The sequence below is a fragment of the Plectropomus leopardus genome, chromosome 17 (genome assembly GCF_008729295.1).
Source record: "Plectropomus leopardus isolate mb chromosome 17, YSFRI_Pleo_2.0, whole genome shotgun sequence".
Taxonomy (NCBI): domain Eukaryota; kingdom Metazoa; phylum Chordata; class Actinopteri; order Perciformes; family Serranidae; genus Plectropomus; species Plectropomus leopardus.
Genome location: NC_056479.1, coordinates 15,087,306 through 15,231,484, shown reverse-complemented (window position 1 = coordinate 15,231,484; position 144,179 = coordinate 15,087,306). Strand labels below are relative to the sequence as shown.

The 144,179-nt window shown below is 42.7% G+C and overlaps 2 protein-coding genes across 2 annotated transcripts; one reads left to right on the top strand and one right to left on the bottom strand.

Annotated features, from left to right (window-relative positions):
• The first annotated feature begins 61,046 nt into the window (after positions 1–61,046).
• adgrl1a (adhesion G protein-coupled receptor L1a) lies at positions 61,047–121,436 on the top strand. The gene is made up of 24 exons (XM_042504789.1): positions 61,047–61,128; positions 77,737–77,950; positions 79,043–79,152; positions 94,248–94,455; positions 94,676–94,940; positions 96,833–97,160; positions 99,268–99,564; positions 101,021–101,124; positions 102,688–102,873; positions 103,064–103,102; positions 105,649–105,829; positions 106,876–106,998; positions 107,850–108,058; positions 108,162–108,335; positions 108,909–109,118; positions 110,528–110,748; positions 111,059–111,125; positions 111,308–111,399; positions 111,662–111,830; positions 112,097–112,252; positions 113,337–113,433; positions 117,118–117,240; positions 120,327–120,344; positions 120,488–121,436. Exons 1-24 carry the CDS (start codon positions 61,059–61,061, stop codon positions 121,402–121,404), a joined length of 4,578 nt encoding a protein of 1,525 aa, XP_042360723.1. The 5' UTR covers positions 61,047–61,058; the 3' UTR covers positions 121,405–121,436.
• Positions 121,437–133,395: 11,959 nt separating this feature from the next.
• On the bottom strand, positions 133,396–137,883 carry LOC121956238. The gene is made up of 13 exons (XM_042504369.1): positions 137,762–137,883; positions 137,447–137,553; positions 137,148–137,267; positions 136,971–137,016; positions 135,892–135,954; positions 135,676–135,754; positions 135,455–135,565; positions 135,112–135,183; positions 134,947–135,033; positions 134,744–134,830; positions 134,529–134,585; positions 134,364–134,420; positions 133,396–133,450 (listed from the first exon to the last, which is right to left on the bottom strand). The coding sequence occupies exons 1-13, from the start codon at positions 137,847–137,849 to the stop codon at positions 133,396–133,398; spliced, it is 1,029 nt and encodes a 342-aa protein (XP_042360303.1). The 5' UTR covers positions 137,850–137,883.
• Between the last annotated feature and the right edge of the window lie 6,296 nt (positions 137,884–144,179).

Sequence of the window (144,179 nt, the reverse complement as noted above, 5' to 3'; positions counted from 1 at the left end):
TGGTGAAAAGGACATTTATCAGTACAAGGGTTCAGTTCTGTGGGTAGGGCCTGTAAAACGTCTGTGTGACACCAATCAGCGCTAATTACCGCAGGGGTTTGAGTTTTCCTCCCGCCTCTAATTGGCCTTTGCTGTCAATCAACAAGTGATTTCTGTTCAGAATTGAACTAAGGGGAATGATAGAAGCAGCGATGGCGGGATAATTGAAAATAATTGAGCAAATTGCGGATTTGAGAAGTTGGCTTCATCAGCACTGCGGGGGCGGAATGTGAGCATGTGGAGAGAAGAGAGGTGAACAGAGGAAAAGCCAGATCTTAATGATAATGAACAAAACACTCGCCTCCATTTTGCCTCCACCCCCGAGGATAGATCTGCTTATCTGAATAATCAGCCTGTACATGTCTCAATGTCACATGCATGGGAGAAGATGAGCACCTTTGATCTCTTGCATCCTGAGCTTCAGCAGCTATTCAGCCAGCCTGAAGGCTTACATCCTGGCCCCGGTCTGAAAAGCCTCTCGAGCACAGAGGAAGTGTACCTCTGTGGTGCAACTGTGTTGGAGTCTCTGCATATCATTAAATGTGTGAATTCGGCACTGGGCCTGCATGAGCCTGAGAGTATGTGTGTCCATATATGGAACATTTTTGCTGTCCATAATAACACCTCTAAAAGGGTCCAGTATTACAAGAGCAGCGTGTGGGATTTAATGGCATCTAGTGGTGAGGATTGCAGATTGCAACCAGCCAAAACCAGCGTGAACTCCCGGTTAGGATTCCGTCAGTGTTCGTCATTCAGAAGGTTTTTACCAGGATCTGAACCATCCGTTGTCTCTGTCTCTCTAAATCGAGTGGACCAGATTAAAACACTGAATAAAGACATTTCACATTACAAATTAGTATTCCTCCGACACTGCACGGCTGCTAGCCCAGTACCGGCTAATGTAATCTAACTTTTTTTTCTTCTAACTTAAGATCCACATGTTCAGTAGGTTTTTACTGGGAGCTGAATTATCCACAGAGGTCTTATTCCTCTCCAAAGCAAACAGACTTGATAATTATAAGGTATAACACTGAATAAAGCAATTTCACCTAAAAAATCTGTCTGATGTTGTGGACTTTCTGCAAAAAAATAGGCGAGGGAGGAGGTCGTAATAATGTACCCAGTATTACACACCTATGAATATATCTTTTAACGTTGGCAGCATTGTAGATGGCGGTCTGCAGGGCCATTAACTAAATTGTGTTATGTGGACGGAAAATTCTTACTATATCATGGATTTGTTCTGTTCTGCCGTTTTTTAAATGTCTTTGTCATCTCTTCTGCAGTTGTATCTTGCTTGAACTACACTACAATACCCCCAAAATCTCCAGTGGTGCTGCACTGTTCTGTCCATGTCCATAAGCTTTCAGGAAATGTGCACAAGAACAGATGAAACGAGTATGGACAGAAGGTCCATATACGTATCTAATGTTGAGCATAAATGAGCTCTAAATCCTACACACTGGACCTTTCAGCTACATTGTAAATATGATATGGCTAATGTATGCGCTTTTCTGTACAAACTTTATTTTGGCTTCACTGTGTGTGTGTGTGTGTGTGTGTGTGTGTGTGTGTGTGTGTGTGTGTGTCTGTGCACAGCAGCAGAAATCCACCTCGGTCTACTAGATTTTCTTCCGTGGGTGGATTTGTGTATCTGATAGAGTAGCAATACTGACAAGCTATTGGGACTAAAGGCGGTCCCTCAGTTTCAGTTGTTTGTCATCTCTTCCTTTTCTTCCTCCTACTCTCCCCATCCTCAAGAGCTGCTTACCTTCCACAGCTTTGAAAGAAAAAAAAAAACATCTCGCCTGCAATTTACATTTCCATATGCTGCCAGTGGCGCCAGGGAGAGTGGATAATTGGGTTGAAAGTGGTGACGGTGAGAGCAGGATAGAAAGGGATACAGAGAAGGCCAACTGAAAAAAAAAAAACAAAAAAACAAGCCATTACAGGATGGTTCTCTTTTTTTCCCCTTCACTCGTCATTTTGCCATGCTGCTCTTAACCACTTGTGTAGCTGAAAAGATTTACCTTGGCCTCCCATTCTCTCTCACTCCCGCAGAATCACTCTGTACTTGCCTCCCCCAGAGCCTCGCTCCCGCCCTGCTTCTGCCTCATCCATATTCATCCTGCGTCTCTCTCTCTCCCCGTCTCTCTCTAGCTCTCTCTCCCTTCCTCTCTCTCTCACTGTGTCACCCACAGCATGGCGTTAATACGCCAATTAGTACTAAGAGCAGATAATGGACTATGTCATATTGCAAAAGGAAAAGAGGGACACAGAGACACAGCGAGTGAAAAAGAGAAAAAGAGAGGAAGATTGAGAGGGTGAGTGAGAACGGGAGAGACAGAGAGAAAGGAGAGAGAGAGAGAGAGGGGTGGTGGAGGTGTCTTTATGGATGTGGTCTCTGAAAATGTTGAAATGCTGCATTTGCCGTGAACATCCATCCAATGGAACAAGCATGATGGGAAGAGCGCTTCGGCGGTCACAGGGTTGCTATATAAAAGCTGAGGTGTTACACCAACGCTTTGCTGGCTCCAAATGCTGATGTCTGTTTGGCTTTGTTGGACTTTTAAACCCTTTCATTGGTTTCTTCCCCTTTCACTACTGGGAATGCCATACAGTTTCCTTTCCTGCCACAGTGCTCATATCTACGCCTACAGGCCCCGTACTACGCTACGCTGTATATGTGCAGTACTGGGCATGCATCAAAGACTTCCTCCAGTATAATTCTGTAGTACTGTGTTTTTATTTCATCATAAATAGTTTATTGATTTTTCTAAAAGGTAATACTTGTTCATGATTTAACAGCATAGGGCAGGCTGTTTCAGGTATTTCATTAAAGCAAAAATATTTTAGAAGCATGTTTTGTTGTAGCCTGTTTGTAACATCTGAATAGCATCAGTAAAAATAAATTCTCACATTGCTGTTATAAACCTGTTCAATCATTTATTTCAGGCGAAATTAAATGATTGGATAGCCTGGCTGTCTATCAGAGAGAGAGCATTCCTGTTTGCTGTTCTACGAATGCAGATGGACGTCCCTACAGTGAAAGTCTGAATTAATAGCGAAGAACCATCCGTTTGAAAAACATCTTTTCAAGCTGGTTTATTTGATCTGACTTCATAGTGAAACACACATCTAGATTGCAATGATGGTGATTTCATTATAATAATTTTCTACTTAGTTTCTTATAACTGATTTTGACAAGTTATTATATTAACTTATTATTATTATTAATGATTGCTTGACTTTATGATCTATGGATGCATTGCTGCTTGTTTTTTTTTTTGTTATTTTGTAACTGTGTCATGTAAGGTGTCCTATAGTGCTTGGAAAGGTGTTATTATTATCATTATAATTACTGGACAGCTCCAAATCCCCACTGGATCATCAAACTTTCTGTTGCTGCCATTACACGGGTAAGACCCAACACTGCCGCTGGCCTCCATCCCACTGGGGGGTTGTGCTAGCTGAATTAAAGTTGCTACAGCTGTCAACCAAAGGTCCATCTCTCAAACTGCTGCCTGCTCTCCTCTCAGAGAAGCATCTCATAGCGGTGGGGAGCAAGGTGGAGGGCTGGTAGGGAGCGTTAGCTTGTTAGTTCTTGTCTCATTTGTGGTCTGATCAACTGAAAGTGGACAGGGCAAGGAGGGGCTGAGCAAATGTGCTATGTGTAACTCTACAATGAAATAGGATTACTTAAATCAGTGTATGGGAAACACTGGGCCACTGTATGAAGCAGGTGCATATGCTTGTGGTCGTCTGATAGGAGGGGCTAAGGACAGAGAGGAGGGGGCTGTAGGAGGAGGGTGTTTTTTTGTCTTTTCCATATTTCAGCCCTCCTCAGCTTTAATGTGCCACCAATAGGCTACAGTACAAGGTACATATCATGGATTTGCATGAAACAGATGCATTTTGAAGTAATTCGTTCCAGCTTTTGCAATAACTTATCAATATCAGTCATGTCAGACCCTAATTAAAAAAAACCCAAATTATTGTATTTCAGCCAAAATACAGATTTGAAACTCTTGCACGGAATATTTTATGCAGCACATTGCAAAATGTGATGTACTTTCATAACAAGTCTTGCAAAAAAAAAAAAAAAAAATGGATTTAGTGTGTTTTTGTGTTTTGTGGTAAGGGAGATAATTTGTCAATCACTGCAAAACAAGAAGCCTGACTTCTGAAAATAGGAGCTATTTGCAAATAGGGCAAGGTGTTATGTAAATAATGGTGCTGCATAAACATGAGCTCTGACTAGGAAAAATTGTCATTAATCAAACATGAGCCAGAACAAATTAAAATATGCCAGCTGTATGACTCCATTTTCTCCTCCTTTTTAGAAAAAAAAAGAAATATTCAGGCAAACAGGACCACTGACGCTCTGTTGATAATGTCTGTGTTATCGTGCAAGACATCGCTCTATTGAGAATATAAATGCAACATGGAACACAAGTGAACAAAAAGAATTATTATTAACAATGACTGAAATTTTCACAGTCATGGTTGAGTCTGGGTGAATTTATTCAGTGCTAGAACGTCCCCGCACACCAGCACAAAACCACTACAAAGCTGCACAGTGGCAGGCTCTTATCTTGGACTTCCTTTCATTTTTTCCCATCCCCTGCGTATTTTAACCACTGCATTTATCAACACTTATCTGGATCATTTTATTTTGGCGAAAGCAGGAAAGTAATTATGATGTGGTGTCTAAAAATTGAATCTACTTTGAATATAGCTGGACTTTTTATCCAGTACTTGATCCAAAAAATCTATCAGTTTCCTGCGTGTTCCTGACATGCATCTATTTATTTGAGAGTCTCTTCAGACAATACAACCAGTGAATACTAAAATAAAAAGCAATTTAATGTCATTCTTAAAGGTACACTATCCAGGAATTGTCAGCTACTGTTTGTAAACAGTATGGCCAGCAAATGTGAAAGCCAAACCCAGCTTTGTCCGCTTGGTATTTCCCTTTGCACTTTTTTGATGCTATGTACATGATTTTCATCTGTTTAGGATTACGTTTAGGATTTTTGGTATAACAGAAAATCTTATCTGGGAGAACTGTCCTAACTTAAGGAATTAGGGATCCTTAGTTAGGATGTTAGGTTGACATCGTGACTGTCCTAATTTTAATTTCTGCCAAAACTGGCAGCAGCACAGTTGTTAGGTCTATGGCAATGACAATAACGGTTGAGAACAATGTGAGCAATGAAATGACTGAAGGGCTACTCAAACCATATAATGCCACTTCAAATTTCAACAACATTAAAAAAAAGATTAATTAACCAGTCTATTTGAATTCATAATAATTAAACTAATTGAGCAGTAAACCTAACAAAAAAGATGGGCTCTCTCCATTGACACGACTAGTGCCTCAGTCTTCTCATAGTAAAAATCTTTTCATGTCCATGATAGAAAGCTGGCCTGTAACAAGCGAGAGCCATTGATATTATTGCTAATCCATCTGGAGTAGCCTAGCGGTGCCTTCAAATTAAAAGCACAGGCAGTCTTTGTACATTCTAGAAATGTTCCTTTTTGTCCTTCCCCAGACCGGAACTTGCATATTGGCTGATACAGAGCACTGATCTGATACCACTGTGTTTTAAAAACTCTGTCTAAAACATGAACAAATACATAAAGAGAATGACAGAGAACAAGTTGTCTTTTTTACTGGTGAGACTTTGCAATGTGAAATATTGCCAAATTTAGCTATCAGCTAATGTTAGTGTTTTGCAGAAGTCAGTTCTTCTCCTCTGCTTGTTGTCAGTGCCAGCACACTGCAACGTGATGTATAAGCTACCAGCAAAGAAAACAGATGTCTTATCCCGATATGAAGCTACTTTTAAGTTTTTTTATTAATAAATTATGTGTTATCTGATCTGTGCATAAATATCCAATCTAGCATTTTAAGCAGTATCAGAGGCATTTCTGATACTGACAGTATTTTAACAAAGATAGAGGCATGACAGGATGAGTGCCGATTTAACAATCAAATGAATTGTTATACTTGGGATTTGTTAAGATAGGACAACATATCTGAGATAGGGGAGGACATGCCATGAGTTTAGGAATTGCTTCATAGAATGAAAATATGATTTTTCCTATATCTTTGAAACTCAAGTTAAAATAGGACAAGTACTTAGGATATTTTTCTGTAATGAGGCCCCTGGTCGCTATCTTTTCATAAATTCCCAACTTCATCTGTGCGCTGTGCTCCGCGACATCCTGAAACACAGTAAAATTAGAAGAAAATAAGAAAAAATATAGGCAGAGGGCAGAGTCTCTGTAGAAAAACACACAGTTGTGCATTTCTAGTGGGTCATAAGGAATGATTTAGAGGCACTACTTCCGTGTAAATCTATATCTTTGACTGTATGGTATACTCCACTATCTATTTTGACCTCACTGCAAAATGACAAATGCAGTCATAAGCTTGGATGTTGTTAGATGATAATGATATCTAAGGACAGTGAAATTTAACAATCCATATATATTTGGAAATACATAAATGAATATGTTGTTGCTGTAATACTTGGATAACTCTGAACACATGAAAAGTTTTTCCAAAAAGCTATTCATTGTGTTTATAGTATTTAACACCTTATCCTGCATTACCAGAGAATACAGTTCAGTCTCACAACCACGTAGTGTAATGATATCCAGCTTTGATTAACCAAGTATAGAGCATCTAGAAGTCTTTATGTGTAAACCTTTATATGTATTTTTCTCTTTGACCATTTGACTTTCTATAAATATGTTATTTGTGAGTTAAGTGATGAAGCAGTGAGGGCTGCAGCATTTGTAACAAGGGACCACTGCTTTTGCTTAGTAGGCCAATCAGCACTTAATCATGTGTAGACACTACTGTTGTTGCTAAGAGACCAGGGTGCAATGAACAACCAGTCAGACTGTGCAAAGCATGACTTCATGCTGTAAATTTGGTTCTTCTTAATGGTCCATTCTGGGGGTTGCATACTTTCTCTTCTGATTGAACAAAGCACTGTGACTTTGCATGAATAACATCTGATCTTGAAAAAAAAAATTCCTGAAAGAGTGTGTGACTGCAATGGAGCCCAAACTACATTATGCTAGTTGTTTATTGGCGCAATGAGTCAGGCGGCCCATGAAGGTCAATTGACTGGATTTGAGAGCAGTATAACAGAGTAGGTACTGTGTGACAGAAGGCTAAGTGGCAAAGGCGTGTAGAGCCTATTCAGTAGAGCCCAATATTAGCTATCATAATAGAAACTGACAAAGGCATTTTCAGAGGGGAGAGAAAAAGTGCAACATGCACTGCGGACTGGTGCAATTATTGCATGTGATATGGCAGTTAAATAATTTTATCTGGCAGTGGAGCCTTCCGCTGTGTTCACCTGGAGACCAAAGGCTGTGATTAATCCAAAATGATTAGCACTCTTGGCAAGGATTATCTTGTAAGAAAAAATAAACGAGACAATATTATGTATTCTGTATTCAGACATTTTTGGATATAGCCTTCAATATTCTATGTATAATCGGTGGGTTCAAAAGAGATACAGCAAATTAATTTCACATTAAAAATATGTATAAAGATGCACCATATAAAATTGGTTTAAAAAATCTGCCTGTTCAGAAGCTAATTATCTTCCAAATACAAAAAATATTATAATGGTGGATTAATACTCAAAATGCACTCATAAATCATTAGCTTTTTTAAAAATTAGGAGGCTTTATTATGTTTTTTTTCATGTCCATTCTGATAGATGGATAATCTCAATGCAAAAATCATATAATAGTAAAAATAACAATAAATGATCTTAACAGACCTTTTTCCCACAAAAAACTTAATTATTTTAAGTTTAATTATTTTTCATGAGTGGCTAACTCAGATCAATGAATAACAATTAAAACACATATAACGCATATTTTGCATATATGTTTTGTGTAGTATTGTATTCATCATTACTACTCAGAATATCCTCAATTTCTGAAGTCTCTTCAGAAAACAGTATGTTTTAATCCTCCTAGAAGAATATTTTTTAACATTATAAAACCAGTTCATTTTCAGGTGACCTACATTAAGATTAAATATATATTTTTTGACATGCATAAGTAATGTGCTTTAACAATATGAATAACAGACTGAAATGCACCATACGTTTCCTCCTTCCTTCCTCTGCTCATGGTTGTTAAAAAAGGGGGCGTGTTTCTACTGCAGTCCGCTAAATGATGTTGACTGCTATGACTGGTTTCTAGACATCCCATCAAATAAGTCTGTGCATCTGGGTGGAGTCAGATTATAGTAATAATAGTATACTACTACTAATAATAATAATAATAATAATAATAATAATGATAATAGAAATATAATTTAATATATTATATTATTATATTATAACAGTAATAATAGATCTAGACATCCTAAAAAAGTGAAGCCTTTTGGAATGGCCTGGGGATCTGCTCAGGTCATAGTGAGACTGTTTAGCTTTTGCTGAACAGTGGCAACGATGTCCTGTAGTGGCAATTGAAGGAAAATAGCACATGAAATTTCCTTTCAATGTTCAAATTTCTCATGTGTTAGGTTCTTTAAAGAGATCATCATTTGGTGCTCTGACTGAAAGTGAGTGGCATGAAATCACAAATCACAGTAAACATGTCTCTTGGTGAGGTATTCTTTCTGTGTTTGCTTCTTGTCTTATTTTTGTGATGATGTCTGTGAATGAAGTATAACAGTAACACAAGTAGTTAACATTTTATTTGTCCTACGGATGAGCAGCTTGGCGGGTCTGGTGTGACCTGTAGCTTATGACGGCTGATGTCAGTTTTTTATTTGCTAAATTTAGCTACATGCTGTTGTGTAACTGTTTTTATTGCCTCACTTCACTGACTTTATGACTCTTAAGCCCTTATCGGTTGATCAATATAAAAGAGAAATTTCCCTAGCAGCAACAGTATAGACCAGATTGGAGTGCACTTCACACTTACGTCAATGCAGTTGCGCAGACATCTTGGTGGCAGAAAAGCAACAGAAACAAGTGGAGGGAAGTGGAAACGAGGGAAGCGCATGACATACAATTCACAGAGGGATACTGTATTCATCACTGCACTCTACAGCATGAAATAATATTTAAACAAATAACTAGAAATGACATTGTACATGCACCTGGTATTAGCAGTCGTTATATTTACATTTTTCAAACACACTTTATTAAACAATGAAAACAAGCTAATACTAACCCAGCCAATCAAGTGCATTTTGCTGTCACTATATAGTTGCTTGACCTGTGTAGCCTACATCGTGTATAGCTGGCAAAGCACAATTATAGTACAGCTGTATGCACGGAAAGATATGTGTGCCGTTAGTTGTTCTTTAGTATAGCTGCTGAGTTTCTCCTCAAACTATACAAAGATGTTTCAACCATTGTAACTTTGGCCGTTTAGTTGGATCTTTAACCCACTGACCTGACAGTGAGTAACGCTTAGGGTCAGGAAACTTCACCGCATGGCTTAGAGTTAGCTTGTTAGTGTAAGACAACCTGTCTTCTGTTGGCAAGGCATTGAAAGGTGTCCAGGTGATCCGTATTCCTGTGTTTACGGTTAATATGGCCCTCACACTGACACCGCTACTGTTCCTTTCTGCCACCAGTTCCACTCCAACCACAAAAGATGTCATCGCTGATTACAAACACAAAAGGGTTCTTTACCTTCAGGTGTACCATATCATATTGTTCATGATAATACCGGTATAATTCTTATTATGATTTTTTTTTTAAAAATGCGTATCTTCATTATGGTATTATTCCAATGTATTGACATAATGATGTCATACTGTTATGCACAGCAACAACAACCATTACAGAAAGCAATTTACTGTTAGTTTCCAAAAAAGGGGAGTGACTTCAGTAGTGTGGAACAGCGGCGTCCGAGGCTACAGCCTTGAATATTTTATGAATAGCCCCGGCTTTTTCAGACCCTTTTAGCGACTTGCTGCACAGAGTAATCTCAGTTGCGGTTGCCGGCTCACCTGGTAAAGCATGCACCCCATGTAGACTGAGTCCTTAGCAGCAGCTTGTGTTCAATTCTGTCCCTTTCCTGCACGTCATCCCCCTTCTTTATCTGTACACTCTAATTAAGGCAAAACAAGGCCAAGAAATAATCTTAAAAAAAAGTACAGTTGTAAAATAAATTTAGTAGTAAAACTTAATATATGTGGATGTGTGATGGTCTTTGTAATGTAACAGCCTGTCAAAAAAAAAACAGGTCTGTGTGTGTGTGTGTGTGTGTGTGTGTGTGTGTGTGTGTGTGTGTGTGTGTGTGTGTGTGTGAGCGTGCGCGTGTGTGTGGTTATGGTTGACATTGCCTTTTGATTTATTTTTTATGCTGACGTGAAACTATGACACTTATTTTCATGCAATGTATGTTCTTGAAATTAATAATAAAATACTTTTCAGTATCTGTTAAATCATCAAAAATACATGGCAGAATACCTCGAAAAACCATGATATTCAGTTACCAAAGTATTTTGTCATACAGTCAAATCTATATGTCTGGCCACTAAGGGTGCTAGTGAGAATGCAGTGGGGAACGCTTCAGGAAAAAGACAGTAAATAGCTGGATGAATCCCCTTTACACCGGTCTATTCAGATTAGAAACTTGATCTGGCTGATCTTAACCTCTTTAACCCATTGAAACCTAGAGTAACATCTCTTTTTGTTGTGCTGCTTTCAGATGCCTCCCAAAAGTATTAACATTTTTGAAGCCTGGATGAATTGGTACAGTTTCTTTCAAAAACATGGAAAAAAAGGCAATGATAATAAGAAATGTTCCACAAATAGCAAGAAATTAGTAGATTTAGAAAATTAATTTTAAAAAGCTTGGGAAAAGTGTTTAGGGGAAAAAAGCAAGGGAAAAACGTTATTTAAAATGATCATAATTACATATTTCAAATTATACTGGAAAATTATATATTTTTCAAAGCATTTTTCAAAGGTCATTTACTTTTTTCTTTCTTTTTTCCTGTACTTTTTTTACTTATGTCTTGCTAATTTTTGGGTCATTTCATTTCTTTCTTCATTGCATTTTCCCCATTTTTTAAAAAAGAAATCAAGCCAATTTGCACAGGTTTAAAATGTTCAATGTCTCAGCTGGGCTGGACTTTTGAAGTGCCAGGGGAACAATGTGCATTTTGAATAATTCTGCATGTGTGTGTGTATACACTGCATGTACAGTGTATATGAATGCACTCAATGTACTAAACGTACTGATATAAAATATTATCATAACTGTATATTGCTTACTGCTAGCGCTGCACATTCCTCTGTGCTGTGATGTTGATGTAGTGTGGTACTGTGTATGATAAGCACAATACCGTACATGACATATATGATGTAATGTGGTACAATATATAACATAAATGGTGCAGTGGAAATAAAGGATATGCAGTGTGTAGCCTGTATGAGCACTACAGTTCAGTTTATCATATAATGTAGTATATAGCATGCAGACCTGCTATTATTGCACAAACCCTTTGATGTGTCTGATAATAAGGGGTTAGAGAAATAAGACAAGATACCTAATTACTGAGAAATACTTTAAATAAGTAAATAATGGATTTAATTACTTTGCACTAGCACCAATTGGCCTCTGAGTTTTGACATACAGTAGAATAAAACTATTATGGCTTCTGGCCAGTATTCTATTTATATCTCCAGGAGAAAACTGCAAGTGAGAAACCTGACTACTCAGTGCGGTGCATGCTGGTAGTTCAGCAGGCTGACGAGTAACATGTTCTTTCAATGCTCGCAGTTCCAGCTCCACTTAAAACTGTTGCCATGTGTCATCCCCTGACTCACTCTCTCAGCACAGAGCGTCTCGTATTTGCTGTACAGTGGCTAAATCCTGTTCTAGTAAAAGCTTGTTTTTAACATTGTTTTCCTCAGATTATTTTCTGTTTTTGCCCTCAACTGTGAACGTCCGAAGAAGTACGTATAACTACCAATTCATAACACTTCTTCAGCCCAGTCATCTTGATTCTTCAACAACTTATCTTGTCAGTGGAAAAACAATCTTTAGAAAAATCCATCTGTGCCTGTGCACATTGGCAGCAAACTATGTTAGCAGGATTTAGACCCCTCTGAGAATCAGTGCTTTGACATTAGTCAGACACGTTGTCTGTAGTGCTGTAAAACTAATGAAAAAATATAAACAGCCCATTGAGACGCAATTTAATTCAAGATGGTGCACTTAAGTGAAGAATCCACAAGTCTCATAATACAAATGAGTTGCTGTAGTTGTAAGGATGCATGTATAAGATTCCCACACAATGTTATTACGCCTTTGTTTATCAATTCACTGAGCGCACGCGTGCTGGATAAAAATGGTTGGATCTTTGTAATTTAATCTTTATCACCCACTTAAAATATTACTTGAAATACACTGTATACGGCACAGGGGCTACAGCTCTGTTTTATGAAATGTTGTCTACGTTTTCAAGATCTTGAGGATCGTTTTTCAGTGACAAACCTCTTTTAAAGTTAATGAGGGCACAGGTCATAACTAGTTACATCAGAGCATATCTAAATTATACTTAGGGCCAATTCCCACACTGTAAAGTCTGACAAGATGACATAGCTTAAAAGCATCTCGGAGACAGATTGCCTTGAAAAATGTAAGAAAATATAACTTAATTAATAGTTAATAGTCTTAATAAATAGTCCCTGTGTCCGCCCCTCTTTCGAGATCACATTATTCTTTAAAACCACAAAAGTCGTGGTTATGGTTTGGCCAGCCATCAAATTCTGCCTGAGAATGTGAATTGAGCTGCTGATTTTGTTCTGGTATACTCCTAAAAATGCCACAGAGGAATATCATAATTGGCAATTTTTAGTACTATTCTGGCAAGTTTTAGCATGATGACCAACTTAATTATTTTTCAGATTTGGTTTTGCTGATCGGTGTCACAAAATGTGTGTAAAAATGCAGGAATTTAATTTAAGTTGTAATATTTGCTCTGGGGAAGGACCCACAGACCCCCCAGTTTTGTTGCCCCCCCAAAAATTAAAAAAATAAATTATGCCCTTGCACAGGCCTATATATAACATATATTATGTAAGAAATTGCATCTGACAAGAGGTGTTAATAACTACCTTATGAAGAAAGTATTATTTGTCACAGTAAGCTTGGAGATAACATCGGGAGACAGTTGACCTGTAAATCTTTTTTTTCTCATGCATGAACTTCTGGAGAATTACAGGAGTGAATTTATTTAATTGTGCAGAACAACCACAGCTGACCATTTCAGGGACGTCTCATGGTTCCTGAACCCCACCTTGGGAAACCACGTGAGTTAGTAAACTTAAAAAAAAAAGACAGAAGGAAATGTTATACAGAGGAAGCAATTTAACTAGTGGGCGGGCAGAAGTGGCACATTTTTCCTGCTTTAAGTCTGGGTTGGTTATAAAAACTGTCTTTAGGCAACCAAACTGTATGTGAAAGGCGATGATGAATGCGCTAGGTTGTAATAGGCCTGATGCAGAGCTGCAGTGTGGCTGAAAATACCGTGTGAATGGTCCTGATGAGAGTGTGCGCTGCCTGCCGACGAAGAGGGAAACTATAGACGAGTGATCCGCTCGGTGCGTCAAGACGCACAAGATCACCGCAGATGGCCTGTGTAGACTATCCGAATTTCTACGGCTGATTTTAGAGCTTTTTTCCCCTTTTATTCTGAGACTACGGCACATGAAGGCGAAGAGTTTAAAAAAGGAGAAGAAGCGTCTTGTGAGAAGACCAGACATCCAAGATTTGTGTAACGCAGACGTTTTGCGACGGTGGCACATTTCCTCACATGCTCACCATCTAACCAGCGACGGACGGACAGCACGATTTACAACTTCAATTGTGTAAATATTCCACCTCAGTTTGGCGTTTTAAGCATCGCTGAACCGTTATAGTAACTCGCATGTCATCACTGTTGTTAAGCAGGACAATGGTGTCGTCGCTGTTATTTATTTTGATGCCCGCACGGGCGCATTTTCGTGAGAATCTGCTCTGTCCGTGAGGATTTTCGCCAATAACCTTATCGTATTTTTTTTTTTTTTTTTTTTTAGTAGGGTGGGATTTTTTTTATCCCCCCTCTCCCGTTTTTCGTCGGTTTGTCTTTAAGATAGCAGGCTATTAATTTTTAATTCTTATGCATCCGCACGAAGACGGGACCAGAGAGGAGAAACCGAGTGATAACCAGAGGGGGAGAGAAGGAGAAGGAGGCAAGTGAGGAGGGAAGCGAGAATGAATGAGACACACTGAGCAATCAAGGAAAAGGAGCTTGGAGGAATCAAGGTAGGACCCGAAGCATAGTCTTCATGTTATATGTTCGTAACACATGTGACACTAGTGCAACGACAATAATAGCATGTAATGTGTGCACCACCCAGGCTTCCAGTATCAGACTGCGTGAGGTGTTCACGCGTGTAAGCCGATTTATTTATTAATATTTTATGCTTTGACAGGTCCGGAGTTCGTGTTTACGGTGCGTCAACAGTAGTCGCTTCATATTTAAAATGCGTGATGCTCTAAATGAGTCCGATTTGAGAGCAGGACATGTTTGTGGGCCTGTGCATTGCACCGTGGCCTGCACACTAAAAGATTTTGGCAATTTTGATCAATCCATGGAGTATGGGAGCAGGGCTGTTTTCTTGTCCCATAAAAGCAAAGTGGTGGTAGAAATTTTGTCAGAGGTAGGCAAAAAGGCAGATTATGAGGCTAGTAAATAGCAAATGCAAGTGATGAGCAAATTCTTTTTCTAGACGAATTATTCACCCAAAAAGAAAATACGGAAGAGAGACGTCCTGGGATGTTGGTTATTTTATTTGAGTTCCTTCCAAGAGAGAAATAAATTAAGTACCTTGTTGACTATGAGAGGAATAAATGCATCAGAGCGAAGTGCACAGCCTTAAAGTGAACTCCTCTGCCCAATCCCCCATGTCCCAGACTACACCATTAATCCTGCACCTCATCAAATCATTACCTTATAGGCCAGCTGCTCTCACAGGGGTCTGGGGAGCCCCAGGAGTCATTGAGGAATCTTCCAGGGTGTCCCCAACATAATGAGTCGTAGTTTAATTTCCCTCAAATTAAAGAACGTAAAGGAACCCTAATGTCTTAAATAATGCATGTATCACCTTGCCACAGAATAAAACTGCAGAAAAAATCCGCCCATCTATCCAAATATGATCAAAAGTGACCCCGTAATATTTAGGGGTTCATAGGATGAAAACTGAGGGGCCCTTTTATTGTTACTATTCTGAACTAATTCCCAATTTAATAATAAAACATGTAATAAAAAGGCATCAACAGCCTGCATTGTGATGGAAGAAATTAAACCTTTTTTTCTTTGCACGTTATTATGATAAAATTGAACCTGAGGAGGCAGACAAGAAAGACCCAGAAAACAGTTATTTTCTGCTCGTAAGCCTTTTCCTCATTTCACCGGGGTGCATTGTGTTTGTCCTGCCAATTCTTGGGGAAAAATTGGCATGTCTACTATTCTGAAGGGGCTGAATGAAATTCAAATTCTTCAGGTGGTAAAACAGCAATATTGCAACTGTCTGATTGCGTTATCTGGGCATTCAAGAAGCCAGACTTGGAATTGGTTTACTGCCAAACACTCTCCCCGGGAAGACAGAGGGATTTATTTCCCCCTTGTCTGTGTGTCACATCACCATCAGAAAAATTATTCTCGGCTTTCAATGGGTGAATAATAGTCATACATTAGCATGGCATTAATGATCGTCAGACTTTTAATAAGTCGCTAATCATAATTAGATTTATTTCAGTGTGAGTTCAGTGGTTTGAGAAGCTCTGCAATAGCATGGTCAGGATTTGACGACCATAGGATTTAACTGTATACAGAACCTGGCTAGCGCTCCATGCACAGAGTAACTGAATTATCCTGATGTGTCAAATGCATTTAGTTAAAAAAAAAAGTGCGTTCAGTGCACGTGAGTCATGCTTTCATATACAGTATGAGTGTATGCACACACATGCACACACACAGTTTCTGTGAATAAGAAAAACAGTGCTCTCCAAAGTGAGTACTCTTATGTTGCATTTTTGATACTCTCTCCCTTATGCAATATGTATGTACCCCCTATAGCTCTTTGACAAGGCTGACTAAATGAATATGTTAATAGAAAATAAGCAGAAAGACACAGCACTGCTATGAATTTCAAAAAATGACCTATGATGTCTCTCACCCTCGGGACAGTTACATGTATTGCATGTGTGCTGGTTTGAAGAATAACACTCATTGGATTTTATAGGACATTGAAAGCTGTTGGTATCACACATCAGCATTGTCATTAATTACAGCAAGGGGACACATATTGAATGCTACATGTCAATAAAGGATTGTTGATTTTGACACTGCATGGATATTTGTCCTTAACCTGTGAAGGACTTTTTTTTTCCGCGCATAGCATGGTGTGAAATGAAAATGAGCATAGTTTGTAGAGGCAGCATATTATTCGACAGTTGTATTGGGCTTCGAGGTAACAAATAACATCATTCAGAAGTCAGAGAAAAACAGATTATTTACAGTAAGAATTTGCCAAATTCACGATTCAATTTTATTTTCTATTTTGAGATTAACATTGTTTTGTAATTTTGTCGCCCGTCTGCACTACCGATTAAACTGTAGCTACTATTGTTGCCTTATCAGTTTTGATTTATCCCCCAAAAAGTATACACAAAACCATTATAGATAACAAAATGAGGAGTTGGTACAATAATCTACTAATTAAAGCAGCCTTTCAGACAACTGAAGGTCAGGTCTTGCGAAAATTCTTCTACACAACAATGTCCATTCGGGCAAAAACACTCTGCAGTTTTAGCACAGAATGTAAAAGGGACAGTTAACGAATATCAACCTGCTTACACTGAGATACAACTCCACGGCACCAAAATACCTTTGGATTCTCTTTCCCCATCATGTTTCTTTTTTGTTCATCTTGTGAGGAATTTTGGACGAGTAGATTTTAAGCTTGTCAGCTCTTGACTCAGCGAAAGCATTGATCCTTTCTGCTGTATGTTTATAGTACAGATCAAATCATTTTTCAGATTTTGATGTGAAGTTTAAAGCTTTGCGCCCCCGTATATTCAGCATATCCAGATGTTTGCTGATGTAGTCACACACAAACATGCTTGCCCACACTTCCACTGTTACTTACTGTACACACATGCTGCCACTGTAAGCTTGTTCAGCCTCCAGGAGGGAATGATTGGACAACCTTTAGTGCCAGTACAGAACAGATGACTTGTACGCTGGCACGGCAGTATATTCTCATGATAAACTTAATCTCATCGTGGCCTTTTGATGATGAAAGCCTCCCAGATATGATATCCGATTAGAACTACAAGCCTTCCAAGCTTCTCTGCCGATCTCCGGCTTCTCATGCTTCATTTTGCTGGGGAATTTATTTTGAATAATCACGTTCATCACCCATATTGATTCATCGTAACTCTGAAGATTATTTGCAATTATAATCCATTCAAAAAGAACCATTTGCAAGATTGAATTGTATCTGGATGTCAATTTTTGACCTTTATTTTATTTTATTTTTTTCAAATCGTCATTTTGACATTACCCTCAAAATCATGTTGATAACTGGGCTATGAGCTGTGACCTTTACTACAACAATTTTGGAACTGCATTTGCCACACCATCATTACATATTTTCTGACATTTCCAAACAAAATGGATACGCATTGGTTGATGCTATTATCAGAATGAGTTGGAGATTCAAATTATCTATTTCATTTTAATGGCTGATCAGTGAGCTCTCTTCAGCCTATTCCATCTAATTAGGGTGGAGGTATCCAGTGATGGATGCAGCACTGCTAGCATGCATGCATTTCCTTTTATGCCCTTTACAGTTGTGTCAAAATGCTGTGTCTCTGTAGGGCACTTTTTCACTGGACTGACCTAGAAACGGTTTATTGTGTAGTGCCAGGTAGCTTTTTCTCACTGTTTCCCTTCGTAGGCAGCACTGTTCACCTGGCAGTGGCAGCTCTGTGGTTGTCACCAGCCTGATAAGGCTTGTCCTGACAGGAAAAGCTATTATGATTATAATGGCAGTTATTGTGGTCCAGTGTTTCACCCCTGCCGACAAATCACGCTGGAAATGGTTTTAAACAGCTGTTGTTGGACTAATTATTGCAATCAAAAATACCCTATTATGTTTTCTAAGGCTTTTCGTAATGTGTTGGCTGTTTTCCGCTTAAATGCTAGATTACATTTTGGGGACATGAACATGCAATAATGGATCGGAAAGAGAGGGATAAGGCGAGGGGAAGAAAATAGAATAGGGTGAAGAGCAGGAGGGGAGAGGTACGTAATAAGCACTAAGCAGAAATAGTCTTTGCTGCGGTGCCGAGGTGCCAAAGCGATGGGCAGTGTGGGTCCATTTTGAAGCTTGTGGCCTTTGTGCAGTTGTGTGAATGTGGCCTTGCACGCTGCACTCTGTAACAGCTCCGGACACTGTGGTCACTGCTACATCTGGAGAAAGACCAGGGTGTGGGCTAGGAGAAGCCAATCTTATAGGAACCCTACCACACACTAATTCAATTCAGTTGCTGCCAGGTTTTAGCACATGTAGGCGCCGGCATGGCGAAAATGAGCAGGAGCAACAAGAGCACATGAACAGAAAAAATCGATGAGGACTCTTTTTCATAAATGGAGTGGGTGTTAAATTAGCTGGATGGGCCCATGTAGCAACACATTGGATTGAGTGCCTGCTTGGTGTATTTGGGTTGTGTCTATCGACTGAGAGACGACTTGGTGTACAGCAGTGAAAAGACTCAGCGATGCTCAATCAATGTGACCAATCAGCCTCACCAGTCATTCATTTGGTTTTACACAGATTTTTCAGGAGGGAAGGAGACTCTGAATTGGCGTTTGGAAAAGTGTGTCACTGCAGTTTTGACAAATTCTAACCACTGTTTGTAATGGTTGGCTGTGATTGCCCTTTTGAGCCAAGCCTGATTTTCCTATTCATGTTGTTTAAAACAACCTCCAATACCAGTTATCACCTCGCTCCCTGTTTGTCAGTTTTCATTTCTTAATAAGTATTATAATGTTTTTTTCAAGGCCCTGCTCCAAGATACAATTTTGAAGGCACTTGAGAACAATCATGAAAAATCAATATTATTTTGCCCTGCTTGTTGTCTGCCATTTTAGGAAATTAGTCGTGGCAGCTCCTGCCAAAGGTGTATAATGGCAAAGGTGCTTTTAACATGGAGATGGATGCTGATCCCTCTGCACCTGTAAGCAAACCACATGTGCATTCAGGGAAATATATGATATATGCTATTAAAGATAGAGGAAGCAAACTAAGAGATTCATATGCGCTGGCAAAGAAGAACTTTATTTCTGCAGGATTAGGTTATCTTTTGACACAAATTGAGTGCTAAATTGACACAGAAACTAAAATCACTGAAGAGTGAAAAGGAGAGACTTAGAGAGAAAGCCTCGCACAAAAAGATGGAGAGAAGGTCCATCAGGACATCTTCGTTAAACCCTTGTCCTCAGGTAATTGGAGTAGCTCTCCACGTCCAATCTGTCCATCTGAAAAAGGAGGAGCACACAGATGAAAGGAAACAGGGATCAATTGACCTAATAGCTTGTCCAATCAATCCTTATGTTTTTCTGATAGCTTGACGGAGGGTGCAGACCGGAGTGGCGGATGAGCCCCTCTAATTGGCTCAGCCAGAGCGGGGCAGAGCGGGATGCTGAGTGGTAATGGCAGGAGTAGTCGCCGCTCCTTCTCACACCTGGCGCTCTCACTTCACCAGCGTCAATACTGACACCTTTGTCCTCATTACCTCCAGCTTAATGCCATGTACAGGCCCTTCGTCAGCTGCTACAGGCCTCCGGTGTTCCTTCATTACACCTCCGTTTACACGATCCACTTCTCGCTTTCTGCCACTGACCCCTCACACTCACTGACTAATACAGGAGCTACTCAACATCGTCTAAGCTATCAACACGTTCAGTCAGGCAGCAGAATCAGAAGAGACGTGTGTATAAACAGGAACTCCGTATGTGTGTGCTTGTGTGTGTCTGGCTGTCTGGCCCCTCACAAGCAGTGATGTTCACCAAGTGGCTCACCTGAGTCATTCCACAGAGGACGGCTCTGGTGGGTTCTTATTTGTGTCAGCAGCACTCCCCCTGGACTATCTGGTGTTGGACTGGTGTTTGTGTTTGTGCGGCTGTGTCCTTGTGTGTGTGTCCGTGCTGTGAGCTGTGAGAAGAGGCAACACCGAGAAACAACACGGGACCAGGAGAAGCTGTTTGTTTGCCCGGCAGACAATATGGGAGATGGAGAGGAGCAGGTAGAGAAAAGAGAGAGAGGAGGTAGGGGAGGAGGGGGTGGGTAAGGGAGTTGAGGCTCCAGCACAGAGGTGTGAAAGGGCACGTATATTCATAAACAGCTGCAAAAACACCCAGAGCATTATACATACAGTAGGCAGATGCCAGATGAGACAGAAAGGGGGGAGGTGCACTATGATGGAAAAAGTCCATAAACACCTAGAGCAATGAACTTCAGGAGAGAGAGAGAGAGAGAGAGAGAAAGAGAGCGAGCGCATCCGGAGTGGATTAATTAAGGATTATAATTATGTTGGGACTATGCATGTCTCACCTGAGACTGCCCTGTGCCGCTCCTCTCCAATCCTCATGCCCTCTGCTCCTCTGCACATATGGACACAAACCACAGGAAAATACTACCCACACTTGTGGTATCATAGGTTCACCTCTCTGACACTGTGCAGAAAAATGAATGAGCACAACTGCGTATTAACCTTTCTGCTGCTTTTTTAATCAGTCCACTACAACACTGGTTTTATAATGTTAGTCTCTGTGTTCAAGCTGTAATTGTGCTGAGTTAATCAGTGTGCTGCATATCGTCAGAGTTTAATAAGACAGAGGTTTGTGATGAGACAAACGCTGGTTCAGATTCTCAATATTTGGTTGGGGAGATGAAGTTAGTGGGTTATGAACAACATTAACTGGTGTTATAGAGCAATTTTAAAAAAAATCAATTCAAACCTTGCTATTTTCCCAGCCACTTGGGGGCAGTGAATCAAGCTTTAAACACAACATTGATATAATATCACCTCATAAAGTCGATATGGTGAACATGCTGGTTATTTACACATCCAGACACAAAGTAATATTGTTTGTTTGAAGACATTTATTTCTGGCCATTTGACACATTTAATTTAGATATTACCTCTCTTTTAGCTCTGTTTTTGGTCACCACCATCTCCTAAGCTAAATATATGAAACATCTTTAAATAGTCGTAAATCTTAATTATCTCCTAGCGACTACTTTTTCTATCCGTTGTTGGTGCGCTGAGAGGGTAGCGTGTAGCTGATATATAGAAGCTTTTTCACATAATCTGCCTTTTATGATATAATACGTACATCCTCATTGCATTTTTACATGTATTTATTTTCCTATACTGTGTTCCCTACTCTATGTGCCTATGCAAATTTCCCCCAGGGAAATAATGGTTTGAACTGAAACTGAATTTAATAACCAGACACTTGCTCTGTCTGAACACAAGGTTGATGAGAGCAATGAGACTGAACAAAAAAAGTTAAGTTGAGGGCCAAAACAAACAAACAAAAAAAGAGCTGAAAGATGCCAAAACCCTACTTACATCGAAGACACATCAAGCAGTTGAAAAGTGTGGCTCACTGCAACAAGGCCAGGAGGCGTGTTCATGTGTCAGGAAGCAGTTCTTTGTAACGCAGGTCAATGTGTCACAGGCAGTAAGTACTCTCTGGCTGCAGTACGCTGCTAAAAATTAAACTATCCCCAACTTTTAGTTTTGGACTTACATGCAGAGTGGAGCAGCAGCTGCTGCTTTCCATAGCTACTGCATGGCAGCTTGCTGCAGGCCACACTTCACTGCTGCATGCTATGTTACTGACGTTAGAGGTGGTAACAGCTGCAGAGTCAGGTCACTGTGACTGCTAGCAACACCTTTCACATTAGACTGAAGTCATGTCATCCATTGTTGTTCCAAAAAAATGAGTAGAGCAGCTATAAGAGCCTTATTTCTTTTCAAATTGCATCCTTTATTTACAGCAAATTCAGATGTTTTGGCCATTTTAAGCTTCTTCTGACTACTTTACATTCGAAAATTATACAATAAGTGACCCCTTTTTAGAGCCTTTTTCAATCCAGGATTGTTGCACCGTTTTTTCACATCGCCATTCTGTATAAAATGTACAAACACGGAGCCGAGTAACAGAGCCAAATTGATGTCTGTGACATAAGAAGCAGATGCTGCTGTGTTACACTTCACTCCTTTTGTTTTCCGCAACTTTGGTATGCTATCTAAGATCAAACATTATACTAGCGATATTGGTTCAGTGTAAAAAAGTAAAGCTGACGTAATGGCCGATATTCTTTATGGCAGTAATCTCTTTTTTAAAAAGGACTACTGGCTGAGCACCCATCATTGTGGTGTGACCCTATATTTTTTTGCAACAGGTTACATCACATAGGTATATTTGTCCATATGCCCTAGAATATCACTCTTAGGTACATTGTTTTTGACCTATAATATCTTCCAATACTGGTAAGATTTCTTGGTTGTCCAGTTATAGTGGGGATATTTTGGACCTTCCTTCGAGTTCAAACTACTAAGTATAAAGTAAATAAACCCTGTGCTTCAGGCCAGACCGCGGCCTTACTCTAACCCCATTGCAGTGCTGATGAGCTCTGGAGACACAGGCGGCAGAGGTGAATTCAAGTGTCAGACTTTTTCCTTGCAAAAATAAGATTTAGGTTTTAATGTCCCGTGCCATTAAGGCGAAAGAGCCCTGTGTTTTCTAATGAAGCTGCACGCTGGTCTACCACAAGCATCCAGGTGTGGATTTAGCAGAATTACTGTGAAGTAAGATGCTGCTAAAAATGACCATGCATGCTCAGCGAATCTTCCCAGGTTATATGAAGTTTTTTTTTTGTTCGTGTGATTCTACAAACTGTGCAATGCAGCAATTTTTAGCAACTGAATGCTTTGCTACTTTAATTTGGGACAAAAAATGGGTAGTGGTTTTTTGTTTTGTTTTTTAAGTCAGAATGATGGGCATCAGGAAAAGCTACATGGCGGATGGTGAAGGACATATTTCTTATAAAATATGCTGGCTTGTCTGTTAGGATATGAATATGCTTATAATCCAATAGCGATTACTATCGCACCACTTGTGCTCTCATCCTTTAGAGCTATTAGAGTATGAACATGACCCACATGTCATACGTCATCTGACCACAAAAGACACTTGCCAGACCACAACTTAACCTCTGGCCACCTCACAGCCCTGAGACGCCACAAAAAAGACACTCGTACACATCATAAACTGACCAACAAAGGCACACACAGACGCACGCACACACACACATATTTGCTTTGCAGCCACAGACATGAGGCATTTAGGGAACAGAATGGAAAAGGATTTAATTGAGTCTTTGATCATTATAGAATTACCATGTGCCTTCTTGGCACCCTGGTTATTGTTTCATGGATTAATCATTTTCATTCCACAAATTGTGGAATCCACATAGCAAATCAGTGTGCTGCCTGCATGACACAGATATGCAGTTGTAGCAAGGGAATTTTAATGTGTTCTTGCCCTCCAATTGGCTCAAGCCGTCCATGCGACTTGATTTATTTGAAAGATTGGTTTTATTGATTTACTGAATTAATGCGGTGCCAGTTTAATCAGTGTGCTATGGAACTATGCAGAATTTGACATCTCTGTGAACTCAGATGAATTGAGTGTACAATATTGATCTGGTTATCCACAGTATTTATTCAGCTATTTGTCTAAGGGCTGATTAATTCAGTGTGTACAAAATAATGTAGGTATGTGTTTATGAGGCTGGGCGAGTGTTTGTGTTTGTGTGTCTCTCCCTCTCTCACAGTATATTTGCAGCGCTGGTAATTGCGTCTGTTATAGACTGCAGGTTTCAACCGTGTATTGGAGCAGCTATTTACTATTTATACCTTTTCTTTCCCGTACATGCAAAAGCACGCTGCTGGTGTATGTTATAGAATGACGCATCATATGCAGGCTCAGCACATCCTCATTCAGCATTAATGCACATGTGAACAGACGCCGCACACACGAGTACAATAAATGCATGTATGAGTACCCTTCTTAGATGTGTGAGGTATGATTGTATAACAACAGTAACGGCTGTAATTGCAGGCTGTATATTGTGGAGCTGGAGCAGTGCTCAGCACCGGTGTGTGGTGATTGAGCAGTATCTGTCGAATAGGGCCAGAGGAGGGAGAGTAGTTCTCCAATTAGAGCTAACTCAGGATGGATATGGATGCTTTCTGACAGCTGTCTCGTCTGATTCAGCTGCATGTGGAAGAAGAACATTTGTTTGAAGATGTTTGTTTAGGCTCATTATGGGTAAAAGCACAAGCTTCACACATCTCATTCCTCCTATTCCATGTGTAATGGAGGACCGCCGCTGTTGATATTACACAGGAGAGAATCTCAGCTGTCGTTTGGCGGCAGGCTTTTATAGAGCTAGTACTTTTCACAAGACCCTGTACAGTCCAAGCTGCAATCCTACAAGGATGTTTTAGTACAGAGGGGTAAAAACAGTTGACTGGATTTGAGAGATCATCAGCGAAGAAAATGGCGACAGTCTGAGACTCAGCATGTAAGTCTACAGTATAGAAGTAGACAAGAGCAGAACAGACGTTCTGTGGATGTATTAAGGGTAGGGTTACACTATATTGTTTTTTTTTCCCAATATGGTGATATATTACAGCTCATTTGATATATCTTTTTTCCTCACCTAATTTTAATGATCATCAAGTCTGCAGTGGTAGTAACATCATATTATGCATACTCCAATGCTTTTCAGTGTATGTAATAGTCATTCATTGTGCAAAACAAGAACAATACTTCAACTTAGGGTTGAATTTGTCAATTAACAAACAAAGCAACAAAGCAAAATTAGCATGTTGGCCAATTTGATATTTCCTTTTAAAGCCAATATCTACAGATACCGATGACGTGCCGATATTCTCATGCATCCTTAGTGAGGAGAACTGCATACAGTGTTAAATGCAGGGCCCTGTTCATTCCTATGATACTTGCTCATTGATGCATGAAGCTGAATGGTTCAACTGTCGTATATAAAATGACCATGATGATCTGGGAATGATTGGCATTACTTTCACACTGTGCAGCCAACTAAAAACTTAGAGTGCCTTTACTTTTATTTGCAGCTTGACTAACTTCTGGTTTAGTGCTCAGCTAACTTGAATGGGCATCGAATTATTTGATTGTGTGGCTCTTCTAGATTTTTTCAATGTTATTGGACTGAATGGATCAAGTTTTGATAGTAAGTGAGTCATTTCATGACGGTTGTGACGCTCAAAAAAAAAAAGTATCCACTGATTTACAGATATCTGTTTCGCTTTGTAAATCAATGTTTCAATGAAAAGATGTTTTTGGGTTGCAGGGTGTCCCTTGACGGTGTTATTACACTGTTTGGCCACTACAAAAATTGGCTTGATATTCCCATTTAAATCAAGGTCGCAGGAGGTCAGAGGTTGGAAGCCATATTTATGTGTAATACTGCCATTGCAATCATTATAGTGGGAAAATTTCTGTATAAATAAACAAGCATGCGGCGAGGAGAGGTTTTGTAGTAACTACCAAATGAGTTTTGTAGTATGTTTTCAATAAGCCATCTGTCACTTTCAAAATATTACCGTCACTGTGATTTTCCTGTTTCTTTTGTTGCCATTAATTTCGCATTTGCTGAAACATGTAAACTGAAATGGTAACGGCCTCCGAAGAACGAGAGAGAGCCGCTGCTCAGCGGACAGCTGAGATGCAGAGACTGCAGGGATAAACAGCATGCAGATCAGCATGTTTTCACATCTTACTCTAAATTAAGGGTTTATTTTGACCAAAGTGGAGTCGGTCATTGTTGGAACAGTGCAAGGACTAACTAGATGACTACCAAGACTAAGATGGGTTTGGGTGAGTTTTATTTAGTTTCTGACGAGTTTGAATGAAGTGCATTTAACAATGATCTAACAATGAGTGTCAGTTCGGTTAAAAGAGAGGATTGGTGTACGGCTGTATGTTTCTGTTTAAGAAGGAAAATGGGCCAAAACAGAGTTCTCAAACTTGTGAGTGTGACACACTTTACGGTCCATTGACGTGTGTTGTCACCATAACAACAGTTTTCTTTTGTACTGATCAAATGACCAAGGCAAACACCTCAATGTCCTTCAATGTCTACTCATTCTCCTATAGCATCCTAGGACTGTATGCTATGTAATTGTAGACCTAGCTATTGTGGATCCAGCGAGTGCATAGTAGCTTGTTACAGGAGGGTAAACACAGCCATGTCATTAAATACAGCAGACAATTTAACTCATACTCTATGCGTTTATTTAATCGTGTGACGAGGAGCGAAGCTCAGGTCATTATTACCATACAAGTTCAAATAAATGCAAAGGGCAGCACTCTTTATTCTACTGGCATTTCTGCTGTGCAGTATATTTCAGTGTACAGTATATAATGAATGTCTGGAGATATTCAAGGAATGATCCTTGGCTTAACAAGTTGGTATAGGGAAGGGGATGTACTTCTATTTTGTAAGAAATGTCATAGATGGTAATTCGTTATGTTTTATATTCTCAGTGTGGTTGTGATTGTTGATGCCTAAAATTCCTTACTTGCTTTAAAAAGGAATCATTAGCCTTCAGTACTATGCAGCATTTTCATATAATGTCCTTTAAAGTACAGAACTACTTTACACTCACAGAGGTTACATGAATGCCAGTAACTTCATTATAACCAGATTCAGGCTGTACTCGAATGATTGCAGCTGTCATGTAAACATGTTAACTGGATTACCTTAGTTGAATTAAAGCATGAGCTGAAGAAAGGATAACTCAGTTGTCTGACCCCAAAATCAATCTTTTTGCTGTACTCTGGCAGACACCTCCATTCTGATTTCTTTCTGTTTTGACTCAACGCAAAGTGGTGCTTCTGTTAAAAAAAAAAAAAAAAAAACACTCCATGGCTAGCGATGTAAAACAAAGAGAAACAAAGGAAAATTTGGGGCGACAGCAAAGTGGCTTTCATGTTACAACTAACTCTGCATGCGGTGGAGCCTGTGTAGAGGGGTTCTGTGAATTCATCATCATAATAAAAAAAGAGACACATATTCCCTGTGTTTTATTTGTGGTGCTAAAAAGATGCTTTGCAGGGCGACTTCGCATCAAACAAATCATGTAAACACTGGCCACCGAGCAAATCGAGTTACTGCAAAATCATAATCACACAATCACCTTAAGGTGGTTATTCACAGTAAACAGGTTACAGTGTGTATTATTTAAACGAACTGTTTCACACAGATATGCTACTTTTGGTCTCTGTGGAGCTGCTCGGCTGCATATTAAGCTTCCTCTCTCCATAAACTTGGTTGTTTTCTCTCTGTGCCAACAGTGTGAAAGTAGCTACATTAACCTCTTTTTCTGTACTCTTTCTGTTAGCCTCTAAACAATTTATTCTGCCCTCGCAAGCTCTATTTGTCAACTAGTCTAAATAATTACGGTGCTTCAGCCCACATACATACCTGTTTGCTCACCTACCGTTTGCAGTGTACGGACCTAAATATCTATGTGCTCACTGGTCCTTCTAATATGTGCCTGTTTACACTCTCTTGCCCCTGCACCTTGGACTTACATGCATCGGCGTGGACTCCCCTTCCTCTGCAAGTGTGCTAACATTTGCCCTACACTAACCTTCTCTCCTGCTCGTGCCCCCCTCCTCACTCACCTTCCGATGGTAGCAGATATGGATGGAAATACAAATGACCCCTGATGAACCCAGATATTGAGCCGTTTTAAAGCTGGAAGCTTTAGACAATATCCCTTCCTTGCTTCCAACGTGCTGTGGAAGGAGGGGCCAGGGTTTCTCACTACATCAGGGTTTTATGGGATTTATGACCCCCGTCCCCAACAGCTATCTCTGCCTCTACTGGCGCTTCTCCCACTGGCTAGAATTAGCAGGCGAGGAAAAACAAACAAATTACAAGGAAACAAACACAACATCTAATAAGCATGTAGTGACATGAAGAGAAGGCTTTCAGCAGGATGCAGGCTGAGAGAGGGAGAGGGGAGGAAGGGCAGGGTATAATCTTCCCTCCCTCACCCCTGTCTTCTTCTTTTTTTTTTTTTTTTGCATTTCCCTCTAATTTCCTCCTGCCCCGCTGTCCCCCCCTCCACCCTCTGTGAGTCGCCGGTGGGGCTTTCCGAGGAGATCATCTCCGAGCATGGGCAGTGTGAGACAGATGGGCGGATGATGGATCTGACGTGATAGACAGCGGGGTGATGGATGGCTGGCTGGCTGATAGGGGATTAATGCAGTGCTGAGGCCGCTGCAGCACAGCGGATGGCTTAGTGATAGATAGATAAAACTGACGAGCAGATAAACAAGAGACCGCTAATCCACGCCCCCTTGATGGACAGAAAATCAAAGTGAGGGAAAAGAACCACCGAGGGAGAGGTGGACCTTTTATATTGCCATCGCAGGGTGTAGAGCTTTCATGGGAGGGAATGTGAGTGGACGCAAGGTGAGATGAGGCGGGGGCCTGAGGAGAGTTAATGAGGAGCATCGTGTTGTAGTACCGTTGGGTCAGTGATAGCGCATCTGTGGAGCCAGGCTCTGTGCTGGATATTTTGGACAAGGGCAGGAGTTTTGGTGATATGGCACAGCAGGTGACTGAGATGGCTGGTTATATGCTATTTGGGGTGATGGCAAACAGTTTGACTGCAGAGGAGAGATTGGGCATAGCGGTAAATTGGCTGTAGTGGGATGTGATGGGATGATTGGACAGCAGAGTGTGTGCTGGTTGGGGATTGAAGATAGGAGTGCTTGTTGTGTCTGTTGGTATTTTTTAATGCACTTCCCCCCAGCGCAACAGCTTAACCTTCTGTGCAATGCACGAAAATAAAGGTTTCCAGTCTCTATGTTTATGCAATTCTGCCAACTGGCGAGTTGAAAAGGCCTGTCGTGATGAGAGAAAGAGAGGGAAAAAAGAGCGAGGGGAGTGGAGGACAAGCCCGGGGAGAGTTCCTCGGAAAATAGGGAGCAAGCTGCCTATCCCTGCATTATTATCGAGCGCTAAGCTTTGTCTCTGTTCACCGTTTCAGGGGACCCCAGGGGTTCTGGCATCGATCCGGTGTGCTCAGAATGCACTCCGGTGTCACCTATTTAAACACAGGGAGCCGCTAGCCAACAGAGACAAGCCTTTATTTATCAAGCCTCTGATTTTGGCTGCACGGATGACAACCTGATTAGCACTTAAAGGAGCTCTTAAATCTTTTATTGGAATGGGTGGAGGCAATCTATACAGAGAGGGAGACAGCAGTCTTAGCTGGAGAGAGTTATGGAGGATGAACAGTAAGGTGAGGTGAGGGACTGTGCCATCCAGGGGGTTAATGAAGGGGAGGGACAGGCTGGGATGAGCAACATGTGACAGATATAGGGAGAGAGAGAAAGTGTGTGATTGGGAACAATGGCTGAGAAGGAGTGGGTGACGGTGAGAGCGAGCATGTGACTGAGGAGTGGTGGCAGAGATCGGGGGACCAGATGAGGGCACAAGTGGCCGGGGACAATGAACGAATGTCGAATGAGTGGGTGAGAATATTGTGATCAAGTGACGGCCTGAGCAAACGAACAAATTGCTGAACAAACAAGTGGGTGATGACTGTGTGTGTTTGTGTGCAGATTGCGGGGGCGCCGGCTCACGTTAGCGCGCGCCGGGCGAATGAATGAGTGAGGCGCAATGGAAGAGACTAAGTGAGCGAGTAATGGGGGTTAGTGATGGGTGTGTTGACAGAAAGTGTCAGCTTTAACCACACTGACCCGCGCGTACAGGCTGCATGCACAAGTGGCTAAATTTGAGTGCCAGCTTGGACGTGAACTGACTGTAAAATTGGATGTGAATTTCGAGTTGGATGTGAAATGAATGCAAATTTGGAAAGTAGGTGGATGGTGTTTGCACATCTATCTCTATGTGTCAGTCTCCTGTCGTTTCGACATCATTCTAGATGAGCACGGGAGATGAGCATCTCTCCAGTCTCTTTGGCACATAAATGCAGCTACATTTGAACACCTCGTTTCATGTGCTGTGTAATTATAGCGAGTGGAATCTGTTGCTCTGTGTCTTACTTCACAGGGAGGCTCCGCTATCCTCGCCTTTTGACATCATCAGAGTGTCACAATTAAAGTTTGTATTTTTAGTTCACATTTCACTCTATTAAATAATAATCCCAACCTCCTTGGCACGCTGTTACTGGGAACCATTTTGTTTCGTGTAATAGATGAGTATATTTACTCTCGTAGGGAGAGGAACACTAAGCGATGCCAGTGCTCGATTAGAGAGGAGCTGTTACTCGAGAGCTGCGAGATAATTTATTCTTACTCTCTTTCCCTTGGGATGCCAATGGCCAATTCACTTTCAACGCCAAGAAGGGTGTGTATACATTTGTTTATGTGTGTGACACTGATGCTGCGTCGATGTAGAGACGTTTGGGATGAGGCTATTGTCTGTCCCGCAGCCTGTGTCCCCCCCTCCACTCACCTCGTCGCTGTCAGCAGCAAAACAATACTGCCCGTGAAATGTCAAGAGAATTAGCGTGGCATAAATGCACGCACATTTTTTACCGTCCCCTCTCCTCTCTCCCAGCCTTTCACTTTTTCTGCTCGCCTGTCTTCTTCGCCTTCTTGTCCCACACGTCTCCGTCTCTTGCCCTCACCTCCACCCTTGGCTGCAGCATGCTTGTCTGACCCTGTCGTAGTCTCCTTCAAGGCCTGTCTCTTGGTGATCAAGCTCCATTATTTATTCTGTATCGTGTTTCACCATCAATTCCCGCAATAGAACAATTGAGACAGATTTCCTTGACTGTCACAATAGCAGTGAGACTCAGCAGAGGTTGGAAATGGGATTAGCCTTAAATGGAATTTAATTTTCACCGTTGTTGTCTCCGAAGCCTGTCTACCACCCAGACACCATGACGCGCTTTGGTAGTGCTTTCACCATTGTGTAATGTGTGTGTGTGTGTGAGTGCGTGCGTGTGTGTGTGTGTGTGTGAAAGAGAGAGAGAGAGATTACTGTTGTATAATGCACAATGGCAGGTGTAACATTTGTAACGTGATCCACATGTGCAACAGTTTTTTGCAATGTAACGCATTGTAACGTAATTGTACTGCAATTTTATTCAAGAAAAGTCCAACATCGACAACTCAGATTGTTAGACGTCAATGCTGCGGTCCATAATACAGCAGGAGATTTTGCTTTTGATTAATGGAAAAATACACAGCTGCACCACAATTTTCCATAACAATCGATACCAAACTTTGCTCTTATTTTTGTGTCCAACAAGTCAATCACAAAACACCAGCCTCGGCAGATGGCACTCCTTTGATGGGACATGTATAAGCGAATGAACAAGTAAATAGATAAATGAATAAGTGCTGTCGAAGTATAAATCAATGCTTATGGATCGGTATCCAAAGACCTGCTGTGCTGCAGATGAAATGAATGTAGTGCTGGTTGTGTGTCAGTAAGATGCGGTGGGAGCTTGGTTTTGAGGCTGCTGTGATGCCTTGAATCTGTCATCTGTATAGGTGTGTAAGTATACCTATGATGTGTTCGTCCTTGGGAGCCAAGGAGTGTGTCAGTGTGTGCGTATGTGTTTGTGTGTGTGTGTGTATGCGCAGTATTTTTGCCTCCTGAATGGAAATGGTGGCTGTTGTTTCTGATGAATTCCGTTTGGGGTTTTTCTGACTTCCCCGCTCTCCCTTTCTCCTCGCTCTTAACACAAACATGATCAATACTTGAATTAATGTCTAACTAAAGAGTCAAAACATGTCGCAATGGCCTTGGCACAGGCTGCTGCCCCGCCCCCCACCCCCACTCCGACAGTCTCCAACCCAGCTGGGCTGAGAGAAGTCAAGAGAGGAGTGAGGAGAAAGAAAAAGCAACAGAGCGTGTGGAGGAGAAGAAATGAGTGTTCGGTTATAATGAACACATTATGGGGGTAAATTGGAATGCATTCAGCTTCTAGAATCTGTCTTTTTTTGCTACTGTATTAATTTTACTAATTATTAGTTGAGAGGTAATTATGTCTTGCTGCATGGATGATGCCTCTTGTCAGGGAAGGCAGCGGCGTGGTGAATGACGTGTGCGCTCAAGTGTTGCCGTAGTATGTAATGTTGGATATAAAGAGCAGTGACTACAGGATGGCTAGACAGGCCACAGGTGTGGGTGCAGGCTCAGGGGTTTGTGTGTGTGTGTATGTGTGGGAGGGAGGGAGCCAGTGTTTGCGTGCGAGGGACAGGGTGTGAGGCTCAAGAGAACGGTGATTTGTGAGTATTGTATTCCTGTAATCTGCTCAGATCAGATCAACCAGAGCCAATAATGCAACACTGAGCCAAATACCACACTGCTCTTTCTTCATCTCTCACTTCTCTTTCTCTCTCTGTGCCCCCACACCCTCTCCCCGCCTTTTCACTGCAGTGGGAGCCGGCTCTGCTGCAGAGGGAAAGATGGAGTAAAGATGGAGAGAGAGGGAGATAGACAGACTAGAAAGAGTCAGGAAGATGGATGGTGAGAAATGGAGATAGGACTGAGAAAGACACTCAGAGAACAGAGAAGGAGATGGAAGGTGGACGGGATTGAGCAGTAAACGATTACTGCTCCGCTTGTGTGTGCTCCTGGTAGAGCCTGATACCAAATCAAACAGTGCTCTTTCTTTCTTTCTATTGACACACACACAGACACAAACAGACACACACACACGAGTGGCCACAAGCATTTGAGTTTGTTTTTGGCCAGTGCTGGGTGGTGCTTGGCAGAAGAAATTAAGCCTAACAACCGTGGCATCTGTCTCAGCAGCAGGAGAGTCCCGCCTCCCCACCCACACATGACCTGCCCTGCTTTCATTCACTGAGCCGCCTGCTGCCAGCCTCAGGATGGGCCGCTGCCTCCGCCACTGCCCCCCCACTCCATCCAGGCCTCTCTGCACTGCCAACCGCTCTCTGCCCGCGCCCATGTTTCCCCCCTCGAGCAACAACCAGGAGCCTAGCGATATGGCTGCTTCAAATATTCATAACAGCCACGCTGCAACACGAAGCTCTCTGCTCCGTGTTGCAGCCTCTCCATTTTGAGAGGCAATTCTCAGGCCGTTGCTGCTGTTAGCCTGAACATGGTTTCTGTGCTCCAAGTCAACTACTCTGTGGTCAGTGTGTATTAACAGTGCTATAAGTATTAAGCAGGGCTTTGAATCTTCACTCTTCCCTCCCAACTGATTGTGCATGGAGCTAAATATAAACACTCATCATTTCTCTTTGCTGCCATCCACATCCAGCCCCTCCACCCCACCCAGGGCTGAGCACAACCACCAGTGCGCTAAAGGGGTCGTGCTGCCTTCCACTACACTGAAACCCAGCCGGAGCTGGGGAAGAGCAAACTAGCACACATGCAAAAGAGACACCAACACTATACTTAGACAGGCACACCACAGGCGCACATACTGGGCCAGCGCGTAATACATGCAAAGACTATTAAGCACCGAAATGTATCTGGACGTCTCTGCACACACAGACACGCAGGCCCACGGAGCGATGTGAAAAGCGGCTTCTGGGGAGATAACTTCTACTACGTGTCTCCCAGGAAGCTACAGGCTGGATAAACATCCATGTGGAGTAGCAGCAGATGCCTCCGTCTCCCTCTAATGCCTGCTCCTCCCTTCCTCTCCACTCTCACATCCTACCACCTACTCACTCCCATCCTTTTCTCTCTACTCTCTGCCTCCTTTTAATGAAGACCACCCCCCACTTCTTCTACCCTTCCCTCTCAATCTCCCTTTCATTCAGCCACATCCCCTTCCTTTACTTACTCCCTATGTTATCCCAAATTTCCCTCTCCATCTCTGTCCTTCTCTTTTTTATTCTCCTTCTCATCATGCAGGCCGCCTGCTAGCCCCGGGCCCCGCTGCTTATCCTCCGCATTCACTCGTTGTATCTCCAGATTATTTCTCTGGGGGGGCATCCTGTATGTGCTCTCCACCATGCTGTGTTATCTAGCTCATCAAGTGGGTTGGAGTGGATCAGGATGGGTGAGGGCTGAGGCTTGATGCTCTTGCTTGCTGCAAACAGGTGGCCCATAGGGACGAGCACTAACAGCGATAAGTACGAAAGCATGGGAGGACGGTTTCTATAGCAATTTCATCTGAACGGGCACGGTTTCTAAACAACAGGCCGTTATTTGTTAAGGCTAGCCATCAATATCATGAAGTTGTGAAGCTATACGGCGGGGCCCACCAACTGCTAGCATGCTACAAGATGGATGGGATGGCTGCTGGAACTAATGTGGCAGCTGAGTCTCGAGGCATGAGCTTGAATAATGTCTGGCTTTGCAGTTAAGTTTGAGAGCTTGCTTTTATGTGATTATTTTAACTGCATTGGGGCACCTGCAAATTGGCATTGATCATTGTTGCTTGGCTGGCTTTTAAAGGGCCGGGGCCACTGTTTAATGTTCCTGTCAGGGAAGGTTATCATGTAACCTGTTTCTCCCGTCTCCTGTCCTCGCACCTGCTAAATGGCAAGCCATCTTGGTACGAGAGAGGCAGAAAGAGCATGAAAAAGAGAGTGGTGCAGCACGGAGCCCTTATTAAAGCTGTCCTCCAAGGCTGCCCTCTGACTGATTCCCCCTGTAAATCTCCCCTTTAATTGGAGAGGGCACAAGAAGAGAGGTGCAATCACAAATGTATTCTGTGTCTCTACGGATGGATGGAAGACAGAGAGGGCAAGAAAGGTGGAGAGAGAGACAGACAGCGAGGTCCTCAGAACGCGTGGGTGGAGACCAAACAAAAAGTCAAGGATATAAACACGATGAGGGTTTGAGGAGCAAGATGACATATTTACGTTCACCTAGGAAATGGGAGGCGGGAGGTGAGAAGATGAAAAGGTAGCACGGTAATGGAGAGAGACGGGCAGAGAGGTGCGCCAAGGGTGATGCAAGGATAGGAGGAGAAGGACAATGGGCGAGGAAGAGAAAGTAATGGAGGGAGACAAATAGAAATGGCTGGCAGTGGAAGAAAAGGAAGGTGTGTGTGTCTGCGTGTCTGTGTGTGTGTGTGTGTGTGTGTGTGTGTGTGTGTGTGTGCGGAAGAAAGAGAGGGAGAGGTAGAAGAGAGACAGGCTGATTTCACCAGAGTTGCAGCCTGAGTGTCCTCCCTTAATGGGGTTGCCATGACAACAGTGTATAAGAGAGTCAGGCTCCAGCAGAGTGTGTGGTATGTGGATGTGTGTGTGCGCGTGCTCTGCTCCTCAAGTGATTGATTGTCTGTGAGACGATATACAGTACGATACCTTAACACAAGTGCACCCTGGGCATTTTTTTTTGTAAAAAAGGTGGACAAGAGTTTATTTCCTTCCTCTGCTTGTTTGTTCGTACGTCCTTGTATGAATGACGCGGGGAGGGATGGTGGGAGCAAAGGAGCAGCTTCTCTGTCTGTGTCATTGCCCTTTCCGGCAGAGCCAAGTGGGTGTGCAGTAACTGTTGTGCACTGGTCTCTTGCACCGCTGGCAGCCATGTTGAATGGGGTTAGGTGATGTCATGCTGGTCAGGTGACGTTGTTTGGAGGGCCCAGCTGTCACGGAGCAGAGGCAGTCCCACAGGAGCGCCAATCTGTCATCATTATATTAATGACACGCATAGCACTGCTAGCAATGTCATCTCTTGTGTGTGCCAAAGCTAACGAGCAGCGCCCTAATTGTAAAATTAATTGAAAAACATTTTGATTAAAGACTACCCTCCCCACCCCGGCCCTCCTCCATCTCCATCGCCCCCCCCTTTCATTCCACGCTGCCATCTTTTATCCCCCTGGTTATGTCCTTTTGAGTTTGCTCCCAAGCCCAACAGCTCTCACACACTTTTTTTTCTCGGTCTCCTCCCACATTTGCATCTCTGACCTTCTCCCATTTTCATCTGCACTCTGTTTCTTCTTCAACCTTTTCTAACCCGTCAAAATGCTCCCCGTAGCCCTTCATTTTCTCCTCCCACCAACATTTTCTACTATCTGTCACTCTCTTCTTTCGTTAGGCAAATTACAACTCTTTTATGTGCTCGATCTCCCTCCTCATCCCTCCCCTCCTCTTTGTCTTTTCCCATCAGGCACCCCTCTGCGTTGCTGTCTCTCTCGTCTTTTCTCCTCATGTCTCCATCTGTTTTACACCCTCGGTATGTCTGCCTGTGCGTTTGTATGCAGTGGTGGAGTTAGAAGAGGAGAGGAGTTGGCAAGGTGGTTGTCTGTGCCCGGCGTTGCCTTTTTTACTGCGCGCCCACTCCCCCCTTAGCCCTTTGCAGCCTCGGAGATCGGTCAGTCTCTCGCCCCTGACTCTCACTCACTCCAACATTTTCTCCTTCCTCTCTCTTCGCTTCAGAGCCAGAGGGAAAGACGGAGAGAGTGATATGGCTAGTGGACATCTCCACTGGTCTTTAATTCTCTAGCCTCTCCTCTCATCTCGCCTTTCCTTCTGCTGCTCTCACTTTCCATCTCTCCCCTGTGTGGACTGAGGTCCAGGCTATCATCCTGCTACAGACTCCACAGCAAGATTTCAGCCTTTTGTGTGTACACACAGACGTGTGTGTGCGTGTGTACGTGTGTGATTTCTCGCATGTCATGATCTAATTAAGAAAATGACACATAAGGTATTGCGGCTCCCTCAGTGTGCCTGAGAGCTTAGAGTATGTGTGACTGCAAAATACAAGGTGTGAGAGAGTGAGAGTATATATAGGCTGGGATAATGAGAGCACCAGGGCTCATTAATGTCACGCGTTGCAATAATGATGCAGACAAGGAGGAGACATTGATCATCAGTGAATGATCGATAATGGCCCGTATCGATCGGAACAACAGTTTGTCACCATGCAGATCCACGTCCCTGCAGGACATCGGGCTCCCAGGGGAGGGTGTAACTGCCTCACCACAGGCTCCTGTGCTCGTTTATTCAAGAGGAAACATAGGCACAAACCGACGGCGCTCTGATGAATTACTGTTTTGCGCATAATTAGGTAAACATAGCTCTTAGTCAATAGGAGAATGGATTCATGAATTAAATCTTCCTTTGTGAATAATAAGCTCTAAACATGGTTATTGAGCAGCGCATCCCCAAATTCTTCATGTTAGCCTTAATAGCTAAGTTGAGAGAGAGAACGAAAGCATTAGGGGGAAATATACAAAACAATATGAGGTGCATGCATGGGAGACTTGAGCCTGCCCTCTTTTCCCCGCTCCCCTTCCCTGAGTCCACTTCTGTTGGCCCTCTTTTTTTATAAGGCTCAGACTGTCTCAGAGAATAGCTGGCAGTGAGAGAAAAGACAGCAAAGTGACTGTAACACCGGGTGGAGTGTTGCCATAGAAACGCAGCGTCACAGCTCCTAAGCAGATAACACATTCAGTGCCATTCCCTTCATCGTAATTCCCACATCCAAGGATGGAGCGGGAACAGGTGTGATCAACAGCTTTCTTAAATATTAGCAAGGAGGGGTGAGGGAGTGTTTGGCACCGAGAGGAACGGTTTCTCTTTGAATTTAGAGCGAAGCTTGCTCTGTTGTAATGACGACCTTGGGGAGGGAGCGTGAGACGGGTCTGAAGCCCTGCCAGCGTGCACTGAAATGCAAAGCAAGGCGGTGTAAGTGGAGGTACAGTTGCAGAGCACATTGTGGGAGTTGCACTGTCTAATCTGTTACTTCCTGGTTTAAACTATATCAAATCAAACACTGTCTGTGAATCGCAAGCGCTTGTTAACTGTGGCCATAACTCAAATCCCATCCCTCCTTAGACACCCTCCTTTTCTCCCTTTCTTCTATTATATTCTAGAGAAAAAGAGGATATGGCAGTGTTGGACATGATGATAAATGTGTTCCTCTTCACATGTGTGTGTGTGTAGGGGGTTGGCCCAAAGGCAGATCACCAAACAGCTGTGTGTTAGTGCCAGTGAGTAGACATTTGGTCCACTCGACCCGTAACGCTGGCACACAGGGCGCAGAACGGTGTCCAAGTCCTCCTCTCAAATCCTCGGTCCATCCGTCCATCCCCTCTCATTGTCCCCAGGGCAGCAGGCGGCCCCAGCTAAATACTGATCTGCCTGAACGGGCACAGGTGCAGCAGGGGGTTTGTCCTGCTGCCAAATGTTGTGCTTCTGTTTCCTTTGGGCTTATAAGAGGGTTGTGCAGCTCTCTCTCTTGCTTCTGGGGGGATTGCAAAAGCTGCAGATGCAAGTGTTTGATCAGCCTGCCGATACAACAGGAAAGGGGGGAGAGAGTGAGACTAAAGTGCATAAAGAAAACACAAGATATTGAAACAACAGAGAAGAGCAATCCTGAGGAGGATTTTGCAGGGACTGAAATAAGCAACAACAGTGATGAGATTGTTTCGTGCAGCTCCGCGAGTCACCGAAAATGGAGTAGAGGTCTGGTAGTACGGACGGACACTGCAGTGTGCCTGCAGCTGTCCTCGGGGAACTGCGTTTGGTGCGAATGTGTGTGCCAGGGGTATCTTTAGAGAGGCACGCTGCAGGCATCCCTTTGGGAATGCAGGAAGGGGAGGGAATAGAGGAGTGCTCCTGTTTCATGCCTCAATCAGGAAAGCTTCAGGAGTGCCTCTCAAGGCTCAAGTAGAAGCTAACGTCCATTTGTAGTGTATTTAAAAGAGAATGCCTGCACTTAAGGGCTACTTATTGCTTCACGTAGCCGAACAGAGACAGTGAATGAAAGTAGATACATGCGTAAAAGCCTTGGTACACTCGGAGACTGACACATAGCACAGCAAACTCTCTCGATACCTTAACACTCTCTCTCTCTCTCTCTCTTTCTCGCTCTCTCTCTCTCTCTCTCTCTCTCTCTCTTTCTCTCTTTCTCTCTTTGAATGCCCTTGCTTTCTCATTCGCTTTATGTCTCCCAGGACAGTGCTCAGAAATGTTGAAATGGGGCCTAACCCACGAAGCAAAGAGGGAGAGTCGTTTAAGCTAAGTTAAACAAGGGCACTTAGATTTTAAAGGGCCATAATCTTCAAAAAGGGGCGCTTTAAAATCAATTGACAAGACATATAAAAGGTAAAGACAGATTGAGAGGAGGAAGGTGTAGTTGTTGGCAGTTAAGTGACTTATTTTTATGAATGAGCATGTTTAATTGGATGTCATTGATACTTGCATCTTTGCTCATTTGCTCATGTGCACGTGTGTGTGTGTGTGTGCGTGTGTGTGTGTGTGTGTGTGTGTGTGTGTGTGTGTGTGTGTGTGTGTTTTGTTTTTTTTTTTTTTGCCGGGCAGTGCAGGTGGGCTGGATCAGTATCCAGAGCAGCACTGAGCCAGTGATTCAGGCCCCGCACAGTTTGGGCCAGAATCCAATCAGGGCAGCCATCTGGTGACCAATCAGAGCCCTGGTTGTGATGTCACAGCAACAGAGTGCTGGGTTCCATAGGAGCTGGGGGTGGGGGGGGGGGCTAAATGCCATGAATCACATTGGACCTCTGTGCCGCTAGAGCTGACTAGTTGGCCATCAGGCCATAGCTATGCGAGCGTCAGTGGATTGGACGATGAGGCGTGAGGGGGCGAACTGTGCTGCTGACCAGGATGCTGGGTCACTGAAACCAGGCTGTTGTGATTTGTGTGCCTGCAAATGTGGGAAGCGTTGTTTGTGCTTACTGACAAGAAGGAATTGTTGGCTGGTACACAAGCTCCTTCTTTATTCATGGCCGAGCAGTCTAGTACACATATCTTTGCTTTCAGCGTATTTACTGTAGATGTCTTGTGGAGAAAATTGGCATTTCTGTCTTTGTTTCACTTTGCAGATGATAGCGGTGACACTGGAGCCCACGCAGTTAGGGCACGGGGACAATGTACTGTATCTGGCTTGATGGACAGCTCCGTTAATTCGAATGTGATTAATATTTCAAGACTCTCCTCCGTGCGAATGCTTCTATAATTTTAAACAGTCTCAAAGAGCACGAGCCAGATCTCCAGCACCCAGCGAGTCGCTCTGACCCGGACCTAGCTACAGTGGAAATGTTCCCAGCTTTCACCCCACTTGCGGTTCGCAGGCCAGAGCGGTGGCGCATGGCTCGGTGACAGAGAGAAGGAAGTCTCAGGAGAATGGTTGTCACAAGCGAAAGGCCCTCTGCAGGGCATCAGTGGGGAAACAGGACAGGGTGACAAGAGAGAGTCTCGGTGAAAGTTGACCTTAAAAAGCTTTGCAGCGCCTGATATTGCTGTAACACTCAGCTCTGTGAATATTTCATCAGCCCTTAAGCGAGTTGTAGAATATAGCAGCTTGGCAATGGTGGTGCAGCTATAGTAGTAATGCAGTGTGTCAAAGGAGCTCGAAAAATTGTTGCTATATCCAAGAGGTCTCATAGCCCCCATAAGAGGAGAGGGCCAGACAAAAGCCCTGTTAACTCACCAACATAGGAGGCAGAAGACCCAAAATACAAGGAAGAACCACAACAAAACCTTTTCTGCTACTGAAAAATCAGAAGAAGAGTGAGAGAAAAAACCAAAACTGGTCATTGATTACTTGATTTGCATGTCACCACCAAGTGAAGAGCCAGGGCCCGGTGGAAAAGAGGACCCTCAGGAATGAGAGGAGATCTACTTAAATTATTTAAAGTAAAAGTTACCAAATGCTGCCAAATCTTTGAAAAACAACAACAAAAAACACACCCAAAACCTCAAAATTATTTTAAAAAATGTATAGAACCCTTCAATTTTTTTTGTGAAATAACCAGTAAAAACACCCCAAAACTGAAAATTATTTTATTCGAAAGAAAATGAAATCATATTCAAAAAACACCCCTTAAAAAGAAAAAGACGTAAATGTGAATCAATATAGTTGGAAATTAATTTTCTATGAATTAACTCATTGATTAAACAACTGATCATTGCAACTGTACATGTGTGAACTGTTTAAAGATTTAATTAATAATAAAACATCATATTTTTAAGATCTTCTTATCTTAATTTTTAACATGAATGTAGTTAAGTAAAAAGTTCGATATTTCCATCTGAAATGCAGTGGAGTAAAAGTATAAAATGATATGAAAAAAAATAAGTCCCTCAAATTCATATTTAAGTACAGTACATGAGTAAATGTACTTTTTAAAAAAAATTCATCAATTTTTTTAATAGTTACTCTCAACTCCTCAAATACTAACACTTGCTTCGTGGTGCTACAGGTCAAAATATGAAACATTAGGTACTCCATTTGCATCAGCTTCGAACGCACCAGGAAGGCGTCTCAATTTACGCTTGTTGCATGCATTTTAAAGTTCAAGTTCCATTTTCCCAGGAAATGTACAGTTTCTGCCTGTCAAATGTATGCAGTTTCTTTTCAAAATGCACTGTTAAAAATGTTTGTAGCTAGCTTAGAATAAAACATTATGTTTGGCTTAAAATAAGTACATTCGTCAATAACGTAGTCTAACGTCAGGTGACACATGCCATTAGCATAGTATGCTAAGCTACTAGCACACTATATTGTTATTAAAATAACTCGACTGGCGTTTGGTTTCTCATGGGACACCAACAGCAGCCTCCTGACTCAGAGTCTGTTTGTTTGACCTGTCCACCTCCACTCCTGACCACCATATGTGGACTCTCCACTCTTTTTGCTGCAGTAGTTTCCTAGAGGTTAAAAAAATACCACCTCACACAGGGTCTCATTTCACCGTTAAAGGGTGCCTCAGTGAGCTGGTCTCAAACGCCAAAAGCCACTGACCAAGTGTCAGTATTTAAGAGTTGGGAGAGATCGCTTTGGATTTATCCCATCATAGTATTATAATTACAAAATTATTATAGTAAATCATGTAAAGTTTGATAAAAATTTAACTATAATTTTATATATATATATATTTATATATATATGAATGTTTAAGACTTATAATTGAAATGATTAAAAGTTTTCTCAAATGTGCTGTGACTTTATGAAGTGTGTGTGTGCAACAAGTGAATAGGGAAAGAACTTGTGAAAAGTAGACATCTGTGCTCACCCAGAAGTCTGTTAGAAATGGGAACTAAACAGACTGTTGATTAATAGATCAGCAAAATCTTAGCAAAACATTGGTTTATGACCAAGGCTGTCTGAGGTTATGACCTCAATCACTGAACTTATAAGAGATGGGGACAATGTCTTTATCACGCAGTCCTTGTTTGTAGTAGCAAAGCACATCTGTAGCTCCACCCAGTTGGCTCTGGCTTAGATCATGTGTGGGATGTCCGTAAAGGAGGAAATGTAGGATGTCCATGTACTGTAGGGATGGTAAAAAAGAACATGAACCTAAGGAGCCCCAATAGATCGCTCTGATTGAGGTTCTGAAAACAGCTCTTTGAACAAACGTGAAACACCAGAAGGAAAAAAAACCCAAAAAACTACAGAGGCATACTCATGGTGGCAATGGAAAAGCAGTATTGCCAATTTAAAAAGAAATTTAACACTTTTTAGTTTTTCATGTCAACATGATACAAAGATTTAAATTACAAAACAGTTTTAAAAAAAGAACAGAACAAAAACCAAATTGAACAGGGACAGACCATTTCAATTCATGAGTTATACTTTTCTTTTAATTACAGTATAACAGTATGCACATGCTTTTCAAATACTGTGATTAAAAAGCCACCAGGTTAAAAACTATCTACTATCTAACTAATTACCTATTTTAAAGAGTTGTCCCACATTTAAAAAAAATTATACATATTCAAACTAATTTTGTTGGTAAAAGGGTATAAGGGTGCTAGTGAGAGGGCAGTGAGGGAGGCCTGAGGAAGACGGCAGTTAATAGCTGGATAAATGACCTTCACATCTTCTATTCTGATTAGAAACTTGCTCTGTAGGTGAACAGGCTGGCTAATCAGTCATAAGTCTGGACTTCTGTACAGTAAAGCCAGGATGGTAAGTGATATGCTGCCAAGCCTTACACCATGTCTCTGGCTATATAGAAAAAGGAGTTTACATTTATATGATAACAGAGTCCAAACTAGCCCACAGTATTAATGCAAATCCCTCAGATGTATGGTACAGTAGCGTGGAGAGAGGAGGGGCGGTGGACTGTTCATCCCTCAGTTGGGATGTACAGTAGCGTGGATAGAAAAGGGGGGATGGACTGTTGTGATTACTAAAACCAGTTAAATCCACCCTCCTTCCCTCTGGTGCTTATCTGATCAGTGGAGCAACCAGCTAGCCCCTCAGCATGGGATTTAATATCAAACACAGGCCATAAGCCGTGTTCAATAGGCATGACAAGGATAAACATCAGTGGGAACACGCAGCGTATCGCTGGCCTCGCCTGCATATGAGGGCAGCAGGGGTGAGACACGAGCGCAGCGTCTTGACATCAGCACATACGTAAGTAAACAGGGGAGAGCCCGCAAGCTGGACCTCGCATATAATTCACACAGAGAGTGTGAGTGCAACAAAGAGAATAAAATTAGGGAAAGAGAAAAAGAAGAGGGAGAGGTGGAGGCAATCATGCAGAGAGAGACAAATCTGAGAGCCGAGCATGGAGGTGCAGGAGGTGGGAGGTGTGTGTGCTTGTGGCACTGTTTGTGTATGAGTGTGTGTATACTCGGTATGTGTGTATGCCCGCTCTGCCGCCTTGGTGACTTCAGGTGTTATCTTCTTAGCCTCCAGACGTGACAGTGAGATAATTAGAAATGTTAACCCTCACTGGAGCTTGTACTTCTATGAATTCTCAGTTTCTTTCTTGCTCTCTCTCTCATTTGCTCTCTCTCCTGTCTGTCTTTCATAAACACACACACTCACACGTGCGCACACACACACACACACTCTCGAATTCTATTATCTCCCTTAGCCCGTGTTATGAATGACACACTTAAGCCTGGAATGACTTGGCCATGCAGCAGTGGATCACAATTAACGTCAGCGCCAGCATCTGTGGAAATAATTGTCACAGCTCAATTTTAATGTGCTGATGACCCGTATTTCCTACTTTTAATACGAAACACTTTTTTTAATTTACATCTTTTTGCACATAGGATTATTTATACAGTGTTTTTGTTGTAAACTTGCTACTTCATTAGAAATGCAAGAATCAGTTGTTAAAAGGGACCTATTAGGCATTTCTTTATTTTCTGTAATATATAATGTTGTCATGTTTATATTAAACATGGCCAAAAATTATTTGAGCAAAAAATCTCTTTAGACAGTTCTTTATGGGGACTGCCCATTTTTCTGACGGCCCAAATTCTGAAGCCATATCAATCCAAAAAATGTTCCGCTGGACCCAAAACCCATTTCTCCAACAGTCAGTTATCCCAAAAGCAAACGCCTGTTTGTCCCATTTCTCCAAAAATACACACACCCCTGCAGTTATAAAACCCAGCCATGAATATGTTAGATTGGTCAACAATGCTGCGGTGAATGTGTTAGTTTTAGACACAAAACCGCTTGGTTATGGTTAGAAGAACATTGTTTTTTCCCTTAATATACCCATGTTTGGTGGCTCAAAAGTTGCTGGAAAAGCATGGACAGGTATGGTGAAAAAGTCATGGGTTGTGTTGCTCAAACGCTGCTGGGTAATGCCACCAAAAGGTCAGTAAAAACACCCAGGACTGGTGGCACAAACGTTACTGGGAAACTGACACTAGCTGCAGGGAGTGTGTATTCTGGAAAAACAGGTCTACGGAGCAATGAGTGTACATTTTTGGCATAGTTTCAAAGTCATGAGTTTGACGTCAACTCATGATTGTTTTATTTTTATTTTTATGACTGCGCATTATTGCAATCATTTACATCATAAAACCTACAGTGCTACATGCTAATGTCAGGGAAAGATGTAATCTTGGTTGCCAGTAGTAATTTCTCCCCAATTTTGGATCATTTTCTGCTGGAGAATGTCTGAGGGTGAAGACTTTGGTGTCAAATCATTTGTTGGTGATTTTTTTTCACAAAAGTTCTGCTATGGACCATTACAGTAATTCCCTTGCTGCAATGATGGTGCAAATATGCCGAGGCTGCAGATACAGAAGACCTGAAAACACTGACCACTTAGAACAGAAGGGGCTTTTTCGGGAGATGGGCTTAAAGAGACAGGTACAAAAACAGAGCATCTCAGACAGAGGATGAATACAGGTGTTCCAGCACTGAGGGGAAAAAAATTTGAACAAAAAAAGCATGTAAACATAATCTAGTAGAAAGTCAAAACAAAATTATTAACCAGAAAATGGGCATATACTGGGAAACTGACACTAGCTGCAGGGAGTGTGTATTCTGGAAAAACAGGTCTACGGAGCAATGAGTGTACATTTTTGGCATAGTTTCAAAGTCATGAGTTTGACGTCAACTCATGATTGTTTTATTTTTATTTTTATGACTGCGCATTATTGCAATCATTTACATCATAAAACCTACAGTGCTACATGCTAATGTCAGGGAAAGATGTAATCTTGGTTGCCAGTAGTAATTTCTCCCCAATTTTGGATCATTTTCTGCTGGAGAATGTCTGAGGGTGAAGACTTTGGTGTCAAATCATTTGTTGGTGATTTTTTTTCACAAAAGTTCTGCTATGGACCATTACAGTAATTCCCTTGCTGCAATGATGGTGCAAATATGCCGAGGCTGCAGATACAGAAGACCTGAAAACACTGACCACTTAGAACAGAAGGGGCTTTTTCGGGAGATGGGCTTAAAGAGACAGGTACAAAAACAGAGCATCTCAGACAGAGGATGAATACAGGTGTTCCAGCACTGAGGGGAAAAAAATTTGAACAAAAAAAGCATGTAAACATAATCTAGTAGAAAGTCAAAACAAAATTATTAACCAGAAAATGGGCATATAGATCCCCTTTAATTACAGTATTTTAAAAAAGGAATGGCAAAAAGGTAAAAATGGTAAGTAAAATGTGAAATGAATAACATTCAGAGTTGAATTAAGCAGACTTACAGCAAAATAAGAATTCAAGATGGTTAATAGTTGTGTTTTATTGCCTTGAATGGGCATAGACATCTATTTTTGAGGCAGTCAACAAACAGGCCGGTTTACTGAAGCAGTAGCAGGACACTGTTGAAATTCTGACAAATGTCTTGGCTCAAGGAAAGAGAGAGAGATACAGAGAAAGACATGCTCACTGGAGTGTTTCACGTGGAAAAATGAAAAGTGACAGAAAGCTGACGGAGGGATGACAACCTTGTTTGTCCTTTACTGGATGATCAACATGTGTTACGCGGATATGGGTCCCAGAGGTGGACATGGGGCGGCTGATACAGAGGCTTCCACGCTCCGCTGGAATTCCCCTGCCTTTAAATTAGCATCCTAACTCCGCTTACTCAGCTAGCAGCACAAGCTGTGGAGCAGTGTGCGAACACTGGCGATAATGAAACTGCACACCGTCGACATCATTAAAGATAATCTTGGCTCATTTTGTGCTGGGACACATAATCCTAGGAAGATGCCGCGAACAACAGGAAGAGCTCATTTTGCCAGAGCAGGGCACATAAACACCTTCCTGCTATCAACTGACTGGCTCTCACACCTCTGATGCGTGGTTGGGGGGATAAAGAAATACTATAGGTTGGTTTGCAGGAAACAGATCCCAGGTCAAGGCAAAGGCTTGTCTGAAGGCGTCTCCAGCGTGTGTCTAATTGAGCGCTGTGTAGTTAATTGTTTGTGCGTGGGAGGGGAGAAATCAATCTGTTTTCTCACTGCCGTGACTTCTAGGCCCCCGGGTGAGAGACTGGAGCTGGCAGACACAGACGCACACATACACACACATGCGCAGCTCTGCCAAAAACCCCAAAACCATGCCCTGCAAGCACAAACTTGCACATGCAGACCCAAAGCCTTCCTCCACCAGCACGCACACACTCAAACACACACATGCACACTTGCTCCTCAGAGGAAGAGGATGTGCATGAGGGGTTATTGAGTCAGGGTAAAGTCAGATCCATCTATCGATCGGCTGTTTGCTGAGAGACGAGTCAGGAACGTGAGACCTGCACAGGTCAGAGGGCCAACAGACAGAGGGGATGAGAGACAGTTAAAGAGAGAGAGCACCCTACAGAGCTTACAGCCAGCAGTGCTCCCCCCTCACACCCATCCGCTCTGAATGCAGAGCCAGCGTTCTGCTTCGACGTGGATATTCAGAGAAGCTCTCTGCAGCTTCATGAACATTAGAATGAGATTTCTTCAATTTGTAACTTGGGTCAGTGCCATATGTCAGATCAATGGGAGAGAAAGAGACGTACTAACGGCAACTAATTGTTATCTTTCTATCTGTATCCATTGCTATAGATAATTCTATGCTTAATGTATGATATAATTAATCTACAACGCACCACAGTGTCAATTAACATATAAATGCAAATAATGAATCAATTTGCATATTCAGCTAATCAGCTCATTTGCATGTGTTTAGTTATCTATAAGGGGTGTTTCAATTTATGACTGCTGTCAGTGAATGCCTATTTGCATTTTAAATCTCTCACTGTGCAGAAAAAGCAGCGTTTCCTCCGATGAGGTGGCCTTCCCAGCAGAGCAGAAGCGGTAGCACTACTTTAGGGGGAATTTGCAGCAAAAGAGCGTCGCCTAAATAATTTACTTTTCCTTTCAATGGGATCAGAGCAGCAGCTCACATCTGATCTCATTTGAGCCACCAAAGCTCCCTCTCATTGGCTGACGGCATCTGGTGGAATGCCTGTAAGCACCCACTTGATTGGCTGAGAGTTATTTATTTTCACCCCCGGTCTAAAACTCTTTCATTATTGATGGGAATGAAGCAAACTGGGATTTGATGATGAGATGTGAAAATAGGATGAGAACTGCAGGGGTATGGAGGGAGCATGTTAGTACAAAACAGGGGCGGCGGGAGGTACGGAGTGGCAGAGACGCGAGGCTCAAGATATGTCGAGGGGGGGAGGGGAGATAAGGTGGATGAGTACAAACAGAACTATCCTTCACTTGGATAGCAGCAGCAGGCGCCATGAGATGTCTGTTGATTCATCTCCTTTTATGCACTTGGTTTCCTTTCTCTACCGAACCTTTTTACCCGAACAAAGGCAGATGGAGAGAGTGATTCAGAGTGACCAGACGCCCGAGACTTCTGGAACAGAGGGGGAAAAGGTCACATGAAACAGGAGGCTCCATGGAGACCACCGACCAGAACGAAATGTGTCGATGAACTGATGTACTCGGGCCTCCGGGGACACGAAGGAGATGGAGGGAAAAATTAGTATTCGGAAAGAAAGAAAAAGAAAGCACGGGTACAGGCGGAGCTGTGTGTTTGTGTGTGTGTGTGTGTGTGTGTGTGTGTGTGTGTGTGTGTGTACACGTTTGAATGAGTGTACATGTCTCAAGGCGTAATCATTATACCAGCGCACATAACAACACAAAATTATGCAAGAGCGTGCACAGTGAAAGCATGAGAGTGTTTGTGTGTTTTTTTCTCAGTGTGTGTTGATGTGCTTAGCTTCAGACTATGAGCAGTCGTGGGGGGAGGCGGTCGGCACAGACCCTCTGGATCCTCTCCATGCACTAATGGGTGTTCACCTGGTGTGGATCCCGGCAAAGCGTTTCCAGCACTGCGCTGTTGGTAATTAACAGAAGCAGGCAGTGGAAAGCAGCACCTGTTACAGCCTGACTGACTGAGGCCCTGAGCTCTGGGCTGTGGGCTGTGTCTCCCACAGCTCCTCTCTAATAATCAGACCACCACCGCCCATCCTTCCTTCGGGACCTTCTGCACGAGTGTCTGTGTTTGTATGATAACGTGTGTGAGATAAGAGAGGTGTATTAAGAGGAGTTAGGGACAAAGAAGGAGGGACTCTACAATCATTTCAGTAGTAACTCTCACTCAGTAGAGTGCAGACCTCCAGCAGAAGTGTTTCAGAAGCTCCTAGGAGCTAAGAAAAATATGTGCTTGTCTATTTTTCATGGATTTGCTCCATAAGTAGACTTTGAACGGTATTAACTTTGTAGGCCACAGCACAACAAAGATATAACAACAATAAACACAAATAAAGAGACCAAAGGAGAAACACTTTAACTACATAGCTTCCGAACTCAGTTATGGTAGAATCACACATATCAAGAAAAATTGACTGAATTAACAAAATCTTTAAGTTTTCAAAATTGGGCAAAATGCTGCGGCAGGTCTTTCTTACAGGCAGTATGGTGGCAAAGACCGTTCATCTCGTAACACGCCTAGCTTTGGTGTAACGTAACATATCGGGTATGTAATTAGGACCAAACTTTTCTAAAGGCCAAAATGTGACCAGCAACGGACAGGCTTGCTTTTTTAGCTGAGCTGATCCCCAGAAAACTTGCAGCCCTATTCCGGCTGCTTGAGAGGAACGAGCAGTCAGCATTTAATTTTATTGTCAATAAAACTGTTTTTTTCCCCAACAATTATGAATCACTGCAACCACAAGAGAGCCTTGAGCATCCTGAGAAATGTAGACCCAAAATATTAGGCCGATTGGTCCAGTAGCATTCAAGATTAACTGCAGACAGATAGATACACATTCTCTGACACACACACACACACACACACACACACACACACACACACACACACTCATACGACCTTACATAAAACTAGGCAGAGATAATTATGGCAGCTCCACACACATAGCTTGAGACTCTGTGTGATTCTGAGTATTATTTCCAGCAAATGTGCATTCTAGTGTCAAACATTTACCTGTCTGGTTCCTAGACAATTGAGCAACAGACAAATGCACAGGCTGCTGTGAGATGATGAAACCATTGTTGTGTGCCAGAGACTTCAATAACCTTTCTATTATTAACGTGTCATGGCCTATTTTTGCCACTTCTGCTCAGACTTATTTATACAAACACTAGCAACATCTCTGTCATAGATTCAGTTGTTTCCTACTGCAGATACAGATAATATATAAGTGGTTTTCAGCATAAAGGGATATTTAGCAGATTTGTGTCATAACAATGTGGGTAGTATGTGTCAGTGAACTGTGGTAAACTTCCCTCCATCTTACCAGCACCCAGATCTTCCTCCTCATCTCTCAGTCCAAATCTGCGCGGGGCAGATTTGGGCTTGCTCTGGTGCTGTTGCTTGAACTACAGATTGTACTTTTGCATTTTTGTGCGTCCGTCACCACGGAAACATAGAGTATAGAAGTGCATTGAGAGAGAGACATGATCCTCTCTCTCTCTCTCTCCCCCCGTGTGTAAAAGTCGGCAGTGCTGATCAAATAGAATCCGATTCTATTACTGCGTTACTTAAAATGTCTTAGTGGTGTAACAGGAGAAGTGGTGAATAAGAAGCAGATGCCATACTGTTAGCTGTGTGGTAAAAAAAAAAAAAATATATATATATATATATATAACTGCATTGCCTATTTCTCACCATAAATCACTTCAGAAACATATGTGAACTGTTTTACTGTAATTTGAGATTGTTTGTTACAAGCTGCTATATTACTTTCTAAGCTCCTGATACATCACCAACCAGCGGGAGCATTTATTGGCCTGGTGTGGCACAATGCATTCTGGTAGTTGTAGGTTTTATACCTCTTGAGCAGAAATGAAAGCCACAGCCATTTTCATCTGTTTTTCTCATTAAAAAAAATCTACTGCACAGATAGCCTAGTTTTATGAAAAGACCGTGTTTCCAGCAGTGAAATACTGAATAAGCTGAATAAGATGCTTGTGTTTGCGTGCACTCACATGTGTGCACATAGACTCCCATGTCTCCTTTTATTCCTGAGTAGCTATGAAGGATGCTACTGTGCTGAATGTGGGACAGTGTCAGTGTGCTTTCATATATGTGTGTGTCGGTGGGAGGTAGTTGTGCATATGTGTGTTTGACAAAGGTAGACAGAGAGAGGAAGCGAGAGAAGAAGTGAGTGACAGCCATGTTTTAGAATTGGGGCATGCCAGCCTGGCCTGCTGTGTCAGAATCTCCTGATGCCCACTCTGCCCATCCTAAAGCTGGATAACCTTGGCAGGCAGATTGGGGTCACTACTATCAAATTAGATACATCACTCACACACACACACAGACATACATACACACCGTTGCACAACACAAATCACTCAGACATGTGCATTTGGAAAAGGTAGACATGTTTGCTTCCACATAAACAAGCAAACTGCTACTGCCTGTGCTCTTGCGATGCCCAACAAAATCATCTGGATAACTCCAGACAGAATTGGAGGGTCACGGAAAATTCACTGAAAGTTGGAGTTTGGTTGAATTGCTAAAGTCACCCTAAATTGGGTTTGTATGCTGCCCAGCTGTCACGATGAGCGAATGCACTGAGTTGATAAAAATCCAGATATACTCACCTGAGGTTTAATTAATGTGTGCTCACATTAAAGAGTAGAAGCATACGCTCATGACGCTCTCAGGTTTCAAACTGCTCTGTGCCTGTGTGTGGGTTGTTATTAAACAGCATTCTCAATGTCGTGTCAGAAATCCAAACCCTAAAAACAAACACAAACTGGGAAAATTAATCAAACATTACATTTATGTTTTCAAAGGGATATCATAGATTTTTTTTTAAGGCTGCTCTTTATCAGCTGGCTGCAAAGACTCACAAACCGAACGTTCTTATAAACAGTGAACGCACCGCAGCACAACAACAATGTCTGCTTCACATTCAGCGAGCAGCCTGCAGCACACTTTTTAAACCAAATGCATTGAAAGGGGTGAAGAAGCCCAATATGAAGTAAAGAGGAGGAAACAATTCATTTGGGTGAGTTAGATGCATTACACTCAGACATTCAGAATACCCGTTTCACTTTATGCTCACACCACTACTTTACCTTAAATTAGATATAAAAAATAATAATTAAGCAATGATGAAGCAAAGAACGATAAATTTGTTTAAATTGTTCAACAGTTAAACATTTATATCTTAGCTTGGATCCTCCTGACTCCAACTAGCTTCTCTGAAACCAAACCTAAGCCTGTAAAGAGAGTGGATCTCTACAGTGGCAAGTTGAAGATGTGACGGAATAATTAGTTGATGGTGCCGTTGACACAAAAGATGGATACTTCCATTGTATGGGTCTCAGCAATGAGATGAAAAGAATGTCAACCTATTTTTAAATGTCACTGTCTCTTTTTGTTCTGAATCCCTGCTCTACTTTGTGCCACAGATCTAAACTGGGTCAACATCACATGTGGCGCCCCGGTGGGCCCTTCTGTGTGTGTGTGTGTGTGTGTGTGTGTGTGTGTGTGTACATGTGTGACTGTGTGCATGTGGGTGAACTTGTATGCTTCCAAGATGCGATCATGTGCTTGTTACCGTATGCCGACATCAACACTTAGAAGGGGGGTGTCTACAGTTTGCCTCGAGTGAGTCCCATTGGTAGCTAAACAATTACGAATTAATTTTTTCCAGACATAATTATTGTCTATCATCCCCAATTAGGAGTGAGCATGCATTATCCGCAAATTGTTTAAATGTGTTGCTGTGCTTATTATTAGAGAGAGCTGTGGATAGGCGGGTGTTTATAGGGATTGTGTGTGTGTGTATGTGTGAGTGTGAATGCACACATACATGTGTTTGTTTGAATGTCGTGTATCTGTAGTGTGTGTGAACGTACTGTATGCTCGGCTATAGTTTGCCGTAGCGCAACAGTGAGGCGAGGGTTGCCCTGCTGGAGCTTTCAGATTAATAGACACTGATAATAACACACACAACTCACAGCGGTTCTGTCCTTAATGAAGATGGATCTAGCAGGGCCTGGCGGTGCACAGGCACTCGGGGTGGCAGCCTGCCAGTCACAGCCAAGTGACATCTGGGAACAGCTCAATGCAAAGGGCGGGAGGGAGCAAGATTCACCAGAGAGTACAATTTCATAACATTATCATGTTATATCATAATCCATTGTTGGTGGCTCGTAAGATTAATGTCAGGGCCGGCAGTTATCACTCTTGTTGTGTAGACTTAATGGTCACGGTGAATTATTCATTTCCTCTCATTGATTTGCGACGCAACTCATGCTGACAAACTTGACAGCGCAGGTTGACTGATATGGAGTATATCTAATTTGACTGTGAGGTTGGGACACGGGGGAACAGAAACGGAGGAGAAAGTGTGAGAGAAAAAGTCAAAGGCGGAAACAAGATGAAGTTATGTGTCTCGGCGCAGAGAGAAGTGGCACAAATTGGGCTGCTCAACTTTCTGTGACTTTCAGGTGTTTTTTTTAAAATAGATTTCTATGTATTTAGATAACAAAAATGACATTTGCTATTGCCAAATATTTTCAGACTAAATTAAAAGAGCAGTGTGAAGGGTTTATTGCTATCTAGCACTGTGGACTGCAGATTGCAAACAGCTGAAATTGGCTGTTTGTCAATGTGTGTGTGCTTTTGTGTGAACTCCTGGTTAGGATTCCTGTTTATTGTTCAGGAGGTTTTTTACCAGGTGCCGAATTATCCGTAGCGATCTCTTCCTCTCCAAAACAAACCGACCGATCACACACTGAATAAAGCAGTTCCACATTAAAAACGTGTTTCTCTAAAATACGACAATTCTTATTTTCAGGTGATTAAAGAAAATATTCTCATTATATGATATTTTGGCCAATATATACCCTTAAATCCCACACACTGGACCTCTTATGTGTAATGTTTCCACTGGTTAGTGATTGGTCAAGAGATGGCTGCCAAATTGGCTCAGAGGTTCTGTGGCTGTAAGACATAAGATCCCATTAGAGCGCGGCGGCAGCCAGTGTTTGCGTTCGCAGACAGGTGGGTGCTGAGGTCACTTCCTCTGGCAGCTGTGGCGGGCATCACAGGGCAAGCATTGATGGGTGGTGGCATTGCCTCCTGTTGCATCAGTAATAATGAACAGTGACAAGCTCTCCACCGCCACAATAAATCACAGGCCACACTGGAGACACTGAAGACCGGGGCCGGGGAGCGCGCGCTCTCTTTGCTGCGAGGTGTCATCGCTGACGAACAGACTGAGTGGCTGGCTGGCTCGGGGCAGACTATCTCTATCACTCATTCACAGATGAAGCCCTGTTATCACACACAGTCAACCCCCCTTCAGATACTCGTGCACTCTGATTAGCATGTACAACTGTCACTCAGGAATATTGGACTCTTACTGGCTTCTTTATTGGCAGTTTTTTACTACTGTTTTAGAAACATATAATAGTTAAAGTGTAGACTCTAGAGATGAGGAGGTGTGTGGGTTGGGGTTTGTGGAGAGCTCTAGCCGAGGGCGGATGCTGAAGCAGGAAAAAGTGGTACAGGAGTGTCTATTGAATAAAGTGAGAGGGGCTCTCTCTCTTTCCCTCCCCCCCTTCGCTTTGCCTTTACCTCTTTGACAGCCACACTAGCCCTGTTTGATATCCCTCCGCTGTGTTCTGCAGCTCTGCAGATTCCCTTGTCTCATTTGCATTCCCTTAAAGCACACTTCCATTAAAGTCTCTCCCTGTTTTTTTTGTCTCTTCCCTCTTTCCTTCTGTTTCTTCAAATAGGTCTTTTTTTTCCCTGGGTTGCTGTTTTGGAAGGAGCCTTATTCCCTGTTGACTACACAGCCTATCGCCACTATCCCTGAGTCAGTAATCAAACACATTGGCCCTAATACACAGGCCATTACAAGAGCTCTGATGTTCCATCTGCACACAGTCGGCACAATGGTGTCATTATATAAACAGCCCTGCTGCTGCAGCCAGCGAGATACTACCACACCAGAGCTCCGGCCTTAACTGACCTACCCCCAGTAAATGGAGAAGTGTTGGGATGATCTGACCTGAATGTGCCTGTGCAGTCGCCGCGATCTTAACAACATTATCCATCCTGAATGAATGCTCCAGTGTTACAGTTCTCGCTATGACCGAGACTGTGTGGGCTGCTCAGCGTCAATGCAAATGTGATAGAGTCAGGTTGTTGTGAAGGAATAATATCTAATGCTATTATGGTGTCTTTGCTAGCGATAGCCTCACCAAAAAGGATTAGGGAGATTAGCGATAGGCCCAACTGGAAGATAACAATGAAGAAGGGTTTATACGAGCTGGTGTTTTTTTTTTTGTGGGTTTTTTTTTTTTTTTTGGCAGTGACATTGATTCGATCTTGTTTTGGCATCTGTTGAGTGTGCGGAGCTTCGAATGTACAATTTGGGAAAAAACGTGTTATTTTTTTTAAGTTTAGAGTCATTAAATACTAGCAGGGCATAGTTCCTGTTGTTTTGAATGTCATAGATAATAGTGTCAGATTGTGCCAGCCGTTGCCCTTGATGTCACTTTTAGCGCAGTGATTGAAGCAAACTCTTTCTTGCAATTAGAGTTTATCTGATTCCACGCGCTCTGTTAATGGGTGCTTATGACACACAAACACTTTCACATGCACATGCACATTCACACACAAACACATAGAGTTTGGCAGTGGAAGTGTGTCCAAATCATCACTTTGGCTAATTTGAATAATCATTGAATTAAATTCGACTGTCATACCTCAGCATCCTGGAAGGCAGGTTTGACAGTAAAAACACAGCCTCCCACTCAGCAAAGCCCGATCACAGATGGTGATGGTAATGATATTTCATGGTATGTCTGTTACGTTTCCAAAGGAAAAGTCGGATAATTATATTCACTTTGGCGAGTGATTAGTTTTATGGAGGTGAAGAGGTAATTAATGAATTCTATCTCATCCTCATTTATTGTCACACTTCCTTGTATTGCTCCCTCTTGCCTAACTCAAGAGAGTACAAAAGAGTATCGAGTGTGACAAAGCTTCAGCTCCGATGACTCAGAGGGAGAATTACTTAGAGGCCCCCAGGCGAAGCATACGTTTTTGTCGTTCTCTGCAGTCTCATCAAACTCTAATACTACATGGCTAGCCTTCACTGAGTCTAGTGATACTTTCCTCTGAAATAAAGTGCCTGTCTCAGACCTGACTGAAACTGAATCCCAGCAGCCCTGAATGAAAGAAAAGTACTTGTTTTCAGTTTATTCCAATTTAAGTGGATGTTGGAAGTTTATTTGAACTGATTTTTTTACTTGATTACAAATATTTAATGCAGCAGTTTGCATCATTTTCTGATTTGTAAGTGAGATGTGATTGCCATTCAGTTTTGCACGCTTGACTGTGTCGGTTGCTAGGAGGCAATCATTTCCTTCATAGCGGGAGCTTTGCCACTGAACCAACTATTTGTTGTTGAAGCATCTGAGGCATAAACATCAATCCTAATAGCATGGGAAATGCTGGTGCTTCATCTTAGGATGCAAAGACTTCTCTTTGCATGAAGCAACAGACCGTCAGAAGTTATGACTGTCAAATCTTTAAATCAATCACGAGTGTTTTTCAAACCAAATAAATTTCTGTGTTTGTGTTTTCCCTCTCCTCGCTCTGCTCCCCGTTGGCCTGCATGATTTTCACTTGTTCATACAACGTACCTCGTCTTCAAAAGTATTGAAATGCTAATTAAGAGATTTAATGTGCGCAGGAATCTTTGGCAGGCTCTTAGCAGAAAACGACTTTTAAAGCTGCAGTGTGTGTCCAATCAGCGGTTAGATCTACAGCCTTCTGACCACGGGCTGTTCGGTCACACACGCACACAGGCATGCTTATCATACCCGTCTCTCCCACCTTGATATCAGATTCCCCTCGGAAAGGCAGGAGAGAAAGCCTGAAGCTGTAGGAGCTCTGAGACCAGCTTTGCTAATTATGCAGCAAAAACTGTCGACGTAAACTCTTTGTTCTCCCTCCTTTTGATTTTGGTCGGCTAATGTTCCTAAATGCCTCTTTCCTCTGTACAGAAGTGATTTGCGTGATGGGCTAAACATGAATGGTTCCCGTGACAGACATACGCACCCTTTAACAGTACCCCCCACCCCGAACAAAAAGGACTTGTGACACCCTGTTCTCGATGAGCGTGTCTGCTAAAGCAAACAGATCCTAATGATCATGGTGATTATCGTAATGATCCAATAGAAGTGGATAATGAGGTTATTTGCTTTGGATCAAGGCAGCCTGTAAATTAATAGCTGAAGAAGCAGAGGGTAGCATCCCAAACAAGATGATGGAGCTGTGCACTTAAGTGTAACTCCGCCGTCGTTTCACTCACACAGCCACGCGTCTGTCTTTGCGCTGATGCGGCCAACGGTCACTCGCCCTGCCTCCTTCTTTCTCCCCTGCTCGCCCTCCTCACCTTTCTACCAGTGCGGTAAAATTGTCCGATCTCCCATTTTACCGCGCTCTGCTCTCATAGGGATATGATGTTCCGCTCTATTAGAAGAGAACCACTGATGATAATAATGGTGGATGTGATCAGTGCAAAAGGTCAGCCTCTGGCCGCGGGCGTGTAACATACTCCAAGTAGGGAGAGCGCAGGGGGTGAAGACACCCTTCTCACACCCTCCAAAGACTCCTAACCTTCCTCCGCCCAGAGGCACACTGACTCAGAGACACATGCAGAAGAAATGCTTTCTCCTTTGACATTACTTCCTGCTTTCTTACTATTCCTTTGCTGTTTGCACTTGGCTATTTTCAGCAGTCTCTCCTCCCACTCTCGCTTATTTATTCTCGTTATACAGAAAGTCATCCTTCCTTCACTTCGTTTGTTCCTTACTTCTTTGCTCCTTCTGTTCACTGTTTATTAGTTACTCAGACTGCGTGATGCTTCTTTTCCCATCGTTCCTTTGTTCTGCCGTTCCTTTGTTTCTTCTTTTTCATCATTTTGGCCACAACTGCATCCTTCTGTTCCTCCTTCCCTCCACATTGAAATGTTGTGTGTTGTGTAATGCTAGCTCTCTTTCTGTCACAAAATAAAAATCAATTTATCCACCCGGCACTTGCCTCTCCTTCCCCTCCCTCAATCCCCAACCTGCCCTCCCTCTCTGCTCTCTTTCTGCGGCCCTCCTCATCTTCTGAGACCACAGGAGAGCTATTGTTGAAAAGTACAGACAGAAGCACAGTCAAAAGAAACAAGAGGAAAGACAGATTTTTCTTATTAAAACCACAAAAGTTGGAGGGGAAAAAACGACAGCCTGTCACTGCACAGGAGGGGATCACTTTTTGACCATTAATAATACAGAGAGAGAGGAAAGGGCCGTGAGAGAGAGCGGTGCCGCCAAGCCTTCTGCAGTACCACATCACATGTCTATCGCTATTTGTTTACTGCTTTTCTACTCTTTCTTTGTCTCCCCTGCCCTCCCTCTGAGCGTGTCCTTTTCTCTCAGCTTCTGGTCATAGAGGGTGGTCGCAAACAAACTCAAATGAAGGCACAGGCTGCACTAGTGTAGAGGTTGTGTGTGTGTGTGTGTTTGTGTGTTGTGATAGAAATAAACGCTGGTGTAAAGAACAGCTGCTGCGGATGTGCTTTGTACTCTATGTTCCACTTGCATTCTCTCTCCCTCTTCGCTATTTGTCCTCCCCTTCTCTCTCTCGCTCTCGCCTCGTACTCTACGACATCCAACATGCTAATCCACGCAGCGACACCCAGGCAGGTCGGTGGCTGCGGGCCGGGCGTTGCCTCTGGGGAGCAGGGTAAATATCAGAGAAGGTCAGAAAGAGGAGGGGCTGGAGAGGTGGAGGGGAAGCCAAATCAGTGATGATGAAGAGAGGGGGTGAAGCCACCCAGTCTCTCAGGATCTGCCATCTTGGCTGCCAGGAGACGAGAGCTTGGCCATGACTGCATGTTGATATGTGTATGTTATTGAGCAAACATGGGAGGATCAAGAGATTACAAAAATGCAGGGAGTTTTTTTGCTATTTTTTAAAAAATAATTATATGTGTCTTAACTGTTATTTTGAGTTAAAGGTTAAAATAAAGATTAGTGTTTGATTTGAATATTCAGCACTTATTGTCCTGGAACAAAAACCTCCCACACACTGTCTGCTACATGTGCAATAAAAAAGAAATTCATTGGAAACAAGAACGTTTCGGTACAGAGACCTTCATCAGGTTTTTTAAAACATTTTTTCAGCACTTATTGTCCCCAATATTTACTTTAAAATTTTGCTTCAATATTTTCAGAGTGAGATTTTGATTTTCACATATTCTGCTATAAATGCTAAATCCCACATTTTATTACTTTTTATCACAGAAATATTTTATGAAATGACAACATCTAGATGACTTTTGACTAGATTAATTTTGGTTCTAAAAAGACCTGTAGACTTGTCAGTCTAATAAAAATTTGTTGAGTCAGAGCTGCAAAAATAGTTGAGCTGAAGTGGTTGTTGTGTAGGTTTGCTGAAAATGTTACGACTCAGACTTAAGAAATGAATAGAGTCAAGTCAGCACTATATACTAGCCAAACCTGTGTGTGTTTGAGTAAGTGGCGGCATGCTTAAGCTACAGTAGATATTTTTTATGAAAATAGATGTTTTTCTTTTATGCTAAACTCACTAATATCCTGACACGAGACAAATGTTTCTTTGACTCCTTGATTTGCATCTAATGGCATTTGTAAGAGTTCCCGCTCCGGTCAGTGGGTGCTGCTTGATTATGGCTTGACTTTTTTCAACATGGCAGCCAGGTAACAAACTTTCTCATTTTACAGCTAAACAGAACACTAAAATATGTTTTGGAAAACATTTGAAATTAGAAATAGGCACTGCAGCAACAAAATCTTGATTCAGATTTGATCTGCGCTGCCTAGTTTGTTCAATTGACCGCAAACTATGAGCAGCGATTGACAGCTGTGTTAGAGACTCCTTTGCTCTGATTGGTTGTTTTCTTTCAAGTGAATGCCATCAGAAGCAGTAGTCAAAGGAAGATGATTTTTTTTTTTTTTATAGATTGTCTCATACTGTCTCATACTGCCGCGTAGATGCAGTACACATATGGCGAAAAGTTATTTTCAGACAATTTACCAACTACAATTTTAATCTACCCTCCTAGAGTATAAGTTACTAGGATCAATCAAATAAAGAGGAATGAGAGTTGGAGAGATCAAAGGAAATCCTCTAACCATCCCCCCTCCAAAATATAGGAAAAAAAATACACACACAAACACACACAGATATAGACAGATGCAGTCCAATCTGTCTGTTTCATCAGCAAGCTTAGCAGGAGGAGTATTAGCTCTAACAATACCGTCTCTACTGTTTTCTGTCTTCCAACCCCTGGAGGGGCACAACAGTTTCTACTGTCAAAAAATCAGAGCTAAAGTTCCAGATTATGATTTATTTCATTAGGCAAATGAGATGTGTGAGCCCTACGGCACTGCTGACTGAGTCACCACTTTTCACTGTCTGGCACTGTTTGCATGTCGGCACACAAACACAAATGCATACACACAGAGGAAAAGGCATGTATTTTTCACATGTTGAATATAGCCCTGTTAACGTCCCCAAAACATATGTAGCATGTCTGATCTAATCAAGCGTTCAGACGCTGCAGAGTGATGAGCTGGTAGCGGTAACAGCTGTTGCCATGCCATCCTGCACAAAATGGCCTCAGATCTCCCTGTCTGATCATTATACCTGACCACCACAGGGGGAGCCTCTCCTCTCCTCTCCTCTCCTCTCCTCTCCTCTCCTCTCCTCTCCTCTCCTCCTCTCATCTCCATCTCTCCTATTCTCCCCCTCCCCTTTGCCTGCTCTGATACCATTTAGTATGCCATACCACTCGTGAGCCACTCAGCTTTGTGCCGAATTATTATCACATATTCCAGTGATAAATGCAGAATAAGTTAGTCAACACTGTCCAATTCAAATGCCATACTGAGAAGGGCACGCATGAAAAACAGAACAGTGGAATAATCCTCTGTATGGACATACAGTTACATACAAATGTTTATGACGCACTTATCTCTGATATTTCTGTTCCTATTTTTCTGCAGGATCACCCTCAGGGAGGGTGTAAGCTGAGGAAGTGCTGCACCATTCACCTGTGCCTGCTGACCACCTCTACGCTTTAGCCCCGCCCCTCACCCTGCCCCCCTGGTCAGCCTCCAACATGGCTCTGGCAGTCTGGATCATCTTCAGCTGTGCTGTGGCTTTCAGCAATGTTGCTCCATCCTCACCAGGTGCGTTTTAAATATTGACATTTTGTGGTATTTTTTATGCCTTCACAGTGGTGATAGCCGTGGCCGGAGACATGTTTTTGGGTTGGCAGTTGGTTGGTCGCTCGATTGCTCGGTCTGTCCATTTGTCTGTCATCTGTCCCATGCTTGTGAATGTCAAATGGACCTGCACTTGTTTAGTGCTTTTCTACTTGCTCGCCCAGTCAAAGCACTTTCACACTATGAGTCACATTCACCCATTTACACAAACATTCCTACACTGGTGGCCGAGGCTACCGAACAAGGTGCCACCTGCTGCTCAGTTTTTATCCATTCATACACACTGATGAAACAGCTATCGGGAGCAAATTTGGCACAAACATCCATGTGGACTCAGCAATGAACCCGTTAATTTTGGTGGTCAAAGGTCACTGTGACTTCAAAAAAGATGTTTTTGGCCATAACTCGTGCTAATTGTGTCAATTTTTTTTCAAAAAAATCTAATTGGATTAAATAATGAAGTGGTGACATTTTAAATCCCAAAGGTCAAGGTCAGCTTCACTGTGACATCATTGTGTTCTGCAAAAACACTTTTCTGGCCTTTATTCAATGCCACACCTGTTTTTATTGTCATATGACATTACAAATAACTAAACTCACATCTGCTCAGTATTTATACAGTGTATTTTCATTTATGCAGTGTATAAAATATGGATAATTTTGTATTGCTTCACTGGGCCAGCTTGTAATGCTGCACTAAGTTCCTGTTGGGTTCATCGTGTTCAGTAACTGCCCTGACCAGGTTATTGCAAATGAGGATGTAATATTTATACGTTAGCTACGTGATGAAGGTTGAAAGCGTATTGACTTGCTGACCAGGCTAGAAACGCTGCACATGATTAACCAAACTGTCTCTACAGGAGACGGAGAGAGACTCTGAGCGAGCTGAAGAGCATACGTGTGAATGTCAATAAAATTTCTTGTCGTCTCGATGTTAGTTGGACCGTGACGAGAATATAACGGGGGGAATCCGTGCATGTAACGATGCCATATGTGTGACCTCCTCGAATGTGCCATGTAGCATAAGATAGTTTGTGTGTGTTTGTGTGTGTGCTAGTTGTTGTAAGCTTGGCAGCAGGTGACCTGGTTGGACTGAAGTGATGCTCGAGGGTGTGTGTGTCTGTGTGTGTGTGTGTGTGTGTGTAGGAGGGAAGGAGCAGGGATTGCAGGGGGAGGCAGAGGGCCGAGAAGGGAGAGGAGGGGCTGTTGGGTGTCCTGCTAGTGGCCTGCCACACAGACAGCAGCACACCATCTGCTGTATGCTCTCAGTCAGCTCTGTGCCAACAAGCCACTGGGTGACGGACAGCTAGGATGAGCAGGGGGAGGAGCGTCGGGCAGAGACATCGTCGCTACAGGGAGGGGCTCCTGATGGAGCAGGAGGAGTCGAAGAAAACCGAGGGAGGGAGGTTAAAATTAAAATGTGTTTGTATATGCCTGTGTCAGCATTGGTTTTCGCTTTCCCTCTGTGTAAGCTCTGATTGGCCAGGTGCAGTTCTAATTTCAGTAGGTGCTGTTTTTTTCCCATCTTAATTTGGCTGCTTTTGTAACATTGGATTTGAGTAGCGTACGCTCTGTTCCATCGGACACATTTGGCCTCCGGCGCTGTGTTGCTTTGTGTTTGTGTGTGGGTGTGTGCATTTGCATGAAAATAATCCCACTATCTGTGTGACCTGGCACTTGGGGGGTATTAATAATGCATTAATAATCAATTGACTGTTATCTGTATTCAGCTTCGAAGCTGTGGCGCAACATTTGGTTTGATGAAATTAGGAAAATCTTTTTCTAATGGGATCAGGCACACAGGCATGCACGTAGACACATGGTGCTGGTGCACAACATTTTGGCAGGCTGACATGTTTTCTCTTTATTCTACTGTAGTTCAACCAGGGGAGCAGAAGAGAGTAAGAAACGAGAGCAAGGGAGGGTGAATTTAAAGGAAGAGGGCCGGGTTTTGATGTGACGAGAGCTGCTGAAATAACTCTTGGACTAATCAGAGCTCATTTAGAAACCTGCAGGATCATCACACATGGCTTCACAGTCTAATGTGTATCCCTGCTCCTCCTCTGTGTCCCGACTAATCTGCCACGCTTTAACCTCACTCTCCTCCTGGCTGCACATTCTAATATTTACCCCTAACACCCACACATTTATTCTCCTCTGAAACCAGCTCTTTAATGCAAATGTTCCTAACCAGCATGAGCTCTGTACACATACTTCCTTCCCCGCTCTGTCCCACAATCCTCACTCACCTGCCCTATTATCTTGCTAAATCACCGTGCAATTCTACATTTCTCTTTGAAATGCACTGGCTGCGTTAAACAGAAACAATATTTTCATCCATGAATGCAAACTCATACTAACCTAGGAAAATAAAGTCATGTTCCTGGGGGTATATACAAAAGCCCTCCACCCGCCCTGCCCGGCAGGCTCCCCGACAGACTGACATGCACACCCTGAAAAACGTAATGTCCCGCTGATTCCACAGAATGCTCGAGAATGTACAACCCTTCATACGCAGTGTTGTTGCTCTGAAAGCCCATTAGGCTTGCTTAATGTGGCAGGCATTGCAGGCAGCTGCGCCGTGCGTGATGAAGCCCTGACACAGAGCTTTCATTTAGCACAGCGCCAGCATCGGTGTGTGCATCTGAGTGTGTGTTTGTATTTAGGGCTGTCCCGATTACCAGTTTTTAGGCATTGAAGCTTCACTGAGAACTATTAGTGATTGGGGGATGGGGGGGATTAGCCACTTTCATAATATGCATGTTGCGGTAATGTTAGCCATAATAGCTAGAAAAAAAGACACTTTGTAGCATGACTCAGCTGTTACTTTCTGTTTTTTAGGTGATTTTCCAAGCTTGTAGTAGATTTGTGGTATACCAGTTTCCTCTGGCCTATCTGGCACTTGATTTTTTTGGGGGTCATCTTGGTCAATTTTGAAACAATTTCAGATGCGTCACTTTTGGACATCTTACTGTAGCGTCTCTGTAAGCCTGTCACGAGTGGTCAAATTGTCCTTATTTCAGTTGTGCTAGACTGATGGTGACTGATGATGGATGACATCGAGCAGGAGTCACAGAACTATCACTAATAAATGTTTAAATTAATGGGTTATTTGGGATTTTTAGGGTTATGCATATATATATATGACAACAAGGGCGTAGGTTTCGTTTCATATATATATATATATGTGTGTGTATATACTGATCTGTACGGTCGATGGCTATGATAACCCCTATGAGCATCAGTGCTGGAAACCATAAAAAGGCTACTTGTGGGTCTGTAATGTGTATCAAGTGTGTGGATTTGCCTATACATACTGTATATGTTAGGGTAGATATGCCACACAGAAGAGGATAAGGATTTGGGCTCCGGTGCACATCTGGGTGATGCAGTTGAAAATGCTTTAGCACACTGACACACTGTTTTAAACCCAACTTTCTTTCCATTGCTGTTGTAACTGATTGGCACCTCGCAGGCGGTCCTTCCAGTCACTCAGCACTATTGTGACTTATGCTCGCATGCTAATCAGTTTGTTGTGCTAAACTCAGAACTTGCTGCCAATGTTGTACAGCTAAAAGTTTCTGGGCAGAGGTCGTGCTTGTGATCTTGGTTCCACATTACGTGCATCAATCTACATACCACAAATTTTGCATGCTGCTTCATGGACCAAACCATGATGTTTCAGCACAATTACATGGACCGTTACAGCCCTTGTATATCTGTCTGTACAGTATGTCCATGAGTGCATAATAATGTGTAAGTTCAAGAGGCTTTGTGGGTTTTTGTGGATGATGGTGCTCACATGTCAGAAGGGTGTGTGTGTGTGAGAGCGTTTGTGTCAGTATGTGTGTTCCACTCATATCAGGACACCAGCGCCAGCTGACTGGTGGAATCTGTTCTCATCTCCCCTGTATTTAAGCCTTTGCTCTCAGATCAGTCGCGTGGAAAGGCCCCTGGTCCTTTAGTGCACACGCAGACATTTTTATCTGTCTTCCCCTCCTCTCCCCAGCTTTTTTCTTCTGAGCCTTTTTCCCCTGAACGGTAGTTATTATTTAAGGATGGGGGACTAGCTGTTTTTACACATCTTCTCAACAAAGTGCTTTAGTCTCTCGACTGTCCTTGGATGGTGACAATGTCTGAACGGGGACTGATCTCAATGCAGTATTTTGCTTTCTATAATGCAGGGGAAGTAGTTATTTTTCATGGAGGGCCACATGAAGAATTCACTATGCCTTTGCAAGCCAGATGCTTTTTTATGACTGAGCTGACAGTTCTTTTGGGTTTAAGTTGCTCAACCCTAGATTTGAAATTCTGAGTAAAGATCTTAAAAAATACTTGACCTGAGACTACATCCAATATTTAATTTTCGCACACAGAGAGAGACTTTCTGTACAGCAATACTATATTATTAAAATGATAATTTCAAAACTGCAACCTACTCACTAATTCATAAGAATTGATTCTCTGACAGGCTCGTAGCAATAATATCTCGGGAGGAGGCAATAAAGCGATGGTGCCGCCAACCTTTGCTATGTGCACTTGGCTCCTTGTTGTTGTATAATTTGCTGAACAGCATATTGCTTTAATGTGTGTTTTGTAAACTCTGTGCTCTACACTTTTGTTGCAATCAGACAGGGCTGAGAAACTGAGCATACTTCAGGGAAAGTGCTCGAGTGGTGCATTGTATGAGCTAATCAGAATCAGGTGACACCAGAATAACTAATTACAGTCAAAAAAACAGTCTTGGGCATTTTCCAGCACTCTAATATTACACTGTTATTCCGAATATGATAATATTCTTAATTTGATGCAGGTCATACACAAGTCATGTTCTGTTTGATTGTTCTGAGTTAGGCCTTGTTATGAATTTATCATTTTCTGATCAAGATGTGTGATAATGGTGCTATTATTCAGGTTTTAGGAGCTTTTTTTTTTTTACATGTATACAGCGCATTAAGGAAATGCATCTTAATTAGGGTTTGAACACACAAACTCTTTTCAATTTATGTCCAGCCTTGTGCATTATTATCATGTATAAGTTGCACATGAACCAACTAGCCTACAGTTTGAAAGGAGATGCATGCCCAAAAGAATAGCCCATGGAAACACACCCACTTTTATACATCATGACAGACTTGGTATCAGCAGATTTTTGGATATGCGCAAATATCGTAATGCCAACCTTTTAAAGACCGTGTTTGAAGGAATGAAGGAGGAGGGCTGTGTGCACACAGTTCAACAAGTCTGCCACCAGTAGAAAACTTTTTGAAATTCTTTTTTGATGCAAAAAAAGCTAAATGGCATAAGCTTGTCTATATTTTGATGTGATGAACAGCATGTTAGGGAACTTTATGGAGAATATGCAAGGCTGCATGTAAACAAGAATATTAATGGAATATTTATTTTCATTAGCCATGTCATTTAAGCGCCCAGTAAGGCAGTACAATAACTGCAATGTAAACTGAACCGAACAACAAAGATGGATTGCAGTTTGATAGGTTGTTTTTTTTAGTTTTTCCAATAGATGTTTATTTGTCTTGAACATTTTCTTATTTAGATTTTGTATGTGATTTATAAAACTGAGATTTCTATATGTGTTTTATAAGTTACATGACTAATGTAGTGTAATGTGTTGTGATTTTTAAGTCACTTGTCTTGAACACATTCTTAATGAGACTTTTTCTTTGTGTATATGTCTTGCTTGGTGTTTGTGTTGTTGTGTTTTGACCCTCGGAAGAGTAGCTGCTACCTTAATGGCAGCTAATGGGGATCCGAATAAAGAATAAAGATAAAATCATTTAGCAGGAATCTTGTATGTTTTAGTATAAGGTCAAAAACTGCAACATTTTGTGCATGGAAACGTACTCAATGATGTGAACTCAGTAACCTGGCAGGCTCACAGTGTTCTCGTTACTCCTACATGCTGCACCAATTGAAGGCTCAATTCTTTGGTTTCTTACATTCTCATTCTCATACATTGAATTCAAAGGGGAAGTAACCTTGGAAGTATTTTCTCATCAAATTCAACAGCACAGCCATGTTGCTACAATTCCTTTTGAGATAAGTAAACTGTTAGTCACAGACAGAATCATAGACAGATACTTAGGCCAGATAGGCATGGGCAGTACTGCAGTATTATGGTATACCAGGGTATTTAGAAATCCCAACGGTATGATTTTCATACGTCAAAAATACAGATCCTCATCTTTCTATTAACTTCATATTGGAGAGGCTATAATGGGGATGTATTGCATGCAGTGCCTATCACGTGCCCTGAAGGTTACACCCGGGCCACACTTCAATCGGAGCAGCATTTGTTTGCCTGCTGTTCTAACTTCTGTATTTCCCAAACTTAGAACCCGATACTCCACTCACTTATGAAGTCGTGCAGCGACTGCATTGTCAACAACATGGTCCTGCATTTTTTCACAACAAAATGCCTTGTGTCAAAAACTGAAGGGATGCTTTTGACAGAAACGCTGTCAGAGGGCTTTTATTTTTATTTTTTTTTTTTACTTTTATTTTTTTATTTTATTTTATTTTGAAATGAAAACGGGAAAGGTTGAGTAAAACAGATACGTTCGTATTTCGTTATGACTTCGAGCCAGATAAAGACACTGAAACTGGTTGTATGAAGTCAATATAATTATCAAAAGACCATTTTCACTATCTATTTTTGCTGAAAAACCGCACGAGTCACGTGGGACTCCGTTTCAGTAGATGTGTCGCAGCTGGGCAGCGCAGCTCAGGCACCAATGTGGCTGCTCAAATCTGGTTAAATGGGCACTGAAAATAAAAATAACAGGAAGTCTTAGTTACGTGAAGGGAAGAAACATGAAATCAGGAATCCAGTAAAACTCCAAGAAGCTATGAAAAAATAGATACCGTTTAAGCCTAATGCCAGACTTCAGTAGTTTAAATTCAGAACTATACAGACAACTTGCTCTTTCAAGTTTCTAATAATTTTTTTTTATAGACCGAGCGCATCAGAACCGGCTAGTTGTGTATGTGTTTATAGAGTCAAGTAAATGCTCTCATTTTGTCTGAAAATGGCCTTTGAATATGTTTTACCATGTTCCTCCTCTGCCATAAAGCTGAAATCCACGGGCTTCACTGACACTAATTGCTAATCTGGTGGCTTGTGAATATTGCGGCGTATCATCTGGATTTTGCAATAAAGAACTGCTGTAAAGCCTTTTTCTCTCTGTATCTCTCTCTCTTTGCTTGTTTTGTGCTTTTTCAAGCTCTCCCTGCTTCCCCATCTTATAACCAACGGCCGGTGTTTCACACTTCTCTCATTCCTAAAGCTCGGCTCTCATTTTCATCCAGTCTCCATGCTTTCTCTCTCCTAACACCTCAGCCATTACTCTCTCTATCTGCATCATGACATCCTCCCCCAAAATTCCCCTCTGTTTGCTGGTCTTCCTCTTCCCTCTTCCATTTTCCACCTTCTCTGTCACTTGCCTTCCTTCCCCTCCCATCGCCTTACCCCACTCTCTATCCAGCCTCCCTCCTCGAGTATCACCCCCCCTCGGCTCTGTTTACCTTTCCTCACCCTCTGCCTACGATCTGTTAACAGGGCACATCTCTTGTTGGTATCATCTCCTCCTTTCCCTTTCCTTTCACTCTCCTTTGCCTCTTTCTCTCGTCTCCCGTTTGCTACCTCCCCTGCTCCCTCCCCGGTGCTGGGGGTTGCTGTGCTCTTCAAAGCCCTTGGCTGAGAGCAGTAGATCACAGAGAGGCCTGTGTGAGTGAAAGGTTAATGGATGGCCTTTGAACATATATTGGTAGTCGGGGGCGGGCGGGAGAAGGAGGGAGAGGCCGGGGCGGAGTGGCGGTGTGTTCTTTCAAACCTCTCTTTGAAGATGACGCACACTGCTCTCATGTGTCTGCGCCTGTATACAGGGGCTGTGCCTTTTTGTTTATTCATTCGTTCACAGTGTTGGCGTGCGTGTGTGTGTGTGCCCGTTTTGTTTGTGTGTTTGCGTTTGCTTGTAGTTGTGTGCGTCGGGGTATGTTAGTTTGTGTACATTGATTTGTGTACGGCAAACAAGCTCCTACATAAAGGATTGGGGACTGTGTTTCTGTTTGTGCAGTCGTGTGATAGCTGCCTCTTTTCTCTCAGGGCCTAGCTGCGTAACTCGTAACTTTGAGGCTTTGTAGCCGTGAAGGACTCTGTGTGTGTGTGTGTGTGTGTGTGTGTGTGTCAAGCATGTCATGTGCTGGAGAATGTGTGCATTTGCTTCTCGTGTGTTTTGTGGACTGCAGATTGATAATTACCAGCAGCAGCTTACGGCTGGCAGCCAAGGGCAGAGAGTGTAGAGGAGGGGGAGAGAGAGAAACGCAGGGAGGGAGATGGATGAGTGGAGAGGCTGGTAAAGCTGCAAGAGGGGGTGAAGGAGGAGAAGAGGATGGGAAGGGAAGAGGGGGGAAAAGGGAGGTGAAGGGTCAGGACAAGAGGGAGGAATGGAGACATGGAGAGAACGAGGGAAGGGTGAAGAGGACGGGTGGGGAGGGTAAATGAGAGAGTTTCTGGGTGGATGAAATTGGATGAGGGATCGAGGGATGGTGCTGAAGCGAAATAGAAAAAAACACAAAGAGTGGGGGAAACATACAGTGTGTGTTCATTGCACTGCAGGTAAACAGGATGGCATACAAGAATAAGAGGGATTCAGGATTTTTTTTCACATACAATGTAAAAAAAATGGACGCAGCTACCATGGTGTCACCCATTGGTTTGTAGACTTATATTCTGAAGCCTCAACTCTGGCATTTTAGCTGTCCCTATCTATGTTTTTTGGAGCCAAAAGTGATCATATTTGGGTAAGATGCTGGCACTGTGGTGGAGCGAGGGGTGGATCACTAGCCCCTTTTACACAGCCCATTCAAGGCGGGATTATCACACCATTATACCACCTCAGTGTTCCAGGTACAATAGCTGAAAGGGGGACGGATTTTGAAACAGCAACCGATGTAGTAACAGCTCCGAATCAAGGTCTGTGGTCGGTCTGACATTTTGACGGTGTGTTATGTGTGCGACCCACTGCGGGAGATTTAAAAAACAGCTAGCATGTCTGGGAGCTCCTTACCCTCTGAGCAGAGGACAAGATCAGCCAGCACCTAAAAAAGACGATGAATTATTGTTATTGACATGTTATGCCATTGTAATAGCTTTAAAATGGGCTGCAGATGTGTATGTTGTATGTGGCACTGGGAGTGGCCTGGGGTGGCACAAATCTGATTGACCACCCCATTATGACTGGCTATCTGGCCAGTCAGTTTAACTGTTTGACAAATAAACTGAATTTTGGTCTGTAGATGCAACACCATCTTAATGTGCCAGGGTAGTGTCTAGCTTGACTTATTTTACATAAAATAAATTGATACAACTGTAAAAAAAAAATGTATTCACATAGGCTTATTTATTTTCATTTTTGGCACTTAATTTTTTTTTTGGCACTTTACATTTGCTATTGTACAATTTACTTCTGTTGGAACAATTACTTTAATAAAGTATGGCTTTATTTTACATTTTTGTAGTGCCACTCTGTTGTGTTGTGATCGGTAGGTCTACTTATCTTTTAAGCTAAACTATAAACAGGAGCGTAAGAGACTGCATTGTTGATAATCAAAGTCAGTATGGGTAGTTGAGGCCAAAATGGTAAATTAAAATTATCCTGCTGCGTGTGCCCGTAGCAGCGCTCATACTTTAATCTACTCCTGCATAAGTCACCCCAGTAAAAAATGTCTGGACCTGCCCCTGGTTAAACATCATGCTGTCACCCCTCACTGAATCAGCATGTTTAGTTCTATGTTCAAATGCAAAGGTGGCATAAAGAAGGGATTTCAAAGTGGATCTATAATGTGATCTCTGTGTAAAAAGGACTAAAATCAGCAGACAGCCTGTCACTCAAAGCAGCCCCGCCATTAATTATGTGTAACTGTAAGCTTTAACAAGGTGCAATTGTCATTAATAGGGAAATTGGCTATAGAGATGAAAGCTGTTTTTTTGTAATTTGTTTTTTGTATTTGCCTGTATACAAGTATATTTCAGCTGTAAAGTTTAGTATTTGAACATGAATGTATGTGGGAACTGACCTGCTTCTGGGGCAAGCCTCAAGTGGTCATTCAAAAAAACCTGCTCTTTTTGGCAAATTTTGTGTTGGCTTTATTTTTCAGCCTCGAAGGTTGCAGCGGGATTTTACAGCTAAATTAATTTTTCATTTAAAAATAAAAACTGCAGGAGGACCCAAAAGGCTACACACTTTAGCTACCTGCATACAGATCGATCTGCCTATAATCAAGCACAGTAAAAACACACACACACACTGTCCACATGTCCAAGCCTTTGGCTTAGCTTATAAGGAGGTTAATTAAGTGTCTAATGCAGCTTCAGAGCTGGGCTTTGACACTCATCTTTTCTAACTGCTCTCTGGATGCGACTTCTCTAAATGCACACACAGACACACATACACACTGAAAGCAGGCCGTGCATGGTACTCACTACATACCCCCCCCTCCTCACACTTTATTTCTCACTCTTTTTCTTATCACTTTCATTCCCTTCAGTCTCTCACCACCTTCTTAACTTCCCTCTCTCTGCTTCTCCCTTCTTCTGCTTTTCTCCCCTCATCCCTGTGGCTGTTTCCCTGCATCACCTGCAGTTTTACCCCACCACAATGTTTGTATGAATCTAGGTCTGACTCACTGTCTGCCGGCCTGCCTCTTGTGATATGCGCTGGAAACAAAAGAACAGAATAGAGTTGTGTTGGGGCCTGTAGCACAGCTCCCATCCCTGGGGAGATGGCGGATATTTTACACCGGGTGAATCTTCTACTTTTTAGGCAGGCTGATTTTTATTTTGGGCTATGCCGTTTCCCCCCGCTGAGGCGCTTTTATTGCATAATTAGGCGCTAGGGCCAGCAATGAAGTGGTTTGACAGTATGAGCACGTCCCGTCTCGCCTCCTTCCTCAAGTTGTGTGTATGTGTGTTGCTCTGTGTCTCAGTGGCTTTTTAACCGCCTGTCTTAATCTCTCTGCTATGCCTGCTAGTTCCCCCCACAGCAAAGTTTGTCAACACACAGTGAGAGTTCTTGAGGTTGAGGGTGGATGAGGGTTAGGGCTTGTGTGTGTGTCTGCCCGGGAGAATTTTGGCATTTGTGTGTGTCATTGCAAATGTATGAGTATGAGTTGCATGAGGGTGTGTGTATCCCTTTTCCAACGGGGGCACGTTTAATTCTCTTATGAATGATGTAATGTTATGGGCTGTGCTGTAATTCGGTTCAGTCAGAGGACTGGGCTGCTGAGGAGGAGAGAGGCTGCCTGTGCTGAGTGGATCAGAACAATAGGAGGTCCTCTCTCCCACAATTCTGTCTGCCTCGCTCCTTTTATGTCGGCGACCTTGTGCCTCTACAAAGAACGGTCGTCATGTTCATCTTTTGCCAGCATCTAGTTTGAAGGTTTCTATCTTTTTCCATTGTTACTGTGTCTAATTTGCTCTGCCGTTCCATTCCTCCCTCCCTGACTGTTACCTCGACTCAGCTCCATCACAGTGGATGTGTGTCATTTTGGCGCTGCTTTGTGTTCTGACCTTATAGCATGGCTGGTGACTCCCCATACAGTCATTCCTCATCTCATCTCCTGAGAAGAGATGGGCGAAGGAGTCAGAGGAGATGAGATAGGATCCTAGCTTTGAGGCCAGCATTACCCGTCTCCACACACACACACACACAAACACACACACACACTGTCCCACAAGCACACACAGCCCACCCACCCACCCCCTGCACCCTCATGTTAGGCCTTTAGGTTTGTCTCAGGATGTCACTTTGTCACAACTCCTCAGCTTGAAGGCTGCCTGGATGTGACAGTTCTGGCCGCATCCCCTCAGCTTGTCTGCGCTGACAGGCCATGCTCCAGCGAGTCATTACGCTAACTCGCAGTGCTAAATGAGTCGCTAAGATACAGCGCTAAGCTGATAAAGTACTGGAGAAATTGGGCAGGATTATTCCTTGCTAGAGAGGGATTCCCATCACTGAGACCTCTCAGTTCTGTCCAATGACTGTAAAATTACTTGTTCTTCTTCGCCAGGTTTACTAAAGGAGCTAACCTGAAGCTCACAGGGGAGGTGGCTCTTTTTGGCTGAATTGGAGGGCATATGTAGATGTATGCAGTATACTCTTAATATTCCACCCTGGGCAAAAAGAGGATACTCACCTATTAGCCTTAATGCCACTTAAAGTTCATTTTAAGGACGGCGATATAACAAGAATCCTCACCTCATCAGAAGCATGCCCAGCGTCTCAACTACCACTTGGCGAGAATGTTCTCTGGCACTATGCTTCAGCGCTATGCTAATGAGTAGCATTAGGAGATGACTGCTGGAACAGACAGAGGGGCTAAAAGGGGCTGATCACATTTCGGCCCCCGAAAGACAGTCAGCCATCCAGCTAACAAGTCAGCCTTAGGGCCGCAGAGCTCCACAAGTATAATCTCTTATTGTGACTCAATTGCAAAGTCGCTATCGCAGTCTCTGGCTACCTGCAAGGCCAGACCTTCTCACTCAATTATTTCTGAGATAACACACTATACAGCATCTGTGATAAACCAGTCCAGGGTCAAATTGTCAGAGACATTGAAATCAAAGTGCTTTTATGCTTGAAAGCACGCTGCTGAGGATGGAACATTTTTTTGGACATGTTTCAATGTCTATTCATACTGTGGACTATTCAGAATTCTGAATGTACTTTTACAGAGTGGTTTTGGACACAACAAACCACATTTTCCTTCCACTTTTCTCAAGTGCTGGTCACAGCTAGTGGTTGCAGGTCATGTCCTTTCATCTCCAAATGATGTTGGCAAACATTTCTTTATGTGTGTGCAAGAGTGACCCGTAATGGTGGAAAAAGATGGAGTGTTTGCAAAGACTGGCTTAGCTTCTGCAAAATGATGTTCTTGTCTGAGGGTCCAAGCATCCATCCACCCTCAGGCTTTAATTACTGTGTGAGGATAATGAGTCAAATCCAATCAGTTCTCTCTCTTGCTCTTAATTTATATGGAGCTTCTATTATGAAGCCAACCGTTCGGCCACTCACACCAGCTGCCCTGGAGTGACACCAGGCCCCTGTCTGCTGCATGTGTGAGAGAGAGCCCTGCCTCTTGCACACTGCCACCTCCATACATATCAGCTCGTGTAATTATCAAATTGGCTCATATCATTATCAGTGTGTGTGACAATTGGTAACCATTTGTTGTGGATGACAGATATTAACAGAGTTTTATATACCACGGGAGATGAGTCATAGTCCCACAGTGAGGGATTAGATCCACCTATACATATGGCTGCTGCTGAGAAAGACACTTTGTCATCCAGCTATTAAGAGTATGACAGGCACGACTAAATGGCCACGTGTGTGCATCTGTGTGTGCGTTGGCTGAAGAGACCCTGAAACCTGAATGGATTCCTGCAGAGTGAAGGACAATCGTAGCCCATGGCCAGTCCAAGCTTATCCTCTGCTCATCTCATCTCAGCTCAGCTCAGAGCCAGCCACAGCTCTAGCTAGGCCGCAGGCCATCTGGCTTACACGCAGCCACATACACACACAGTCTCTCTCTCTCTCTCACACACACACACACACACACACACACACACACACACACACTGAATCCCCGAAGTTAAGTTCCACACTTGTTTGTGAATGCACCATTCAAAAAATCTCTGCGTAAATCGGTATATAGGGTGCATGCTGCCATATTTACACCGTGAGTTCCACCTTAAACCTGGATCTTGTCAAACAGTGGGTGCGTAGGTGTGAAATATGTAGGTGTGAAATGTGATACAGTATGGCAGAAGTAGAGAGTTCCAGTGGTGCCAGAAATAGGCTAGTTATCATGGTTGCTGCCACCATTGAAGTGTACTGGCTCAATAATGGCTGTGCTCAATTATGGCTAAATATATACTGTAACAGCCCAGCCTGAAAAAGGGAAGGGATTTGGGTTCATGCATCCCCTGCTTCAGATTGGACTGCTGAATTTCATTTATTTATTTATTTTTGTACATCATTGTGATTCAATAGACTCATTATATTTAGTTTGAGCCTTTACTTCAAAACACATCTCCCTTGATTAGAGTTAGCTCGGTTTGACTGAATAAACACTGGACATGTCACTATCTAGTCAATGAGCTACAGGCGATATACCACACATAACAGTGATGGTAACAAGCTGGAATTATCTGCACAAACACAAGCTGATCAGCATAAGCACCAGCAATGAAACGGGCCATTATCGATCAAAAACAGCAGAAATTGTCCATATTTATTCTGCACTGTCGAAACAGCCTTGTTCTAACTCAACAAACAGCCAAGAAATGAAATGCACTGGCTCCTTGGGCTGTTTAGCCCAAGAGCTGAGCCTTTCCACTGTAGCTGTTTGTATTAGTGCTCAGCAGCGTGGCAGTAGTTGGCTCTAAATAGCCAGAAATAGTTACCATATAAAGTGTGTTTGGTTTGTAAGTATGTTTAACGTGTGGTCTGCCCCCTCTGATAGGGGCTAAGTGGACTGAGCGTGATCACTCCTGGTGGCCCCCTTCAGTTTTACATTCCTCTTGACTCACTGTGTGGTTCTAATCGCCGGCCAGCTGTACGCCGCTGTGTACTTACACCACAGGGTAGTTAAGCGAACAAGGCCACACACTGACACTATGCATTGTAATCCCACTGTGACACTGGAGCTCTGTGTGAGTATGTAAGGCATGCTCGACTGTGAGCGCGCATGCTCGTCTGCCTAGTCCGTCTGCGTATGTGCTAATTTGCTTGTGTGGGTTTTTGCATTTGTGTGTGGATTTGTTTGTCTGGCCTCGCCTGCTGTTTGCATCTCCGTGTGCTTTAATTAGTATGCGCTTTTGCATCTAGGCCTTTGTGATTTGGCACTGGCACTACATGCTGGCGAGGCATAAAGGATTTGAAGTCTGTCTGTGCTAGTCATTCAGCCTTAATGGCGTTAGTTACACAACTGAACTCAAGTCCCTGCTGCATAAATGGGTGGCATTTAGAAATATGAGCAAGTCCGATGGCAGTGAATCATGTGGCGCACCGCTGCGGAGCATGTCGGGGATGACTGACATTGACATTGACCCAGATGGGCACTCCTACTGAATGGACAGCGGCTGAAACCTAAGCAGTGCTAGCTCAGTGTCAGGAAGGGGAAAACAGCCTCGCTCTGTGGGTTTCAGCACTAACAGAAGCGGGAGAGAGAGGGGCTGACTCAGTGCCCTCGGCTGCTGCTCAGCCCGTCTGGTGGGGGGCGGGGCACTGTGCAGTGAGAGCCTCAGTTTATAAAAAAACATCTGAATTCCACCCAGCTTAAGTGGCACAAGCACTGCTGTGGTTAGATTTGGCAGTATGTCCACCGTCAGCCTAATATGTGTCATATCCTCGCCACTGACAATGGAGAGGAGATCTCAGTCAAAGCCCTCTCCTCCTTCAGGACAGCGGACAGCTCCGCACCTACTCCTCTCTGATGCAGCTCCAACACTTTGGTGGTTATTTTCCCAAAAGAAGTTTTGTCAGTTCAGGACCATGGACAGCAGCTCTCACGGTGGCTGGCATGAGTCTCAGCACAGAGAGACACTGGCTCCCACTGGCTGTCCTTCAGTGCTACAGAGACCTTCACTGCCAGATCACTCACTCTGTCTCCATTCTGTTTCCGTGCCCCTGCTTCCACCTGTGCTGTAAAAGAAGCCGGCAGCCATTTTGTTATTCTTTTGTGTGTGAGGCAGTATATTGAGGAGAAGTTGGAAAGGTATGCAGTTGTAGAAAGAGCTGGAGAGACAACAAGTGTCTCTCTCAGTGCCTCTTTGCAGCCCTCTTTCATGCCTCTCAGCCTGGCTCAGCAATTAACCCTGAGCATCCCGCTGTCCCTGCCGCCCCTGCTTCACACAGAGCCCCGCTGCTGACCACGTCAGTGCACTGACATGCCTCTCAGATGGCTGATTAACAGCAGTGGGTGTGCAAATGGTGTACACACTGGAAGTGAAGGTGTACACAGGTGTACTAATTCTCTTTCTTTGCTTGTTCTGCCATTACTTCCTCTCTCCTAAGGCTCTGACACCTCATTGAGGTGGAAAAGACTGGAGGATGCTGGGAAGGACACACAGTTCTTCCCTGGTGTGGGGATGAGTATGATACACTGCTGCCTGGCTGTGTGTAGGAGTTTGTTAGCATTTGAAACTCTCACAGTTTGTTTCACAAGTGGTGCAATATCTTATTGGAGAAGCTGGTATGGCTGCAAATCCATCATGCCAATGTGTGATCTGTGATGTTCCAATGTGAAAACCGGATTGCCAGGCTGCGTATCAACAGTGCTGAAACATTACTGCTCAGCGAAGGCGAGTCGATAATAGCTAATTTGTGTTTTACATGAGGACAATAGGAACCTCTTTCACCCCCCCGCTCTTGTCAAATACCACACATCATATTTACAATGTGGTCGAATAATAAAGTGCCTCCTAAAAGTATTAAGGTTCATTGGATTATCAATAACTTTGCCTCTCTCTCCCTCTCTCCACTCCAGCTCTGAGCCGGTCAATGATGCCCTTCGGCTTGATGCGTCGAGAGCTGGCGTGCGAAGGCTACCCTATCGAGCTGCGCTGCCCTGGAAGTGATGTCATCATGATTGAGACGGCCAACTACGGCCGCACCGATGACAAGATCTGTGACGCGGATCCCTTCCAGATGGAGAATGTGCAGTGCTACCTGCCCGATGCCTTCAAGATAATGTCACAGAGGTAACTATTGATCTGTTTGGATCTTGTGCGTGTGTTTGTACAGAGTCGGAGGCTGTTATTGGCCGAGGAAATGGGATACTATTTCACAACATAATTCGTCCAGAATTTCCTGCTCTTCCTCCTGAGGTGTTGATATCTTGTGTGAAATACTGAACTCAGCATCCTCGCTCTGTGCGGAACGCTGCTGCATCTCGGCGAGACGTGCACGTGCATGGCAGTGTGTACGTGTCACGTGTGAGCGTGTGTACATTTCAGTTTGTTGTTTGAGTGTTTGTAGGGCTTCCTACAGCTGCTCTGGGTGTTTGCGCTCAGCATCTGCTTCCTCTGAGCACAGATCAATGGAAGCCCTCTCCCAGCTATCCATCACGCATGTAATGGAGGCACAGGGTGCTAGCTTGGGGAGAGAGCAAGAGAGGGAGGGAAGTGGCAGGGGGCGGAGGAGAGAACTGAGGGGGTAAAGGAAGGAGAGAGACTGCTGGAGTTGATGGGATGATAGAGTGAGTTCAGCAGAGATTTGAGATATGAAGGCAGTGAGAGACAGCACAGGGGAGAAATGCTAAAAGCTGGATAGAGGAGGATTATGTGATGAGAATGAGTGAGTACATGTGTGTGTATCACTTTGTGTGTGTGTGTGTGTGTGTTTCTCGGGGTGTGCGAACGTGAGAAGGCATGCGGCGCTGCGGTTTAGATATAGGTATTATGTGCATATGAATGTTTTCCTGGTGCGTGTGGTGTATTTGCTTTAGCCCCTCTCGTCCTTCCCTGTTCTCTCACCTCTAATTGCTCCCACTCACAATCCCCCAGGAGAGGAGCCTCTTACGTCACTCACCCTCTCTCTGCCTCCTCCCTCCCCCCCTGCCCCCTTCCTCCCTCTCTGTTTCCCACCTCCCCTCGGGTGAAGCTGTCACATGATCTAGTCTAGTGTGAAATTACTCCCTTCCCTACCGTTCTCTCAATCTTTCACAGCCTGAAGATGTTTTCTTTTTTTTTTTCTGCACACACTCCTCTTTGTCTTTCTTACAATGGCACTCGTCATTTTTTTTATCACTTACTTCCTCCCTTCTCTCATTTCTTTCTTCTCTCCTCTCGCAGGTGTAACAACCGCACCCAGTGTGTGGTGGTAGCAGGGTCGGACGTGTTCCCAGACCCCTGCCCAGGGACCTACAAGTACCTTGAGATCCAGTACGAGTGTGTCCCCTACAGTGAGTACCAAGACCCGGTCACCCCGCTCCCACCTCCCCGACCCCCTCACCCCATTCACCGCCCCTCCCATCCCTCCCTTTCCCCCCACCTGAACCCTCTACCCCCAAAAAAACCCTCGATAAATGACATTCTCACACTTACACATGCACACTTGCTCTCTGGCTTTTTTTTCCCCAACACAATCAAAACATGACAGACAGTCACCCTCACCTGCTCTCTCTCTCTCTCTATCCGTCTCTCGTTTCTGTCTCTCTTCCAATGCACAGACGCACACATGCACACGCTCGCACAGAGCGCTAAACCCTTTTTTTCTTCACCGACAGAGCAACGCAACAGTAGCTGAGAGGGATTTTCACATGGGGGAAGGCAACACAGGGTCCGATAAGCACTTCACACACACCCACTGCAAACGCGGGGTCAGCCCTTATTGGCGATCACAGCAGTGTAACACACACTGCCCCGCACTCACACACTGACTGACCCAGGGGCATGCCACTGCCTTTATCGGCTGCCAAACACCTTTGCTGTCCCTCTGATTTCCAATAAAAATTAAAATTGGGCGCAGTGAGACTGGGAGGCGGAGGAAGGGGGTGGGGGGGCTTGTGTGTGTGCCGCACCTCACAATAGGAATGTTAACACAAACAGCAAAAGGGTTTATTTTAGACCACATGACCTGGAGCGCCACACATTTTAACGTCCCCATGGTAACGGCTGACTTCCTCACGGCACTGCTCAGAGCTCCATGGCAGGTGTGACACACACACACACACAAAAGACTACCTCACACTCGCAAAAGGGGGACACATGGTTGCTCTCTTTCTCTCTCCCTGTGACTCGTCCTCCCCTGAGCAAGCATGCACACACAAACAAGAGCACGCAGCCAAAGGAGCAGACACAGAAAGGATTATGTGGTGTTGTGTTGATCCTCGTTCATGTGAAAATCTCCGCTCAGTCTCCCCTCCTCCCTCTCATGTGTTATTACTCTCAGCGTTGATCCCCTCACTGTGCAGGAACACCTGGCTGGAGGGGAGGAGCGGTGGCACTCCCCTCCGCCGGGCAGACACAGAATTGGGGTGCAGGAAGGGGTGTTGGGATGGTGGGTAACTGGGAGACGTGGGTCTTCTTGGGGTGCAGGGGCTGTTTGATTGATCAGGGTGGGGATATGGGGTCACTCTTTATGCTTTTTCCTCAGGCACAGATGTTGTGGCAAGCCACGGGCTCGAGTCGACGCCAAGCCGCTAACCTTCTCTGCTCTCTTCTTCTTTCTCATGTCTTCTCTCTGGGGTCTCTCAGTCATCCTCCTTTTGCTTATGATCATACCTCTTTTCATGTCCTCTCTTTCTATATTTCCTTTTTTACCTCCGATCCTCGCTCGAAGGTCCTTTAATCTCCATGCATCGCCCCTTTTCTGTCATTTTTCTATTTTTACTCCCTGTCCATCAATCTTATCATTCTACTCCTTTGCTGTCTCTGTCGTTTTCTTTCTTTTACAGGTGGGACAAATACTCAAACACCTAACCATCCAGCTCTGATGGCAAGGCTCAGAGAAACTCAGGGACTTCCAAGCACCTCTTTCAGCCTCTGCCTCTCCTCTGCTCTGCGCTTTTGTGCCCTCGGTTTACCTTTTGAGAGACTTTGTCGAGTCAGGTTGCAGCCACAGTCACAGATAAGAAGTTAACTGAGTTTCCTGCCATTGGGGATTATTCTCTGGTGTGAATATTTTCTTTGCCGCCTACCAAGTGGCAACAAGTGCTCCTCTCGAGTCTCCTCTGCCCTCTGTTCACCTGTCTCTCAGTCAATGTTAGCCACAGCGTTGACCCTCTACAGGCGCGTGACTTTGTTTGTTAGTTCTTTGGAAGTTCGGTGTTGGAGCTTGCTGTCCTATGTGTCCACAGAGGGTAAAGGTAACTTATTTGTACCTGCCTTCTTCTCCTCGTGCATTCTAACCTTGTTTTTTTCTCTCCTCTGACTGCACAAGGGAGCTTGCTCTCTCTCCACGAGGCAATCAAAGGGATGATTAAATAGCTGCTGACTTGCATTTTTCCTCGCCGTGTTTGGAAAAAAAACTTTGTTGATTGCATCTGAAGTATGGGGCGGCTTAGAAAATTGCAAGCTGATCCCTCTGTGATGAAAAGTCCTGCCTGTCTGAGGTGACAAAGAAGAGCCAATTACCCCTGTCCTCTGCCACTCTCCTCCGCCGGAGAGACACGACCACGACACATTCGCTCACACACCCGTACAGAAATAGTATGCACGCACAAGTATTCTACACAGCTTATACTGCGGGCTGCTCTACGTGTTTGTTTTCATCTGACAAAGTAAATACGACCTGACACATTCAGACTCAGAGCTGGAACTGTTCATCCCAAAACCTAGTCACCGTCGCACCACACGCCACTCAAGTCGGCCACTTTTAATTACCAGGAGAGGGGGCGCGTTGCTCTCTTCAGTTCTGCCTCAGCAGAGATTTGTCAAGATTAATTGAATTTGCTGCTGCTAATCGCTCTGGTAATGCCCCATCGTTCACGTCTGGCTGGGAACGCTGGGCACTCTGGCATCACCCAAGGCTGACGCATGTTTTTCATCACTTGTCTCAACAAAAAAAGGTGAACAATAGAGAGATGATGTGTTAAGGTTGTGTGTCAAAGCAGTTGAGATGGTGTGCAACCATGTTGATGGCCGTGTGTGATCTTAGCGTATGACAGGGCCCTCTATGTGCGTGTCACACAGCCGCCATGTTACCAGTCACCTGAAACGGTGAGGTGACAGCCAGAGCCGAGCCCGCACACACACACACACACACACACACACACACCTCTTTGTCGGCCGGGCTCAAACAAGTGTCCGGAACGTGTGTGTTTGTCGCTGTGCGTGGGATCGCTTTGGCAAAATACAACCTCCACCAACAAGTCAAATTGTATCTCATCGAGCCAAAAAGCCCTGCGAGGCCTGCCCGCCACATAGCATTGTTTTTGCCAGCAAGAACAGAACAAGACAAAACGGCTCAACACAACTCTCATTTTGCACTGTCACAGCCTGCTGTAGACTGCTGGATTCCATTAAGACATCACAGATCCAAGCACACAGCTGCGGCGTGTATTTACTGCAGTGGAAACCCTACACTGCAGTCTTAGCACAGATGTACACTGAGTCAAAGTAAATCTACCCTGTGAGAGAACTCTACCTGTCCCCCTGCTCCTCCAGGACACAGTGCTACATCATTATTGACTCCTAATGCTCTCCATTCAGGGCCATCCATGCTAGCCATGCCAGAGCCATTAGACCTAGTGTTGCGCCTCTGCTACTTCATCAGCTGTGATTTATCTTGTTGATATGCACAGGGCAGGTCGCTGAAGAACTGCCTTTAAAAGCGCCTACTCAGGCTGTACAGTAGGGATTCTGCAGAGCTTCTTAGGTAACTCCATATTCTCTGCGTTTTGTGGCTCTGCCACTGTTTCACTTTATGAAATTGATTCTTCCCCGCAAATGTATTCAGCGCTGCCTATTCATTACGAGACATTGCTTTTTGGACACAAAGCCGCCAAAAACGATAGCGGACTTGTTGGGAAGAGTTTGTCAGTCGGAGGAATAATGGCATTGTAATGTGACAAGTTTTCAGGGGAGGAGAGGAGAGAACACTTTGATGTAGCTGGAAATGAAATTCTATTAATATGTATAGGGGCACAATTAGACGTGGGGCTCATAAATGTTTGGTGAATGAGAAGCAGGAGGCTTTGCTCGGGCCGTGGAAAGGGATGACTCTTTACCGTGAAAAATGCGAGAAGGAGAAAAGAGAAGGGAGAGGACGGAAGGAGCTGGAGAGGACACGCTATCTCTCAGAGCCGTGAAAGAGACAGAGGAGGCTAAGTTGTCCTGCAGTACTCCAACACTGTGTGTGCGTGTGTGTATTTGAGAGTGTGTGTTTCTAGCTGTACTCATTAGTGTGGGAGTAATTGATAGGGTTGTAGAGAGCGCTGAGCAGAGTGATTAAGGGGAGAGAGGGCAGTGGCTTATTTCTCAAAAGGGCCCTGAAAGAGAAATGCTGAATGAATCAGACAAACAACCAAGGTGGCCTTAAACTAACCTCCTGCTCACTGTGAGGACAGTTTGATGAGTTTCTGTCTCTTTTTTCTCTGTTTGTCGGTGTGTGTGTTTCCTGAGGTACGTGTGATGATTTTGTGTGTCTGTGCTTAGTGTCTATTTTTCAGGAAAAACCCAGAGTGGAAGAAATGAAGTCTTCTACCGCCCGTATTCTTCTTCTTCCTTTCTGCAGCGCTGAAGAAATCTTCTGTCTTTTTTCTATCTCTCTCTCCTGACACGTCACTGCTGTGCATCACACACATCATTTTCCTGCTCTTTAGAATATCATACTCATTTATATCATTCAGGGCAGTGGTGGGAGAAGTATTCAGACCTATTACTTGCGTTAAAAGTTCTCATACCACTCTGTGAAAATACTCAGTTACAAGTAAAAATCCTGCATTGAAAGTGGTACTTAAGTAAAAGTAAGTGAGAAAAGTAAAAGTATCCAATGCAGAAAAATCTTTTTTAAAAAAGTGACCACACCCCCAAAAAATAAAAATAATAAAAAATAACAGCCAGCACTTCCGAATTAAAAAAAAAAATAGAAAAACACAAACACAAAAAAAATCAAAATTGTATAAAAAAGATCAACCAAAGTTTTAAAAACAGACAATAATACTAAAAATACTTGTACTACTAGTACTACTACTACTAAATATTTACAAAATAGTGGGCAATTTCCTGTGAATTAACTGATTGACTCAACTAATTGTTGCAGCTGTACTTGTATAAACTGTTTGGTAATTTCACGTATAACAAAAATCATTTTTTTAGGAATCCTTGAAATGTTTTTATTGCAAAAATCTTAATTTGTAAAGTAACTAAAGCCATCAGATAAATGTAGTGAAGTAAAAAGACAAATTTTTCCCTCTGAAACATAGTGGAGTAACAGTATAAAGTACAGTAATTGATGAATGTCCTGCATTACATTCCCCCACTGATTTAGGGTGATATATTGTGAAGACACAGTTACATGAAGCTCTGCGGACTGTGAAAAAAAGGTTTGAGCGTTGCTGTATTCTGGTGTTCCCATGCACCCCCTGCAGTTGTTTCAGAGAGGATGAAAGCTCTGGATGCTCTCTGGTCGGTCTCCCCCTCTTCCCTAACCTTGGAGCTAATGATTGCACTCACAGTTGGTGGCGGGGATGTAATGCTTTCTTGCCCCCTGCCCCAGCTTCACAGGACTCGCATTCATAGCTTTGCCATGTTTACCCCTCCAGGCTGAAAATGGCTCCCATTCCCCAGGTCCTCATGGAGGTTGTTTGTCCAGTTTGATCTCGGCATACGATGATAAATGATCAGCACTGCTGCTGATACCGATGCCGCTTCTGCTGTATCGCTGCCAAGATGTGAGGCCACCCCCTACACAGATCAGGCTACTGCTGCTAACGCTCCCTTTTTTTCCTTTTTTAAATTTTGTCTCTTTACATCTCTCCCTATCTCGCTCTCACCTTTTTTTTCTTTCTTTATTGGCAACCCTGCAAGGTGTCGTGACAATTTCACAGGGCTCCCCAGGGACATCAGACTTCCCGCGACACATACACGACAATCACGCCCGCAGCGGGGATCCACCAGCCACGCGCCTTTTTGACACGTGTCTCCCCGAGAGACATGACGATCCACTCGCACACCACTTGCGCCTCAGAAAACACAGTGAAAAAGGCGTGTGTCAGTGTTGTAATGCAGAAGGCGGAGCTGAGAAGCTTGTCCTTCGAGCCTCCAGCTGCTCACGGTCCTCCCCAGAGGAGCGACACAAGCGAGTGCCAAACAGCGTCATGGATGTGGCAGGGGGGCCACGCCTTACCTGTGAGATTCAGCTGAGGCCTTGGTGTGACTCAACAACCTATTGATTCATATGTGATGAGCCTGCTGTAGACGTTCCTCTCATCTCTCTTTTGTCTCTACCCTGTTTTTTTTTCCCCCCCCCCCCCCCCCCCACCATGTCTCTTGGTTTCTCTCTGTGTTTCTGAGACGTTCCACTCTGTCAAGCCCTCCCTTTCCCCTGTTGTTTGTTCTCTTTTTCTTTGATGAGCCAGCCTCGGCCAGGCAAGCCGGCAGCTCCCCATTGATTGGACGGTCGATGGGTTGAGTGTTTTCGCTGGCTTCTATAGCGAGCATCCTGACTCTGTAAATTGAGCAAAGCCAAAAGCACTGCTTTCTTTAGATCAAGGGACTGCTGTAATGTCAACACAGACTTTGAGAGAGAGAGAGAGGGATTCAGCGATCCCTCTGAAGGCAACTAGCCACAGATAGAGACATCCTCACCGCCACCTTCACATCCACCATCCTCCCATCTCTTTCTCAACCTTTCCCACTCTTTGTTTACTTCCGCAGCTCAAGTGGACTCCGGCGCACAGATACTATCGCTCAGTTTTTCTCTCCAACAGGTTCCCGGAGCTGCATTTTTGGGGTGTAAGGGAGGGAGAGAGGGAGGGATGTGGCAATAAGAGTGGTGGAGGTGGGGTCGAGAGTGTGTGGTTGGGGGAGGATTGTGTTGTTGGGGGGGATTATTGATAAAGTTGAAATGAAATGGAAATGGATTTAAACCCAGGTCAGGCCATTTTCCCCTCCTCATTTTCCATTTGAGCCATCCTTTCTCTGAGTAGCCAACCATAGCACAGACAGATAACGTGCTTTTTTTAAAAAGAAAAAAAGAGAGAGAGAGAGAGAGAAAGGACAGCGTTTTATTTAATCTCAATTTTCTCTTTTTTCCTGCACCTGTTTTTTCTTTCGTTCACTTTCCCTCTCTCTCTTCCTTACTGTCTTTCTCTTTTATCTTCCTATCTCCTTCTTTCTCCTTTTTCCGATGCTTGAATAGAAGTGGATCAAAAAGGTAAAGACCACAATGAACATAACAACCACAGCTCGCCCCTTCCTCCCTTCTCCTCCTCCTCCCTTGTCTGCCCTCCTCCCCCCATATCCCCTCCTAACCCGGCACCTTGTGTAGTGGTCATGTTTGATGTTGATATCCCTCCCTTTTTCTTTCTCGATCTCTAATCGCCTCCTCTGCCCTTCTCCTTCTATCTCTCTTTGAACTATAACCAAAAAACTCTAAAATCCTTCTAGATTTCCTCCTTGGTTCTGATGACACCAGCCTGACCCACACGCACGCACACACACTCACTCGCACAGACACTCAAAAAGGCATCACGGGAGGTCAGTCCAGTGTCTATGAGAGATAAACGAGAAAATAACTTCCATTCCTTTCCTGTACGAAGTAGCACATCTCAGCCTAAACTTACAGACGACATACGCTCATATCATCTCATGGATGGCAAATCTCTCCTCTTTTTTCCATCCCTTTCCAAAGCTATCTCACACTGTTGCCTCACGTACACCTGACGATCCACATTTTCATTACATTTCTCAAGTATCTTTCAGCTCATTTCGCCCCTCCAGAACTAAGAAAAAAATCCTCTCTCTCTTTACATTACTCTGTTTCTCCATACTGTATCTCTTTCCCTCTATTTTTGTTTTGTTTCTCAGGACTGATTCAAAGTTTGTCGTTGCTGTAATTTCAAAGCAAAACGTGTTAAGATCACACAGTAACTTGCCAAAGTTGCTCATTATTACAGTATCCCATTTCCAGGTGCTTCAGTCTCTCATTCTGTCTCTGTCTCTTTCAACGAATCACACTTCCATTTAACTCCTTTTTCTTTCACTGTCCCCGTACTTCTTATTTTTCTCTCTTGCGTCTCCCATTCTCTCTTTCTCTCCCTCTCTTCCTCTCGCCTTCCTCTGATTGGTTTATCTCTCAGATCACATCTGGCCATCACAAGCAGCTGCAGGCTCTTTTGAGCATCTCTTACACTCTTCTTTCTCCTCCTCCTCCTCCTCCTCTCCTCTCCCTCTCTCTCTACAGTTCCTCACTGCCACATTTCTGGTCTTTTTATTGCACATGCACTGTGAACTTGTGGCCCCCTCTCCCTCCCAACCCCCCATACCCATACACATCCTGGTTCCCTATGTGTTCAGCGAGGCTCCAGAGGGGGAGGGGATGGGGGAAGGAGGTTTATACCCTGTAGGAAGTGCTCCAGCTTCTTGTAATGGCCTCTCCGATACAGCAGGGCCTCGCCACAAGCACTCCTCCTAAAAAGCCCCAATCAGCATGGCCAGGCACCTCAATCAGCCTCTTAAAGAGGAGAGATAGACCTGACCCATACCCAAGGTCACGGTGAGAATAGTGGCCATCAGTCCCAATGAGCCTTAACTCCATCTCCTGGGGTCCTCGCCCTCCTCAACTCTCTCTGAACCCCGCACTCACATCTGTCTCGGCCTCAGCCATCTCCCTGTCTGGCCCCATGGCTGGATCCATATGTTGGAGGAATTAACTCCTGTAGAGGCTGCCATTAACTGGTTTATGGACCCCCCCTGTCTGTCGTTGTGTCCATGGCTTTTCATTAACATGGATCATTGTCTCACATTTTTCTCCCACCACAAGCAGCCATTTTAGCTCACTCTCCCTGCTTGCGGTGGAATAGCAAGCTACAAAACTATCCTCCTCCTCCTCCTGCTTCCGCCTCACCCAACTGGTTATTTTTATTTACTACTCTTCCTCCCACTAACACTACGATGAATACCCCTCTCCTCTGTCTGCACTCCTGCCCTTACCCACCTTAATCCATCCCTCCACTGCTGCTAAACACACTTCCTTTCTCTGTTTATGGCTGAATTAACATTTCAGACTTGTGTCTTGTCCGTGTGTGTCCAATTAATCCTCACTGATTGATCAGCTGATTGACAGATTTGGATTGGGATGACGTGCACCGCGCAGTGATGATGTCACATGCAAGAGATCCTGTTCAATGAATGTCCAACACTCTGTCGACCTACCTGCTGTTAGGCTATTTTAAGATTATGTCGGTGTCAGCCGCATCTCCTTCTTCCTATCAGTCCCTCTGTCCATTTTCTCACCCTTTTTCGCTGACAGTCTAGCAGAGTACACCACCCACATCATTACAGTATTTCCTTTATCACTGCTGACAGGACCAACTAGTGTCCGCCATATTTTTCTCACCTCCAGTCTGTTTGCTTCTAAAGGAAAAGAGGCAAGAGAAGGAAGCAGTGTAAGACCACTGTGAGCAATCCTGGTATTTCTATAGAGGGTGGGGTGGGAGGGGGTACACGAGGACAGAGCCATCGCTCACACAAACAGCTCTCTACCTGCGATTTGGGAAAGTGAGGGAGAATAAGTGAGAAACCACTGCATCGTGTGATAGGAAAACACAAAGAATCGCTCGGCAAAGGGAGATGGAGAGGGAGAGCGGTCGCTATAGAGACGATGAGTCAGGCAGCATCGCCTCATTAGGAATGACCCACCACACACAAGCAGAGTCATGTGACCGAGGCAGTGCAGACACCCTATTCAGTGGCACAGGGAGATAGGGAAGAGTGTGGGGATTGACTCTACATGCAGAAGCCATTGCATTGTTAGACCCAAAGAACAGAGAGGTGAGTGTGTGAGGCAGGTGGTCATGAATATAAATCACAACCGCTTTCAGGACCTTTATGGAGAGACAGCACCTCTGGGAGGCCGCATTCAGACTAGGGACGTGCAGGGCGGTGGCGGGCAAGGCTAGGCTAACGTTACAGCCGTGCAGGCTTCCTGTTACACCACAGCTCAAGCCTCAGTCAGTCAGTGTATCGTATGCCCCCCTGTCGTCTTCTGTATCTGCAGCCTGTAGCCTCTGCAGCCATGTCCCGACCAACTTTCCTGTCACTCAGTGTCAGCTTCACTCCAAGGCAGATAAGACTCTGCTTTCAACGGACGCTATCTCGAGCTGTTGCCAGCTTTTGGTCTCAGTGAAGGGTATTCTCTGGGGTGAATGTTTGGGTTGATAAAGGTGCCACTTTGACACCTGCCTCTTCCACTGTCTGGACAGTGTGTATGTGCGTGCATTGTCTGGGAGTCTGTGTGTGTCCTAAGGGTGTATGTCTCTGTGTGTATATGTCTGTGCATGGCTGTTTGTATTGTATTGTGTTTTTACTCCCATGACTTGACCCCCCTTGTAGTCTAAAAGGAAGCGGAAACACAATGGGGAGTCCCTCCCGTCTCCTTCCTTATTTCTCTCTTCTCGCTGTCACTATATGTCACTCCTCAGCAGATTAACTCACTCCTAATTCTCATTTCACAGGAAATAACCTATTTACTCTCTCTTACTCCACTCCTCTCTCTCTTCTTGTTTGCACACACAGAACACGCTCACATCCTTCTTCACGCTTTCTTCTCTCTCTTTCTCTCTCTCTTACTCTCTCTCTCTCTCGCTCTGCCTCTCTGTTTCTCTGAGCTGCACACATGCATGCCTACACACACACACACACACACACACACACACACACACACACACGCACACACACAGTAAGACACAGCTACACACACTAATGGGCTGGTGAATGCACATTAACATACCATCAGGAGACCCACTGCACACTCATGCACACACACTAACCCTTAAAGCCCATTAACTGTCCAGCATGGACACGGGGTACCATGCCATGCTCCATTCTGCCCCCTGCTGCCCGCGTGCTGCACCTGCCAGTAACAGGTGTGGGATTCAATTAGAGCAGCATGCTCTCAGCAGTCAGTCCTGTGAGCAGGCCATGACTGCGGACTGGGCAAAGGCTCGGGCCAGCAGAGCCCTCAGATCCCTGTAGCCAAGAAAGAAAAAAAAAACACAACACAAACACTACGAGGACGCCACTTTAGAAACAGCTGCCAACCATTGGCAGGGGGTGTTTAGATCATCAAAGTCGTACATTAACCATCACCATGGCGCTGTCACATCACACATAAAAACACCATGGACTGCAGAAGACAACCAAAATGAAAAGTCTAAATTTAGCCTAAAGCTGTCAGCGCTCACTTTTAATTGCTTTACCAGTCGATCACAAATTGCTGCGAGACACTAATGGGAGATATTTACTGTCATTTCCAGGAAAGTACTGGCGCTTTAATCATTTTATACTGCAGCCTCATATTGACAAGTAACAGCTGACCTGTGCCTGGGAAAGGGATTATGGAGATAAATAGTCAATTATTACAGCAGTATTTCCCTGTATGTGTGGCAGTAATTGGCATGCTAGAGTATGATAGCTACAGCCTGGGTTTTAATCCCTGATAAGGTAAGTTTCATTAGCCATCTGGCTAGTTTGTAGGGTAAAGAAGTGTTGTGTCTGCGCTGCCTTGCGACTTCACTGGGATGATCATGACTGCAAGATTTCCATCCGCACCCAAAACGGGAATTAATCTATTAATCTAACTATCTCTTATAATCCCAGATGGCTCTTACTCGTGCTAACCTGCTCTAGCCAGACTTGGATAATGCCTAAGCTCAAGATTTATGCCTAATGCCTATTGCTTAATACCCCATTCATTCTGTGGTCATAATAGCCTCTTGTGCTATAGACTTTACTGGTAGGGTTTGGCTGTTCCGGCTTCCCGCTGCTACAATCACCCCTCACAGTTAGCGGGAGAGAGAGGCAGGCACAGTGAAGGAGAGCTGGTAAACAGGAAGGCGGTCGGGAAGGCTGGGAAGCACAGGTCAGAGTTAATGAAGCCCCTTAGGCAGGGTTTGCAGGGTGTGAAGCGTGGCCACTGTTTCTGTTTTGTGAATGTATATTTGTGTGTATGTCTGTGTCCTCATGGCCTGCGTGTACAGCCCAGAGGCCGCTGATGAGCCCCTTTGACACTGGGCCCACCCGAAGACCGTTTCATTAGAATAAACCGAGGTTCGCTTTTCGGCAGCCAGGCAGGGTTTGTACTGGAGAGGAGGGAAGAGAGAGAGGAACATAAGGAACAGAAGGAAGGCGGAGGGTGACTGTTAGTGTGTGCTGTGCTGCAGTGTTATTGTGATGATGAGCCCAATAGAGTACACACTGCTACCAATTTGGGACAGGGCTGGAAGGTTAGGTGCAATAATGAACAGAATCATATAGTATTTTGGGGGGTACACTGTGGCAGGCACAATGTAGTGAGAGTAAATTGTATTGCAGACAACAACTATTTTGTTGTTGTGATAGATTATAGTGCATTCCTGTCCGTTAGCTGTATATTGCAGCCAGTCAGGAGTCAGTACTGGACCCGTCTTTCTCCAAAACTGTGCATCAAATCCATTATTTATCATTTACAATCTAGTTTCCCAAAATCTAAACTTTTATGATCTTAATATTTATAGCATTAAATCAGAAAACACAAAAAACAGGACATTTACAATAGTTCTGATGTCCTTTATGTTAATAAGCTTGAAGGCTCATGTTAAAAAAGACAACACCTGTGAAAATGAATCACCATGTTAATATCTTCACACACTGTATAACCAACAGTATAAATTCAATAATGTAAAGCTTTGGAGACCTATTAGGTTTTCCTTGTGTGACCCTCATTATGCCATAAGTTCAGCCCTCAGTCCAGTGGCACTATAGCGCTCAATCCCTATACACCCACTTTTCTCTACACCTCTATGTTGCGAATGTTAACCAACAGAGGACTGCTGGTGGCCTGGTAATGAAGTGGTGTTGTTTTTATGTGATGGCTGGCTTAATTGATCGAGAGCGTGGAACTTAAATTGTGAATGAATCATGAGCACCCTTTTGTATTTTTATTAGGTAAATGGCAAACGTCACTGTGATAATACAATTATTTCCATTGTTGCGCCTGTCTGTGTAAACGCCATTGACATCTACTAATAATAAGACGTATCATGGTCTTTAAGCGTTGTCCCATTTCATAGGGGACGATTTCAGTCACTACCTTGTAACTCTGTTCCCAGGGGGCAATGGGGCACTTGACATTGAGGGGTAGAGGTATTAATAAGAAATGGGATTGGGCCCAATACGTATAGAAGCTTTTCTGCCCTTTACTATCCTGTAATACATATCACTTTCACTGTATCGTGGCAACAGATAAATTGGATGCTAGCATTCATATTAATGCTTTTTTTTGGCTGGTCATCCTTTTTGTGACTGTAGAGAACAGGCTTGCGTGTTTGTGTTTCTTTGTCCTTTATTCTACCTTGAGGCAGAGTGTTCCTGGCTTTGTTTATGGGTCACCTACATGCAGAGCTGCTGTATTGCTTTCTGCATGCTGTTTATTTCTCTATTTACAGTAGCATTGTACTTTTGAGGCAGTGTCCTACTTTTAGTGGTTGTTTTTTCCCCCCACTCTATAGCTTTCTGCTGCGATAATACCTCACCCTTTACGGCCTTTATTTGAAATGCTTTGGAGCACAACTTCTATTTATTCGCAGCGAACCCATGCTGTGTCCAGATTGATAAAAATGTCATTTTATTGTGGTGTGAGGGAGAGTTGGCACAGATGTTAGTCAAGAAATTCATTGTTCATCTGTCTGAAAACACTAGATTTTACCATTGCTCTGAACATTATTTTGCATATTTCAGTCACCCACGTTCATATTTGCAAAGCAAACACCTCAGGCGTCCTTGCTTTCAAGGGAGCATTTTGGTTCAACAATGGAGCATGACAGGCCTCCTCCCTGTGAAGAGTTTGTATTCAGAGTGTTTATTTATGCCTGAGCTTGATTAGATTCCCATTTGGCTGCCGGTCCCACTCCCTGTTGGACTCCCTCAGACCGAGCAGGCTAATATCTAAGTGGCCCAGCACCACAGATCACCAGCCACTACCCACGACAGCAGGACAGGCTAGTGAAAAGAGAAAGCTGGATTTACAAAAGCCTGAAGCTCCTCCATCTCTCTATTGCGATTCTCCTCCTTTTCCAGACTCCATGCAATATTCAAGACAGTTTGAGCCTACGCTGATCCATCACTCTAACAGTCACAGTGTGACAGCATACATATGTGTGTTGCCGTGTGTGTGCACCATCCTCGTGTGTATTGGGGTGGTATGTGTGCATCCTTGTGTGCTGTATGTCATCTGTGTCCAAATGCCCCTGCAGTGTCCAATTAGTTCAGAGATGCGTTCAATCATGAGGTGACCAGCAGGTGTCTGGTTCTGTCGCAACCCCGAGCCAGAGAGCCACATAAATAAGCTGGCAGAGGAGACGTGGGGACTCCTCAGCTGTTTTATTCTGTAGTGCCTCCAACTCTCTGTCTCGCTTTCTCTCTGACGCCGGTACCCCTGTGATGTCAGAGTGGCGAGGATGCCAGCAGCTTTTCTCATAGATCACCTGACGTGCCCGGTGGTCCCAGGGTATTCTCTCTGTCAGGCAGGGACACACTGCATCAGCCAGCCAATTTACACCACTCCCCAGTGGATGACCTCCACCTGCCGAAAGTAGACAATCCTGTGTGTGCTTGTTTGGATTGTGTGTAAGGCTTCCCAATGTATTTTTTGTGTTTGCGTCTTTGTCTGTTTGCAATAGGGACTGTTGTTTGTGTCTATATTTGTGTATGTGGGTGTGTGAAGCCGTTGTGGACGAATGGGAGGCCTGGCCAACCTCACATTTTACCCCAGGACGCTTTTTTCTTTGAGGCATTACTCTTGACTGAGAGCCAAATTTGAGTCCTAATAAAACAAGCTGCACAATTACTGTTTTACCACCCAGTAGCAGAGCAGAGAAGCAGAGGCCTTTGAAATAGAAAATGCACAATCAAATAAAAAGTAGGCCAAGATAAATTAGATTAGAGACTACATCCAAGCCGCGGCGGCAGCCAGAAATCTCCCATTTATCATATCCAGACGCTTTCCGACCACAATGCTGATGTTCTACAAATGAGCTTTTATATGTTCCTTCATTTTAAATCTGATATTGTGCCTCACCTCACTCTTCCCTCCTCCCCTCTCTCCCCCATTCTCCTCCTCTTTGTCTCCTTTTCAATTCTCAACTTACTTTTATCTACTCACATCTTTATTCCGTCCCCTCCGCGTCTCTCTCCTGTTCTATATTCCATGGTCTTTGGCCTTTTCCTGCTCCCCCCTCTCCCTCCCCTGCCATCTCCATGATATCTTTCACTTTTACAATGCTTTGTTTTGATTTTCTATCTCTTCCTTTCTCCTTCTGCTTCTCTCTGCTCCGATGCACCTCCTCTGCTCCAGTATTTGTGTGTCCTGGAACACTTCTGCGGGTTCAAGCGGCCAGCTCTCTGCAGGAGGCGGAGCACCAGGCAGGGGCGTGGTGTAAGGACCCACTGCAGTCTGGGGACCGTCTGTACGTCATGCCCTGGACCCCCTATCGCACAGACATGCTGTATGAGTACGCCTCCTGGGAAGACTTCAAACAGAACCGAGCCACCACCACCTACAAGTGAGGGCGCCTCCCACTGTCCTGGATGATCAAATAGCATCTGCTGCTGTATTGATTTATTGGCTTTTGATGTGGCTATGGATGGCGATAGCAGAGCGGTCCCACTGTGGTGTCAGCTTGCTCACAATGAGGCCATCTTGTAGGCTTGTGTCATGCCGAGGAGATAAATTGATTTGTTCTGTTGAATATCTGCACTACTCATGCGATGCTCTCTCAACAGGTTGCCCAACAGAGTTGACGGCACGGGGTTTGTTGTGTATGATGGTGCGGTATTTTACAACAAAGAACGCACGCGGAACATTGTCAAGTATGACCTACGGACGCGTATCAAGAGCGGCGAGGCCATCATCACAAACGCCAACTACCATGACACCTCACCCTACCGCTGGGGAGGGAAATCAGACATTGACCTGGCTGTGGATGAGAATGGGCTCTGGGTGATCTACGCCACCGAGGCCAACAACGGACGACTGGTGGTCAGCCAGGTGGGAGAGCAGCGCTGCACAGAAGGGGATGAGATGTGGATTATATATGCAGGAGTGGATTATGTCAAAATCTCATCTGAGTAGTCAGGCGAAAGGTCACATGTCACACATGAACAACTTACTATGGAGATTACACAGGTGCAGTGGCAAATGAGATGATGTTGGCCAAGAAGAATAGTCACATAAATATTATATGCAAAAGGTTAAGCCTAAATACAAATCCCATCATATCCAAAAACTAATCTTCACTAGCAGGGTAAATATTTGATTTGTTTTATTGTTGCACAACCAGTTTATTTCTTTCTTTAAACATTTTATGATTTTATTACTTAAAAGCATAAAAAAGTGGCATTATGTTATCAACTCATTTGTATAGCAATAGTTTAAAATCATATACTGTGCATACTATTTAAAACAAAGTCACATTACTTTGTCCCACTTACTTGACAAACTCAAAACATCATCCATCACTGTGAACTTTGCAACATTCATATTTTAATGCCACTTGGTTCTTTGTTTCTTAACAAACAAAACTGCAATCAGGCAGCAAGTTTCCACACAAACACATTTTGAATTAATGTGCTGTTCAGATAGACGGGTCCCATTTATTATCACTATCTTTGACCTAACCAGGAAATTGTTTTTCTAACTGTATAAGTTACACTATCCATCTAACATAATATCAAACCCCGCATGAGCTATGAGAGTGTAAAATAATGGAGCAACAAAGTCATAAATAAGGAAGTGATCACTTTCATCATCAAGACATTGTTTGGGTTCTGGGGAATTTATTATTTTTCCGACAGAGCGCAAAAAGACGTGGAGGTCTCTTTTAAGCCTCGCCATGCGGTTTGAAGGTATATTGAGCAGACGCAGCTTTGCATAAAGGCATAGAAATATCTCTTTGGAAGCAGAGGGTTTAATTAATTTTTAAATGTTTTTCGGAGTGCTTACAAATCTTTACATTATTGTACAGAGGTACTCTTTGGGCTGCTGTGGGCTCATGTAAGCGTGTAATATGGAAAATGTTACGTCAAATTTCTTTTTTAAACGGCCTTTATAGATGCCTAATTAGAATGCACAGTTTTGTTGACTAGCCATTCTACATTGGATTTTTGTCATTATTAAAAGACTTAACCTTTGAGCTGCCGCTGTGAGAAACAGGGATGATCTTAATGTGTAGTTTTCCTGACCTGAGGTTTAAACTTTGACCAGTTAAGTTGTCTTAATGTAAGAAAACACTCTGAAAACAGTCAAAATTTAATACAATTTAATCTATATGGTTAAACACTGTCCTAATAAATATTGCATGAGAGCCATTTGAAATTGTTGATCACGTTCTTCAATAACTGATACATATATTAAATGCCACTGAAATGTATGGTGCATTATGAACATTGCAAATTATGCCTCAAAACGTGACACAAACTCATCAAAATAAAAGTTAACAAAAATATATATTGATATATATTGAAAACAATATTGTTTTGGGAAATAAATCATTAGGAAATGTGCCTGATTATTATGAAGACATTTTCATTTGGTAAACACAATTGCATTGCATGAAATCACAATAATTTTAGTGACTAGTATTTATAGTGCCAAATAGGGAAGGTTGCAATGTTTAATGGATTAGTTGACAAACAGTATACATCCCTCGTGGGCAAGCCTAAACTAGCTATTCTACATGCCCTTAAACTGCACACAGAGAAACTACATCAAGAGATCAAATGCAAGCAGAATACTTTTTATGAAACATGACCCATTACAATTTTGACCTCTATGACCGAGAATCTGAAGAAAAAAAGAAAATCTCCTCAAAACTGTCTCTTTAAGCTTCTCAGAATGATCGTTAAGCTCTATTAAGTCTTTAATGTTACCTCTTTCCATAGGTGAACCCTTACACCCTGCGCTTTGAAGGCACCTGGGAGACAAGCTTTGACAAGAGGATGGCGTCCAATGCCTTCATGGCTTGTGGTGTGCTTTACGCAGTGCGGTCCGTCTACCAGGACGATGACAGCGAAGCAGGCGGCGACTTGGTGATGTATGCCTACAACACCAATCGTGCCCGGGAGGAGCCTGTCAACATCGCTTTCCCCAACCCCTATCAGTATATCTCCTCTGTGGACTACAACCCTCGAGACAACCAGCTTTATGTCTGGAACAACTATAATGTGCTGCGGTACCCACTGGAGTTTGGGCCACCAGATCCCACTACAGGTAAGGAGTGATCCCACAGAAAGAATGCAAAAGCAGTTTACGTCACAATTTGTAAATTGGTGAAAAACTAGAAGCTAATCACAAAAACGTATGCAAATGTTTCCCCCAATTATACTTGTTTTTTATCTGAGCTCAAGTTAACATCAGACAAATTGGTAATAAGCTATTAGAGTAACATTGATTTATTCATGAAGATTTTAAATTGAGACTTAAATAAAAAACATCCCACTAGAATAAAAAGGCCAAAGGCATTGAGTCAATATAGGGGGGGACTAAGTCTCCAGGGAGGTCATCCCCAGAAGAAATTCCAAATTTGAAAACTCATTTCCTACTATATGATATAATTTATTATAGCAAGTACAGCTATACAGTGTACTATATGAATATGAAATTAATAAAAGCTACTACTCTTAACAAAAATGACGTATACAGTGCAACATAAATGACTGATGCTTTACTCAGGCTTAATGTGAGCTATCTGACAAATATAACGAAGACATTAATTTTAGTTGAATACGGCCGTGAGCCTTGTTCTGCTGTGGTATGGCTTCGCCATTTGAACAAACCACACAAGGGTTTCCCACACATTTATTTAATTGCTATTAATTAGGAGCACTATTGGAATGTTTTTCGTTCGGTTATCAATTACACCACACTGTTGGAGTGTAGAGTGTACTCTTGGCACAGACGGAGCAGAAGAATGCCGGGCACCGCGATAGTGAAACTTAATTGTTTATTGCGCTGGGTCTAAAAGTTTGCTTTCACTCCCTCTGCAGCTGCTCCATTCATCCATCAGTCTAATATATATATATATATATATTTTTATATTTTTTTTTTTAAGATATTTTTCGGGCATTTTTGCCTTTAATTGATAGGACAGTGCAAGTGGGGATGTAGGTTGAGTAGACTGAGTAGAAACATTGGGAATATATTTTCATGCTGTTTTCATACAGAAGAAATGACTTTGGTCACAAAATCACAGATCTATTTCTGATAACATGTACTACTCATGATTATTTTTTATTCATACTGTAGTACAAAAAGTTCACAAAAACACGCAGAATCAGACAACAGAGCACTAGATGCTGGACAAGAGCTACTACAAGAGTAGAAAAAAACAAAGTCCACACACTAGATTATGCTCCCATAAATATTTAATACAATTACCACTGAGGTGACGTTTCATGCTGCAGGCTCTTCATCAGACTGTAGAACATGAAATTATACAGAAGCACCTTTTTCAGTGTTTTGTAAATGATGCTTTTTGCTTGATCAGGGAACACTTCAAACAGCCCATGCAGAATGTGTTTGTGACTGTTTCTTATCTGACATTTGGGTTTCTCAGATATCAAATCATTGTATTCCCATCCACAGTCATAGTTACAGTAAAGAGCAGCCTCTCAGGTATGACTGCTACAGCACTTCATATCAACTTCTCTGTGTCATGGATAATGAAAAAGTCATTCTGAAATGATAAGGGGGGAAGATGAAATGAGAACACCACACTGCGTTTTGGCAGTCCATCAATAAGAGAGGAAGGTTTGGATGTATTGTATATCTGAGCCACATAAAGGCCTGTATAAAGCTCAGATTATGCCCAGAGAGAGTAGAGGCAGAGACACATGGGCGGCGGTGCTCATAGTGTGCAAGCGCTGCCTCTGCGTTTGATCAGTTAGGATTTTGTAGTTGTGATGTGTTGCTTTTATCTTCGCATTAGGTTTGGTTGTTAGTGATGGTGACTTCTCTGATACATTTGATCAATTATTTACTTCTCCCTGACTTGTGACGATGCGTTCTCTCCATCTCCTCCCCTGTTCCTCTCATCTCTCCGGAGACCCAGCTTTGAGAGGCTCCAAAAAGTATTTGTCACCCCAATTATTGTCGGGCTAACTTTTGAACTCAACTTCTGAGAGACATCTTAAATTCACATGCATGTGTCCTTCAGTCTCTTGATCTCATTTTTTTGGCTTTTGCTGTCGGCTTGTGCCGCTCTCTTAACAAATCCCTTACATCCTTTTAAAACTCTAAATGTCTCTCACTCACTGCAGGCCTCATTTGTAGCCTCTAACTCTTCTGTTCTCTCTGTGTTGCTCTCCGGTTACCTCAGGCCCTCTCACCACCACACAAGTTACCACCACCCTTGCGGCCAGGCCTTTCACCTCCAGTGCCAGCCCCTCTACCGCCCGCCCTCTGGCACCCACCTCGCGCCCAATCGGCTCCATCAACAAGCACCCTGATCTTCGACCGATCACAGCCACCGTGCCTGTCACCCGCCGCCCACCCCGCCCTCCTCCTCAAGGCCCGGAGCCCCACGTCTGTGAGGCCAAGCTGGTCCGTGGTGTCCAGTGGCCCACCACGCAGAGAGGCGAAACAGTAGACCGCCCATGTCCCAAAGGATCTCTAGGTGAGATTTGCATGTGTATTTTTGACCGTGTGTGCATTTCTTCCACCCCACGAAACAAACACGTGCGTTTCATGTTGCACTAACACACTATGTTCTCCATGCATGTGGGTGTTTGTGCAATATACCTCTCAGCATGTGCCCAAGTGATCAGCGTGTTTGTGCTCTCACACTTGTTTTTTTCCGCTGTTGTCTTCTTCTGTCCCCGCGTTGGTCCCACCAGCAGGCACAGTCCCAGAGGACTCGCAGATGAAAGCCCGTCCTCCACATATGAAAGGCTCATCTCCCACAGAAACAGAGCTGATTGAAAGTGGCGAATAATGAAATGAAAGGCTAGACAACACAGGCTTCACCTCTCTTCACGCTAGTTCCCATACCTCTAAACATGCAGCAATCAAAAAGCTCTCTTTAGTCACAGGGAGAAAAAAAGAAAGACATCTCCTTCCACTGAGCCTTCCAATGCTTATTTGCTGTTTCTGTATGTTCTCTCTGTGAACGACAGTAACATTAAATTAGCAGCTGGCTTAATTGCCGCGTCTTGGCAGAGCTCTCAAACCCAATCTGTGGTCGATGGAGGAGAGTATAGAGAAAAGGGGGAGAAAAACTCTGCGAGAGAGAGAGAGAGAAGAAGGCGGTATGAAATGCAGAGCGCATCTGCTCTGATCCCTCTACAACTGTGAAGCGTTGCTGCATTGTCTCTGTCATCTCTGCTCCTCTGTACTCCTTCTGTCTCTCTCGCTGTGGTTTCTCTTTTCCTATTTTCCCTGCCATCACTTTGTGACTTGACGTTGGTTATTTGTGTTAGCAGCAGCATATAGACCCTTCTCTGGTTTTATCCCCGCGTGGTGTCCTTTCTCTGAACCCACGTAACTAGAAAAACCTAGCTGGAAATGAGGGTTGGTGGAAGGTGCTTCCCTTCAGGTGTTTTTATTTGACAGTGAGGTATCATACCTGATGTCTTTGGTGTGTGTGTGTGTGTGTGTGTGTGTGTGTGTGTGTGTGTGTGTGTGTGTGTGTGTGTGTGTGTGTGTGTGTGTGTGTGTGTGTGTGTGTGTGTGTAACGGTGTGCGCTGTAAATGTTATGTGGTATGTCTGCATGTACTCCTTTTAAACTGTTCCTTTTAGAGCATGAAAGCCTGTTCAGCCCCTCTCCCCCCCTTTCTCGTCCCTCACTTTCTTGCTGCCCTACACTCCATTATTGAACCTTTTCCACTTCTGACCCATTTTTACTCTACCTCCTCCCTCCGTCTTCCCTCTCATCTTCAAACACTTTGAGTATTACATTTTTAAAATTCATTTCATTCCGTTTTTCTTGGGTGGGGAAAAAAAATCATATCACATTTTTTTGTGCTCATCCATCCTCTCCACACTTTCCCCTTTAATTGCAGACACCTAACGCTTATTATCTCTCCATTACTTTCCCCCCTCCTCTGTGTCTTCCCCCTCTGCTCGTCTCCAGGCATCGCTTCGTTCCAGTGCTTGGTGGACCAGGTCATGTGGAACCCGCGGGGTCCTGACCTGAGTAACTGCACCTCCCCTTGGGTCAACCAAGTGGCCCAGAAGGTGAGACCCAGAGCCGTACCCCAAGGCCGTGGGTCCGTCCCCTTCCTCTGCCCCACTGCCCTGACCGTCCTCCTTGTCCACCTGCACACACACATTAACATATCTCCAAGGCTGGCCTGATTAAAATACAGACTCATTTCAACTGGCCCTTCATTACAAGGCATCTGCTCTTGATACTTAATTAACTTCCTTTTTTTCAGTTATATACTTTAATCACAGCCAGGTGAAATTATTTTTAATAATCAAGCTTGGGGCCTCACAGCTTGGAAAGTAGTCGGCCACTTTAATTTCTCCATCATAGACTTACCTGTGCAGTAGCTAAACATCACAGTCTCTAGATGATGCCGGTGATTTTAACTTGGCTCATTGCTATTTAAATTACCAAAATGTATTACTACATATCAGAGACTTGAGTCAAACCCAAGTCAAAAATTTAATTACTTTACACTCAACAAAAAAAAAGACCTGCAATTTGACTTGGACTTTAACACCAACGACTCATTTAAATCAACTAATGTTAATCATTTTATTTTATATAGACTCAATACATCAACATGCAAAAACTTAAAATATGAATTTAAAGGAAGAATAGTCTTCCAGGAAAAGGCTTAACAGATCTATGAAAAGAAAGCTGCAGCCATTTTTCCAGTATGACATTTGTTAAATACAACAAGACAGGATGGAAACACACATAATCAGTTCTGTCTTGGCACTGGTTGATACTACGACATGCCAGTGCTTTTTTTTTTTTTTTTTTTTTTTTAAGATAAAGTTCAGTCGTACTTGTTCTTACAAACATGTTTCAAGAAATAAATACAAATTTCAAAAAGGCATTCAGGAAATTTTGAATTTAATTCATTATTACTCTGTTGTTAAGGTGGCATTATATTTAATGTAGAGTGCAGAATGACTTGTTTAGGACACAAAACTTAGTGTATAAGACTCAGGTGTTGACTTGGGACTTGACTCAAGACTTGCCTGTCTTGACAAGCGACTTGACTCAGGACTTGCTCATCTTGACGGGACTTCACTTGGAACTTTACTGCAAAGACTTCAGACTTATCTGTGATTTGCAAACCAATGACATGGTCCCACCTCAGCTGTTTTTGCTGTAGTAATCTGATCAATCCCATCCTGATTTTGGCAGTTATCAGATTTTAGCTGGTTACAATTCTGCAGGAAAATAAAACTGATTATTTAACCATGCTTGTCCTTGACCGGCATTTTTAAAGGTTGTTTTAAGTGTATTTATGTGTCTGGAAGGGAAAGCAGCATCATAGCAAAAATCAATTGCAATTGCAAAGTGGTTGCTAAGGGTGTGATTTGCGAGTGAAACAGCACAGGGGAGAATAAAAAGTTCACAATGTGCTATACAAGGTCCATTTTTGCTTACAATGATGCAAGAGGGGCGGATAATAAAGATCCTTTTTTTGGCAGATTTCTGGAGAAATCTGATTGCTGACCAAATAGGGAATTTTTGTTAGTACTGAGACTAAACTTGTGGTTTCTTTTAATGTTAGTGTGCAAGTAAACATTTTTAATCATCTGTGTGTTCATGTGCAGATAAAGAGCGGGGAGAATGCTGCAAACATCGCTGGAGAGCTTGTGAACCACACCCGGGGTCGGATCCAGGCTGGAGATGTCAGCTCGTCCGTGCGACTCATTGAGCAACTGCTGGACATCCTGGACGCCCAGCTTCAGGCCCTGAGGCCTGGGAACAAGGAGTCAGCTGCACGAAACTACAACAAGGTATAAGAAAGTGTAAACACGCATAAGCACACACGTCTATATTAAATTCAAGCATTAGAAAAGGATGCTGAGGTTAATGTGAATTTTTCCCCCCTAGTGCACATGCAAGGACAAGTGAGTTTTTAATTTACTGCGTCCTTTTTTTTTTTGTTTAGCTGTTTAATTCCGTGCTTTGTTTTCTCCCTTCCAGCTCCAGAAGCGAGAGCGGACCTGTCGGGCCTACATCCAGGTAGCTTTCCTCTTTTATCTGCCTGCTTTACATGCCTGTGGAGTAGGACTGCTCTGCGACTTAAAATAACTGAGGGAAGATAAATCCTTGAGTAGACTAGGTTTGAGGATGAGATTCCTCTGGCTCAGTGCTCTGTATTATGATTTATATTGCCTTTGGAAAATCATCACTTACAGAATTTCTGTTTTGTTTTTTGTTTTTTTTATTCTGAAGAGCAGTGTGAGTAAGTTTTTGGTATAACTCCTGGCAGGCATTGGTGTAGTGTTTCCCAGAGCAGCTGATTTGTGGTTTTTCAGTTGCCCATTGTATATGCATTTGGTTCATGTGGAAGTCATCTGTCTTTGACATAATGTTAGTTTTGTTTGACTGTGATTGAGTCTAACTATATAATGTCGGCCTTGGTGTCATTCTGTTGCACAATAAGGTACAATATCAGTGGCTCTGAGCAAATGTAATTTGACGATAGCACTGTATGGAAGGCAACAGTTTGTGTTACTACACCCTTCTGTGCTTTTCCAATATGTGTGCAATATCTCTGGTTCTGAGAAAGCTGTAATCTAATATCATGAAAAGGCCTTGTGTATGCTTCTCTGTAATGATGAAATGCGGCGCTCTGCAGAACACAGGCTTTTGTGTATCTTGACCTGTCTGCAGCATACTGTAATATGACACCACATCTTCTGATCTCTGTTGGTGCCAGATGAATTTAAAGGCTGCTGTGTAGTATGCAACTGACCATTATGTTTTTTATCACTCGCTGCAAATTCACTCTGTAACGTTCAGAGGATGAATCCAAAAACACCCCCCGTCTTTCTCTTTTGTAGCAGGTAGAGTGCATTCTGATGATAAATTCATTTTGTTAACAGTAATGCTCTTTATTCCACACAGCAGTCAATCCTTCATTTTGAGAGGCCTGAGCAAGAGAATTACATGATTCATCAAGCAGGCTACTCCAATAAATTGGATAGCTGATACAACCATCAAAATTGCCATTAAATGAATTGTAAGTGTGAAATAGAAAGGTAATATGTCTGACATAGCACAGTAATAAATGTAGTGCAGAGGAGTGGTGAGTTTCTAGGAAATTATAGTGGAATAGTGGTGATTTTACTTCTAAGTGTTCAAAGTATATGGTTACACCCAACATATGGTACAAAAAAAGGTATAATTAGCAAGGGATCAACACATCAAGGACTAACTAATTAGGTAACTAATTATTAAATAGCTAATTAACAGCTAATAGTACTAACTTAAAACGGAGAACGAGTCACTACTGAAGATATCTGTAAAATCTGCATACCAAGCAATTATTTAATCAGTTGCTCCCAAATTACTTCAAAGATTCTGTACAAAATGGCACAAAACCACTAACTAATCAGTATTTGGAACAAGTGATTTTGTGTCCCCTCAGTGAATATCTTACTTAATAGTTCCTAGGAATACATCTATACTTCATGATTTCTTTACCATTACGTTTTTATTTCAGGGGCAGAGGTATTATGTTTTCCAGTTGTCCATCCCTCTGTTCCATTCTCATGAATGCTACACCTCAAGAATGCCATGAAGGATTTTTTAAAAAATTTGACACAAACGTCCACCTGGTCTTAAGGATGAACTGATTAGATTTTGGTGGTCAAATGTCATGGTCACTATGATTTCACGTTCCTGCCATTGTCGTGAATGCAGTGTTTAGGAATGCCTTGAGAGAATTTCTTCAAATTTGGCACAAACGTCCACTTGGACCTCAAGGATAAACTGATTAGACTTTGCTGGTCATAGGTCACTGTGACCTCAGGAAACATGTTTTTGGCCATAACTCAAGAATTAATACTCTAAATAACTTAATGACAAAATTTCACACAAATATCTAATAGAATAAACTGTCAAAATGATGGCATTTTATATCCAAAAGATCAAAGTTTACAAATTTACTGTGCCATCATAATTTTCTGCATTTTTTTTTCTGACTGTAACTCAGTAACAGAAGGAAAGACATTTGGTCAGATACTGATTTGGTAACTCTAATCTTGGGTTCCCACTTTTAAATTGTGCTGATTGTATAAGTTCTCTGCACTGCTGGATTTAAAATGTGAGTGTTGCATACATGTTTAGACAATAAAAACACCTAATACCTTTTATTAAGTTCTTTCAGAGTCATCAGTACATATATTATACGAGTCTGGACAGACATAAATGTGAACTGAAACTTGACAACCACAAGGCAATTCTAGTTTGTGTTTAGTAAAGCAGAACAAAATCCTACTGAACTCAAAAATAGCTTATGAAACTTAAGTGGAAATTAGGGATTAGTTCAGGAATAACATAAGGATGAGAAAGAATTCTACAAAGAATTTTAAGAGAAAAACATTTTTTTGAGCATTTCCTTAAAATATCACATCATATCTGTATGTATGTATGAGCTGGTTATTAATTCTCTGTTAGTTCCTGATTTGTTTGTTACTTGTTTCTTGTCAGCTACAGGATTACATGTTCCTTGTTGTGTTTTAGCTATTAGTAATGAATGCTATGCCTCCTGCATGTGCCAGGCGGTGGTGCAGACAGTGGACAACTTACTGCGTCCTGAGGCCCTGGAGTCATGGCAGGACATGAACAGCACAGAACAGGCACACACTGCCACCATGCTACTGGACGTCCTTGAAAAAGGAGCTTTCCTGTTGGCCAACAACATGTATGGGAATCGCTTTTCTGACCGAGCTCCAAGCATCGGTGAGGAAACAGCGTTCATGGTGTTAATTGTAGAGAACCCCAGAAATGAGTCCTAAAATCCAGAAATGACTTAGCATTTTAGCACCTTCGGTTCCCTCTTCTCAAAGTCAATAGGTTTTTGGTTAGAGGCCTGAAATAAGGTCTTTGGTTAACAAAGCTTAACCTTCGTAATGTCCTCCCGATTACTATACAGCTTTTGTCCTCTGGGGTCATTCTGACCCGGTCCTGTTTTGACTGTTATTTAAAGCATATTGTATAAACTGTCAATCCATTCTGTGTTACACCTTTAGTCTTACTTCAGCCCAACCCATTATCACACATTTTTCACAATCTAGGGCCAATAGACCTTGTTTACCTAAATATAAAAAATATATTTTGATAGCAAAAGATTTCATTCAGGGTCACATTGACCCCAAGGACAACAGGAGGGTTAAGAGACTTTCTTGTTTTGTTCTATGACGTAAAATACGACAGTAAAAACCCCACACACTAGCTCTGAGGCTTTTACATGTATTAAAAAGACAGATGCTAACAAGTGGCTAAATGAGACTATTATCATGCCGAACTGTGCAGAACACGGCTTTACAGCCTCGTAGCGATGGTGATGTGGCCACAGTGTAGTTTGTTTTAGCCCAGCAGTAGCTTATTATTTCTGGCAATTTCATTAAGGCTTCAAAAATCCTGAAAGTGGTGTTCATTTGTGTAGATTATCTTGCTGGACAAAACGTGCAAGTATCATAAACGTTTACCACAGAGCTTATTTTCTGCAATGATCCAAAATCCAATGAAAAAATCCCATAGACTCTTTGACTATAAAATCGAGGCGACGTTATCTTCTGATTGGCTTACAGAAAAACGTCATCCCTGGGGCACTCTGTGGTGGATTAGCCACAGCTTTGACCACTGTTTGTGTAACTGTACCCCCAGGTTGTGACTTTAAATCTGGAAAAATCAGCATGTTTTTAATTCCTCGTTTTATTTATTTGTGTTGTAAATATGTGTGTTTTCTCCTTATAATTTTTTGTGTGCTGTGTTTCCTACATCAGATCTCGAGGTGCACGTTCTGAACACAGAGATGGACCTGCAGGACTTGTCCTTCCCACAGAACTACGCCAGCGACAGCACCATCCAGCTTTCAGCTTCCACTATCAAACAGTACAGTCGCAACGGTCAGCAGCCCTCCCCTCGCCCCCTCCTCACTGTCCTGAGCAGCCCGCTCTTATGTTTCCATTTGCATTTTCATGCAAGCTTAAAACAATCTGCATACAGTTGACTAAGTTATTGGTTCATAATAATAGGCTAATCAGATTAACAAAAGTGCTGAGACAATTTCTTTTCTTGATGGTTTCTTAACAGCAGTCTTAATAGAATAGCTGGGGAGGCGTGTAGATTACAATCGGCCCCAGTCTGACAGAGCAATCTCAGCACTCCCTCTCTTCTCTCTTCCCCATTCCATTCCCTCACTCCGTCTCTTCGCCATCTTATCCCCCTCTCTCATCTCTCTTGTTTCTATCCCCCCAGCCCCCCTCCTCTGTCATCCCCCTCTTCACCGCTCCCCTCCTCCCTCCATGGCCCCTCATCCCATAGCCCTTTTTCTGTTTTCTGTCTCCACTCGGCTCTGCAGTGGGAACGAGATTAGAATGATTGAAACAAATGCACATGAAATATTCATATGGAATAATAAGAGATCTGTGAATGCTTGAGGGATGAATGTTCCATTGCCCTCCACATTAAATCTCGCTCTCTTCCACCAGTCAAAATGAAACGGTCCTTACCATCATTCTAACCTTCACTAACTCTCTCTCTCTGTCTCCCTCCCGCTCACCCTGTCACTCCCCACTCTCTATCTCTGTCACTCTCGTGCTATTACCATATTATGCCCCTATTTTTTTATTTGCCCCCACCCCTTTATTGTTATCGTCTGCATCTCCCTTTTCAAATAACGTCTGCCTTTCTGTTCTTTTTTTCCTCACTCTTGCTCTCTTTCACTCTCTTTGTGTTTCTCTCCCTCCACATGCAGGACAAGTCAAGGTGGTGTTCATTCTGTATAAAAACTTGGGATCCTTCCTGTCCACCGAGAACGCCACAGTGAAGATGGAAGTGGATGGGCTGAGCCATGATAAGAAGCGTCTGGCGGTCAACTCGCATGTAATTGCTGCCTCCATCAACAAAGAGTCCAGCAGAGTGTTTCTCACTGAGCCAGTGGTGTTCACACTCAAACACCTACAGGTGGCCTAATTCAATCCCTGTCATGCTCAATTTTCTGTCTGACACATGCGACTGCCATCGACGTTTTCCATCACCCCTCTCTTTGCTTTTCTTTTTTCCGCAGTTGGAGAATTATTACACTCCAAATTGCTCCTTCTGGAACTACTCAGAGCGCTCCATGACGGGCCAGTGGTCGTCGCAGGGCTGCAAACTGCTGGACGCCAACAGCACGCACACCACCTGCTCCTGCAGTCACCTCACCAACTTCGCCGTGCTCATGGCTCACCACGAGCCCGATGTGAGTAAACAAGGGCGTGGCAGGCGCATGTTTTAAAATGGAAGTCGGGGTAATTTATGCAGACGTTCATTCGTGCGCGCATTAGCGTTCGCTCACTCTCAGTCACACACACACGCACACACATGCACATTAATGTACCCTCTCAAGGCTGACAAGCTCTTTGTTTTGAATTTTCTCCTCTCCTTCTTTCACTCCGACATTCAGGGAGGCACATGCTTACAAATTCATGTCCTGCTACTTCTAGCTGACATTCACATGAATTTGAATGTCATGTTTTTTTTTTTTCAGGACGTCTTGTCTCTTGTCTCTACACTTTAGCTCCTTGCATATATTTACAAATATTAAATAAAGCAATTTTGCTCTCTTTCTCTCCCCTCCCCCCTATTCTGTCTATCTATCCTCCTATTGTTTCTTCCCCCCACTGTTCTCCCATCCATCTCCGTACTCCTCCTTCCCATTCTGCTGTCTTATCCCATATTTTTCCCTCTTTATTTGTCTGATTCTGCTGTGTATCTTTATCCCTCTGCCCTCTGTTTGTACCTCATTCCCCACCCAACACAACCCGGACCTCAGTACCAAGGGCGAATGCACGAACTGATCCTGTTTGTGATCACCTGGGTGGGGATTGTCATCTCCCTTGTGTGTCTAGCCATCTGCATCTCCACTTTCTGCTTCCTGCGAGGCCTGCAGACTGACCGCAACACCATCCACAAGAACCTGTGCATCAACCTTTTCATCGCTGAGCTGCTCTTCCTCATCGGCATCGACAAGACAGAATACCATGTGAGTTTTGACAGTGGTGGAAGAAGTATTCAGATCCTTTACTTAGAAAAAGAAATACTACCACCATGTGAAAATACTCTGTTACAAGTAAAAGTCCTGCATTGAAGTAAAGTAAAAGTAAGTATAATCAGGAAAATGTACTTCAAGTGTGAAAAGTGAAAGTACCCAATGCAGTAAAATCTTAAAAAGAAAGAAGGACCACCCCCCAAAAACGTATTAAATAATATAAAAATAAAATTCAAAAAACATCCATAAAACCCCATGTTATATAAAAAAGAAAAAAACACACCTAACTGCAAAATTTTAAAAAGAAAAGAACACCCCCAAATGTCATTTTTAAATAGAGCTCCCCCGAAGTTAAAATTATTTTTAAAAAAAAGAAAAAACAGAAGAAAAGAACATCCCCCCAAAATTATTAAAATTAGGAAAAACAGAAAAAACACCCAAAGAAGAAGAAGAAAAAACATTCCAACAATTCAAAATTATAAAAAGAAAAGAAAATAACACCACCCAAAACTCAAAATTATTTAAAAAAAAAAAAAATAATAATAATAATAATAATAATATATATATATATATATAAAAAGATTTAAATGTTTATCAAATAGTATGTAATTAATTTTCTGTGAATCCTGTGTACCTGTATAACTGTTTGGTAATTTAATTTATAACAAACATCATATTTTAATACACATTTCTTTTTTTTTCATACAAAAATCTTTATGTGTAAGATTTTGTAGGTACCTAATAGTAGAAAAACAAAAAGTAAAATATTTTCCTCTGAAATGTGGTGGAGTAAAAGTATAAGTTACATGAAAATAAAATACTTAAGTAAAAATACCTTGAATTCATACTCAAGTACAGTCCTTAGCTCCATTCCACCTCTGGAGTTTGAAACCACTTTTAAGCCTGATAGCTGCAGAGGATGTTGGTGTCATGAGTAGAGTTTTGCTTATTTCCTCAGAAAATGAATAAATATCTGTTCTTTTTAAAACCTTTTTAAAACTCAGTTGCCCTGTAATGAAAGTAAATCAGTAGATTGGGTCAGGTTTTATATTTTCCAACTTGAAACTGACATCAAGACTTATGGCGTAACACCAGCAACAACTTTTTTTATTACATTAAAAGTGACCGAGAAACTAAAATTGAGGCAGCGTCTCATTACGTTACTCTATAAAACATTAACTGCACTGAGTAATGAATTACCCCTCAATAATATGCACTGAGCAAATCACCCAGGGGGCAGCTTTTCATTTTTCCTCTATGAATGTCCAAAACTACTTCCTGATAGTGACTCTGTTCTGTCCTCTCTGGTTTTTCAGTCAGTTACATGCCTTGATCTTCTCCTTCATCTTAATATTCTCATTCCTCCTCTTCTTCTCCTCTCTCTCCCTCGCTGCTGTCCTCAGATTGCCTGTCCCATCTTTGCTGGTCTTCTCCATTTCTTCTTCTTGGCTGCCTTCTCCTGGATGTGTCTGGAGGGTGTGCAACTCTATCTCATGCTGGTGGAGGTCTTTGAGAGCGAGTACTCCCGCAAAAAGTACTACTATCTGTGCGGCTACTGCTTCCCCGCACTGGTGGTGGGCATCTCCGCGGCCATAGACTACAGGAGCTATGGGACCAAGAAAGCGTACGTGTGAAGACAGGTCTTTTGCACCTGCAGATTGAGAAGTAGGATTATGCTATTCCCCCAGCTGGAAATGTAATATGCAGGGCTGTGTGAACGGCTCTTGCACCTCCCTGCGGACTGGCTTTTCTGAACACACTTAGCCAAAGCCTGATGATTAGCCTTCATAAGATAATCCGCTGAGACAGGGAAGAAGTGTGTGCATGCCTGCCTGTGTGTGTGTGTCTGTGTGCATGTGTGTGTGTGTGCACGTGCGTGTTTGTTCATGGGCATAATTGTGTGTAACTCTCTCTTCTCCTTTGTGCCACTCCAGATGCTGGCTGCGAGTGGATAACTACTTCATCTGGAGCTTCATTGGCCCCGTTTCATTTGTTATTATGGTATTAGCTTTACTGTCAGACAGTATTATTCTCCTCTCTATTTTTGATATCACCCAGTCACACCAAAAATATTTCACCATGCTTGCTTTGTGAGGTTAATTACAGTGCAAAGTCGGTATTTTTGGTGCAGACTGTGAAGTTCACATCACGTTTATTTGATTCTTTCTATCCTCTGTCCCCAGCTCAACCTCATTTTCCTCATGATCACTTTACACAAGATGATCCGCAACTCTTCAGCACTCAAACCTGACTCCAGCCGCTTGGATAACATTAAGTGAGTTCAAATTATTCAGTGGGAGTCATACTCCTTAAAAAAGTGTTTTTGTTGTTGTTTTCAAACAGGTTTCCTGCAGATCTGTAAAATCTTTAAAGGCATTGAATTCATTTATTTAAAAATAAGACCCTATTTGTTATTTAAAATGTGTGTTAGATTATTTTTTTCAAAATTCCTTAAAATTGCTAAGAAAGGCAAAGTATGTAGTAAGTAAGATGGACCAGTCAGTATTTGTTAACATTTTCTTGCCCACTTGCATCAGGTCGTGGGCTCTGGGGGCCATTGCCCTGTTGTTCCTGCTGGGGATGACGTGGGCTTTTGGTCTTCTTTTTATCAACGAAAACACGGTTATAATGGCCTACCTCTTCACCACCTTCAACGCCTTCCAGGGCATGTTCATCTTCATCTTCCACTGTGCCCTGCAGAAGAAGGTAACAATACTACAGCAGTCTTTGAGACCTTACTATATGTTATGGATGGAATTCTGAATAAGCAGATGAAATGTTGTGGAGACGGATGGATGGATGTGCACATCTGATATATTCAGCGTACAAGTTCAGAGTGATTGCATTTTGCTGTTTGCGTGTTAAAAGCCTCTGCTGCTCCACATTGGGTCCAGGCTATTGAAGCTAAGTGTTTGTGTTTATGAGTGGCTTTAAAACACGTCCGCTGTGCCTGTGGTGTTATTTCTTTACAGGTCCATAAGGAGTACAGTAAGTGTCTGCGTCATTCCTACTGCTGCAGCCGCACCTCCACCACCAGCTCCCACGGCTCCCTGAAAAACTCGGGCCTGCGTGCCAACAACCGCTACTACAGCGGCAGCCAAGCTCGCCACGCAGCGGCCCACAGACAGGTGCGGGTAGGACGGACCCACGCACTTTAATGATGGCACACACAAAGCACATGCAGGCACACTTTTTGTCCATCTTTAGGCATCAGCCTGTGTGGAAGGAGGATTTCCGCAGAAATCAGCTTGTTTCAGTGGAATGAAATCTATTTTCTTGAACCAAATTGACACAATCCAACCTTTATTTATTTTTTAGAACACTGTCAAAAGGGTGTCAAAACAAAATTAAAAAAAAGCTTTGGAAACAAGGGACATTTCCTCACCCTGCTGGTATATTTTCCTTGGTTTAAGAGGTTTGTTATGTAAGATTCAAGAGCACAAAATGATTGCACCTGCGGGGGTTTGATTGCTGATCAATACCAATGACTCACCGATTACATTGCCAAGCACTTGAATTTACTTACATACTTTTCCACCCACAGTCACGTTGCTTTTATTTGTCAGTGACAAAACGATGTGCAGCATTACGATACATTTTGTTCCCAGTGAGAGCAATTTTAAAACATGTTACATCATGATTTGTGATGTGATCATTGGATGTTTCTGATGCTCTAATCAGCCGGCGTGCTCACCTTGGTTTTACTTTTATGTTTTCATCTATCACTGGCAGCCCCGTGCTTCCTAGAGTAGATGACTCATTAAATAAAGATATCCTTTGAAGTCCGTGCACTATATATAGACACAGACACCATAAGAGGCATCTGGAAATACTGTGCATGCTGGTGTATGCACTACACACACATACTGTACGCACACATTGACAGTTAGTCCTCACAATCAACAAACAAGCTTTCCCACAATTTAATAAGACGCTTCCAAACAACAATTGTATCAGCCACTGCAATCATGTCTTACACATCTCAAGTTTATTAGCCCCCCTCCTGATAACATGACATAGCTGTGTGCCTCTTTACCCGACGCCTCGGTCTCTTTGTCTACCATGTTTGCCTATTGTTCTTTGCGGATTAGAGCGAGCCCCACAGTTTTGATTACAGCAGCCCCGCTGAGTTACAAAGTCTACCCGTCGCGTTGCTATATTTAACTTGTTGTCTGTTTGCTGCCACTCACTGAGCTCTGCTCCTTCTTCCAGAGTCGGATCCGCAGGATGTGGAACGACACGGTTCGAAAGCAGACGGAATCTTCTTTCATGGCGGGAGATATCAATAGCACCCCGACACTCAACCGCGGTGAGGCCTCCCTCTCTATCACTGCTCTGCTTCCCTCGTCGTTGAGTTATACACACTCAAATGAACACAAACACATAGAGTCCTGCACACTCATATGATTTACACAACTGACCAAAAAGAAGTAGAGTGGACAGAGCAAAGTGCTGTTATTCAGTGTTAAATGTGCACATGTGACGGTATGGAAGATGATGAAGCATGTGTTCCCACACCTGGTGTGTTGAGGATGACTCGATGGGCCAGAAGGCAAATAGCAGCTAGCGGCAGTAAAAGCTTAAATTCAATATAATATGGTGGAGGCTGGTAGTTGGGTTTCAGTTTGCAGTGTATATATATTAAATATATGCAGACATCCTGTTATGTGAATATGTGTGTCGTTGAAACTACACAATTAACTCCTGTTAGTGTAATTAAGCAGATTTAAGCTGCCTCACAAAGGCTGACTGCAATAACAGAATTTTGGTCAAAACTGAAGACAAAAGGAGGGTTTGAAATGAGAGGCAGTGTTAAATCTATTTAAATGGTCACTTGTCCATGCAATTCACTTTACGCGTATTTCTGCACTGTGGGTGTATTTTTATGCGGCAGCCTTTTTGTCCAAGACAAATCTCCTAAGGTACAATGAAATAATCTTGAACTTTGAATCTTGAAAATTGAGTTACTGCAATTAATCCTTTTGATTACTGTTCTATTTTGTGGCAAAAATTTCCTGGTTCAGTTTTGTTCTCTTCTAGGGAGCGTGTTGTACATGAGAATTAGGATGACACAAACAACAAAATAATTGATAATGTGGCGCTGACCATATATATAAGATAATGCCAAGTGATTAAAGTAATGAAGTGAGTATAACAATAAAATATTACTTAAGGGTTGCTAAAAAATAAAAGAGACATCTATTAGTTAAACAAATACAAACTGAATCTAGTGAGAAAAAAAACAGTTTAGATAATGAAAAAGATAAGATAGTAAAACAGTAGTTACTACACTAAGCCTTTGCATTAACTGTACAGCTAATTCTACTGGACTGGAATTTTAGTGCATTTTTGGGGTGACAGGTCAAATCATTGATTATATTTTTAGTCATATTCTCATCATATGCTTAATGAATACCTATTTATTAAGTGCATTACTACGTCAGTCAAAACACTTTTTCTCAGTTTCAGTGTTAGCATAGTTCCTGCGGTCAGTCTTTGTAGGGCAGTGTAAATGTACTTTTTCATTTTTGAATACTTAAAGTCAATTACACTAATTTGATTTAAAGAAAGAGGTAGTGTAGCCACTTCACAGTCATATATCACATCTTTCACAGAATACAATTCTTTGTAGACTCTCCATAACCACCAGAGATGGTTTGTAGCCACTTGCAGTGAAATAGTTCATCATCAAAAACAAGTCATCTGTCTTTGGTTTATTTGTTCACTCTGTTTTATGAATTTCAGTTTTTCAATTAAATAAAAAGTCATTTGAAGCAGGAACAAGACAAATAATCAATATCACAGTATATTGTGTCATTAACAACCCAGACATATATTCTGTTTTTCCTCCTAATATAATTTTGATTTTGCTTTGGAAAAATGTTTTTTTTTTATTATCGTCCACATAAGTTACTCAAAAGTCTTGATATGTCAGTGCATCACAGAGGGGCATGTGTTGTTATACTATCATTATAAAAAATACTGTAATAGCTGTGATTTATCCTGAGATTACCAGCCCTCATTTGACCTCTGTCCTCTCAGCCTTTTTATAGCTGCATTGGATCGATTGCGTCCGAATCTTCTTTGCTTGAGTGCAGTGACGCATGCCGTCCCCTCTGAACTCCACACAGCTGAATAGCGCACTAGCAAATATTTAAGAAGTGGAAGAAAAAAAATTGTGTGGAGTCACTGATTGTCTCGGCCTCTGCAACTGGTGGCGTCACTGCTGCAGCCATCAGTAACGCGGAGACGATCAAGGTTGGCGCAGGTTCAGGGTTTGGGGGGGGCATGGTGGGGTGGGGGGTGTTGATGATGACAACAGAGGCAGTCACTAAATCAGCCGTCACTCTTTATGCTAATTTCATCCATTTTGTTTTTAATGAACTGATTAGCGTGTGAGCGAACAGGGGGTAATTATTCTAATTGAGGAGAGTGACAGGCGCAAGGCAGGGGACTGAGGAAGAGGGTGCTACGAGTGAGTGGGATGGATGAGAGAGAGGTGTGTGTGTGTGTGTGTGTGTGTGTGTGTGTGTGTGTGTGTGTGTGTGTGTGTGTGTGTGTGTGTGTGTGTGTGTGTGTTCTTGTGGTCGGGCGGGTCGGTTTCCAGGGTTTTTTTCGTCACGACAGAGCAATCACCAGACCTGTTGGAGACACACAATGTGGATCATTCCATGTTGTGCTGTCAAACACAAACAACTGTGCTGTGAAGCCTTTATTTTCTGTGCTTCAGAGGAAAGTTTGTCAGTTGGCAGAAAGTGAAAGACGAAGGGGAGCACAGGAGGGAGGGAGAGGAGAGTAGAGAGAGAGCTGGAGAGGGGGAGAGAGAGAGAGAGAGAGAGGCGCTATCATGGAGGAGTAATTAAAGAGGCCAAATCTGGAGAAGAGACTGCGTTGTTATCACTTGCATCTCAGATTTCTTTGATTTCTCCACTTCACTTCTTTTGGAACCACAATCTCTTCCTGACAATAGTAGTGTGTCCAGAAGATGTGCAGTACACACACACACACACACACACACACACACACACACACGGAGCCTCCCATGATTCCCCCTGCCCTACTTTCTCTCCCCACTTAAAGCTAGTTCCTTTAATTTCCTACAGGATATTCCTATGAGGTACACACAGACAGCTAATCCCAACTAATTTGGTGTTGTTTGTAAAATTCTGGCATGAGGAACTGAGAAAATGTGGTTGAGTCAAGACACAGCAGAACGAGCCAGAGAATTGAGGGGTTTGTGCGGCGTGCCAGAAAGATGGACAGGGGGAGAAGTGTAAGAGGAGGGAAAAAAATGACAAATAAATAGCTGTGTGTGAGTGCATATTTTATTTTATTTTTTATAGAATCCCCCGCTTCCTTGCTGTGTGATGAACGGTAGGCGTTAGACCTGAAGGTTGCACTTTGCCTTGGACTACTCTCCGTCATGCTGTCCTATTTTTAATTTCATGGCATTTCTGTTTGAGTTGCCTCAGGCTGCAGCCATACATGGGCATTATACAACATTCTGTGTGCCATTTCTTTGAATTATATTTGTCTCGTAGTGGCATTCACATTGCACTGGGAAATTAACTATGTTTCAATGGCTGCACCCCTAGACTACATAATGGCATGCATTACTGTTCTACCCCATCTGACTACATTGTCAGGAGCCAAAAGAGAAAAAAAATAATGGCAATGCTCCAAACAGTACCTTTCCCCTGCAATTGTATTTTTACTCAAAGGTTACAATCAGCAGTCATAAACATTGAGGAGAACACTGTGAAATGCATTACTCCATAAAGCACCGGCATAACAAAAATAACCCCATCTGAATAAACAGTAAATATTTTTATGTCTCCAGATGTTATTACTGAGTCTGGAAACGTGAATTTCAGAGCATTACACCTATTGTGTGCAGTGTTTCTGCGTGTGATTGCTTTGCATACATTTTTAGACAAAGATAAGGACCCATTTATGATTCTGTTTATTTTTTTTAAATGTCTGTGTCTTGCAGCGACCATGGGCAACCACCTTTTGACGAACCCGGTGTTACAGACTCGCACTGGTACCTCTCCTTACAACACTCTGCTGGCTGAGAGCTTCACCCCACCATCACCTGGCGTCTTCAACTCTACCGGTTAGCTCCTCACAAACACCCTGGTCTGTGTGTGCAGTGTAGTTAGTTTGTGTGTGATTGCAGTAGGGATGTCCCAATTAAGTTTTTTTTTGCCCCTGATCCCAATCCAAGTCATTTGATTTTGAGTATCTGCCGATACAGAGTGTGGATCTGATACCAGTGTATATCCTTACAGTTTACTTACTCTGCAGTGCAGTACAGGATATTGTCTGCATTCAAACAGTTCCTTAATGTTTTTTTTCTTAATTTTATTTTTAGAAAATAACAAAGTGAACAAACAAAAAATATTTTTTTTATGGCTGTTTTCACAAATCCACTTAGTGCAGCATTTATTTTTCGATAAAATAACAAAGAAACTAAAATGTGTCTTCAAAAATGCAAATCCAGCAATGCAATGCAATAAAAGTACAGAGCACTATAAATGATTAATATAATCACAATTTTACATCAATGTAGTGTTATAGCTTAACTTTAACACTCCTAGTCACAACAAATAAAAATCCATCATAATTACGCTTATTACAGGATTATAGTAAAATTAGCTGAATGAAGAACAAAAATTCCACTTAAAGTGGTGTAGCAGCTTAAGTTGAACATGAAAAAAAAATAGTTTCTACTTATTGGAGTAGCAGCATTACAATAAAACCTGACTACCTGCTGGAAATTGTGCTCTCTTTTAATGACACCTTTGTGTCGGATGTAAACAAAGGATTGGGTAGGGTGAGTGCTCAAAATAATCGATCCCGATCAATTAAAAAATGCATTTCTTGGGCCTGATACAGATCCTTCATTTCCAATTAGGACATACCTAGATTGCAGTATGCACTTTCTATCAAAACAATGTGAATAGTATGTGTTTATGAACTTTGGTTAACTTCCCCACATCTTACCAGTGCAGAGATCTCATTTTTGTCCTCCGGCTGACGTTTGCTGGCTCTTGGGCTGTTTCTGGAGCTACTGATTATACTGCCTCATTTTTTAGTCAAGGAGGCTGAAAAGAGGAGAAGTTGTGGCGTCATATCATTGGGGTACAACACAGTCTGGTAAAGTCTGGTCTGCACTTGCCAAAAGGCTCAATAGCTGGCACGGGATTATAAAAACTGGGGCTGATTGATTTGTTTTGCTGAAGCCTCCACAGTCAGCCTAGGGTCAAAATATATTTTATACAAAAAATAAAGACATCAGGAATGCAGACCTTACTTGAAGAGGAGTAAGAGAGGAGAATTGGGGACTTTCTCTTCCTAAACTGATTTAAATAAAATATGCAACAACAATTTAAGTCTACTTGTTGTCCTCATAGGCGCAGTAACCTACTTTATGGGTCATAATAACAATACTGCTATCAATGCAAAGATCTTCAATTAAGGACCATAAACCAATGCTCTCTATACCGTGGACACAAAGCGTATAGAAGCAGATTAAAAGAGAGGTTGAGAAAGAGAGGGAGATGACTCTTTCTCTGAGATTGTTTGGTAATGGCAGTCTGCAATATTCTTTTTGGACAAGCACTACGTCACCCCACAGCAGGAACATTTATTCGTCCAGTGCAGTTCCACAAATGACCACTTGAAGCTGGCTCCAGAAGCCAGTTAATCTCCTTAGATCCCCATGTTAAAATGTCAATTTTCCAGCAGAAATAAACATGTTTAGCACCAATTTCAAAAGTATTACCATCTTTCTACTGCATTGAAAGCCCAGTTTTATGCAAAGACAGTCTTTCCTGCAGTGAATTACTTCTTTAATGTCCTTCTGTACGTTACTCTGATCATACATTGGCATGGTATACTCAAACTCACCACTGTATTTGAGTGCTTGCACATGTGTGCATGTGTGTTTGAGCCTGTTTGTGTGTTGTTTTTTCAGACTTTGTAGCTGTCAGACGGATTCACTAGGCTGAGCAGAACAGAGCCAAACAGTGCCTACAGCCTAACCAGCCATCTGGTCAGATCTTGAATCTTCATGAGAACAGCCACAAATTGATTCGAAGTTTAGCTACAGCTGTGACTGCCAGAAATCTTCAGGACAGTTTTCCTGTTCCCAGGCAGAAAAAGTAGTCGATTCAAATCATGATGGCCGTAGAAAGGGATCAGACAGCTCGGTGGTCAGAGACAGTCCATGTGGGTGTAGGTCAGTCAGGTGTGAGTGCTGCTGTGTGTGCGTGCTTGCTTTTATCTCAGAGTCTCTTTAAACAACTTGATGGCTGTTTTATCGCATTGCTGCATTCCCACACCCCTCTTTGGGTGCACATAACTGCTGAATTAGACATGTTCTGGTAATTGCTCCACTACAGCGCCGATATTCCAGAGAGCTATGACTGCGTGCGGCTGGTTGCTGGCTGCACCCGCAGAGTATCAGGCCTAGTGTCTGAGGACTGAAATTTAAGGCGGCGTTTCTGTTAAATATTTTAAAGCCTCTCCGCACAATACGTCAAGCCTGATGGCCACAGGCCTGGCAGCTGAGACATTTTTAGAAGAGAGTGGGAGAGGAAGTAGGGAGAGCACTTCATTAGAATGTCTAATTACCCACACCACCACCGAAGGAACGTTGATTAAAGTCATACTACGCATTAAATTTAAAAAATGAGTACGCCTCTCGCTTTTTGGGCGGCTTTTGCTTTGCTGTGTGATGTTAATTTGGGAGAAAAAGCACAACACCTTTGGTGTGTCGAAGGAATAAAATAAACATTTCTGCTACTGTACAGGGTTTTGTATGAATTATGTATGTATCCAGGTATCACTGACAGTAGTAAATAAATATACAGAGTATTTTCTGTGGCTTAGATGTAAATGTTGGAGGGATATGGTGTCAAACAAACAGGACTAAGTCTGCATAAATCAGAGATAATGTGACTGTGCATGTGTTTGTGTGTGTGGTAGGAGTTGGAGGGTTTGATGTGAGAGTGTGAGTGTGCGAGAGAGAAAAGAAGAGGGGCGGATAGACATGGATGTTTTTTATTCCGTTAATGGTTCCCTTTTGAAATGTCTTAAAAACTCATACATCAAGTTAATGTTGCACTATTAAAGAACACTTTCTGACTCGTGTCTTTTATTTTATTCACTCCACATGACTTTCTCTGTGATTCACAGGAACCTTCCGTGACCCAAGTAAGTGTAATTCACCTCAGGACACATCACTTTACCATCTGATATTTCTTCGTCTTCTCTTACTGACACTTGAGTCTGACTGTAAGATAATAATGCCAAAACCCTTTGTCTCTCGTCTCTCTTCTATTTGTGTTTGGGTCCAGAGAGTACGTTATCTAAGGCCCGCGACCCCTGTGGGATGGAAACCCTGCCCTTGAATGGTAACTTCAACAACAGTTACTCCCTGCGCAGTGGCCCAGGGGGCGTAGGCGGGGGCAGCTGTGACTTCCTTGGTAGTGGTAGCGGAGACAGTCCCCCGCCCCTCCTCAATCCCCGCAGCTCAGATGCACTGGGAGGCGGAGGCATCCGACGAAACCTCTCTGATGCCGCTGCCTTTGAGAAAATGATCATCTCTGAGCTTGTGCACAACAACCTGAGAGGTGGTGTTGGAGGAGGGAGCGGGGGCGGTGACATAGGGGACAGGGTGTGTGGCAGCCTGGCCAGGGGACGTCCTCACGGTGGGGTTGGTCGGGGGACAACGGGGGCCGGGCCGGAGCCATCTATGAGTATGGACGAAGACGAGGACTTTCTGAGAGAGGGGCGGCAGCGCACTCCGCAGGATGTGGAGCTGCTTTATAAAGCTCTGGAGGAGCCCCTGCTGTTGCAGCGAGCCCAGTCGGTCCTCTACCAAAGCGACCCTGAGGAGTCGGAGAGCTACACGGCCGACCTCACTGAGAGCCTGGGCCACAGTGGCCACAGTGGCCAGAGTGCTGGTGGGCAGGCAGGCAGCAGAGCGCCAGACTCCCCTGCCCATGACTCCCTGTACACCAGCATCACCAACCTGCGAGACTCACCCTACCCCGACAGCAGTCCTGAGCCCCTGGAGGTGGTCCCCCGTTCAGCCCAGCCCCCTGAGGAGCTGTACTACAGCTCTGGGAGGCCTGCCCTCGGCTCTCGTGGGGCCCCCATGCAGACCTTCTACCAGGCCCCACCCCGGAGACCGAGCGGGGAGGGACACCAGGCTCAGGAGCCTGCTCTCAATGAGGGAGACGGACAGATGCAGCTGGTCACCAGCCTGTGACTGGAGCCTGAAGGAGGAAATCGAGGACTAATGTGACGGCCAGAGCTGCCTCCTAGCCCGCCTCGTTCTCGCGTCTCTCCACTTTCTGCTTGTTTGGTTGCCTTTCTTTCTCTTGACTTTTATTTAACTAACAGATGAGCAAACAGAGTGACCTTCAGGGGGAGTCGTGGCTGACTCTGCAGGATCAGCCTTTATCTTGAACCCTCCCCTGTCTTTTGGAGATGAGTGATGGGTGTTTTTCCAACAGAGCGTGCGTCGGCTCTCTCCAACCCCAGTCCTCCCCAGCTTCTTTGGTACCCTAAGGCCAAGTCCAGCACTCTGAATGTACCGATTCACCCCCTTTACCTTCGGATATTTAAAAACTTTAAAACTTTGTTAAAGTTTTTTATGTAATTTCTCTTCAGACCTGCCTCCGGATATGGGAATATCATTTTATATTTTATCTCATTTCCCTTTCGTACCATCCATAGGTCGTTTTTTGAGTCATCATTTGATAGGAGTAGTTAGCTGTGGAGACAGGGAATATAGTACACTATTATAACCTAAAAAATGTCTCGCAGAAAGCTCTTCACTGTTGCCAAAAATATCTTTTATTGAGCCAGGACAGAAACTAGAACATTCACAAGGCAAACACACACACACATACACACACACACACACATATACGCTCACTCATCCAGAAGTGCTCATTACTGAACATCAAAAGTGAAAACAGTACTCCATCTAAGTAAAGGGGAACAAGAGCTTTTGTTCCAAGCAGGCAGTGGGAGCTGATTCAGAGTAGTTGCCTTCATTTTCTCTTGCTGTGAATCGACGACTATGTACAGAAGTGGAGTAGAGGCAGAGACGGATACTGAGGAAGCGCTGCACCATCCCTCCAGAGCAGGAGAAAACCTGCATCCACAAGACTGGCCGATCCTCTCCACTATTCTCTCTGGTTGTTTGCTTTAGGCATTTGAAAAGTTAAATGACTGCCTTGCTGTTGTTTTGAAGAGAGTATTCAATTTGTTGACTTTGGGTCCTCCGGGGGCTGCGAGAGCGGACTGGTGTTGCCCCCCTCCCCCGGTACTTTGCTGTTAGAGCCTAGCCAGTTGAAGTGGACTTGTTTCCTGTGTGTGGTTGTGACGAGCAAAGACTGTAAACGTCGCAAGCGCACAGGTCGACCAGTTGGTATAACCGTGTACATAGGAACCACACATGAATCTACTTTATTCCTACTATGTAAATAGGGACACCAGATGATCAAAAGCAACAAAAAGTAACAAATACTATGAAAAATGACTTCTTGTACTGCAACGAACCAACGAAAGAAAAAAATAAAATGTTTTTGAGTTTGTGAACTGAATGATAAACCCTTATCTCTCTCCCCCGTTGCTTGATCTCTAGCTCTCTCTCGCTCTTCTGCGCCTCTCAGTGAAAAATCCTTAGTGAGAGGAAGGCCGAGAGAGAGAAAGATTACAATGTGTAGTAGATTTTATTTATACAAATGAAAAACAGAACAAAAAAAATCCTGGCACAATTTTATGTAAAATAATCCGTTACATGTTGTTAATGTGTGACCTTTGACATTCCCGGCGGTGGAATTGCCGAAGTCAGTGGGGGGGGCGGGAGGTGCGAGGCGAGCCAGATAGATGTCGTCAGATGTCATACTGTGCCTCACAGGCACGACAAAGCATTGTGGGTGAACGACAGCATCCATACAGTGATTTGGTTTGTTCTTGTATTATTTGGAAGATATAACCAGATGACATACTTTTAACAACATGGGTTTTAGCATGTATGATAATGACATTTGTTTTCCTATCAGAGAATATTGCATTTTGCTGTTTCTTAAAGATAGTTTCAGCATTACTCCAGAGCCTAATGTGACAACTTTTTCATTTCCTGTGTGCATGTGTGTAAGTATGAACGGCTGGTTGTGTGTGTCCAGTGTGTGTGAGTGTACCAGACTTTTTGTATGTGCACACACATCTGAAAGGCTATTTTTTTTGTGACATGACTTGAATGCACATCAGACGTGGGGGGGGGGGGGGGGGGTACACATCTCAGAGAGCTGCCATTACTTCTCCGCCTCAAATGGAAGTTACTCTTGCGATGGCGTTCAGGTACAAGGAGGACAGGAGAAATCAGACCGCCTCGAGAGATGTGAGATAACCATATACCATGAAAATGACAAGCAGGGTTGACTGATCGGGAGGAACATGTTTCCAATATGCCACCTTATGCAAGCGATACATTTGAGAAATTAGCTGTCAAAAGAGAGCTGCTCGTGAGGCTCCTTTCCAGCTGAAATCTGTCTGACCTTTAAAAAAAAACTGGAAGTTTGCCTTCTTCTACGCTGTATTTATAGGTATTTGTTATGGTTTATTTATCAGTTTTTTATGTGTTTTTGTGGAATATTTATTCGCATTGATTTATTCATGCCATTGTTTTTTTTTTTTCTTTTTCACTGTCTGCCTCGTAAAACCTGCGCTGAGTGAAAGAGTGTGATGTGTGGACAGAACGTGAGCAGAAAATAGATGCATCCACTGCAGTGTGACATTTGCCGAGGGCCTGACTGTCCCACATCTAAGAGAACCCAAAGGACAGCTTTTAGCTGTGGCTCCTGGGGCTGAAAGAGAGAGAGGGGTTAAAGACAGATAAGGGAGAGGGATTACAAGGATTTGCCACCATTTATTCTTGTTATTCAAATCACTTGTGAAAAGTAGCATTGTATGGGCCGCCGAGCGCGATGAGGCTCAGAAAAGAACAAGCCCTGGTATCATCACTTGAGCCATAGGGGGGGAACATGTGCAATACTGCTTTGATGGTACATGAGTAGGATTTGCAGCTGAACTTCTGAGCTGTCTGTGTTTACAATTGAAAAGACAGTATGTACATGTACAGTGCCGTGCAAAAATCGGAGGCCACCATAGACTGATTGTTTTAGCAAAGTTGTCATGAGGATATATATATGTTTCTCAGTCTCTTTATTATAATACAAACAAAGAATACAGAGATAATGTCCAATGCATTAAAACTAGGACTGTTAAGTAATTCATTTTTTAAATTATGATAAAGCAATTAATCACACTTTATTTCCATTATTTTGCATTACAAAACAGTTTTGAAGTTTATATTGAAAAGGTCAAACAATTCTTATCAGACTGTATTGAATAAGAATCAAATGAAGCAAAAAACTGCATGGGACTAGCGTAAAGTAGACATTTTTGGAAATGTAGCTTAACTCTGGAGTGTTTTTCCACCTCCTCTCTGAGAAGCTAGAATGACATGGTACTGCTGGATTCCCAAAGTCTTCTAGTTTCCCATAATACCAGTATCATCACTTGCCAGTAGAGCCTCTTAAAAACGCGTTAATCACTAGGGGTGTAACGATCCATTGATATATATGTATTAAATGAGCAATGATCACGTCACATTGATGCAAAGTGTAAACATCGATCCACATCATCCTCTTTTAGACGCGCCCTTATTTTGAAATTCTGTGTCACCCTGCACACAGCGTCCGGCAGATGATGGCGAGCAGCCCAGAGAGAGATGATGAGCATGACACATGCATAACGTCCTTTACTCGGGGATAAATCGTCAGTGTGGAGATGTTTTGTTTTCGGAGAAAGTATGAGTCAAGAGATGGCGCATATCATATGAAAACAAAAGCCGAACTGAGGAAACATAAGGTACCTGCCGGCCACCTGCCTGACTTTTTGCTAACACCTTAGCTGCTCTGTTTCAACAATGTTGACTGAAAAAACGTGCATGTAGACTGAAACTCACCCATGCTGTCCGATCGGGAGATGCAGCGACTTAAATCAGCGGTGAGTAAGACAAAGCAGAAATAATAGTAAACTCGTTGAGTTATGAGTAAAGGAAAGGTCCGCTAGCTGCTAAACTAATTTATGCAATGCAGAGTGCCACAGGCTTATGCTAATAACATTAGCATGTTGTGTATGTTGTGTATATGTGACCTACAAAAGATAGTTGTTTTATTATTGAGTTTTATACTATGGTGCAAAGATCTTGTTATTAATCCACGTTTTGAGGATGTTGGAAGAAGATTGTCTCCAAGTCAGACAGCCTTGAAGTTTTAGGAAAAAGATCATGGTTTGACTTAAAATGAAAACATTTTTTCAGAAAGCATTTTCAAACAGATTGAACCAGTTTTAATTATTTCCTATTATGTATATGTTGTTGTTATCTTTTCTGGCCAAAAGCGGAGAAAATGGGGGCAGCTTCTCCTGTAACCGACTGTGTTAAATGAGTATATAATAAGGGTTCATATTGTTCACAGGCCCCCAAATCGAATCGCATCGAAATCGTATCATGGTAGACTTTGCGATATTGTCAAATATCTTATTGTTGTCCAAACTACCAATGTAATATCATATCGTGATGAAACCAGTGATTTACACCCCTATTAATTACTAACCTTAATCTCATTGTGATTAATGCCTTACTGCTAACAGCCCTAAGTGGCTTCTTCAGACTAAAGTTGATATTAAGTGTGAAACAATGAATAGTGCAACCATAACAGAAGCTAGCTCAAACAATCAATACTGAGCTTTGGATATGTCTTGAATGCAACCTGGTGTAAATGCACCAGGAGATTCGTATTGTAAAACTCATATTGTCTACCCAAGGTAATTTACAACATGCTAAGTGAAAAGGCAGGTCACACTAAACGCTTGCAACTTAAATGTGTTGTAACTGTTAATTCTAAAATATTTGCATTTTTAATACTGCATACATATTTCCTGTATTTTCTGGTTGTGTTTTAGTAAAGAGAATACTGAGAAATAGATATGTCTGATCATTATAACCTTGCTAAAATAACTAAATTTAAGATGGCCCAAGACTTTTGCACACTGCTGTTCAGCTCGGCTGCAGAGCTGGACAATGTGGAGCATGTATGTCACAGCTCAGTGGCAGCACTTTCTGGTCAGCTGAGGACAACTGAATGTATTTTAACAAGAAGATATAACAATTCACTCCAGGGCGGAAGTGTTAATGGGAAACACAAGACGGCCATCATCATCTTTATCCCCATCATTCTCATCACCATCATCATTAACTCCATCCCTCCCTCATTGTATTTGACATAATGTGCTGATGCTGATTTCTACTGCTCAGCTGGGATCCGCCCTGGGGAGATTCGCTGTTTAGACAGGCACTCCCCATGAGAGGAGGAATGTGCGTCACCTTGGGCCTGCTTATCTTTTCGTTTTTTCCAGCACCTCCCACCTCCTTTTCTTTTCCTTCCCCCACATCTCATCCACATTTTTAATATCAATCTCAATGGACTCCATTAGTGCAGCGCTTCTTCGTGAGTGTTAATTTGTTTTGTCAAAAGCTTTGTTTATCCCAGATTAATATCTCAATAAACAGAGGAGTGCTGTACTGTGGTAAATGATAGTGATTATACAGTAGAAGGTCCACAGCCCATGCTGTTGGACGGAGGCTCACGCAACGGGAGTTTCTCCGCCATTCAAATCCCTCCAAACCTGTGATTACAATAATAACACAGTGGGTACTAATTTACTGCAGCAAACTCGCCCTCGCTCCCTTTTTTTCAGTCTCTGTCGGCGAATGTTTAACAAAACTCCTGCACCACGCTGGTGGCGAGCCTGACATGCATGTGCTCCAGTGGTTGGGTGGGAAGTTGTTTAAAAAGGTGGGACGCCCAACCTTTGACACAGTGCTGTCTCACCCCTGCAGCTTAGTGTCAGTGGAGAGTGAGCTGTGGCATTGTTCAGTCTATCATTAGACAGCGGAGGTCCCAGCAGGCCTACAGTCCGTTTACTCGCAGTTGACCCTTTCACACACACAGACCTTTTTTTTATTTTAACCAATGGATTTGTGTGGCCCATATCAAACCAGGGGTGCGGTCGCTTGGGAGTAAAGGGGGGACTGTGAGTTCAACAGCAGCGATTGAGCAGGGGGTCATTATGTCTGCAAAGACGGGCCCAAGAGGGGACGGAGTGGGGACAGCATCAGCCGAGATGTCACAGATGTCACAAATTCATAGCCATAGGCGGTAATGGAGAGAGAGGGCGGCTGGAGAGGGGGGTTTGCAGCAGTGAGGCTGTGCAGGGCTGGATCTGGAGATAAGGAGATGGATGTGCTGCTTTGTTTCAGAGGGCTTTCTGTTGGGGGTATGAAGTCCAGAGGTTATCAGTTTACGGTTTGAATCGATCAAGCTGGCATGTCAGATCTCAAGTTTATTCATTGAATGAATAAAAAAAAAAAAAAAAATATCTAGAAAGATGACGTGGTTGTTTGTTCTGACCGATGCTTCCTTAAAAAGAAAAGAGTGAATCCACTGCCGCATCAGCCGATTTAAAGGAGATTTTTAGAGTGCTAACAAATGCGACAGAATTTTCCTATACAGATTTTTAAAACTCAAATGTAAACAAAGTAGTACTATTTTGTTATTGGTCTGTTGTTACGTGTCCACATGACTCCTGAATACAGTACTTATAGAGTAGTTTTAAGAATATATAGGGGCATGGCATAAACCCAGTGATGAGGATTGTGCTGTTTCTCTTTCGTGCTGAATCTGTGTCTGTAGAGCTGTGCCAGCAATTCAGGCTGTCTTTGACGCACAGGGTGGGACCAACATCAGAGGGGCCTCTGTGCGGGATGGGCTTCTCCAAATGTTAAACCTGTGAGGCTCGTTCTGCATTGAGACCCCACGGTCCAAAACAAACATATCTTTTGAGACATATATACAATATTCAGTCAGATTAGGTAGTTTTATACACTGAAGTGGAGAAATACACAAATAGCAGGAGCAGGCTGAATCTGTTGGCATGATTATTATTATTATTATTATAATTTTGTATTTCTTCCTTTTCCTCCACTTGGTGCACTGTCTCTGAGAGTGGGGAGGAGCTGCCTGCATGTGCCTGGACGGGCCAGGACATGCTGCCCGAGACGACCTGTGTCCGTTATCAGAGGTAGAATAGCTGGCTATAGCAGGTGTGAGTGGGATATCAGCTAAACGCTGTGTGATTTAGCTCAGCACAGTAGAACCTGGTCAGTATTGACGTCCCTGAAATGCTTCATTTAGTGGGATAAATTATCGGGTGCTAGAGGTTTTACATAACAGGCTGTAGGCATCTGTAGAAGAAATGAGTACTGACGTTGTGCCATGTGGGGTTCTACACATCGCATCATTTCCAGAGCTTTCTGTGATTTTCTATGAAATAAATGATTTATCATGTACCACTGAGACATTTGTAAACCGGGATTAATATAACCCCCTGATTCTGTTTCAGTTTTCTTTGAGGAATAATGTTCTTTTTGGTTTGTTTTCTCACAGTCATTGCTTTGACAGCTGTCTGGGCCAGTGTGTGTTTGCGTCATCGCAGGTCAGAGCGACCTTGTATCAGCACATATTAATAAAAAACTATTGAAAATATATACTTTTCATGCTTTGGGGTTTCTCTGGGAAACAACTTTAAGGATACGTTTGGTATTGTTCCACCTGGACCTTATTTTCCCATGTTTTTGTATATAAGTGACTAATGGGATGGGAACGACCATTTTTGAAACTGGCCCAGGATTGAGTGAGACAACTGCAGCCGACAGCTGAGACACAGGCTGCAATGTAACAATCCAGGACACTTGTGAACTATCAGATTATGTCCATGAAAAGTGCTTGTGTTTGCCACTGACAGGGTCAGACGATTATTATTATTATTATTATTATTATTATTATTATTATTATTATTATTATTATTATTATTATAACTGTCTGTCACGCTCATGGAAAGGATCCCAACAGAGAAAGAGCACTTTGTTCCGTTATGTCCTTTTTGTTTAACAAGCAACAACCTAAAATAGCTGTCTCAAAATCCACCAAACTCCTTGTGAGTTTTATTCTGTCTCTGTTGACTTTGAATGAGGCATGTTTTACAATAATAAATTATTGTTTATTTAAATTGCGTCTAGAGGGTTTGGCAACTTCAGAGCTATTTCTGGTTGAACGTAAAAGATATTACTCTTCATCAAGAGGTCTATCTCAGTAGAGATCCTCTCCATAATTTTGTCAGACACTTGGCATAATAATCTGAGCCTAAGAGTGGCAAAAAACAAGCACTTTTAGTCATTGTAAAGTCAAAAAATGTTGTCGTCGTCAGTCATTTAGACATAAAAACATGGTGAAATAGGGGCACTGGTTGAAAAAGGTACTCTTTAAATGGGCTCAGTGTGTGGTTGTACGCTTATGTGTTGCATAATTATTTGTACTTTTACTAATGTGCCAGTGTGATAAAAGCATAACAGCACGCAGCAATTGTGAACAAATTAATCTTTCACTGTGCCATATGCATAAAAAAACTTCAATATACCTGCTTCATGATTCAAACAGGAAATGAAAAGACGTCTTTAAAGCCCTAATACAGCAGTTATGTTTTATTCATGGTCTGTCCTGCAGGTTACGACAGCATTGTGCTGCTCATGTTTGTACCATGGGAAGCAGAGGACTGAAGCCTGGCAGCTCGAGCCCCTTCCTGACTCAGCTCCCCTTTGAACCACTCACTGTATGCATATGCAGATTTGACCCGGTGGTTTGGATGATGATTATGTCAAATGCTGGTCTGTGTCCAGAGCATATACTACACAAAGCGATCAAAGAGATGCAGAAGAAAAAGCAAGCTGTCAGTTTAGGAGTCGGAACCCAGAGACTCAACAATTTGTGTTTGGACAGGGACTAGTAAGAGCTTTATGCCGGACGAGAGGACTGGTCCCATACTAATCTGGAGAGAGCTCGGCTTTGTTTCACTACAGTAACCCTGAGTCAGTATTACTGAGAGCTGCTACAGTGATCAACCATCTCATATGTATCTGTATGTACATGCAGACCTGTGGGCATACTTGCTCAGCTGGAGTCATCTTTACAAAGCATCAGTCAAGGTTAATTAATCATACAGTGTGGTATGATCCCTGATGTAATCTTTTAATAACTGCCGTGTGAGTACAGCTTACTGACTTCTGGATGCAGCACTGTTTGCTTGCAGCAGTCTGTGAAGCTGCAGCAACTGTAGGCGACCTGCAGTAGACTCGGAAACATTGTGATCAACCAGAGATCAGTTAGGGATAACGCGACTAAGTGTCTCGGTTATTGCAGGCCATGTAGCTTCCCTTAAGCCTGCTTATCCCCAATGCGGTGCGATCAGTGTTCATCTCCTGCTGAGTTTTGCTTCCTTGACTGCTCATAATACCGTTAACAGTGGAGTATGATTGGTAACTAATTAGCCGATATCTAATTATTATGTGCATCCGAGCATAGAGGGTTCATCCATAATTACAGCTTCTCCCATGTACTTTTTTTTTCTCCCCACATGTCATACTGAACGCTGCACATGCATGACGGCATCCATCACCCCCTACCCATCCACCCTTCTGCCCAGCCCCTGCCTTGTCCCTCGGTGGAACTCCCAGAGAGGCGACGCTCTGAGGCCTTGACCATTCAATCACCCTCTTTTCACTGGTAGTATACGGTAACACTTTCACACACTGACATACCAAACATGAGCAACAGAGCCTCTATTCCCCAACACACTCTCCTCTTGGTACTCAGTCCATCTGTGAGGTAAAAAAAGGGGCTTTTTCAAGGTCATTGCACATTTAGGGAGGCTCAGAATAGAATCAGACATTGACTAACAGCAACTCTCAGCAGATCCCAGGAGATAGAGAAGGGAGATGTATTAAATTCAGCCTGAACCCCTGTGTGTTTGTGTGGAACTGTAATTACTACCATGCATCAAGCCACAGGGGCAACAAATCTTTTAAGTACTGTAACACTTGTACGTAACATTTAAATTACCAAGTGATGTGCTTGCTGTTTCTCTGTTGGCTTATTAATAAATCAGAGTGCTATACTAAAAAAAAAAAAATACAGCCCAAAACATTGACACTGATTAGCATTAGCATAAAAGAATCACAGTAGTCAATCAGCAGTATGAAAAAGAGGATGCCTCATTTATTGGAACAAAAGCATTTTTAGCCCCACCCACAGTTGTTGATCATAAAAATACATTATGTTAAAAATGATATTGGCCTATATTTTGTAGATGTAAGTACAATTAGGAATTTTAAAGCTTTTGCAATCTGGAATGAATAATTGCATTTCCACCACTCAACAAAATTAATAAAAGGCCTAATTATGCTGCTTATGTACCTCAGTGATGTTGAAGTCATGACTGTTTACTGCCCCCTTGTGGCAAAAAGTTCATACAGCGATAGTAATGAAACCAACCACAAAAATGACCAAGAGGTTAAATCCAGAATGGAGTACAACATTTATTTCAAAGCTCATGGCAAGATTTTTTTTGCTTATTGTTTTTATCATAGGTGTAGATTCTGGGTTCTCCCTCAATATTTATTTTTTATAACCAATAAAAACATGAAAGTGGCAAAGGACTTTTTAATTTGACAAATATTAAGGCATTTACACTATAAAATGAAGCAAAAGAGGCACAAATCTATTAAAAAAACAATTTGCCAGAATGCAAGAAATTAAATGATTGATGCTCATGCATCTACATACTATCTATATATAAATCGATCAATTAAAAAGCAAAAGCTGAGTACATTAGCAACAAAAGAAAAACAAAGAATCACAATATGAATTTATAAATGCAGAGTAAAATGAAAACACCATTACTATTTGATTGGATAAATGAAAAATTACTGTGGTAAACTCAAAAAGAAAAGATTGGACACACACTGCATGTATGTGTTCCACTATGCATGATCTCATCATACAGAGGTATAATATAATATAGAATATATACTGTACATTATTGTTAGTACATCATCAGTTGGTCTTACAGCTGTGCATGTGGTACTTTTTCTGACAGGTTTTCGGACCACCCTATCCTTTGGTCAAGTCATGCACTTCAAATTCAACCTCCCATGTTTTTTGTTATGTGTAATGACAATGCATATTAATATGTTATATGAGCTTTCTGATTACGGCTCCTATATCAAGAAGCAGACAGCGACGTATAGACACCAGTTTCCACTGGGAAAATGCTGTTTCATTTTTCTGTGATAAAAATCATCTCATCAGAACGATTTAAAGACGATGTAATCATGTAAATTTTGCTACATAGGTCTTGGAGAAAATGGCTCTTCTCATATTGTGAGAAAAGACAGCATGCCCTTAAGAGAGCAGTGCATCATGGGATGAAAATGATTATTTAAACAAAACTTTTGCACTTGACCTCAAAGGAACTGCCAGAAAATGCACCACACAGCTTGAGATGGTGTACATATAATATAGGTTGATATTATTATTATTATTATTATTATTATTATTATTATTATTTACTATTTCTGTAAATTATAGTTGTCATGTTGGGTGTTGACTTCACGTCAGAGTCCTGCAGAAAAAAAAAAAGCCAAATCAATGAAAACAGCATTTTACCACATACAAAAAATCATGTATAGCACAGAAAGCTTTCCACTTACTGGTGCAGTGGAGCACCTGATCTGGCCGCGGTCAAAGCTGAGTTCGTCCACCGAAACTACGGCTACATCTGTCTTGTCAAAACCTTGGATGGCAGCTCTGGAGACAGAAACAACAAGGAGAGGAGACATGAGCCTCTGCACAGAAACAGCAAAGCTCAGTTAATGCTCACTCTGAGCAGACGTCAGACAAGTTCTGAACTTCAGATTGGCCCGTCACATTTGGGATAGAGGTGAGGGAGGGGGGTGCAGTTCATAAAGTTACTCCTGACAGCTGTCCAAACAGCAGCAACAGGCAAAATGAAATAAGGTATGAAGGAGAGTAGAAAGTGGAAACTGACAGAGATTTCTCTTTGGGCTTAGTATGAATGCAGAGTGACTGAGAGCAAGAGGCAGTCTCACCCCTGATCCAGAAGCAGCGGCTGCCCTTCATCCACATGATCTCCACGATCTCCATGATCTCCATGACCTCCATGATCTCCATGACCTCCATGATCTCCATGACCTCCATGGCCACTGTCACATGAGTCCATGGCCCACTGTCACCAGGAGTCCTCCGGACATGTCCCTCATTCTGAGGAAGAATTCACAGCCATGATCGTTGACAGATGGGCACAGAAAAACATCAGAGTGAGTACTTAAAGTCACATTTTTTATTTTTTACCCCCTCTTTGCATTTTGCACATATCGGACAAAATTAATTCTATTTAATTTGAGATCAGTTTATAGTTTGCCTTTGATCAGTGCGATTGACATTCCAGGATGAACTTGTTTTAAACATTTAGGCTTGTTGAACTAATTTAAACATTTAGGTTAGCGTTTCCCAAACTTTTGAGGCCCCCTCACTATCATTGAGTTAACTGACGACCAAGTGAATTATTTCATGAATATTTCAGATTGTATTCAGTGAAATTTTTTCAAGCTCGTTGGTTGTTTTTTAGCTGTGGATTTTTCTAATCCAGAGTGAGGCTGTTTATCAGAGGGAAGGCTCTGTGAATATAGCTTGTTTTCATGACTTTGATTTTCTTGATTTTTTTTTTGCACCCCTTAAGATCAAAAGGAGCTCGCAAACCACCCCAAAGCTTTGGTGAACCCCCCCCCGGCCACTGTAAGGACAATATGGGACACACACTTTACCAGGTAAGCTAGAGGTCACCCCCTATTAGCTATATTATATAAAATGTTCTTACTTTTTTTTCCTTGTGGAATTTGGGTTTAGGCATGTTGGTTTGCTGTTAAATAACAATGTATTTGTTTTTACAAATTGGTGCTCTCTTCTTCCCTGCTTTCATCATACTTTATCATGTGGATTTTTTTATTATTGTTTTTTCATCATTTTGCTTTTGCATCCTAAATGAAAGCTAATATAGCCTGTGGGTTGCTGTAAAATGAAAAAGAGATTCCTCAAAAAATGATTACATCTGATACAATTTATAACAAATATTTGTACTGAACTGCTAGTAAGATCTACAAGACTACAAACTTACCCAATAGTGTCTTTTCCTGTGTTCTTATTCACTCCTCCTGGATCATCCGTGACACCCCTGAGGCAGACAAATACAAAAGTTGTAAAAACTGTGTGTGTGTGTGTGTTGTGTGTGTGTGTGTGTGTGTGTGTGTGTGTGTGTGTGTGTATATGTGTATAAGCTCACCCGTTCATGGCTCGATGATTAAAGGCTCTGTTAATATCAGGGGCGCGTATGTCTTCACTGCAAAACAAATACGAGATAAGAATGACAGACTCTTCTCTGAAAAATCTCATTCACTACCTGCCCAGTCAAAGGAACACTTCTCCTAAATCCTCAAACAAGCACACAAACAAAAAAGGCTACAGACACAAGCAGGAGTAAGCAGTTCTCATTCTCACTTTATAGTCAGCTGGATGCACCCGTTGCTCAAATTGCGGTCCAGACTCAAGGATTGAGGAGTCTGACCATCAGCGTTAGGATCAATACTATGGAGACAAAGGTAGCTTTTAGCAGATTACAGTCTAGACTTCCAATTGCTCTTTAAAAAGGCTAACAAGAGGTCAGAGTGGATAAAGGTATTTTATTGTTAACAAGGCCTAACCTGTCAACAAGCTCTCTTCTAAGAGTGTTATTCTGCTCGATATTATAGTCACCACTTCCATGCATTTTGGAGGCAAGCACACTTTGTCTGTAATGACAAAGAAAAAAGAGATTGTATTAAATTTCACTGATCTGTGCTCAAAGTATTTTATAAAAGTTAGCTCACCTCATAACATTGTTCTGCTGAGTCTCTGAATCATCAGGTTGGACCACTGGGACGGCGTTATATTCAGTAACACTGAAAATGTCCAGTTAAATTAAATTAGCCAATGTTGAGTTTCAGTGAATATAATTATTTTCTTTCCCACTTCTTCTTTAGAGCAGCTCAACAAGAAAACATTTGAAACAAGTTTTTAACTTTAAGCAGGCAAAAGTGGGTTTTTTTTAAATTTTTTTATTTTATTTTTTTTAATGGATATGCATTGAGGAAGATTAAACTAATTGAGTAGAGAAGTTGCTCTCTTTGTGTACCAGTGACTACTGAAACATATGTAAAAAGTTAAACTGACCCATTTTCGTGTGCCTCTCTCCTTTCTGCCAGGAAATTCCCCTCTCTACAGGAACAGGAAGTCCGTAGGTATCTGAAAAACTCAGAAACTCCAACTCCGCCCTGCTGCTTCCTGACACAAGAAACAAACAACATACATTTCTGAATCCACTCAAGAAACTGTAAGTAAAAGTTCAAATGCCATTTACAGTCAGTTGTTATTGCAAATAGAACAAAGCTCACCTTTTCCAAGAAATGTATAAGCAACAAAGTGTCACGATGATGATCCCGATGAGCACTGCCAGGCAAACTGATACACTGACTGATACACCAGACAACACACAATTTGCAAACATATTATTGTCAAGGATCTATTTGAGTTATTTTATAGCAGCGTGACATAAATGTTGGGAAACAGTAGAATAATTACAGTGTCACTCAGAATAAACTGACACTCACTGATGGGGTCCCACTGTTTAGGATTCATTGGTGAATAGCTGGGTTCAGGAGTTGTCTGCATCTCTGTTTAAGATAAAGAGGAGGGATGAAACACAGTGTATAAGTATACATGTACATAATATAAACATGGACGGATTATGAGAACACGGGCCCGTAAGCACAGACATGCAGGTGACCCCACCACAACACCAAAGCAGCAGGACACAAACTTTAAGCTTCTTTTTTCATCTCTGTGGTATTTTTTTGTCACTTTGTTGTAATCTTTTCGTCTTTCTGTAGTTTTTTGTGTCTCTTTAATATTATTTTGAGTCTCCTTGTATTAGTTTGTGTCTGTTTGTGGTCATTTTGTGTCTCTCTGTAGTTGAGTACATCTCTTTGTAGTCCTTTGTGTCTTTTATAATTATTTTGTATCTCTTAGTGGTCATTTGGTGTCTGTTTGTGGTCATATGTATCTCTTACTGGTCATTTTTGGCTCTATGTGGTTGTTTATGCCTCTTTAAAGTAATTTTGAGTCCCTTTGTAGTTGTTTACTTCTGTTTGTAGTCAATTTAAGTCTCATGTCATGTTGTAGTCATTTTGTGTCTTTTTAGATTTTTTTTGTTCGTCTTTATAGTCATTTTGAGTCTCTTTGTAGTTGTCTAAGTGTCTTTGTAGTCCTTTTGTTTCTCTTATTAATTATTTTGTATCTGTTTGTGGTCATTTTCTGTGTCTGTGGTTGTTTGTGTCTTTTTACAGTAAATTCAAGTTTAATTGTTTACATCTGTTTTGTGTGTTTTTGTAGTTGTCATTTTTGTCTTTTTTTTTGCATCTTTATAGTCATTTTGAGTATCTTTGGAAATTCTTAAATTTCTTTTTAGTCATTTTTTGTCCCTTTGTGGTTGTTTTTATCCTTTTTGTGGCCTTTGTGAGTCTGTGTCTCGTTGCTGCAGTTATGCATCTTTATAATGATTTTGCGTGTTTTTTTTACATTTTGAGGGGCTGAGATTTTGGGCCCCCTGGCCTGTGCCTTGTAGGCCTGTTCAGTAAATTATCCATGGATATAAAGTGAATCAGTTATTCACAACATCTCATTGCCTTACCGGTAATTGTAAAATCCCAACAGATCTCATGTACAAGCTGCTTCCCCTAAAAAGCAAAACCAAAGTCTGTATTATGAGAATGTAAAGAGCATATTTCCCGTTTACAAGAAAACAAGTCAAAATGTATTTCACTAATTCTGTTGATATAAATACACAATAAAATAGAAGGAGACTCACTTCAGAAATGAAACATTTTACTTGCAGGTCTCTGCATTCTCTTGTCATGGTTGAATTGCTGTTGATGCTGATCACTGCAGGCGTAAAATTAGTGCCATCTTTACGATGGGCAATCGTCGTCTGTCAGAAAAATAAAAAGCAGCTTAATATGACTCACTGAAGGCACGGCAAAAACACAGGAAACAGTTATTTGTTCGCCTAATGTCAAACTTTCACTTTCACTTTTATCTGTTCCTTCTTTTTGTTTCTTTCTTTCTTTAAACACACACTGTAAAGGACCATAAAACAAATAAAAATACCTTATTATCATACACAAGACTCTCACTTTCCTCAGGACAGTCATACGTGAACAGGAATCCATTATCAGTCTTAATGCCGTTGCAGGAAATGTTAACTTGAGTGCACCCTGCGAGGCAACAGAGTTTTACAGTATGTGATTAAAAAACAATACAGTCAGCAATCTATAAACTTCCTAAGGTAGCAACAGGTACCGGTAACATCCAGTAGCTCGCGTATAGTTAGCTTAAAGTTACAGGAAGTAGTAGTAGTAGAATTGCACTTAAAAACTAATAAAAGTGGAAATAAATACATATTCCTGGTGCCCCATGTCTTACCTTTTGTTGTGATGACATAGAAAAACATAAGGGAAACAATCGGACTAACTTTATGGACAGTTTTGTCGGGGAAAAACAGGAACTCCATTTCCAATTCTAACTGCGTACTTTCAACTGCCCACACTGAGGTAACGTCAAGTAAAGCAGGAAGTGACGAAAGCCTTAAAAAAAAATTCTAAATCTAAATCTAAATGTTAATGCAAGGATACTTGTCTTCGCCTCGGCTAGAATAGTGTGATTAGTTAATCTGAAGAGAATTTTCCCCCACTTTTATTAAAATCAATTTATACCGTACTTCTATCTTTAATGTTTTTGTTGTGCTCATAAATCTGTACTTTATCTCACCGGCATTCATCACTCAAGCTTTAAATTAAAGCTATCTGGAACAGTGCCACGGTTTTATTTCAAATTATCCTGATTAAAGAATTTCTCACATAAGTATCAAACCTCATAAATTCTTAGTTTAATGACTATGTCTGTAATTTTTCCAACGAACACAAGGGGAGGCCCTTGTCCTACGGGACAGAGACACGTTGAACTGAATGCCCTCAGACTCAGCCTGTTGTGAAGAGACACCAAAGGGCTTTAATTTCATTTCACATAAAACAAAATAAAACAGATGTGTTGTTAGATAGGCACCGTACATCCTGCGGCCTAGTATGGATTCTGTATCGTAGTGGGACATTTTTAGCGCTCAGGTGGACACATTAGTATTCATGCATGTTCGCATTTGTGTTGCGCACATCCTCCTGTTATGTTTGGAGATGAACCGTGGACAGGGGATGGCAGAAAACAGAGGGAGAACAGGCCACTGACTACTCAAAGAGGCCTCTGTCATTTCTCCTCACACACACACACACACACACACACACACTCACTGACATACAGTGCTAGGATAAAGTAGAAGCCGCCATGCTGCAGCACGCTTCATTTACACTGCATCTTCTCTGGTCCACCGAGAAAACACAGACCATCGTCTGTGTCACTCAATATGGGCCCCTCTCTATCTCTTCAACTCTGTCTACTTCCTCTCTGTCCCTCTCTGCCTCTCCTTTGCTCTTCTCTGTCTCTCTTAGCGCACCAGCATTGTGAGTGAAAAAAGTCCAAAACATACTCTCAACTGTTTTTTTTTTTTTTTTTTACCCTAAGCATAATTATCACATTGGCTTAGATGTAGGAGACGATATCAAAGCCAAGCAGATTTCCTGATTAGCCAACGTGGTGTGACTAACCAGTTCAACTTTGGATCATTTTCGATAGCTTCATCACTTCTTGGAGAGAGCCGTCCGCATCACAACAGGCATGAATGAGGGAGTAAATGGACTTGGCTTGGCTCCCCCAATTGGGAGGCTTTGTGAAAGTGGACTTGTCCAATCATCTGATCCATTTTCCATAGATATCAAGTGACAGTGGGAGGCTTGGATGTATCCTACCATCCATCTCCATATCCACATAGCGCCTGCATAAACAGAGGAGAGGAGTGATGACGCAGGACAGACTGAAAACACACACAAAGCTCTGAACATGCATGTCCCACGGCCCGCACTCCCACAAACACTGTGCGTCCAGTTCTGAGAGACAGAGTAAATTCCAGCCAGTCTAAACAGGACTTTTAGGGTAAATAATTACAATTTGGCTGCTTTTGAGTCCTCTCCCCATCTGTCTCAACTCTTCCTTCTTCTTCCGCTCATAAGAGCAACGATGAGAGATAAACAGCTCTCTTCCCGTCTCACTGCCACCCCCTCAATCCCTCATTCTCTGTCCATGTGGATGCGGGCAGTACTATAAGGGCTTGAAAGGTAGACAGATTTTGGCGCTGGTATTAGGAATTGTTTTGAACTAAAGAAAGGCAAGAGGTTAAAAGAACCCCCATAAAGTTTGTACAGTTCACCATTATGAACCCAAGTGTAAAACTAAAGCTGGGTGCACCATTCAGAGCGTGTGAGTCAAAGCTGAGGCAAAGCAACACCCTGAGAATCTTGAGTAGCTCTGAAACAATACCTCCTGCTGCCTAGTACCCCGCTTGGCTTGAGTTCGAGTAGCTCCACCACAGTTTCTAAATACACCCAGCAGAAAGTCGACTGCAACCATAACAGCATATACAGGCCAGGAGCGACTCCTTTTAAGAAAGCAGTATCATGTTCACACCCTGACAGTGAGTATTTTAGACTTTGCCTTTAGATAACAAATGTTCCAGTTGTATTATTCATGCAGAGAGCAACACCACAGGCAATTACATTGCATTTTCCCTGAACCCAAACCTTAGAAGTGATTGAACCGTGGCTAGGAAAAGCATCAAGTCACAAGGGGTGCTTTCAAGTAAAATGGTAATAAGCATAATCCCTCATTCTGAGTGCGAGACCAAAGGAGAAGCGAGTTTAGAGAACGGCAAATCGTGCAGGGACTGTTACACACACTTTGGTCTGTCCAGTCAGCTCAGTATGAAGCCTGAAACCCCCACAGGCACAGGTTGGATATCACAAAGGGGCATCTACACACCAACACACTAGCATTTTTATTCACATATAGTGATGGGCAGACAGATTCTTTTCACAGTACTGTGTCCTTCAAGTTAATACATGTTAAAGTGTCAAACCCATGAATGGATTACTGATTGGGCCTTCTGGGCACAGGCCCAGGGGCTCAACATATCAGGGCCCCCCTAGCCTTTACCTGCAAAATGTCACTCAAATTAACCCATACCGACCAGAAAGAGATGCAAAATAACTATGAAAATGGACAAAATGACCAAAAGAGACATAATAATATCAAGGAGATTTTAAAAAAACAACAAATAGACATAAAACAATAACTAAGAAATACATAGTGACACCAAATTACCTCAAAGAGACACAAAGTTACCAAAATTAGCCACAAAATGACCTCGAAGAGATGCAAAATGACTGCAGATAGACACAAAACAATCACTTGTAGACACTAAATGAACAATAATTTAAAAAACAACAACAAAAGAGACACAGAACCACAAAAGTATGCATAACAACAAAGAGATGCAAAATTACCACAAAGTCTATGTGTATTGCTCCTGTGTAGGAGAGGGTGTGAGGCCATTTGCATATTTGTGCTCAGGGGCCTATCGTCTCATAATCCGCCCATGACCAAACCTCGTTTGATGCTGCAAAATATGCATTTTGTCTCTGACACTCAGTTATAGTACCTACACATCCAAGCTAGTGCTTTCTGCCAAACAAAAGTTCTCTCTAAAGCATTATCATGTAGCCAAAGTTTACATGCATTTGCATACATTGAGATAAAATTTTCTTTTAAAGCACTGATTCAGCATCCCACTTGTTTGTAGGTGTCTATGTAAGCAATGTGTTGTTTAAACACTATGAGCAACAAAATACAACACTTTTTCTGCGCAGTAGCGATCTCTGCAGCATCGATTTCCCGCCATTACCCCTGTCCAAACGATCGTGAGCAGCACCATTGATCACAAGCCCACCGCTCGGCACCAACAGCTGTCAGCCATGATGTCAAACTCCCTTTCATAGCATCAAATAACTTCATAAAACTTAACTTATCAGAAAAGTAAAACGATTGAACATACATCAGCGGGATAAGAAGTACCTAAAATGACAGAAACCATTTTTGGAAAAAATATATTTGTCGTGTACTTTGAGATTTTAGTTTGGCCCATGTCCCATCTGCTAACATAAAGAGGGCAGGCTGTATGACCAGCCCGATCGACATATTTTGGCTTTACTTTTTGGGAGCTGTTACGTTTTCCACTTTCATTATACAGTCTATGGTCTCGACGTGAGTCAGATTTAATTAGTCCTCGCTTGTTATTTGAATGCTTTTGCTGCAGTACGTTATAACATCTGATGGATTCATGAGCATTCTGATGTCCGACAGGCTGATCTGGTAAACCAGACACTAAAAAGAGTCGTTCAAAAAAATTTCTTCATTCACTTTTGCCCATCACTACTCACTTATAGAGAAATACGTACACAGTAATCACATTCATGTGGGTTTCGCCCAGCTCACCCACTGGATTGTGTTGTGTACTGTAATACATAAACATTAAATCATGCTATGCAGTTACATTATGGAACTTACATACCAAAGAAATGAACAGCTAATAAAAGTGAATTAACAAGTCTGAGAGAATATTCTGCATGATTGCTAGGAGTGGAGGCGTCACGGCAATATATATATGAATATATGAAGTCACAGGGCCTCACACAATAACATGCACACCCCACCCACACCTCCTACACACATATTAAAGCCCCTTCTACTGCAGCCAAGTCTCCCCCTCATTTCCAAAAAACCACAGCTCCCCTTTACAGAGCTTGGTTTGCCTGGGCACAGCAACCTGATCCTGCTGAGAAACTCTTATAAAATGGCACAAATAAAACAACCCAATCCACAGCACCTCTCCTCCATAGAGCCAAACATGAAAGTTCTGAATGATTTCTGCAAACAGACCAACCCCTGCTCGAGGGCTTATCAGTGTCTGAATATAAAGGCTTGGCAAGGTTGCATCTTGTACATTAGGCCCAAACAGCCACGTCGAAGCACAGTCTAATGCACAGCAGCTCTTATTCACATGGTGCTCAGGCACATGTTGTGCAATATCAGAGAGCAACTTGGACAGCCTCTATTAATCTGTTTTCCAGCTCAATCTCCTGAGAGGGATCTCTGTCAGAAAACAAACCTCTCTGTTTGAAGCTTGGCCTCCAGTTAAACTTGCTCAACTTCTGCCTTTCTCTGTACTTTTTACTCTCCTTTCTCTGCATTTCTCCCACTTTCTCTTTCACCCCTCTTCTCTTCCTCTGCCGTTTCTTCCTCCCTCTCTCCTTTGCCATCGTTTTTTCCCCCCTTGTATTTCTTTTCTTTACTCTCTTCATGTCTTTCTCCCCCTGTGCTTCGTTGCTGGCGTAAGTCTCAGTATTTGGCCGGGTGAACCCAGGGCGAGCGTGTCTTGTTACAGCAGTCCAGGCCCTCTGATAAAGCCCTGCATTGTGGAGTATAATCCCTCAGAAACAATCAGGATTTTTATACCGTGCACTCTGTTATTCCTGTAGCCTCACACGTAAAAATGCATGCACACACATATGCTGCGACTCAGCTCACACACGCCACCATTTGTTCTGACACACAAACAAGCAGCGGCATGCACTGCACACTTAAGTGGACCCATGAGAAAGTACGCAAGAAGTTCACATCATATTACCCTTTTGGTTCATTTAAGCTACTCTCTTAAATGTGCATACTGCTCTTTGTCATTGACAGTAAAAAAGACTGTCTCACCTACAGCTTTGATAACGTGAGTGAGAAAGGGAATTGTAAATGTGCAGCTGCTGCAGTGCTGTAAAATGTCAGTTAAGTCAGTATGTCTATCACTGTCATGTTTTGTTAAGGCAGCCCTCCTGTAGCTGTTCACACTTGGCTGAGTCCTATTGTTAAATAAACAAAGCCTTGTGTTTGGTCGTGCTGCGGATCAGTGAGGCGATCAGGCACTCACCTGAAAAATTGGAGAGAAGAGAGTGGAGAGCAGAGCAGGAGAGCGGCACACTGCAAGAAATGTTTCAACATACTTAAAACGTCATTAAAACGATGAAAAAATGGGACGTTTCGCAGGTATTTTTGACATGTTGTAGCATGAAAAGTAAGGTGAAATGAACAGTGTGCAAACTAGGTGTTCCAGTTACAGGGCCCTGGTACCTTACCGGAAAATTTGAGCTGCAAAGGCCGACAGTTTAATTTGATTTGATTTGGACTGTCATAATCAGAACATTCCAACCATGTACTTGTACTATACTCATAATTCAGATCTGATACTGTTCATTCCTTTCTATAAACAGCCCACCTAGACTGGTCCCTGCAGTGAACCTGTTTATTTTTCTATGATCCATACTGTTAATCTGATTTTCGTTATCTTAGTCTTTTTGTATTTGCACTTCCCACCTTGTATTGCAACGGCTGCACAGCAGTTTCCCTAGGAATAAAAAACGTTTTTTCTTATCTTATTTGTGTGAGACAATTTTTTCTTCTATGACATAAGGCTGACCACTCACCTGATTGCTCGTACCAAAACGATAGCGATTAAATTCAGTTACAGGGTATGTCAAACTTATCCACAGATTGCTTTGTATTTGTTTTGATTTTAACATTTTATTTGCATTTGATATTTTCTTGCTTTTTAATTATGTTCACCAGGTTTAATCCACAATGGGATCATGGCCTTGTGTGTGTGTCCATCTGTCCATAGCTAATCTCGCAAAATATTGGACCAATCAGCCGAATATTTAGTGTTCTCTTTTATGACTGTATGCTCAAGGATCTCTTGTGGTTGCAGTGATTCTCAACTGTTAAAACACTGTTTCATTGACCGTTTTTTTTTAACCGTCATTGACTGCTGACTCCTCTCTCCAGATGATGGGGGCAA

Coding starts and splice junctions, on each gene's coding strand:
- adgrl1a (XM_042504789.1), top strand. CDS start 61,059: ATGGCTCTGGCAGTCTGGATCATCTTCAGCTGTGCTGTGGCTTTCAGC. Junction 77,951..79,042: donor TTCAAGATAATGTCACAGAG/GTAACTATTGAT, acceptor CTCCTCTCGCAG/GTGTAACAACCGCACCCAGT. Junction 108,059..108,161: donor TCACACTCAAACACCTACAG/GTGGCCTAATTC, acceptor TTTTTTCCGCAG/TTGGAGAATTATTACACTCC.
- LOC121956238 (XM_042504369.1), bottom strand. CDS start 137,849: ATGGAGTTCCTGTTTTTCCCCGACAAAACTGTCCATAAAGTTAGTCCG. Junction 137,554..137,761: donor CTATGTCATCACAACAAAAG/GTAAGACATGGG, acceptor GTTGCCTCGCAG/GGTGCACTCAAGTTAACATT. Junction 137,268..137,446: donor GTCTTGTGTATGATAATAAG/GTATTTTTATTT, acceptor TTTTTCTGACAG/ACGACGATTGCCCATCGTAA.